At 36.8% G+C, this 144,179-nt stretch overlaps 3 protein-coding genes across 3 annotated transcripts; 2 read left to right on the forward strand and 1 right to left on the reverse strand.

The window, feature by feature from the left end:
* The first annotated feature begins 1,880 nt into the window (after positions 1 to 1,880).
* Positions 1,881 to 14,251, forward strand: LOC149949512 (nose resistant to fluoxetine protein 6-like). Its single transcript, XM_090169248.1, has 11 exons — positions 1,881 to 1,932; positions 6,901 to 7,133; positions 7,590 to 7,704; positions 8,243 to 8,333; positions 8,749 to 8,852; positions 9,379 to 9,543; positions 10,467 to 10,560; positions 10,624 to 10,719; positions 11,377 to 11,542; positions 12,221 to 12,237; positions 14,183 to 14,251. Coding segments are annotated over exons 1-11 (1,083 nt in total). The 5' UTR covers positions 1,881 to 1,931; the 3' UTR covers positions 14,184 to 14,251.
* A 3,537-nt stretch (positions 14,252 to 17,788) lies between these two features.
* On the forward strand, positions 17,789 to 19,280 carry LOC149949513 (sulfotransferase ssu-1-like). The gene is made up of 2 exons (XM_090167834.1): positions 17,789 to 18,058; positions 18,400 to 19,280. The coding sequence occupies exons 1-2, from the start codon at positions 17,916 to 17,918 to the stop codon at positions 19,232 to 19,234; spliced, it is 978 nt and encodes a 325-aa protein (XP_090023960.1). The 5' UTR covers positions 17,789 to 17,915; the 3' UTR covers positions 19,235 to 19,280.
* Positions 19,281 to 41,401: 22,121 nt separating this feature from the next.
* Positions 41,402 to 111,520, reverse strand: Naam (Nicotinamide amidase). The gene is made up of 4 exons (XM_090167835.1): positions 111,401 to 111,520; positions 72,641 to 73,131; positions 55,640 to 56,119; positions 41,402 to 43,330 (listed from the first exon to the last, which is right to left on the reverse strand). The coding sequence occupies exons 2-4, from the start codon at positions 73,019 to 73,021 to the stop codon at positions 42,812 to 42,814; spliced, it is 1,380 nt and encodes a 459-aa protein (XP_090023961.1). The 5' UTR covers positions 73,022 to 73,131; positions 111,401 to 111,520; the 3' UTR covers positions 41,402 to 42,811.
* Positions 111,521 to 144,179: the final 32,659 nt, after the last annotated feature.

Here is a 144,179-nt window from a genome sequence, read left to right on the forward strand (position 1 = left end):
AAAAACAATATAAGGACTTCACAATTATTAATTTTTACTCTTTTAAACATTATTTTATACAGTGAAAAGTAATTTTAACACAATAATTTGTTTTTCCTATTTTGAACATTATTTTATACAGTCAAAAGTCTTTTTAACACAATAATTAGTTTATCCTTGTTTGAACATTATTTTTTACAGTCAAAAGTCTTTTTAACACAATAAATAGTTTTTCCTTTTTTGAACATTATTTTATACAATAAAAAGTATTTTAACACAATAATTAGTTTTTACTATTTTAAACTTTAGTTTATAGAGTTAAAAGTATTTTTAAAATTTAATTAGTTTTTACTATTTTGAACTTTATTTTATAGAGTTAAAAGTATTTTTAACATTTTAATTAGTTTTTACTATTTTAAACTTTATTTTATAGAGTCAAAAGTATTTTTAACATTTTAATTAGTTTTTCCTATTTGGATCATAATTTTATACCGTCTAAAGGATTATTCTCACAATATTTAGTTTTTCCTTTTTTGAACATTATTTTATACAATCAAAAGTATTTTAACACTATAATTGGTTTTACTATTTTAAACATTATTTTATACAGTAAAATTTTTTTTAACACTATAATTAGTTTTTCCTATTTGGAAAATAATTTTATGCAGTCTAAAGTATTATTAACACTTCAATTAGTTCTTCCAATTTTGGACATTATTTTAGTGAAAAGTAATTTTAAGTTTTGTCCTGATTTCTCAAAGCAATCTAATTTTTAGTCATTAAAAAAACCTAATTTTAATAAACGGGAAATTTATAAAAAGTGTTTAAGAGGTAAATGGAAAAATCAATCAACACCTAAAAATAATTTTGGCTACAGAAGTGCGGAAATATGTTGCTTAAATAGTAATATATATTAAAACCATTATGACATCACGTTGGGAGAGTGAACATATCAATTACGCGATTCGCTTACAAATGTTCCAAGTTTGTGCGCTGTAAGGCAAGTGCAAAGAGTCAGGACGCCTATAGCGAGACAGACCGTCAGACACAACCTTTTGCAAATATGTATTAGATTTGTCAATATTATGGAACGCTTTACTTCAGATACGATTGTACGTGAAGGCTTATTTAAAAGACTCGTCGGAGATATAATCGCCATTCGCGGTGTACTTCCAATCTTTCCGCCTAAAGCTAGCTGCGATCTACGAGAGAAAGTTCAAAGTTGCAGAAACAGGTTTCTCAATAAATCTGCCTTATAGCTCGAAATTCTGGTAAGTCAAAAAAAAATTTATTTGAAAAATAAATTAAAATGTAGGTTAAAAGAGAATCACAGCTTACATTTTAAACTGAGCGTTACATGAATTTTAAATTTTATTGATAATATGTTGAACGTTTTTCTAATAAACGATGGTTGAAATGTTATTTTGTAAAAAGGCCAATGAAGCAAAAACCAATAAGTCGACTTACTGGGTTTTGGCCGTAACGTAGAGGCTCTTTCGTAATTTTTTTGGTAGTAAAAACCCGTTATTAAAATCTGTCCTAGACTTTCATTTTATGAAATACCTCGCAAAACATTAAAATGATAAGGAAAACATTTAGGAATAAGTATTGTACTACTACAAACCACGGCGAAAATGCGTCGCGCTGATTTACCGCGAATTAACTTTGTTTTGGTGATTTCGTGGTTAGTTCTGCTGCTTGGAAGTGATTTTTTTGTGAAGGCAGCGTACCAAGACAAAGAACATGTTGAAGTCGATACCGATTTGAAGGAATTATACTCGAAATGGAGCGGTATGGAAAACGGGATTTTGAATTTCACCGGTCAAGCCGTAAAAACGCTTTTACCGATGGCCGTTCGGTTTACGTCGCAACTGGACATAACCGACGAGTGCACTCGGGGATTGCTGCAGCTTCTGTATGGACTTCAACAAGGAAAACTGTGGGCTGTTAAGAGTTAAGAAGTTCGAAAGATTTGAGCAGTTTTAAAAGATGATGGTAAATCCCCAAGCTAATGAGAGGAAAGAGTTATGTGACCATTGCCTTATTTAATTCTAGTCCAAGCTAGTGTTTTCTACCGTTTTTCAGATACTAGTAGCGTTATACGAACCGAGGGAGTAATAACGATATTGACGATAAATTTTGTTAATATATTTTCCATGGTTTAATTTGGAAATTGTTATATTTAACGGGTTAACCCGCAGGGTTAATTTCTAAGAGTGTCGTTCGTACACAATGAAACTATATTTAGACTCAGCTACAAGTTTCTCCTGTATATCTATTAATTGGAAAAAAACCAAAACTATATTTTTCTATAAATATTACAATAACTACGAAAATGCAGATGCTAGATTATACGTATTTACGCTCAAGTGGATACAGTAAACCCGAATCTAATCCGCATTTATTTAAAACCGACAGACAAAAGGTGAGCAGATTTTAAATGCCTCAGAGTTATTTATTTAAATTCTTTTCCATCAAATAATTACCGGTAACTTTAATTTGCTTTCCGCGAGATTATATCTACCAAAACTATAAGCTCAGCTAACTGAATCTGGTGAGATGAAACATAACAAAACAGTTCAGATTGGTTAATTAGAAGATGTAGTTTGAAGTCAGGTAGAATGAAATGATCTGATTAACTGATTATCTGGCGGTATCTGAATATTACGAGCAGAATAACCTGATAAGTTAGCCGTTGGAAGCACCAGTTCAAGAGGAACTTTTTTAATCATCTTTTTACACTGGCAATACTAATTTCGTCGAACAGACTACACTAGTGCTTAAATTAGTTTTGACAATTTTAAAGACAATACTTAATGACTTATAACGTTTTAAGGGGAACCCTTCTTAATATCTCCTTAACTTCTCATTTAAAAACACATAATTTATTAGAAATTCACAAAACTCTTTATTACACTTCCTCATATCTATTTACAATTCACCAAACTGTTTTACACTTCCCCAAAATTATTCATACTTCTTCCATTAAAATTTCACAAACTTTCTTTGAAATTTCACAGCCTATTTTACATTTCCCCAAATTTATGTACAATGCACCCAATTTAATTACACTCCTCCAAACATATTTAAATTTCACAAAATGTATTTGTTTCAAATAAATTTCCACTATACATAACATATTCATCCTTCACCAATTTATTTTCACCAAATTTATTTATATATTTATTAATAACACTAGAGTTGTGAAAATATAGTTTTTGGGATAAATATTTAAGTGAAAGACACTTTATTTGAAGTAGAAAACCTTTTTTAAAAGTAGTCCAATCTTGAGTAAAACTATCGTAACAATATCCCGGTGCATGTAGCTAGTCGCGAAGTGCTGTCACCCGAGAAAAGAAATTAGCACCATATCATGGTAGGTCAAAATGTTTTAACGTGAGATGCGGAGGTTCTGGGCTGAGGTAGAGTGAATAAAATATTTACCACGATTATTCAAAATTGGAAACAAGAAGTTGAAGGGGTTTTTAGTAGAAACGGTGAATTTCGACTTTCCTATGATTTAAACCGATCCGATAGACTTTATTTCGCTCCAAATTGTTGCCATCGTCATTGGCACTCATTGTCGCCATTTCCCCATGTCCGAAATTCTGCATCACCTTGGACTGAAAGTTAGAAGAAATCCCGCCCGTGCTTTTACAGTAACCCTACAGGTTTCTACTAAACGGTTATAACCCTGTTTAGTATGAAAGGATGATGTTTTGACCAAATAGTCAGCTAGGCTTACACCAGGCACAACCTTAAACCCAAGTCATCAAGCGAATTCTAATGCCTTAAAACAGGTGGCTGGGTTACAATGCGTAGGAGGGTGGTGACAAGGCCTTCAAGCCACACGAGCCCACAGCAACCTATACGAGTGCCAAACCTCATCCAATTATCGTTTCAATTTTTCAACAAACCCTTGTATACAGGGAAACAAGTGTATCTCTTTGCTTGGGTTAATATACCATTTATATCATTATTATATTTTGATGAATTCTCTATAAACATAGGTCACCTTAGCCATGTGCACAATAACGACCTTATTTTTATCACATTGAAGAAGGAAATGCACTTTTTTGCTGTAATAACCAGGAAACAAAATCTATTGCAAACTACTAAAAATATCAAGGGTTTTGAAGGTCTAGTTTGATACAAAATAGGGAAGCTCACATTTAGGCTCGAAACACAGTACGTCATTAACAAGTCTTGGCATCGATGTTACCCGAACATTTTAAACAAACGGAAAAGCTAGTTTTAAGTGCTGTGGTACAAATAAATGTAAACTCTTTAATTACATCTCTACGCGGTTACAGGTTTTGAAAAATAGCGGTAATTTTCAATGCCCCAAGGGAAATATTTAATTTTGTATTAATTCACCATTTGAAACTTTTGGATTCTAAAGCTGGGTTAGGATGACATCTGAGCGTAAATTCCGTAATGTTATTGCGGTATTTTTTATTCATTAGCATTTAGAAAATTGGCTTGAATTCATTATTATGAACTATTTTGGTGGAATATTATGGTTTATTAATTATTGTAATCCATTTTAAGTGGAATTTTGAAAATTATTCACATTAGACTGCAAATTGTGAGTAATATCGTTGGTACACATCCATGATTTGGTGAAAAAATCCGAGCATTAATTTAAGAATTTGGAATCAGAGTACCATTTTCGTGACAATTTCTGCTTTGTTTTGGCTGATTTTGAGATTTGGCAAAAAAAAATATTTTCACCAAGATTTTCAAATTGATTTTAATATTTCTAAAATCGTTTTTCACTAGAGCGTACGGGAATCTTACGAATGTTGGACTCCAAAAAATTGCTCCCTTTGAAAAGTACCACATTTTTATTTTATGTATGAAAATGCGCTCTATGTATTATATTCTACTGAGTTAGAAGTGAAGAGAAGCTAAGTGGAACACACAGAAAAATATTATTGTAAATTTTACAATAAGCTGCGGTCAGCATATATGCCAGCAGATTGCTGTTAATTTCACAACCAACTCTGAATGTTTTTTATTATTGTCATGCTTCCTGTTAAATTTACTGGACACTGCTGTTTAAAAATACAGCAAGACGTAATTAATACGGTAAATGCATGTAGTTTTTACAGTAATATCCAATGTTTGTAAAATTCCAGTGTTTGCCGTAGTTTTAGTTACCAAACGAATTTAGTACAGAATTTATTCACAACCTTAAAATTTCATCAAACATTTTACGGAACAAACCATTATCACACTGGTTTAATTAAAAACTTTCAAATATTTTATTAATCAATTCATGATAGAAATATATAAATTTTTTTATCAATTATTAATTAAAATTATTATAACAAAAACTTTGACAAAATATTTTCATAACCAACAGAAAAATTTAATCGAAAATATCAAAAATGACTACAACATTAGATGTTCATGTTAAGCTCGAGCCTTTGTACTTTAGAGTTATAGCGAAAACCAAAGGAAAGTAAACTATTAACTTGGTTTCAAACTATTAAGCACACGATGAACAAGGGTTGTAATTAATATATCATTTTGCGTGGGATTCTACTTATACAAAAGAGTATATACAAATATTTTTATCGAATATTATTATATTTAAAACTAAAATTAAACTTGGGCGATTTAAAAAAATGTTTTGACAACTAAATAACAATTAGTTGTTTTATATACTAGCGCTTGCCGTTTATAACAGAAAAACAGCAACGTGTGGTAAATTTTACGCATTTTTGATGTAAAACGTCAACCACGGTTTCATATTGTTAATTTTAATATAACTGTCATTTTAAAAACAGTACGAATATGAATTTTTACAGTCGCTACTGTTTTCTTCAAAATACAGCAGAAAGCTGTAAATCTTACGACAAACTGCTGTTAACCCACTTCAACTGCACCTTGCTGTATATTATAAACCGTATTTGCTGTTTTTTCAACAGTAAGTTTTGAGTGTAAAAGAGACTTAAAACTGAGTTCATAACCCTAGAGCTATTGTTTCGAATTTGTTCGAATAATTTTTTGATTACGCCTCTAGTTATTGTTTTAGAAGATTCTAAACTTATTTTCTATGAGAATGTCGTAAAATAATTGAGTGGGGTTTGTTTGGTGTTATTAAATAATTATTAGTTCAGAGGGAATTTACAATTTTATCCCCTTTATTATTTAATTCAAATTATATAAGTCGCACTTTAGACAGCCTTCACGATACATTCAGTGCCCAATAGATTCTATTCAACATTATTAAACAGGTTAAACCAACCCCTGGAAACGTGTAGAAGAAACTCGTATGAGTGTAGACGTATAGCCTAATTCTGTACAATCTACAATCCTAAAAGTTACGCTGCAAGTTCCTCCTGCAAGTTCCTAATGCAACTTCCCCCTACAAGTTTCCCCGGCAAGCTTCCCCTGCATGTTCTTCCTGAAAGTTCCTCCTGCAATTTCTCCTGCAAGTTCCTCATTCAAGTTCCCCCTGCAAATTCCTTTTGCAAGTTCCCCCTGCAACTTCCCCCTGCAAGTTTCCCCTGCAAGTTCCTCCTGCAAGTTCCCATTGCAACTTCCCGCTGCAAGTTTTCCCTGCAACAGCCTTAACTTGTCTATTTATTACAGTTTATTCAATTCTAAACATGTAACAACTTTTATTTTAATTATTTTGCGACCGAGATACGAGGTAATTAAAAGACGTTGTCCGTACTCGCCTCTGGTTACTGACCAATAACTTAATTTTAGTCAATACGACGTTTAACTAAGAGAGTCCTTACTCCAACAGATGGCAGAAAAGCTTACTTTGCTTTCGTAAGGTGTCACTTTATTTAAAATTCGAATTAGCTCCTCGATATTTCCTTCATCTTTGAACCGCTCTCTTTATTAATTTCAAAATACGCATTCCATTGTTGTTTGTATAAGCTAAGCATTTTATTTGAGCAGTGTTCGACGCCACCGGGAAACCGATGGGAGGGCAAATGTCAGGGACCTATTCGTTCTACGGGTCTCACACCTCGTGCATCAACATGATCCGCTACGAAGCCAGTGACCCGGCTGATTCATTCGGAGGGAAGTATTGCCTGGTGCGCTTGAAGCCGCCCATGCCGCCCAAACCCAAGTTCGTCATCATAAACAGACCGTTAGACTCCATGAAAAACTTCACCATGAAATCAGAAGTAGGAAATTGAAATCCTTTAATTTCCATGATTTCGATAGCGATACCAATTTTAACTGATATAATAATTGGTAACGGTAGAAAATCCGATTTTACTGCTTAATAGAAACCAAATAATACCGATTTCTATCGATATGGCCAATCGATAACGATAACTATACCGATTTTGATGCTTCACGGATATACCAATACCGATCTCTATCGATATGGTCAATCGATATCAATACCTATTTTAAGGTTTAACGGATATAACAATACCTTTCTATCGATAACATAACCGATATTGAATATTTAGCCGAATACCACTTTCAAATAAAAATAATTAGTATAGATATATTTTTCCAATTATTCCAGTAAGAATCTCTAAATTTACGAACTAACCCAATTGAATCCCTGATGCGTTAGTGCACATCACTTGAATTCAATTAATTAATAAATTGGTTTCAATACCCTGTAGCTAGGACACGAACTGCTTCGGTTGGCTTCGAAGTTTTACGTCGGATCTGTCCAAATAGGGATCTGCCTTCCGTCGATCTGCCAAGACGACGACGTCCATCAAATGGTAGAAGCTCGTAAGTACTAGCAGTGAGAATTCATACCTACCAATAGGAATGGTTATAAAGGATCATTTCCCTGCCGATCTGGCGTGGGTGGAAAACTAGACCGGCGATAGATAAAAGGAGCTCGGCTTGTATTATTAACAACACCGACCTATAACGTTCCACCTGGTGTTATCACGGGATATAATAATTCCTAGTGGTATCAGAATTATATAATAATCTTCTTAAGGGATAAGTATCCATCTCCTTCAAATGCGTCCTTTCGCAGTCTGCCGCTTTTGTTTTAAAATTAATTTGGTTTGAAAATTCGTCATATAGTGACATGCCAAAAAAATAATATAACTAATCATCCCTACAGAACGACATGATGTGGTGTTAAAAGACCCTGAATCCTGCGAAAGGTACATGTTTCGTTTAATGCCCAAGATGGATACTTCTTTTGCGAAAATATATAAACTTCTGGTTGTATACATAATTTCACGCTAACAAGATAATCGTTGAAAAAGTCTTTAGCCGAACGTAGTATTAAAATAAAGGACTTACCTTTAAGTTAGTGACAAAGTGGGACTGAAAGGACGCGTTCATTATTGCGAATCATCAGAGGACTTAATTCAGCTTGACTGGACTCAGTTAATCGTCATGTAAGTGTTAAAAGCTGAAGGTATTGACTTCGTTTCACGCCAAAACGTCAGCGCCGCCTTCGCTGCCATTTTTAGAGTAATAACATAATCAAAAATATATTTCCACAATCCTACATATTATTTCTGTAATGCCGCATAATCCTTCCGCAATCCCACAAAATCTTTACGTAATCCCACAATCTTTCCGCAATGCCACATAATGTGCATAATTAAAAATTAATTATGATTACAGAGATAATGCGGTATCAACGAGGTGGTATTTTTTGCCTTAACCTAGTGTTAATTAAATGTATTAATAATAACCAGTTACCATGATACCGGGTTACCCGTCATGTTTGGTTTAAAATGGCGGCGTCCATGTTTTGTTCCATATTCAGTATTATCAATTAAAAATTGTTTAATTCCGTCTGCTCAGTTCCACGATTGGCGTATTTCTCTTACTGACCGTAAGCGCCACAGTAGCTGAATATTGGCTGAAACCTTCCAGCACAAAGATTGGGGAAGATGGTTCTTCTAATAGTGAGTACACTACCAGCAAGACCTATTTATGGAGAGGTCAACGCACTACCGGTTTATGGTGAGCAACTAGTTCGTCAGTTGCAAGTCGATAATTAAATCTCACGGGAAGAATTTCGGCCAATCAGACTGGTACCCGTAACCCAAACTACAAAACCAATCAATTTATGGTATTCATATAAATATTTTGTTTATCTTATTTTCATAATAAATTGTTATAAGGACCTAACAATTAGACAGAAGTTATAAATTTAAATGTAAATTTTTTATAGATGGTGCATAGTTATTTATAGCCTTTACATTTACGAAAAACTCAAATAAGTTCGATTAGCGATAGTTAGATGGCGCTTTAAGACACAGGGATATTTTTCTTTCTATACACTCCCTTCTCGCCTTCACCAAGAGCAGACTAGGCTCTTGGCGAAAGGGTTCCACTTCATTATATGAAAGAGATAGGACCGTGCACTGACCTCTCCATAATAACATGTTTACCAAATGAAGATAATCAAATTCAGAGTGGTTTCACAAGCTATAGCAAAGCTGATCCGTGCCTTTTCATTGAATGCCAACTCGAGGAAGATTTTCCAAATACCCGAGAAGCGGCAATTTTCCTGTCTTTACGGGATCAAGTTCTTCACGGTGGGATGGATCATCAGTGACCACACGATATCTCTCTCCAGTCCTTACACGTACCGTAAGTACTAGCAGAAGTACATAATATTTGTCTTAAGAAAAAATATACTCGATACTGCTAAAGTAATTAGCTAGAAATATGCACTTACACTTACATCCGCTGATTTTTCAAAACTATAGACCCGAAAGAAAATATTGTTCGAGGTGAAGTACATTACACGGTAAAGGAAAGGTTCTTCCGCTTTAGTGTTATGTTTTACATTTTTAATCATTTGGCGATTTGATTCACGTCGTAAATTTTGAATCGTTATATAGTGTACAGATCCCCCTAGAACCTACGAAGTTTTATGGTTCCCTAAAAACTCTTTTTAGAAACGTTTACTGGGCGCCGCCATTATCGTACAGACAACTAACGAGCAAGCGCTCTACCGCAGACATTTCATCCCCCCAAAACCGGTTTTTTCATCACCCTCCCCGTAGACTGTAATGTAATGGCGGTCGATTGGGGAGTCGCGTTTAAGAGTCTATATGAGGTGACAATAGTTCCTAGCAATATCCAAAGTGAATTTCGTCAGATTTCGCGATTTCGTCAAAGATTTCACGATTTCGTCAAAGATTTCGCGATTTCGTCGGAGATTTCGCAATTTCATCACAGATTTCGCAATTTCATCAGATTTCGCGGTTTCGTCGGAGATTTCGCGATTTTGTCGGAGATTCCGCGATTTCGTCAGAGATTTTGCGATTTCATCGGAGATTTCGCGATTTCGTCTGAGATTTCGCGATTTCAAAAGATTTTGCGATTTCGTCAGAGATTTTGAAATTTGGTCAGAGATTTTGCGATTTCGTCAGGGATTTCGCGATTTCGTCGGAGATTTCTTCTGAAGTGTACGGGATTTTGTACAAATGTCCGACCCCTCGCTTCAAACTCTCTGCCAGAAAAAAATCATTTTGCTGTCGTGTTCTCTTAATGAAAATATATTCCAGGGGACGGCATCAAAGCTGAAGAACTGGGCGACCGATTTTCCTATCAAACCATGTCTTCCGGTACAGTTGCAATCAACTCATTCCTCTTCATAAGGTAACTGATCAACATTTTAACTGGATAAATAATTGATAATAAGATTAATCTTACCTTCAACAGCGCTCTGCTTATGTCTTACGATCTCGTGAAGACCATCGATAAGAAAGGTCTAAAATCATTCAACGTGCCACTACAAATTGTCAGGAGACTTTGGAGGTAAAGCCTTTTCTGACTTTTAGAAATTTGCTTCTTTGGTTATAATAAAAAATCATCAAAACAGCGTTTCCAAGAAAAATTACTTGATATTTGGTAAAACATTTGATAAAATAGGTAGATTTTACTAGGTTTCAAATAGAAACATTCACCTTAATTTACGCGAAATACCAAAAATTTATTCTACTCTAGTGTGTGCTTCCACCGCGTCGGAAAACGTCAGATTTGGGAAACCAATGAGATACCAGGCTGATTTGATTTGATTTAGGGGAACGGCTTCACTCTTTGAGCTGAAAAGCGTCTCATTATAGTCATCCCCCCAAGGATAAATAAATACATTCTTGAAAATAATTCGCAATTTATTTATTTAGTAAGGAGACTTAGTAAACACCTTTGGGCTGAACATCGTGACGGTTTGAGCCACGTGATCACGTTATAAACACCAGCAAATAAAGCAATTATAAAAAATGTGAAGAGGTAGAACAGTCCATCATGTAAGAGGTCAAAAAATTTAAACCCCTAGAAAACTAGATTTTATCAAATAAAAACGGAAAAATCAGACCAAATAGGTCAAAAACGAATTAAGAAGTATAAAAAAAAACAATTTGGGGCTAATCAAAACTGAACAAATAAAGCAAGTGCAAATTTAATTTAAATTAGGCGTCTACCATCTGTCATGATGATTTTGGGATTCATCACGCTTCTGCCGTTGCTTGGTTCGGGTCCAAATTGGAAGGAAGAAACTTCAACCCCGCTCCAGATTACTCAAACGCAATGGTGGACCGTGCTTCTTTGTATCAGTAACTTTTTTCCGACAGAGCAAGAGGTATCTAGCTGATGTATGACCAAACGTAGCAACGGTTCCCTATTTTTATTGGTCCAGAATCATTTTAATATCTTAAGTGATATTTTTCAAGCAATCGCGAAGCCAATGATGCTATTAGCATCCAATTGGCAACCGTTACTACGTGTAGTCACTTACGCTATTTTAGCTTTGAGGCAGGGTTGTACCGAAGGGGATCGAATCTAGGGAGAAAGATTCCTTGGTCTTGTCAACTTTATCCAAATTTTTCCGACTCACTTGGCAAAATGTTTAGAGGAATTTTTCTTTTCAAACTGATTCCAAAAAAACAGACGTCAAAAACTATATTTTACCAACTAAATCTCATTTTGCTAGCTTACCCTCATTTTGACAAATATACCTCAATTTGCCGACCAAACCTCATTTTGTCGAAAATATCTTGTTTGCCGACTAAACTTCATTTTTCTGACCAAGCATCATTCTGCCAACTAAACCTCATTCTTCCAATTAAACCTCATTCTTCCAAATCAACCTCATTCTGTTCTGCCCAATAACCCTGATTTTGACCTCTACCTCATTTTGCCAAATGAACAAATTTATTTGGGAGAGGCAGCAGAGGCTACCATTTCACCCCCCTAAAGCGACATCCCTGCTTTGACGGTTTCATCTGGACACCATTAGTAACCCCATTTTTCATTTCAGCCATTAATGCATCTGTGGTACGTATCGGCGGATATTCAACTATTTATAATGGGGTTGCTTCTTCTGCAAGTGTTCTACAGATGGAAACGTGTGTCATACATCATTATGATATTATTAACATTACTGTCAATGTTTCTGTCCGGTTTTATGGTTTACTTGAAAGACACTCTTCCTGTGTACATAGTGACAGCTCCAGATAAACAGTAAATATTACTTCTCTATTCAGTGGCAATGGAACCACCCATTGCAAAATATTATCTATCAAGGATATTTGAGACACGCAGATCTTAAAATAGTGGGAAAAATATTAATATATTATTTTATAGTCTTATTTCAAACAGGCTAAAAAGGTATCATTTTAAAAGTATTAAAAAACTTAAACCTTTAACCTCTTAACAGTTTAAACAATTTGCTCTTAAGGCAAAAAAAGGGGCATGGGTAAAACTACTTGGCCGAACCTGCTCAAACTGCACCGTGACAAGGAATCTAGTACGGCAGCGCCAAAGTCGGACCTTCTTTGACCAAAGTCCTGCCACATTTTTCCCCTTTCGCCAGTGTTACGTTGTAATTTCGGAAGATTCTGCCACTTAGTTTTCAATAGGCCACTTTTGTTGCCCGTTAACTTGTAAAACCAAATTAACGAAGCTAATTCATATATATTCTGGAAATGCCTTGAAAATGATTAAATTGTAAAGTTCTAATATTTACTCTAAAACGATTTTTTGAGGTTAGAGGTTCAAGATCATGCAAAATGCTTTCAATGAGGTTCTTTAAATGTTTTAAGATAACAGGGAGCGTTGCACAACCTTGGGGGACAGAATATACGGAATTTGTATAAGCCGCACGAGAAATCGCTCTGATTTTTTATTTATTACACGCTCTGTCTTGCACGCGCGAGTGCCATATAAAACCAAAACCTGATTTAGTCCCCAAATGTTGCGCAGCGCCCCTTTTTATTTGAAAAAATTAAAGAACTAGATACTTGAGGTATATTTCATAAATATCTATCTTAAAAAATATATATTACCTTTAAAGGGAATCATTTAGTTTTCGACACTACTTCAAAATACAATACACCAAAAAAAATCCGGATAGTAAATAAAATTCGAAAATCGACTTGTCGACTTACAGGAGATGACCCGAAGTGTTACAAATCGATTTCGTTCAAACGCGAGCGATTGGTAGACCTTCATGTAACTTGAAAAATCTTAAAGGGATTTTATTCAATGGGCAACGGTTTTGCCATGGCAACGAAAAATGTTTTTGACAACAAATATTGGAAATTTTTCCTATTTAAGCCATATCGGTTCATTTTCACCCATTTGGTTCAAATTGATCAAAATGTGATAAATTTTGATTTTTTTCGTCAATGTTTAACATTTTTTTTTTACAATTTTGGTATTTTAAAATATTTTCAATCTTTTAAATTTTTTCACAGGGGGGACCCTTGGAATCGGTCCAAATCCCATATTATTTTCAATGGGAAAATTTCCATTTTATTTTGTCAAAAACATTTTTCGTTGCCATGGCAAAACCATTGCCCATTGAATAAATTCTCTTTAGGATTTTTCAAGTTACATGAAGGTCTACCAATCCCCCGAGTTTGAACAAAATCGGTGTGTAACACCTCGGGTCGTCTCCTTGTTAGTATAATAATATTTTTGTGTTACGCAGTAACAAAATGACCCCAATAGTCTCGCGAGAGTCGCGAATCAGATGAATATTTATAATTTAAATGGCGTCTGCTTGTAATCTCTCAATACGTGAGCAGAAGACAGTAGTAAACCAATAATCAATCCACACTTGAGAAAAGTGATCAATTATTAAAAAAAAACTACCTAATACTAAAACTGGATGTCATATATGAAATATATTTGAAATTTGGGTGTTTCTTTTGTAAATTAAAAAATGTATTCATCAATTTATATAATCTATTGATTTTAACTTGGAGCTTCATTACAGACAAGTTTTGGACTTTACATACTACGGACTCAAATTACCATATTGTCATATCAGTAGTTACATTCTCGGAATGGCTTTGGGCATTCATTTTGCACGGAATTATAAACGTAGTTTATCTCCAAAAGTAAGGGATACACTGTCAGAATTTTCCTAATTTCACATTGATTCACGCTTGTGCTAAAAGTAGCAGTGGTTTGTGATTTCTATTGACTAGAAATCATCGAACAACCCATGGTAATTTTTCCAGTAAAATATAAAATATAAGAATTTAGTGTTACCCAGAATTAAATTATTTCTCCTTCGGAATAATTATTATGTTGAGATGATTTTTAGCGTTGCTCACAGTCCCCTCCATGCTCGAAAAGTAAACTCTGATTTTACAACTGGTTTTTCAATAATCCTAGTGGCTGGTCAGAGTGGGTTGGATAGTGGCCTTAGCGCTTCTGTTCGCGCCACTATTCTACCCGTTCAAGTACGCCTTCGGAGATTTGCCAAGTGCCACTGAATCATTCGTGTACTCCACCTTCTGCAGGACGACCTGGGCTGTCGGTCTTTCCGTCATGGTGTATCTATGTGCCACGGATAACGGAGGTAAGCACTTCCACAAACAGTGACGGATTCATTTCTATCAGGGACCCTGGGTTTAAGGTTCATTAGGACCGTCCTGACCTCGTTCTAACTTAGTTTCGAGACCCCAGTTTAAAACATAAGTAGTGGTTAAACCGCCACTGCTTAGCAAAAAAATAACAAAAATTAGGTAAATAGTTCAGCTAGAAATAAAAAACATAATAGAAAATGGGTGGCATAATCTAATTGATATCATTTGATTTTTTTTTCATTTTGTGATTAGTATATTAGTATGTCTCCCAATACTGCTAATATTATTAGCATAAATGTGTACCTTCGGAGATTCTACTTGATTTTACATACATGTAGTGGTTTTCAGAAACACTAAAATCGATAAAATATGGTTTATAAATAATTGTAATTTTTATATTTAAAAATCGTTAGGCTAGGAATATGTGTAGCAAATATTTAGCCATGATGGAAGGGAAAATCGCGGTAAATTGGAATTCGCGTTGTTATTTTCTTCTAATGCATAGCTATTAGCTAATAAACCCTGATAGATAAATTTAGTTGTTATTACTACTAATTGGAGTTTATTGTACAGGAAATACTAAGTGTATACACTTATTGGACCATGTGGCATGTGCAATAGTAAAGTAAAAATAAATAATAAAGTTAAGAGAGCATTGCGTAGGAAGTTTTAAACGATTTCCACTTAATAATTAAGAGAAACAATCAAATTTGATAAATTTTAGATAGCTAATTTAAGGAATGAAAATTTAATTTCATAAAAAAAAACACTTGACAACGTGACAAACCTAGAGCAATATAATTTTATTTTAAAAATCCACTATGTTCATCAAGCCTTATATTTGTTCAGACTCGCTAATCGCGATCTAATAATTCCAATGATATAAAAATCAGATTCGCCAGATATAGACATTTTTTCCATCCAACATTAATGAAGGAAGTTAAGGGGGATATTGTCATGTAAACCAGGTTAATAGGGGTCTGGAAGTTGTTAGGGGGCCCCCGTCTTCGAAATAAATGTTTTTATGTTTATAACTACATTGGCGTTAAAAGAGTTATTACTTTTCACAAGGGCCCCCAACAGTGTTAATCTGGCCCTATGCTGTAAAGCATATGCCTATGATTTTTGTATTGTTCGAATTTAAATTGGTTTATAAGGTACACTTGATGGACTAAATTTAGATCTTTAGAATGTATTCAAACTAGGATTTAGTTGAATCTGCGATGCAACAGTAAAACTGCTGTTTTACATCCCTGTCGCATAAAATTCTTTCAAGTTTCAAAGCATGAGTACCAAATATATGAAAAATATCGCGTCACGCAGATTAAGTGTCCAAAGATACGTTAACCAACAAAATTGGCGTGTGTTAATCTGCGTGGCAGAACCTGCTCAAACTAAAACGTGCCGCTGAAGCTAGTATGTTTGGCGTTGCACTACCGCGCCACGGACAGACTTTCATTCAACTAGATCATGCCACATTTTCAAAAGTGCAGTTTGAGCAGATTCTGCCAATTAGTTTTTCCCTACCCAATTTTTAGGACCGTTAATGCTGTAGCAATATCGTATTGAAATCTCTCGAACGTTGGGCTTGATAAAGGTAACACACTCTCACTGTACTTTATTTGTTGGAGGTGTCATTAACGAATTCTTATCATGGAAACCTTTCATCGCACTGACTCGATTGACGTATTTGGTGTATTTGCTGCACGTACTAGTAATAATTTACTTCGCCGGATCTGTCCAAGGAGTCATCGACGCTTACGGCCACATGATAGTAAAATACCATTTCTTCCAAATTTCACATTGCCTTAACATTTTCACTTTATTTACTTCGCGAACAATTTGCAGGTGTGGCTCGAAGCAGGTTCGCTGTCTCTCTCGCACCTACTCGCCTACATCATGAAAATATTCTTCGAAGCGCCTTTAGCGGAAATTGAAAAAATAGTTGCTCAGAAAGTACTCCGAAATAAACAAGATAACAATGGGAAAATAGCTCCAAATCCAAATAATACCCAATTATAAGAAAACTATATCGTTCATGTGATGAAATTTGTATTTTTCTATTTATACTCAATTATATATATGCAACGAATTTTGTATATTTTGTATTAATTCTCAACTATAAAAATACTGTGACTTAATTTGTTTTTTTTTAATATTCCACTCTAAGAACTCTTTGATGAATTCTATTTGTAATAAAACAAATATTTTAAATAAAGTTCGCATAACACAGATATTAGACCAGGTCAGAGGCCAAGCCTTAGGAAGGAGCCATACTTACCACCTTTTTAAAATAAATAAAAAAAATATTACAGAAAAATCAATTACGAGTTGGTAAAAATGTTTGTTGGTAAAGGTTTTTAAGCGTTTTAAAAAAATATTTTTTAACTTGACATTTAACCATATAAATATATTTATAATAAATATTTGGGTAATGTTTTTCACCTATTATAAGGTTGGTTAAGAGATTTCGAATTCCATATAATGTCAGTATGAAATAGGGGGGTCCAGTCTTCCGAATCATTAAATCACCATTTTGAAGGCCGAGGGCACCATTTTCAAGGTCAAGATCACCATTTGTAAAGGCAAGATCGTCCTACTTATTGTTGTTTTACTTTATATTAAATTAAAAGATTTTGAAGGTCTAGACCCACCCTGGTATAAAATTATTAATTCTATCATTGACCATTTTGTTCATGGATATAAGTTATTCAATTAAAATTAATAACGTAAAATAAAAAAGGTTATTTATTTTAAATAAAATATTAATGGTTTCATAGACAAAGCTAGCAATATTTAAACGATGCATTTGTGGATAATGAATTGATCAATATAAAATGCTTTTCTCGAAATCTATGTAATTGTAGATAAATAAATTCCTTATCAGGCTAAGACAGACACTCCCTTTGACATTTGGCGATGGAAAGGACCTTGAGACGTCCAACTGCGCCTCTTCTAGATTAAATAATATAAATATTGTTACGCAATGTCGAATCTCTTTACTCGAATTGATAACACAGAGAACGACCGCCAAATGTTGTATTGTAACAGAGCCAAATAGAACGAGGAAAGATTCCGTGCAGATCAGCTTGGAAAAGAAACGGTGAAAGAATATTCTTTTGAAATACTAAAGAAATGACGGATACTTCTGAACAAACTCCGTATTTTAAGCGCATGAATGGCGTGATTGTACCTGGGTATTTCCTGCATGACATCTTCAAGCAATGTTACGAAATGGTTCCGGATGCCGGTGACGTAGTGCTGGTCACTTACCCCAAGTAATCGCAGTCTTACGTATCGGCTAAGCTTATGTCATGGACAAAAGGTAAGGAGTCGTGCTGCAAAATAATTTCACTACGTCACCGTAATGCCAGAGGGAAAATGGAGGCTGACAAGAAAGGGGGTTGACACAGATTCACTCCCTTTTTTTCGACGTTGCCACGTGGATTCAGTCGTGAATAGGACTCTATACCGCCCTTTTAACAGCCTTCCATTATCGCCCTGGCATCAAAGTAACTCTCCGAAATTACTTAAAAAACGACTTCTTACCTTTTCTTCAAGCTAAAACCCAAAGAATCATCATAGGACTAAGACAACGAACGACGTTTGTTTATTGCAGGTGTGGCTGTAACTGGGGCGGACAAATACTAACTCTGTTCAAAAGCAAAGGATCACCACCTCAAACCGGTGAGGATTTTCTGACGTGGTGTCCTTTTTTGGATTTCTCCGGCACCGACGTTCTGAAAAACATGAGCAGACCAAGAATCTACAAGCAGCACTTCGATTACGCCAATTCCCAGATTTCCAATGACGCCAAGTACGTCTACATCGCCCGCAACCCGAAGGACGCTTTGGTCTCATTGTACCATTACGTCAAAACCGACGCTTACCAATTCAAAAACGGAAAATTCGACGTGATATTCGATCTATTCGTCAAAGGAGAAGTGTTGTACAACGACTTCTTCGACCACGTCCTTTCCTGGTACGAACACAAGGACGACCCCAATGTCCTCTTTCTCTACTACGAAGAAATGAGGAAGGATTTGAAGAAAGCCGTCACCCAAATCGGGAATTTCGTCGGTGGAGAGTTCCGGGATTGCGTTAATGACCCCAAGATTATTCGGGACATTGTAGAATTCAGTAGTTTCGAATACATGAAGAACACCACCAACGAATTGTTTCGCTTGGCCCTCACCCAAGCGCACCAGGGAGAGAACCAGACTGAAGACAAGTCATCGAAGCAAAGCGACTACAATGAAGCCCTGAAGAGCTTCAACACAACCTTAGCCGCGGAACCCGATGACGAGTCGATGATTTTTGTCAGAAAAGGGGTAGTTGGAGATTGGAAGAACGTACTGACCGACGAACAAAACCAAATCCTAAATGAAATTATTGAACGTAAATTGAAAGGCACTGATATCTATAACTATTGGAAGTCTATCGATTGTCTGTAAATGTAGCTTTCAGTAATAAAGTTAAATGTTTCGAATCTGTATCAAATCTTTACGGTCACTTTATTTCGTCTAGGCAAGCGACAACAGGTTTTTGGTCGCTTAAAGGCCATTAGTGGCGTTGTACATATTTTCTTTGAGCCACGAAAAACTCGAGAATCCACTTCCGTAGATCAGTATTTCGAATTTCGATATGACGTTTTTGAGGGTCTTGATCACCTTAGTTATTGCAACTATTTATATTTATAAAATTTAACTACATTTTCGAGATTATCATTTTGAAAGTCAAGTTCTCTCTTTTTTTTAAGTCGGGATGCGAATTTGTGAAATGCATCTGACCAGTACTAACATGAATTTATTCCAATTCAACAACGAATATAGAACCAAAGGGTATACAGGGTGTTACGGAAGATTATGTTATAAATTATAGGGCGAATTCTTTGGGTCCTACTAATTTGAAAATGTATTTTGAAAATGGGTCGTAAAGCGTTTCGTTTCAAAGTTATGGGCGCTCGAAAATTGGCCGTCCAACCCAAAAACAACCATATAAGTGAAGTACGGTATTCTGCCTTGATCCCAATTGTTTTCAATTATTTCCCATTTGCTTTTAATGATATTAGATAAATTAGTATCAAAAGTGCATAATTCGATAAGAATTAGGCTACGTGTACTAGTTAATTTAATATTGATTAAAGTCTTGGAAAATGTCAACGCAAACTTAACAAATAAAAATGTTAATTGAAATTGGACCTTTTTAATAATTTGACATCCAAGCTACAATTACGAAAAGTAATGAAATAAAAGAAAATGTTCAAAATGACCGACTTGGGTTCTGATACAGGCATAAGCCCGTCTTAGAAAGATTTTTGAACCATTTCGAAGATTGCGGCCGTGTGACGAATAGAGTCACAAACGTAAATTATTCTTTAGCGTAGATCTTCAATGTCGCGGACTTCAATTTTGTACACGACGTCCTTGAGCTGTCCCCAAAGGAAAAACTCGGGGAGCGCGCCGGCCACGGAACTGGCCCCCTCGACCAATGCACCTCAAAGGAATTGTCCTATCAAGGTGGTCCCTTACTTGCTGGCGAAAATGAGGTGAAGCTCCATCGTGCATAAACCATACTTGCGCTCGCGTTGCTAATGGCACGTCATCCAATAACTCGGGTACAATGTCTTGCAAAAACGCAAGTACGCCTCACCAGTTAGCCGAGGTGGAAGAAAGTAAGGTCCAAATAAATGGTCGCCCACAATGCCACAACAGACATTTACCCTAAATTGGTCTTGGTGTGTTCTAACAGTAGTCGTGTGAGGGTTTATTTGACTACACCGGTGACTGTTATGCAGATTTATTATTCCGTCACGGGAGAAATTGACCTCGTCAGCTAATAAGACAAATTTCGGATACTCGGGATCTACAGCAATTGTATCCACAAGCCATTAACCAAATGCAGTTCGCCTTGGATAGTCCCCGTCGTTAAGTGATTGAACTTTTTGAAGTTGGTAAGGGTGATATTAATGGGCGTGAAGGATTCGTCACACCATAATGTGATGAACTTCCAATCTCCTCCCACCGTCCCGGGTTCTTATTCCGGGATCATCGTCGAAAATAATAAGTACCTCACGAATACACATTTGTTATGTATATCATGGCGTAAAATCAATCGGGAACTTAGGAAAAGTGGCAAAAAATATCATTTAAAAAACCAAGTTGAAAAAATTAGGTATAATTACGTTTTCTTCAACGTCGTCAGGAACGTCTTGAGCGCTTTCAAGATTATTAGAAGGTTGAACATGCCCTCGTTCTCTTAAACGGTGAACAACAGGCTCGATCGTGCGGCGATCTGGTACCCGTCGTCCAGGAAATTGTTGCTGATAAAATCTTCTCGCTTCGTTACCATAACCTTCAGCCCTTCCTTGCATATCCGTGTACTCAGAAATAGTAAAACGAGCCATAATTATCTAAATGGTTGATACTCACAAATCAGTAATACAATTTTCGAAGCACCACTTTATTTTATAGCTAAAGAATGAACCATTCGGTTGGGAAGTAGTACAAACTCCAAAGTAAATCATCACCGTCCACCAATTGTTAAAAATAATTATCTTGATGTATTCTATTTCAGTTAAAAAAACCTCAGATATCTGAAGAACAAGTAATTACACCTAACATTATCAACTAGGTTTTTTAAATGATATTTGTCGCCGCTTTTTTCAAAGATCCCGATTAATTTTACACCATGCAATAGATCACAAATGTGTATTATTTAGGTACTTACTATTTTCGATGATGATCCCGGAACAAGTACCCAGAAATCGATTGGGGGTTCATCATATTATGGCTTGTTAATAGAGTTGCGGTAGATCCCGAGTATCCGAAATTTGTGTTATCAGCTGGCAAGGCCAATTTCTCTTGTGATGGAATCATAAATCTGTTGAACAGTCACCAGTGGAGTCAAATAAACCCTCACGCGGCTACAAGTAGAACACACCAACAGCAATTTAGCGTAAATGTCTGGTGTGGCTTGGTGGGCGACCATTTAGTTGGAGCTTACTTTCTTCCACCTCGGTTAAATGGTAATTTAATTACTTTTTATACTTGTAGCTTGAATGTCAAATTATTAAAAAGTTCAATTGCAATTAACATCTTTATTTGTAACTGCGTTGACATTTTCAAAGACCTTAATCATTATTAAAATTAAATTCATATGTACACGTAACTACTTCGAATGATCTAATGCACTTTTGATACTAATTTATCTAATCTCATAAAAAAAACCAATGGGTAATAACCGAAAACAATTCGGATCAAAGCAGTATACAGGACTTCACTTTTAAGGTTGTTTTGACCGCCAATTTTCGAGGGCCCATAACTTGGAAACGAAACGCTTTTGGACCAATGTTCATTTGACATTTTCAATTCAGTAACACCCAAAGAATACGCCCTATAATTTATGACATGGTCTACCGTAACACCCTGCATATGTGGTAGTGGTACCATCATTTTTAAAATGAAGTTGGACTTTCTGCCGATTAACGCCACAACGATTATTTTATTTCTTCACCCGAAGATAAGTTCCGGTGATTTCCATTTAAACCGGCAACCAAATTTCATGTTATTCTTTAAAATCTACTTGGTCTGCTATTAACTCGGTTGTTAAACATAATGTAGGTACCTTTTTCTACTTTATTTTATTTTTGGTAATCTAAAAGACGTTTATTTTTATTTACGATTAAAAAAGACGATTAGCCTCGGTCTTAAATTTGAGAGCTTAGGACTTGAATAGCGAATCCTTAAGCCCCGTTGAGAAAACGCTAATACCTAACATTACCATACATTACCATACACAAGCATACATTTCCATTAGTTACTATACATAGATATACATTACCATATATTATCGTACATAACCATACATACCAATACATAACCATACATTACCATTCATTACCATACATTACCGTACATAACCATACATTACCATACACTGTCATACATTACCATACATTACATTACCCAACATTACATTACATTAACTAACATTACCCAACATTACATTACATTAACTAACATTACATTACATTACCTACATTACCATACATTATCATAAATTACCATACATAGCATAGCTATACATTACCATACATTACATTAAATAGCATAGCTTTACATTACCATACATTACATTAAATAGCATAGTTTTACATTACCATACATTATAACACATAAAATACATTATATTACATTACATTTCCATACAAAACATTACATTACCACACATTATCATGCATAACATGGCATTGCATTACCGTACATTACATTACATTACATTGCATTGCATTGCATTACCGTACATTACATTACATTACATTGCATTACCTTACATTACATTTGCTAAATTAGCTTACTAAGTTTATGTACAGGACGGTCCTTCGACAATTATACATTACATTATATTACACTACATTACATTACCATGCATTACCATACATTACCATATATTACACTACCATACATTGCATTACACTACCATACATTGCATTACACTACCATACATTGCATTACATTACATTACCATACATTACCGTACATTACATTATATTATATTACACTACATTATATAACATTACCATGCATTACCTTACCATACTACATTACATTACCATCTATTACCCTTTCCCTTTCCTTTTCCAGTTGTAGTTGCAGTTGCAGTTGCATTTGAATTTATATTTACATTTACATTTTTTGTTTTTATTTACATTTGTTTTTATGTATTATTTACATTTGTTTTTATATTATACTTAAATTTGTTTTTATATTATACTTACATTTGTTTTTCTATATTATTTACATTTGTTTTATATATTATTTCATTTGTTTTTATTTATTATTTACATTTGTTTTTATTTATTATTTACATTTGTTTTTATTTATTATTTACATTTCTTTTTATATGTTATTTACATTTATAATTCAATAAAGCGAAATAGTTTTAAAAATGGAGCAATCAAAGGAAAAAGACTGTGAAGAAGTGTTTTGGTTATTTTTATTTTTATCTTCCTGTAATTATTTACCCATAAAAGCTACAATAATAAAAAAATACTTCTAAATTAAGAATGGAAATAATTTTTACTATGGTTGAGCAAATGTAAAAAATCAAAGTGTAATACAAGGAATTACCAGATTTCACAATAAGAGAATATGTATCATGAGGAAATTACAATAATTTTTGGCATAAAAAGACAATTGGTTCAAAATGTTATTGGAACGTTCTTGCAAGTGTGAGTTGTGTTGCTTGGGGGAAACAATTGAATCGTATTGTCAACCTTCTACCATTGTATAAAATGGCGCAAGCTAGAACCAATTTCCAAACGCTTTGATTTGCATACAAGAAATTCCCTCCGTAGTCACTCAACGCATGCTATTGAGATATGAAGAGACCGTTGCATTTTTGATGCAAATTCTGGGTTCTTCTGCAACAACGGTTGAATCTCTCCGGCGGTTGAGTTCCCGGATGGAGAATGGAAATGAGGATCTTTATAATTTCATTATACAATTTCTCCAATACTGACTTTTCAAATACATCAAAATGAAAAGACTACGGTCAATCGTTTTTCTTTTCGTTTGATATCATATATTTAAATATAAAACGAAAAGATTGGTCTTTCTGTTCTCTTCGTTTTATTATTAAATAATAATGATACAGCAATTTTTACCTGCGTAGCAGAACCAAATTGGACCGCCTCTCTGTGTTTGGTGATCCAAATCAGGCTTTAGCTATTCCCAAAGCTTGAAAAAAACCGTTTTAGGTAAACGGTGATGTGCCAAAAATTCTGCATTATTCAACTCCATAGGATTGGCTCTCTCACGATACATTCTTTCTAGCAGTTGATCAGTCTCAACATTATTTACACCTTGTTCTATCGCAAAAGAGCCATGAACTCTGCCATATTTGTTTTGAAGATAATATTTCCGCCCTTTAATAATAATCAGCTAGGCTAATACCTAAGGCACCAACTTAGGCCTAAGCTTGGACGAATAATTAATGGACCCGAAACCAAATGGCGCGCTTGGTGCATTTACAGCAGCGCCGGTTGTAGCGCCGTAGTGTCAAGTATTGGAAAGATTTCTATCCAAATACTAAACACCTGCCCAATATTAGTGGGCGGCGTTAGGCCTAGCATTCTTAGCTCATCATTGTCGTCGAAGCTTACATCTTAATTTCCATTTTGACTAGGCATTAGGTAATAGGGAGTGTAGGGAGCTGTTGGCTCGCGTGGCATGAAGGGCATGTCACCACCCTCCTACGCATTGTAACCCGGCCACCTGTATTAATGGCTTTAAAAGTCGCTTGATGACTTAGGCCTAAGGTGGTGCCTTGGTATTAGCCTAGCTGATATATTAAACGTATAATCTATTTAAACCTTCACGCAAACTATATATGCAAAAACGTTACAGCGAACTTCCTATTTAAATAAAATAAATCATTACCCTTTCATTTTTATTCCAATACAATTATTACTGAATAATATAAAGCCTATTAAAGTTCCAAAAGCCTCACTTCTATTAAAACAGCAGAGCAGACGACGGAACGCGGGTTATCTGACATTTTTACGCATTTGTATTTGGATAGAAATATTTCGCGATACTCTCGGTAGGAGTGCTGACGGGTGATGTAAATTGTGGAACTGGGGATACCTTATTATAAGAACGGTCAAGAGATTTCGAATTCCATATTATGTCAGTATGAAAAAGGGGTGTCCAAGTTTCCAAAACTTAAAATCGCCATTTTGAAGGGCAAGGTCAGCATTTTCAAGGTCAAGATCACCATTTGTAAGGGAAAGATCTTCCTAGTTATTGTAGTGTTACTTTATTTTCAAGAAAAAGATTTGGAAAGTTTATATCTCCTCTAGTATTAAATTATTCATTGTATCATTGACCATTTTGTTCATGTATAAAAGTTATTAAATTTAAAATTAATAACGTAAAATAATATAGTTCATTTAATCCATGTTTTTCTAATAAAATATAAGTGGTTTCATAGACAAAGTAAAAAGATTTGAAGGCTGTATTTGGATAATGAATTGATCAATATATAATGCTCTTCTCGAAATCCATATAATTGTAGAGAAATAAATTTCTTATCAGGTTAAAACCGACACTCCCATTGACATTTGGCGATGGAAATGACCTTGAGACGTCCAACTGCGCCTCTTCTAGATTAAATAATATAAATCTTATTACGTAATGTCGTATCTCTGTAGTCGAATTGAGAAAGACCTCCAAATGTTTTATTGTAACAGAGCCAAATAGAATGAGATAAGATTCCGCGCAGATCAGATCGAGAAATAACTCACGCATAAAAGCGCCGTTCCCAAGAATAACGAGGCATACTTAACTTAAATTAATAACTTGTCAGAGTGATTTTAAATATAGAATACTACTTCTCCAAAAACATTTTTTGTTGTATCTTGAAGGTCATAAATATCTAATTGTTTATTTGCATAAAAAATTATTATTTGGTACACTGAATAGTGTTATGCTTATAAATTAATTCTGAAATAGCTACGCAAAAGCTATTCTAAGTAGTACCAGCTTGGTGTTGTTCCGGACGTGATATCTTAGTTAAAATTTACTAATTGGTAGGTTCGAGAGTACCGCTTTACAGCTTTCTCATTGAAATGGTTTGTCTGCCGCCTATCGGTAAAATTTGTTTTTAGAAAACTACGAAATCTTTCCGTTTTTTCTGAAATTTAAAAAAAAATTCATTTTCAATAAATATACCCTGAAAGTTTCTGAGCAAATCGTTATATAGAGTAAAATTTAAGAAATTAGAATATTAAAAAAATTGCATGGTTCCTCGGATTTGGTCTAGTGTGAAAAGCGGTTTCACCAGAAGAAATGTGATGAAAGCTGTTGGTCTAAAGTCTAAGCCATACTGTACAGCTATAAATCATGTTCTCCAAATTAATAACTTTCAGAACATGGTAAACGTCAATAATAGATTGCTGCTTAGTTTTATTTTCACTACTTTATTTTTCCTTAGACCCCCTCGTTTTTGGCAACATGATATATCACAAGGATTAATAATTTTTAATTAAAAGTGACAATTGCCAATATATCTTATATCCAAAAACATAGTGCAATCTCGATGCATCATAAAATGAATCTATTCGTATGTTGTATACAGATAATTCAGGTTTTCGAAATAGTCAGCAAAACCGAAATCGATGATTCATAATTATTTAGTGTTTTCCTCGTCCAAATTGTGTCAGAAGGAAACAAAGTAAACGTCCCCAAAATTAAATATCTCAGTAGATATTTGAAAAAGCTCATAAATTCAGGAGGGAAAATTCGTTTGGTGATTTACGACTTTGTGACCAGAGTTACCCGTTACCCAAGTGCGCCACAACTTTTAGTAGGGGTAGGACGGAGGCCGCGCCGTTTGGGCCAGTCCGGCCCTCTTTGTATATTTCCTTTTGAAGGTTATGTTTGTTTATGTCCAACAAAACCGTCAAAAATACATTCCTTCTTAGTGTTTATTTTCCCCAACCTTTTTCTTCTTGAAAATCTAGAGGGTTTTAAATTGAACCATGTGTTTCCATTTTCTGCGATTAAACCACGGGGTTAACTTTTAAACCCTGCTTCGACCCTTTGCTATCACAGTGTAGCAGTTAATGAATGGAATGAATGAATTGAATGAAATGAATCGAATGAATTGAATGAAATGAATCGAATGAATTGAATGAAATGAATCGAATGAATTGAATGAAATGAATCGAATGAATTGAATGAAATGAATCGAATGAATTGAATGAAATGGATCGAATGAATTGAATGAAATGAATCGAATGAATTGAATGAAATGAATCGAATGAATTGAATGAAATGAAATGAATCGAATGAATTGAATGAAATGAAATGAATCGAATGAATTGAATTAAATGAATCGAATGGATTGAATGAAATGAATCGAATGAATTAAAAAATGAATGGAATTAATGAAATGAAGGGAACAAATGAAATGGACGGAATGAATGAAATGAACGAAAACAATGAAATGAACGAAATGATGTTATTTAAAATGGTTCTAAACTTCTGGATTTTTCTTTTGAAAAGCTAGATAAATATAGACGGACGCATATTTGCCGAAAAATTTAACTAGTGAACCAAGGGTATTCACTCTTTCATCAAAATTTACCGGAGAGCTAATTTTGTCAATAATGAAAAACACTACTAGGTGGCGATAGTATCTGCTCTGCACTTAATGCAGATGTGTAAAACGTCTGAGAGAGTAAAGCTGGCGTCTCAAATGCCTACTCGCGGCTTTATTTCATTTATATCTGCTAAATACGTAAGCCACTAGGGTTAACAGGGGCGATGTTACTTTGAGGGGATCCATTTTGCCCAATTGAGGGTGGGGTCTAAAAAGTAACATTGCAACATTTACACAAAAGTACACTACGGGGTGCATCGAGTTCCAAAGCACTTGATATAAATTTTAGTGAACTTCACAAAAGATCGCCCACTATATTGTGCATTGCTTTTTTACTGTATTAAAAGCCTAATTACACTGTACATATGGAAATACAGAACCATTAGGCGTGTATTTCTGAAGCTCTTTCGATATAAACGTATTTGTATTTCGAACGGCGTCCAAAAATAGTGCCTTACTGTAATGAGAGGTTTCTTGATGGACTCACGGAACAAGACAAATTCGCCAGTAAAGTTTCTTTTCGCGTGTTTCGAACGTCACACCGCCAGAGCGCCCTTTTATCCAAATTAATATTCGCTTTTTACAGCTCCACCTGGTGACCGCTAAAACAGATTTAGTCCAAGGTCGTTACGACTTCATTAGGTGCAGCCTTCTATAGATCGAAAAAGCTGACCGAAGCCGCCGCCCCGGGATTTGGCGGCGCTGCGGTCGCCGGTAATGTACTCCTAATACCTTTCTTAATCTCTCTCTTCCCACCCAGCCACTCTGATTTTCCCCGGGAAGGAATTGTCTCATTCAAAGTATTCGATACCGATAGACGGCGCTACGAACGCTCCATTGAAAAACCTATATATAACTGCTTTTAATGGATGTCCACGTTAGGAACACCAGCTTTTCTTCATTGTCCCGGACAAATTTTTCTTGAAACACATTTTTCTCTTGGCTCAATTCGACTTAAGATCAATATTCCCTCACTTTTCTTCGTGGGGCCCCATAAATCTAAAGTTTTTGTTCGTGATTATGCTTTGATCTGGACCGCCTTGCCATGGTCTTGTCTTGATGGTCCGACACTGAAACCAACTAATATCAGTCGAGCATCATTTAAGGCCCTATAAACTTCGTTGACACCAAAATAAATTATGGACCTTATAGTTGTAGTCGATACTACGCCACAAAATATTAGTTTACCTCCTGCAAATTTGGTGCGATTACGAAAGTTGGCAATTTTTGATGAATTTCAATTTAAACCCCAGAAGACGGAAAAACGGAAAATTGGCGAAATCAGGTGATTAAGGCTATATCGTTCAATATTGAGAATGTATATGGCACTTTATTTGCCTACGATATTAATTAGCTAGAACACTCTAAATGACACTTTTCCCAGCGTAAATGCTGACGCAAAAACGGTCACCTGTATGGTTTTGTAAAAAATAACGGAAATTGTGGTTGGAAAGGGAAATTACAACCAATGAGGTAGAATAAATAGAGATCCAAACAAATATGGGATTCGCGGGACACGTTTTATTTCAGTAAGAGAATTAGCCTTTTCAGTTTACATAGAGCCACGTAATGGCAAATGCGAGAATCTCATGAACTGCTGGATTTTCATCTGCTAAGCAGACGATTTTTCAATAAAGTGTCTGCTGAGCAGACGAAAATCCAGCAGTTTATAAGCTTCTTGCATTTGCCACTACGTGGCTCTATGTAAACTGAAAAGGCTAATTAGGCTTAAGTTTCAACTTCCTCCAATCGTGCTGGTGCCATCTGTTTCTATTAGCAGACACTTTTACAAAATATATTAACGTTTAGTTTTATAATAACACGATAGATGGCACCAATACGATTTGATGCAGTTCGTTTACTAGGCCGAACTCTCCAACTCAACAAATACTGTCCCGTGAAACGATACGTCCTGGAAGGCGGTTTTGGATCTCTATTTATTCTACCTCATTGATTACAACGTATGGAAATGGAACTTTCGTTTCAATGTTACTAACAAAATAATTTGAATCCGACAAACTGCTATATTTTTTGCCGATTGAAAATCTTTTAACAACGAAAATGGTGGTCGTTCTTGCCAACGGAATATTTACCTGTCCTAAGCCTTTACGACAGTAATTTTAAAATATCGATTAAGACTCTTACGTAGTTCACAAATATGCCTCCATCAAAATTGGCGTTAGTGAAATTTCCAGCTAATGACGTTAAAAATCTCCATCATCAACTAATTTTAGCTTGAAGCCAAGGTCTATTGATAATTAAAAAGCATTAAAAGTAAAAATATGCTTTACTTTGGAGAAATTATGATAATTTATTGAATCGGAACAACAACACAAAATTGGCTATTAAAAACACTCGGTTCGTTTTCGAAGGTAGTTCTTTTCTAAATTTGAGACCAAAACAAGGGTTTGCTCCGGAATTTATTGCGATCAATGCCTTCTGGTATTCATTCTGACCACATAACTAGAAAAACTGCTAGTTTATAATGAGTAAATTAAAGCAACTGTCGGGTCTATCATTGCCAGCTGTATTATGAAAAGGCCCCTGTTATTAGAGATGGCCATGAATCTATTCGATTCTTGGAAAAAAAGCGACTTTAGTGGAGAGCGTGGTGCCTTCTATTAATGGCAAAGGAAGCTAAAATCCAAATTAGCGAAACCCTAACGTCGTCAGAGAATCATTGTAGATTATTATAATTATATACTCGTCTAAGAAGACTTTAACCATATTTATATATCCCATATAAAATTTATACTTAAAAATTACTATAATTTAAGTTACCGAACTAATTTACAGACGAGCTAATCAACTCGAAAGGTAAATACCCGCCTTTTGGGTCAAAATGTAGCTGAACTATCTGGTTTTGATTACGACGATAGCGACATCTGTTGAAAAAGAGCTACTTGACGTCTAGCCGACACTTGCTTAGTTTTCCGTCTTTGTAGACTTTAATTCCCCCATTAAGACGCGATAAATTTTTAAAAATAAGTGTAAAATTTTTATTAAATAAAAACGTTGAATTTTCGCCTCATGTATATAAATATAAAAAGCGCACTGATTGACTTATCTAATTTTTTCCATTAAACATCCATATTGTGAACTTCAACTTCGAATATCTCAGACCTTAGATGGTAATTTATCATTTGGCCTTCGATACGACATAGTTCTTCGGCAGATATATTTACATGTAAGCAGTGGCGGCGGAAACTAATTTTTAGGGGGGGGGGGGTACAAACCAGCAAACGCGTCCAACTTGGTAACGCGGGGGGGGGGGACAAAAGACAGTTATGTAGATGGGCCATTATATAACCTCTCTCCGGTCGGAGCGTTTTGGTGATTAGATGGAAAGTAATCAAATGATATTAATTGTCCGGTGTTATACGCTCCCACCGAAAATGATTATAAAAGGGGAAAGGGAAAGGGGAGGTTGTGGAATCTCAGACGGAAAAACAGTATGATCTCAATCAAAATTCTCTTTATTAACCCTTTTCAACAAAAATACACTTTATCAACAATGTAATGGGGACATAAACAAAAATAATGAAATAAAACGTGGGGACCTGGCAAAATCTTAAAGGGAACTTACTCTTTCTTTCGGTTCTCGGCCTTAGTGACTGATAGCTCGGGAACTCACGGGTAAAATGAAAATTTCCGTAGGGTTAGGGGACTTGACTGCTTTGTTTAGTTGGGTCTTAGAAGGGAAACTCTAGATTTGGGTTGATTTTGTCAGTTTGAGGGTGGGGGACTTTACTTGACTCGCTATTTGACCCAGTGAATTTTTAGAAGGAAACTTAGGAGAATCTACTACTTATCAATTGTCCTTTTGTTTGGTGACTTTGCTTCTTCTTGGAGAGGAGGGATTTCTTCTCTTCTTTCGCGCGGGGGGGTCTCGTTCTCACTGTCCGATGGGGGGGGGGACAAACAGTCACAACACTTCGTTCAAACGCACGCGGAAGGGTTGCACGTTCCCCGAACGGCAAGGGATGAATCATGCTTTTTCGGGTCTACGTGACTTGACGAATTTGAGATCGGTGGTGAGTTGGGGGTCCTTTCGTCTTATCGCGTCTTTGGTAACCTTGGCCTTGTTACTGGGGTCGCCCATATATGATTTATACTATGGCTATTTTTAGAATTTTATGATAGTTTCAAGGTTTTTTGCGTGGGCTCTCTCAAACTGACAATAAAAACTCTCCTCCCTGCCTCCTTCTATTGAATTCATTGGGGCCTAGGCTTAACACGGAAATCTACATTACTTTACATTTAACTTTCATATTTGACTAAAACTTAATGGGGATCACACTTAAATTACATTTCTAAGCTTGGGCCATCAGGTCATATAGTTCCTTAGGGAGTTTATACTTTAGAAATGACTAGGGGGCCAACCTTTATTATATACATGACTTAAACTTAAATTTGTACTTAGAATATTTAACATTTCTTAGATTTAGATATTTATATATTATAACAGGGGGGTACTTTACTTACGACGTTAGTTTATTTATAAAAATAGATTTATTGCGTAGGAAACTAATTTATTATATCGATATTACGTTAGTTACGTCAGCTTAACCTTAAACACATACTGACGAAAAGTTCGAGGGGACATTCATAAAGACTTACTTCGCTTACCTGATTTTAAAACAAGACGAGGAGTACGCAAAACCTAGAAACACTCGGGGACTTTACATAAAATATAAAATGGAATAGAAATGACAAATTATTGAAACAAAACAAGAGAATGCAACCAAGGCGGTTACAATCTGTAGTAATTGGTAGTATTACTGTACTGCAATTTGGGGGGGTACAAATACATACATTGTAGCCTCCTAGTGATATCTGAGGGGTACAATGTACCCCAGACCCCTGTACCCCCCTATTCCGCCGCCACTGCATGTAAGTGCCAAATTTCTTTAAAATCGGATTAACTGTTCCTACGCCTATTACGATGACAAACATTTGGTCATTTGAGTCGGTGATCAGGAAAGCTTTTCTTCATTAAAGGGAATATCACCCGCAAAGCGATCTTTATGGAAGACCCCTTCAATTTTTCAAATTACCCTGTACAGTAGCGCCAAACATTTCTAAAGCCAAAGGCAAGAGCGGCCAGAGCTGCAAACGTTTGTGTTCCACACCAAATACCTGAGGTTATATTCCTTTTAATTAAAAGTATAAAAATATCGCTTTCTAGATAAATATCTTTGTAGACAGTTTATCCAAAAGTTGTGTTTTAGAATCTAGATGCACAATTTTTCTGTGAACACCTTAGATCAAAGTGACCAATGTTCTAAAAGTAGCAGCACCTAGTGAAGACCCAAGGTTTCAAGCAATTAACATTACCAGTGTGGGGTAATTATCTCGTTACTGATATATTAAATACCCGTGTTAACCCTATTTAGATTAATCAGCATATTTTAATTAATTTTCAGTGGCGTTACCAATTAAGGTGGTATCAAGACTTTAAATTATTTTATCTTGTCTCTTAAAGGAAACATAACCTTAGTCTAGAAAGTTGAAGAAAATCCTGCTCAAGGTAAGGAATTTACACCTCACAGCAGAATGGAAAATTGGTATTTCCTACTACATCGAGTATTGGCTGAACCCTTAGGCGGGGGAGGTAGGGTTATACTTACTTTGAATATAATTTTAGTCGATATAACATAGAATTTGAATTCCTCTTTATCCAAATTAACTTTTGAAAATCAGTGAACATAACGCAACTAGCCGTTAACGCGAGAAGCTTACTTAGCTGTTAGTGCGTGGCGTTATGTTTCTCGTGTGCACGTAAATGAAAGAGTATGGTGGGTGGTACCCAAATTTTCAGAAAAATTAGGATAATCCGAAAATTGATGGTACAACTTTAGGCGGCGCGTCTGGGGGGCGGTAGCCCACCCGATAGCTTTTTAGGGATTAATAATTAGTAATTAATTAACTAATTAATTAATTATTATCGAAATGCTTTAGAACTTACATATATACACTAATTACCACCCTGGTTAAGGAAAACATAATATGTTAGGTATTTTAGATAGGGGGGGCTATATACTCCGCCCCCTTCGCACATTTGAAGTTAACTCAGTTTTTTAACTAAACCACGTGATGTAGGGTATCAAATTAAAGCGTATAACCTCAAGACTAATACTATGTAAACTATGATAACCCTGGGTGTATTTATGCAAAGTATTAAAGATATGGGGCGCGTTAAACCATAACTCCAGATACTTTGATGTCACCGTTTGGAATATAACCGCACGGTGTAGGGTATCGATTGAAAGCTTATTACGTCAAAAATTATAATATATAGAGAGCAGGCTAAGATCGCGTTAATTAAAGCAATTTTTCAGGTTATAAAAGGGTTTTCTATTACTGAAAGATAAATATTTATTACGCTATTTTAATACAACAATATTACATTTTTAAAGAAATGAAAATTTTTAAAGGGGAATACACCTTTTAAAAAGAAAGTTCCGTTTCACTGTCATCATCTTCACTATAATCTTCAAGGTCTTCGGCATTTTTATTTTCTATATACGAATTGTCACAGTTTTCTGGGTCGCCCCCACAAGCGCACATTTCAGTACATTTAATTCGAGGAGCGTGGAAAGCGCATTTACACAGGGGTTTACAGCCACGTCCACAATTGCACTTAATAAAATCCAAACCGTCCTCTGGAGCGCAAGGAAGGTGGCATAAAACTGGTTGATAGGTACCATCTTGAACGAACCACCCGTAATTATCTGGTGGGGGAAATCGGTATTATATCTGTTGCCCATTCCATGCTTTGATAATGTTCCCTACGTATTGCGGGTCTCAATGCTGCGGATGTAGGTGGTAGCATTTCTCCTTGCAACCTTTTTTTGAAAGAAGCCACCGACGAAGCTCGCCCAGTGTTGTTTTCGATACATTCTTCGTTGGTTTTAGATATATGAAGCAAACAAACTTCTCCAATAAACTGAATATTTCTTCTGTAATGTTTTCGCCTTCTCCAAGTGACGCTATCACGTACAGAATGTCCTCGTCCGCCTCTAAAAATGCTTTTCAAAATGACGTCTCAGCTTTTCCCGCGAACCAGCCATTCACATCAGAACCGGATACGGCGTGAAATCCTGGAAGAGCCGACGACCTCAGTGTCTTTCAAACTTATTACAATTTTTTTTACACCTGTTTGAACAAATGTGATTTGAGGACAAAATAGCTAAAATTATAACATCAGTATCCGGAGAGAATATGTACAATCTAGTAGCACCTTTCCTCGAAGAATATATAGCGTGGAGTATTAATATAGTGTCTGCCTCTTCGTGAGAGCTTTTTAAATCGGAGACAGATTTGTAGATTTGGCTACTTCTTTGTACGACACTATTACGTTTTTGTTTAAGATTTTACCTTCCTGTATTAAGGCATTTCCAATGAAAATTGTAAGTTCGTCTTTGGTTTTAACGCGAGACAAAAGTTTCTTTAAAGAAACATTTCGAATTTGGGTGTTGTTTACAATTTTATATTGCACAGGCGTTGTTCCTTTTTGTCTCCTCAAACGTGTAGCGTTTTTTAACGAGTTCTCTATAAATATGTGTCGAATACTACTTGAATCTCTGAGAATGTTCCATATGTAGTAAAGATACGATGGCAGAACTCTCTGGCTAGGTCAGCGCGAGTGTTCAGATTTTTGGAAGTTAATGATTGAACTTCGGCCATTCTATCTACTATTGCTACCTCAAATAGTTCCATAATATTTGTAGATATATTTAGCTCGACCTCAGGACCAGCACTGTGACTTTCCCTCGATTTGACTAGTGATTGGAGGAGGTTAACTACTTTGGGTTTATCACCATTGTGGTTTAAAGAACCATCCGCTCCAAACAATGCCCGTGAGACAACAGTCAATTCAAAAGTATTGACTATCTCTTCTAGTTTTAGATCTTGTCGAGATTGACACAACAGAATCAGCCACTGAAATAGATTTCGGTCTACTTTTAGTACTACCTCTTTAGCTTTTGTTTTAAACTTTACGCTCTTGGCCGTTGTTTTCCAGAGTTTGGGGTTGATGTTGCGTAACGGATCTCAAAGGTTTTTACTTCCATCTATAATGCGTTCCTTTACAAATTTCTGATATTCTATCGAACCAATATCTGACATATCGCAGACATCTTTGTATACGACTTCGTGTGCAAAAGATTTGGTGACAAGATTGATAGCTTTCACGTTTAGGCGCCCGTGACATCTTAAATATAAATTTCAATCCCCAGAAAACGAACGTTTCCTTAGCTGACTGAAACTCTTTGCTTAATAAATCGAGGTTCTCGAAGTCAACAAACGCTATCGATCTGCCCATCCACATGACCCTAAATAATAGCCCTGAAATTTGGTTTTTCATTCGTGCTACAGTTAGGTGTTTGCCTTATTCGCCCGCTTATCTTTATCCCGTTCCATGCGAGCCCGCTAATTACGCATGGTTTCATAATAGATTTCTAACTTTATGGCTCTGGAATTTTTTTTATTTTGTTTAAGTTTACCCCTTGAAACTATATTTTTTTTTAAATAATACTTTTTGACGTAATAAGCTTTCATTTGATACCCTACACCGTGTGGTTATATTCCAAACGGCGACATCAAAGTATCTGGGATTATGGTTTGACGCACCCCTATCTTTAATACTTGGCATAAATACACCCAGGGTTATTATAGTTTACATAGTTTTAGTCTTGAGGTTATACGCTTTAATTTGATAACCTACATCACGTGGTTTAGTTCAAAAACTGAGTTAATTTCAAATGTGCGAACTGGCCGGAGTATATAGCGCCACTTATCTAAAATACCTAACATATCTTAGGTTTTGCTTAACCAGGGTGGTAATTAGTGTATATATGTAAGTTCTAAAGCATTTCAATAATAATTAATTAGTTAATTGATTACTAATTATTAATCCCTAAAAAGCTATTGGGTGGGCTACCGCCCTCCAGACGCGCCCCCCCAAAGTTATACCATCGATATTCGGATACTCCTCATTTTTCTGAAAATTTGGGTACCACCCACCATACTCTTGCATTTACGTGCACACGAGAAGCGAGGTTTTTTTGTTACATAACGCCACGCACTATGTTGGATTTTCGATTTAGAAAAAAAATGAATTTTTATTCGCGAAATTAGCTGTATAGATGGCAGCAGCGAGTGAGTTATGTATGCGAAAATAATCGCACTGATCTCCATGTTTGAACTTGCCCAACTTGATTCTATCTCCATTTTTGGAAAGACAGTTTCGATACAATAGGAAATCATTACTTTTCCACAAATTCGCTGGACGCTATTCATACAAAGGTTGACGGGGGAGGGGGGAGGGTGCCACTTTCAAAATTGGTTGTTCACGTCTGGCGAATCCATAAAGGGCCGCCAGTGGCGGCGCTAGGGGGTAGGCCAGGTAGGCCACTGCCTACCTTAAAATTTTGAGGGGCCCCAAAATTATCCTATAAGGGACCCCAAATTGATCTAGAAAGGGTCTCAAAATTGTCATAAGAGATAAAATTATTTATAAATAACAATGAAACAATTGTCGATAATGTATTTAGAAATTTTTGAGGTATCTCCTAGTAAATAAAACCAGTTCTGTTATATTTGGACTCGTTTTACTGTTGTTAGAACTTTTTTGTTCGTCAGGTATATCACTACTTTATTTTATTGAAGCATTTCGTTGAGAAAAAAGGGGACCCGGGTCGGGGGCCCATTTATTTGGTTTGCCTACCCTCGCGAAAATTCCTGATGCCGCCACTGAGGGCCGCCTTTCTTTCGTGAGACGTAAGCAGTGAAGACAAGCAATATGAGGTCGTTCGACCTGAATATCAATTTTTCAATAAAAAGTCGGAGACATTGAGAATAAAGAGATGAGAAAGCTTCAGGATTTCACGAAATTTCCTGGTAGTCGTGTTCTATTTATTAGGCCTATTACACGTATCATAGGTAATATAACAACAAAGTGTATAACAATTAGCAATTTTATCCCTTAAGTAACGTATTTTCAGTGTTATTGCGCATTCAATGTTAAACCCAGCACAGAGCCCCCTGGTGTATGAATATGTCAAAGGCAAAATTTTATATTACCAAGGACGATAATATACCGTTGAAGTTCGGTTGTAGGTCCAGGTTGAGAGCTAGATGAGAGTGTCAGTGTCGAATAAAAGTTCGGCTTGAAAATTACGATGAAAACAATAACAAAGGTGTCATACACATTATTATTATCTTATTTTAAATTATTTCAAATGACCTATACTTACGTTTCAGGTGAGTATGTCACGCGGAAATCCCGTGGGCGCTTTGGGAATCTAACCCCACAAAAAAACATACGGGGGCAATGGGGGAAAAATTCTAATATCACTGCCTGAATTTTGTTATTTTCCTTTTCAAGATGCAGGTACATTAAGGCGGCATAAGCCTAAAATTGATTTCGATAAATTCATCCACACAGAAAGTCGTGTCGGTGACGGTCGTCGTGTACCCAGTTTTACCCAGTTCACTTAAGATATGCCGCTGTCACACGGTGTCATCTTTCGTCCCGTCTTCCATAAAGTTATAGGTCATTTCGGTTGGAAATAATATAAAATCAAAAGTTATTTTTTTTCCCATATGGTTTGTTAAAACGCTTTAGTTTTTGATAAAATTAACGTGAGGTTTTATCCTGGCTAGCTGGAGTTGGCAGTCCGTTAAATTGCGAGGTCTTACAATATTTACCAGGTTTTTAAATATTCTAGAAAGCCTAAAAATGGATATAAGTTGTTTTGGGTTTAAATATAAGATACGTGCTCCGCCTCATTCTATAGCGTGTTTTCGTTTCACGCTGTACATCGATCGTGACAATGCCTACAAGAAGCCGAGATGCCACTAGATACGATCGAAGCGTGGTCCGCGTGTTACAGTCAAAGAACTGTCGTCGAAACAACGCCTTACACCTGATAAACTCGCGAATCCTAATCATGAAAGTTTCTCCAGTGTGCACACATTGTTATCGCCTCACGAAAGACTGCCTCTTCTGTGGCCTTTCGAGAGACCAGTTTTTACATTCTGCCCTAAAACAAACACTGACTACAGCATGTTCTATTTCGTGTCGGGAAGTCTAGGAAATATAATTAAATTTTGTTCTAATTCAAGCTTAGCTTGTTTGCTTACGTTCGGTTTCCAAAGTGATATTGTTTCGGATAACTTCAATTTTACAAGTACGCTACTAGGTGGTTTTTTTACGCTCAGTCCTAAACATTTGCCGTATATTATAAGTCTCTTAAATTTTTTGCATACTATCTAGGGTATAAAGGACATTATTGGATGTAGAACCCTCCTCAATTCTGACAAAACAGGCTCGAATTTAATTTTTTTGATACACTGCTCAAAGTCCAGGGTATTACAAAAATTCGACTTTGAAAAGCTCTGTTTCGTAAACTTTTAGTGATAGAGATAAATTTCGGTTATACGTGTAGTAAAAAATGCCCTAAGCCAAACTAGATATGTAACTCACCCAGGTTCGATATCTAAAGAGTTTAATTAAATATTAATTAATTGGTTTCCGAAATATTAAAGAGCACCACATATTTGGTTAGGCGCGCGTGGAATTTGTGAGTGTGAAATGTGGAATTGGAATGAAGTCAGTGGTCTACAAATTTCTACCACGCTGTTGAAATATCACGCTGCAAAGAAAAGGAAATATTTATAATTATATATGTTAAATCTTCTAAACGTTCTAATCCCATCAAACCATCTTCCATGACTTGTATACACAAAATATGCATATAAGAGTTACGCACATAAAATATGTTATTGTCAGCTTTTATTCAATTATTTCCCACAAAACATAAAAATTAAAATTTCTTAATGAATATTTGTCATGTGAAAGCAAAATCTATGAAATCATGGCTGCTAGTAACAACCGTATTTAATTTTTTTAGTTCCAGTATTCCCTTTGAAAATTTTCTGGATACATCACAAAGTATATTTTTAATATTTATCAAAGATGTAGATGTTATCAAAATACTCTAAAGGTGATTAGTTAAATACTATTCCTGTTACCTAGGTCTCTTTCTATTCATTGTTAATAGGTGGCGCTTCAACGAGTAATTGTGACGCAAATATAAGACTTACGACTACTGTTTTGTTACGGTGCTCCGTTGAAAAGAGCAGGTTGTATCTTACCTGAAATTTTAATAGAGTTCGTGAGTAGAATTCCTCTTAAACCCATATTTACAAGACGACAAAATGCATTCATGGACAATGGTACAGTATTTCGTATGTGTTATAGTATTATCTTTGCAATTACAAAGACGAAATGAAAAGCCTAAAACCAATCTAGTTGTTATTTAGTCTAAACGCGTATTGTATCGTCGGGTACACAGATTCGCTGAAAACTGAAACAAGTTAATAACTGTGCTGTTGAGAGCTTTGTTAAAAAGAAAAGACGGAAAAGAGTATCCTTTAACCGAACAAAACAGGGGGGTGTCCTGATGTCATCGACACTCAAAACCAATCTTTCAAAAGCGGGGTCGAGATAATTTTCATTTGTAATTGAAAATATTTGTTGTTTCATGATTATATATAATATGAATAATATTGTTATAGATAATCGTGGTTCATAATCAAGTAAGTTTATTGAGGTAAGAAAAATCATTTAATAAATATGAAATAGCAAATTTTGATATTAATTTTTCGTTTAATTTTCATCCGCCATGACGTTGGCTTAGTGACTTTCAGAGGCCTTCATATCCCGAGATAACAAAAATTATTCCCGCATTATTTCCGAAGGGGTAGTCACTTAAGTAATCAGGTATATAAATCCTAGATAATCACGGGAATTCACTATAAAAAATCACTTGAAATCACCGGAAAATGTGAATTATCACTGCAAATCATCCAAAAAGTATAAGCAATCACCGATTATTTTACGAAAATCAGTAATCAGGTGATAAAATATTTACAAGTGACTACCACTTTGATTTTTCTGATGAATGCCGCTTGAAGAACCACATAATCATTTTAAAAAATCAAATCCAAATTTGAGGTAGCTCGTCCGCTTTTGAACCTCTTCATAGTAGATCTGGCCAATCAAATTTTGGTATTTTACTTACCCTATTTCTGCATACATTTAATTGAAAGGAACATTAAAAATTAGAAAAAACAACCAAATTATATGTACTAGAACACAATTTAACAGAACTTAAGCCCGCTGATGGCTTGGTTTCGTACTTATGGGATGATAATATAGATGTATGTTTTTGTATAAATTATCCATTACGAAAATGGTGGCTCAGATAAGATTTCTAAAATGGGCGCAGGGAATTCAACTGTGACCCAAATTATGTTTTTTCGATAAAATGGTTCGATGCAAACAGATTCAATTAAGATTTTATACAAATCTGGACATTGAATCAACTCATTTTCGTATGGGATGAAGTACTTAGAACTGTTTGTTTAAATAAAATAGCATCAGGAAGTTTTTCTGTTTCTTTATTTTGGAAGGTTAAGGACTAGATAACATACTAATTAAGTTCATAAGATAAATGCCACGGAAGTGTGAAATTTTGCAGCCGAGATGCGCCCACTGATAACGGACCTTTGCTGCTGCTTCATTTTTATTGGTTTCACTCGGTTAAAATTTTAAACATATAGCAATGGAAACGATGAAATAGTAAGGTAACAGGAATTCACATGGACACTAGGAATGCTTATCCAGTTCAATATCACTGCCGATTAGGCGTGGCTTCTCCCGTCCTCCTCATTATGATTGAGGGCCTGCAAACCAATGAGAAGGTTTCTCTTTTATCTATTTATCAGTTAAACAGTAAACATCTCGGCGGTCGAGGGGCCGTTACTAATGAATTAGTAAATGTTACAGGAGCTTTAATGTAACAACCGTAATTCTAAACCAGAACATAAATTATAATTTATTTAAAAGTATATACTAGTAATTTATTATTTCATTTTCTCTTTATGATTAGTTTTTAGATGTAAAACAATATAACAGACTTAGTATTGGTCACATAATTTAGCGGTGGGGCCTTGGAAATTTAATTGCGTTACGTAATTTGTGAACGCCCCCTGACGTGTTTTTAAGGCGGAGCGTAGGAGGACTACGCCGGTCCATAACGTTGCAACACTCCTTACCCCATTGATATACGCTCGGATAGTCATTCTAAGTTACGAATATGAATTCTTGATAATACCACCTTCCTGTTTTTCGTTAGAGCGGTATTTACTTCCAAGATGGCATATTCAGAAATAAATGCACGACATGCATTAGCTTATCAAAAACGTTAAAAGCATACATTTTGAAACTAAAAACAAATATAAAGTTTTCGGGTCTTCAATATTTTTAAAATGCTATAATTATACAAAATGAAAACAGTAAAATAAAAACGGGGACTGTAAGTCGCGAGTTACAATGTTATACGAACCATAGCAGTCCTAAGTCATTCAACCTTAGAGGTATCCATAGCTTCCGTTGTACCTTCACAAATATTACCATCACAGTTTGAACCAATTTCGTGTATCAAACAATACCGGGATTAGATTTTTGTGACATTCAAATAACAAAACTTGAGGTGTGAAGTGAATAAACCGAGTTGAGTTCAATTCGTTTTTAACAAAAGATTGCAAAAACCACTTCGTTGTATTAAATTCAAATTAGTCACTCATTACAAGTTCAGTTTTTCTAGTGCACCGTAACACGAATGCCATCTTGAAAGGAAATTCTGGAAAAAATCCAGGCGTCTAGATTGAACTATTGGAAGAATCTATATTCCAAACCACAAAGACATCTGATACACCTAGGAAATGAATATACGTTTTTTACAACCTTACGCTAAGATTAAATTATTTATAGTATAATTTCATTCGGGAAATTATTCAACGGCCTTTTTCTGCAGAGTGGAGGCAAGCACCATGGCCGACCGGTAGCCAATCTCTAGCTTCCTGTCCTTGCCCTCGACGATGTCCTTGACCTCGTCGGACTGGACCAAGATGGCGCCTTTCGCGAGCAGCTTCTTTATCATGTCCGAAATATCCTCGCTGCAGACGCCGCGACTCGCGTCATCGACCAAGTACGTGCGGTACCCATTCTCGAGCGCGTGACGGGCAGTGAAGGCGACGCAAATGTCGTAAGCCAGTCCGCAAATGAAGACGTCCGTGACGCCTCGACCCGCGAGTTCAGAGTTCAAGGAAGTCTCGGATCTTTTCTCGTTGTCCCAGAACGCCGAATAGCTGTCGATCTCGGAGTTGGTGCCTTTGTGGACGAAGACCCCGTTGTCCACTACCTTCAGTTCCGGGTGCAGCTCGGACCCCCACGACCCTTGAATGCAGTGCACCGGCCACATCTTCTGCTCGATTTTGTTGGGACCGTCGAAGACTACCGTGTCGTAAACCTGACAAATACACCGGGAAATAAAAATCAATTATTCGACCGTGATACGATAACGCGTTTACGCGTTTTTTCAGTGTTTGCCTATGGTATCGAAGACAATTCCCCTGCAAAATAGTGGCCAATAAGTGGAAACTTGCGCTGCTACTGGCGTGACTGAGATAGATGTCCTCTAAGCCAGCGGTTCCTAAAAGGTGTTCCGCGGAACCCTGGGTTTCCGCGGAAGGGTCACAGGTGTTCCGAGAATTCGCCGTGCGGCCATCTTTGTTTGTGTCAAGAGTCTTTTAAGATAATTAAAAAAATGAGTTGGGTTCCGCCAGAATTAGGTGGATAATTTAGGGTTCCTTGGCCAAAAAAAAATGGGAACCGCTGCTCTAAGCAGATGGTGCGTAATTTTCTTAAAACTACTATTGTAATAAATACACGTTATCAAAGAGTAAGGGACTAGACTAAGCAACGGTTCCCAATTTTCAAAAGATGCGGATTACGTCATGTTGTTTCTTTTTCTGGGTCAATCGTAGGCTAGGCCTAGATTTTAGCAGTATTTTCATTAGTTTAGATTAAGTGTACGATTAAGTTAGGTTAGGATAACGTTGGGTTAAACTGGGCCACAAAGCTAGATATCGTCCACCATTATGAGTTTATATTAAGACATCAGAAATTATGTATGGTTTGCGACGAATTTTTGAAACAAAATGCGTAAAAATCTTCTAAATAAAAACCAAAAAAAATTCTATATATAAGAACATAATTCCGCATCATTCTCATATTATGAGCGAGCTCCGTTCTTCAAAAAGCTCTTTTAGTATTGGCTAGCATTGAAAATGAGGGGAGCACGAGCTCCTAATTTGCCCATCTCTGCATACTATAAATCCTCAAAATCATGTACATAAATGTCGGCGAATCAGTTTGAAGCATATTTAGTTCCAACGAAATGAACAATTTTAGCAAGAATCCACTAACTAGCGGCAAAAAAATCTAAAGTCATAGGAAGCAGCGGTTTATAGTGTTGGTGTTCCACACAAAGATATTGAGGTTCTAGTCCCTTTAAGTACAATTTAACATAAATCGTCGAGTCAAGATGCTAGCGCCGCCAGTAGCATAAATATTTCCACTCATTTCTCAAAATTCTGTGGGCATTTCCAGTGATTTTATTAAAAAAATTCCCAGGTGGTTTCGGACTAACAGTGTGCTCTTTTTGACCTAAAACGTTTTATTCGCCTGTTCCGGGGATAAGAATTATTCCGCGCCATAAACTATTCGCTTGTTCCGGAGTATAAGGGCTACTCTTTTTACTCCTTCTGAAAATGAGATAAAAAAGGGTAAATCGGATTTTGTCATCTGCTAGCCAGAATTTATCTGTTAAAAAGGCCACAGGCAGCCACTTTGGAAAAACGTGTTAACTCCTTCTCGAACTATTCGCCAGCACAGAATCGGAGTAAAATGACGTCATATCGTTACTCTTCTTCCCCTACTCTGAAATCCCGGAACAAGCGACAGAAATATCAGAGGTTATATTCCCTACCGGCGCGTGCTACAATCGCGTTGGAGGACGTTAGTTTTAGGGACTACGCTTGAGTTAGACCTGATGATGTTCCCGAAGGGGTAACGAAACTAGTTGTCGTTTTAAAAATAAAAACTTTTACTGTACAAGAAGTTGATGTTGTTGGTTTTAAGTTATTTTATGTGCAAGTGCCTTTATTAATTTTAATTTTTAATAATTAACCTAATCAGATACCAAGCTAAATTCTTGATGGTATCTTTGTGAGAAAACTACCTACCAAAATAATAAAGATAGTTAACAAAATTAAAACAGATTTGGCGGTGTTTATAGGTACGTATACGTACACTTGAACAACCGATTGCCAAATTAACCAATTCCAGCGATACAATACATGAATTCCACTACGCAAATGTTACTTCTCAATAACAAACAAGATACTTAAGCCTCAGAAATGTCGATACCAACCAAAATTATCGTTATTTAAAATACATTCTGATCACTTTCCATAATAATAATAATAATAATCAGCTAGGCTAATACCCAGCCCGCAGCTTTGACTACACTAAAGTGACGCCGTAACTTAATATAGAATTTAGTCTCTCGGTTAAATAGAAAAAATTAAATATTTATTTGACATGTGACGGTCCCTTTAAAAATGCATTTTGCGTGTCAAAATAGCTTTATATGTCATGCTCCAACAAGCAGGTAAATACGGGTGTTTATTCAAGACGTGTAGTGTCGTCGCGCGCAAAAAATCAATAGTGTTACATTGTTAATCAGTTTAAACTAGTCTAGAGGTTTAGTTTTACTTTTAGATTCGAAAAAATGAGGCGCAAATTCCGCTTTGCAAACAATAGGCGAAAACTATTCGCTAGTTTTGGAGTAATTTTTTAGGAAATAGCGAGCAACTTCAAAATACAAATTGGCTGTTATGTATGGAATAAGTTGGTAGTTTGGGGTAAAAGGTGTACTCTTTTCGTCCCAAAACGAGCGAATAGTTTTGGCCTATTATTATATTAGACTAATCATGGAATGATTTTTTTGGAAACATACGGAAAAATTTACGGAATAAAGGCCTCAGTCATTTTCCGACTTACAACACTATTTTGGAAACAGTAGTCCTCGAGGGGGTGGAGACGGGGAAGTTAAGTTGGGGGAACCCACTCCAAAGGGCGAAATACTAGGAAATAAGACAAACACTACGTGTTCATGGAGGTAGGAAACACGGAATTCGGTAAATCCCGATTTCGCTCTCCACGGGGAGCCTTTGCGGGACCCTACCAAAAAAACCACTGTTTAGAATTTTGATACTAGCTTCGATCTCTGCAAAATCTATTGGGCTCTGACGTCCGGTTCTGCTTGTGCAGAAAAGCCTAGAACACACATACGGAAAAATTGAACGTTTCTGTTTACGTTTCCAGTTTTGACACACACTTGAAAACGTATTTTGTTTTTTTCAACCACCATGGCGCCATCACAAATGCTAAATTTCAAACCAGAATAAGTTATGATAGATAATGGCGTCCAAAAAACATTTAGCAGGCTTTAAGCCAAGAATTAAATTCTACGTGTAGAAAGGTGCTTACCTCCTATGATAAAAGTGAAACCAATGGCTTGCCAAATGTTTTTTTTTTTAATATTGTATCCTTATAATTAGGATTTTTTTGTCAAAGAGGCAAGGGTAGTTCCTTACTTTTTCTATAAAGTGTTCCAATTCTTTTCTATTCAGAGCTTTCTTTGATTCAGCCATATTTTATCACGGAGAGCGACGGTGTATAAGACCGACTGCCTATTGGGTGGCTGATAACGTAAAATATTTTGCGGCGCAAAAAGTTGAACATTGTTCAACTCTCTATTCCGTCGCGATTCCGTCCCAATTTGGCGTATTTTTTTGCATTTACGTTGCGGTTTGGTTTTCCGTTTGATTTTTACGTATGTGTGTTCTAGGCTAAAGACCGAAAACTAATACGGCTCTAGCTCTATTCCTATCGCAATTTAGTCGAAAGGTCGAAATAAATTATGTGACTGAAACACAGTGTAATTGTTTGGGAAATTCCGTGAAGGAATGAATCAAAACGAGACGTTTTCGTTTCGTCCCGTTCAATAAACAATCCCACATTTCCACCTAAAAAACCCCCAGCATATCAAAGCCGTGTTCGTGCGTTTTCATTCTTAGAAAAAAATCGAATTTTCTGAAAAAATACGTGTCCATTACCCGTGTTAGCGAAAACACGTACTCTAACACACGCGTTTTCACGCAATGTAGCATGGATTTCGAAATTCGGTATTTCGGTTTACACCGAGCACGAATTTACAATTTACTACCTCCATGAAAACGTAGTCAAAGTGAAATGAAACGTAGAAGACAAGCAAAACGAACTTATGATTCCCGCAGCGAAAAAGATGAAATTTCGCGTTCTCCTCCTAACGCAGTAAGTTACTGAAGACAGACGTAGAACACATTCTTGATCAAACAATTTCCGCAATTACGAAACGCACTGTGATGTCCCCGTTTCATACATAAATTATCACATATTATTAACAATAAAGAGACGTTATGAAAAATTTTATTACTCCGACTTTAGAGAACAGCTTACGTCTCATAAGCCACCTAGCGTATTATGAAATTCTGTTTGGACGCTATAGCCCGGAGACATTACATGTCCGGGCGAATGAGACAAAGATGAGCTTAGTTGGCCGAAATTCCCTTCGGATGAACTTAATTATTCACTTCGGCGTCGCTAAACTTTCGCTGACTAATGGAATTTGAAATTGAACGACTCGCAACCCCGCGGGGAAAAGGACTTTGCGCAGGTCGGCATTTCACTGGCTCGCGGAGATTTCCAAGTTATAATTTAATTTCGAAGATACCGTCAGTCGGATAAGAAGTCGCGCTGATCTGAAATTCTCGTGGATCCGCGAAAGTTATTAAGAAGTCCATTATTTAAGCATCTCCTTCAGAAGCCCTTTTACAATTTCCTGCGGGCCATACCACATACTCAGATTGGACCAACGTTAAGAAGGGTTCCAAATTCACCGCTCCCACCTTTGGCTTTTGACATATTCGGCGCTGCCTAGTGGTTTTGTTGCCAAAGTAATTAAACCCAAATACAGGTGCTAAAATAAAGATTTTTTAGAACAGCCCAAAAAAATAATGGCGAGCGAGCCGCTAAATACAATCTAAACCCCTAAACCATAATTACAATGAGTTATAAAAGCAGTTGGAACATCGAAATTGTTTTATTATCTAACAACTTGTAGACGAATATTTTAACAAAAATGGCTGTAAAGAAGTCACTTTGTAGTTCAGAAAAAATGGATGCGTTTGTCGATATGTACCGGAAAGACCCTTAAGGTTAACAGCTATTTTAAATTGTTCATACTTTTTTGCGATACATTCATGATAAATAGCACAGCTCAAAACGATTTTCGAACTGCCCACTATTTTAGGCCATATCAGAACATCATGATTAAGCTTAACTATTTCTTTATCAACATTTATTCTCCTGGAAATCTCAATAATTACACCAGAAGTGAATCCATTTAAACAGATCACCGGGAACATGTCCCTTTGCAAGCTCTGCGCAGATTCTTTTGGGCGCTAATTTCCCACCAAAACCGTGGATTTTCATATAGCTAAACTTATTGCGTGTATAGATGGATTGGAAAACTGCTTAAAGGGAAACAAACATTTACGGCGAAGCCCTTAGACGTTCGATATAAATATTTCGATGGAAAGTCAATAAGAAAATAAAATATTTATTAATTAATAAAACAAATTATATCACTATTTTATGCACCATTTTATTTTAAAAAAACTATAAACAAAAGCTAAACTGAGTGAACTCAGTAAAAATAGAACGTTTCAGGCTGCTAACGCCATATTCGGGCATTAAAAAGTTGATAACCTCAATGAAAAATGTTAAAATTACACAGCGTAGTACTGATTTTCAAATATGATTACCTCAAATTAAATAAAATTTTGAAATATAGTACTTATTATAATACGCCCCGAACTAATATTTCTTCTAAGAGGTATTTTTAATGATCAGCGAGTAATTTTAAAAATATAGGAATACTTATCTCCTAAGAGTCATATTATATACTTCTGTTTATAGAAATTTACCAAAGAATTAAATTTTATTTGATATCTCAAGAGATCAAATGTTTAAATTGTAGCAATTGATCTGTTCGTAAGTCGATGTTATTTTTACTTTTTAAATATATTACTTTAAGAACAAATAAAAACTTATCTTAATTATGGACGTTGTGTGAGAACTGTGGCTTGCTAATTAGTGATTAAGCATCAAATCCAGAGATGGCTATAGTGTAATTACATAAAGTTACAGTTGGTGGAATTTCTTGTCTATTTTTTACCAATCCAGGACTCTGTACTGACTTATCTGGAATCGGTTTGACTTAAAAATAAGATAATTCTAAGTGTTACAATAGTTCTTTTTATAAAATAACCTTGGCCATCTTGTTGAAATGTTGCCTCCCCGCTTCAGCTGTGGATCCGTTTTCTCTCCCACTAAAGAGTTTATGAACTCATTCTTAGGCATTGGCTGAACTATTTCAGAGCAACATTTCAACAAGCTGGACAAGCGTAAAGACATTTTATAAAATCAACTATTTGCCTTTCGAATTTACATAGATCCACTCAGCGGCCAACGCGGGAAACTCATAGGGAGAGTCGGAATTCGATGTGTTTTGGGTAAAACTGAGGGGTAAGACAGTCTCAGATAATCTGTACACCGAGTTCATGCATTTAGCACTGTTAAAGGTACATATTTTCAAGAGTTCGCGAGTTCCATTTAGCACTGTCAAAGGCACGGCAGTGTACACCGAGTTCACAGAGTGTCTTACCCCTCGGCTAAAACATGGCTCAACAGGAAGTGGCTAAATTCTAGATAACGTCTGAAATATTTTTTCGGCTTCCAAGCCAGCAAAGATAATATAAATTAGGGCCGTCTACTAGTTTACAAAACTACAATATTTTTTTCCGAGTGATCATAGGATGATGTCGTTCCAAATAAGCCAACCTAACTGTACGAATATCTAAACAGCCTGTAAAAATATCCGTTTTCCAAGTCGAAATCGGACGCACCCGTAAACTGCTGGATTTTCGACGGTCATTAAGCAGATGATTTGCTATCATAAAACACAAAGTGTTTGCTAAGCAGACGGAAATCCCACGTTGCCCGTTACGTAGTTTGTCAAATACCTTCTCAATACGGTGAGTTTTGACCTTTAAAATATCAATGAGAAACATTTATGTACGTACGTTTCAGTGGCGTATGGTCGTACATACAAATCTTTTTATTTTTTTCCATAGTGTGCCACCCCCCCCCTCCAGAACAAAATCCTAGTTACGCCACTGGTACGTTTTATAGTTTCAAGCATTAACCCTTAAAAACTGTTAAGAGCAAATTTAGTCAGTTCAAAATCACCAAAAAAATTTCGTAATAACATGCCTGAAGCCATTCGATTTGCAAAAGCGAACTCCGCGAGAAAATATGTCCTCCAGCTAACTTGGCAATGCAGTCCAAGTAAAACTTTTAAAGGTCTTGGATTGAGTTCTTCAAGAACACGGTAGTAAACATATAAATACTTAATAATCGGGATTTACGTCATTACACGAACGACTGCAACCTTGCGCAGCAATCACACTTTTATGAAGATCAACATTTGAGACAGGGTCGATCGATGCCTTAATGTTCTTTTCGCTTTCTTCAATTACCTTGGCCACAAAAAAATCTTATTTATAGCTCCCAAAATACACTTCACTATTTGTATTTAAAAAGCCTCATTTCTTGCTTATGAAGTTTCATTAGAAAGATGTTAATCGACATTTATCAATTGGCATTAGAGGTTTCTTTAAGAAATACAAATTTTATAGTTGAATTTTGCTAAAATATTTAAACGGTTCTAATGATTTTCCATAATTGTGCCTGTGATTGTAGCCCATTCGATCAAAAGTCGCATATTTTATCGGAAATTTAATTAAGATAATGGTACAATATGATACTGATTGTTCAGTACCTTTGGGTTTTTATTTTCGTAATAAATATATTATCAGTTCGGTATGTAAAGAAAATTAACATCCGAATTATTTTTATTGTAACCTAGATGAAATGATATCTAGAATAATAATATCTATACAGGGTGGAAGCCTCAGCCGTGGTCCAGCCTCAGTACTTTTCCTAGTACACCAGAGTGCTTCCGGTAGAACACTTCTACAGGCGCTTCTTTGGCCATTTTATCCATTATTTAATTTCAGTTAATTAATTTTATTAAGAACAAAGTTACGCACTTGGTTTCCGCGATAGCAGATGACGATTTAAAATCGAAAATGAAAATAAAGACCGAGAAACATCCAGCTAGAATTTGTTCACACTTGGCACACACCTTAATACGGCACTGCGCGGATCATCTAAACATAGTCATTTTCGCTAAATGATAATGACGGAGAACATTCGTAAGAAAATACCTGTAAATCCCCACAACATTGTGGAAACGAACCCAAATTATGGCGATGGGGCAGTGAGTCTTCAAAGAAACAGGAAAAACAAATTTTATTCACCGAGGTTCAAAATTATTTCTCATGAAGGTTTGTAGTTTGTTGCATCGAGAAACATGAATCATTACCTAACTGAAGACTGAGAACTCTAAGCTAAAATTGAAAGGTATATAATAGTTATTTTTATAAAGTAACGTGGCCTTCTTGTTTTAACGTGGCTCTTACGTCACAGTCTCTTACTTTCACAAGCCTACTAGCGCGCGCTACAGTTCGTCAAAGGGATATAGCTTTTTCTAGGGCACGTGCGAAGATATATTTTATTAATTTTCTTTTATAGAAACAACTATCCTTAAAATTGCTAATAAAAAAGTGAAAGGTCTCACTTGTTTTTAAAACGGGCGCACGACGCACGCTTGGTGCTAAGGGTTCATTGGAACGTGCACCGTTATTAAATAGAAGTGGGGAAAAATTGATGAAAACATATAATCGGCTGCGCTTACCCAGCTAGTTAAATGGGGTGACGAAATAGTTGAGTTGGATTCATAGGCTCTTTGGTGGGAGGGCTAATGGACGCGCGTTTGAAAGTAGCTAATAACCAATTTAATAAAAATGTAATTTAATCGCTTTTAATCTTTGATTTGAATTTAATTGGATTTAATCATGATTTAATCATACTAGGATACGAGAGTGTCCTAATTATCAAGATAATGTAAATTAAAATTATTTTCCATTATTATTATCCTAGAATAATATCCACTTTATAACAAATCATAATGTTACCACCTTTATCAGACGTGCTACAAATTTTAAGATACTGTGTACGTTATATTCAAAATTAAAAATAATTATACATTCAAATTTTTACGCAAATTCGATAACAATTGGTTAGAGTTGAATTTATAGAACTGTGTATCAAATTATTTAATTCAATTGAACATTTACTTTTATTCTTAATTTCAATTTCATATTAGTTTAATTTTTCATTTTCATTTAGCATAAATTTAATTCATAATTTTTATTTAATTTAACTTTAATTATCAATCTTATTTGAAAATTTATTTAATTCTCAATTTTATTTGAAAATTTATTTCCATTTTTACTGCCGTTTCAGTTTTTTCTACTGCCTTATTAATTCATAGCCTTAATTTAACATGGATTTAATTCTTAATTAATTTAACATGGATTTAATTCTTAATTAATTTAATATTGATTTAATTCTTAATTAATTTAATATTTATTTAACGCTTAATTAATTTAATTCTTAATTAATTTAATATTGATTTAATATTGATTTAATTTTTAATTAATTTAATAATGATTTAATTCTTAATTAATTTAATATTGATTTAATTCTTATTTAATTTAATATTGATTTAATTCTTAATTAATTTAATATTGATTTAATTCTTATTTAATTTAATATTTATTTAATTCCAAATTTTATTTCAACATTAATTCAAATCTTAATTGTAATTGATTTTAATTCGAAAATAACGATTTTAAGTTGTACATCTAGCTGATTATTATTATTATTATATTCCTTGAACAGACAGCGGCGAAGCCCTCTATTATATCCTGGGACTCTATTTGCAGATATTCAAGGGTCACTCCACATTTGGCAATGATGTGAACCAAATCGAAATTTATTTTATACTTCCCTTTATCAAATAATAATTATATCGCCATCTATGGAGCGCCACATAAAGTTTTCAAAATGGAAGCGCTACTAGCATGTTTCCACAAAGGAATCTTTATTGTCTGCAGCGAAGCGAGTCGATCCCGCGGAGCAGCAAAATTATTAATTTTTGTAATTTCGGGATTTGGTCAGCAGGTGGGCAGCGAGCGGCTTCATTCCTGACGCCAACTGAGAAATTGTTTCTGACCATTTAGAGAATACGCATGCACCAAAGCTTTGGGCAAAAGGAGAAGAGGTGTCTCGTGAGAACGCCCTGCCAGCTAGGAGCAACAAACACAACACCCCACACAAGGAGAACGCAACCCTTCAAAACTCGTCAATGTTCTTGTGTACCAATCTTCATTGGTTAAACGCTTTAGCGCCTGCTGCCGTCAGAAGGGGAAACTTCGGAAATTGTCTTCCCCCGCCCGTAAAACGTGCTCGTCCAATGAAATTTGTACACATCACTGCGTTAGCGTGTTTAAAGGCTAGCTGCGTTCTCCTTGTGTTTGTTGCTCGTAGCTGCCACTTTAACTTCTCTTCGACGGTGTATTACGCTTCATCCGAATCGCCGCATCGACAGAAAACACAAAATCTTGGGGTGTTCCAAAATATTTGGTGAGACCAAATAATTCGATCGAATACCGAATCGAATATTTGATTCGTCGTATCGAATAGCGCTTAGAAAAGTTCTCGAATATTCGATTTTCCTGATCAAATATTCGAATATTCGAAAAGGGAGAGGAAAAGTATTTGGTATTTTCAAATAGTTGCAAACTTGTTGAATAACCGCGGGTCTTTTTCTAAATCTTTTGTTTCAAGGCCATCAATGATAATTCCGTAGTAGTCCTTATTTCTGACACCTCTTTAGGCCACAGCGCAAATTACTTTGCACGTCCATACTTTGTGTATCAAAGCTTTTTATCGAAAGGCAGAAGCCGTTTAATTGTTTATTCAAGCGCCTATTGGCTAGTCAGCTGTTCCTAAAAGGTGTTCCGCGGAACCCTGGGTTTCCGTGGAAGGGTCATAAGGTTATGTATTTGTACCCCGCCGTTCCGCTGGGCACTACGGCGGCACACAAGACAAAGAGTCATGCCGGACAAAAATGCACTTTGCGAAACAAACGTTCGGCCAGTGAGACAGCCATAAAGACAGGCTCACATATGGCAAACAAACGCCCTCATCATGGCCCAACAAAAGGCGACACCATGGGCTGCCCTAATTCCCACCCTCGCACAGCTGAGGACTAGAGTGACTTCCTCTTCCACCACAACTATCCTCCCCAGTAGGATATTGAATGCCGAGTATGGACCGTGGAAGGGTCACAGGGGTTCCGAGAATTCGCAGCGCGGCCATCTTTGTTTGTGTCAAGAGTCTTTTAAGATAAGTAAAAAAATGAGTTGGGGTTCCGCCAGAATTAGGTGGATAATTTATGGTTCCATAGCAAAATAATAATTGGGAACCACTGGGCTAGATTACTAGTGTGCACGGTTTTCTCTTTTGGAATTTTTTAGAATAAAAAAGTAAAACTAAAACCAAGTCTAAAACGAAACAGGTGAAAGGTTTAAGAAATTTTGCGGTTAAAAAAGTGAATTTGGTGCAATATTTTGAACCTAAAAATGTATTTGATATTCGATTCGATCCTCAGAAAATGGTATTTGCACACCTCTACATATTCTACTTATTTCATCGGTTCTATATCTTGATATTGTCCAGTCCCTACTACCAAGTTTGTCTCTTCCAATAACGGCTATCTTGGGGTACCCTGAATGTTGTTCAAATTATTTTAATCTTTTCAAAATTGCCCTGAATATCCGGGTTAAAAACATTTACTCGCCAGGGCAGTATTTCAAATGGATCCAGCCAGCAGGAATAAATAAAATAAAAAGAATGGGAATAAAATATGAAAATAATATATATAAATAGTTGCATAGGTTTATTCTCGCCTTGAGGTTTGTAGGCATAATTTAAAAGAAATTATAAACCTAGGCAAGAAGATAAGGGTGCTGCTCTCGCATGAGGTGTCCGACTTTAGCTTTGGGGCACTGAGAGAATACTCAGAACAACTACTTCTCACCCCACTGGTCGAAAGCTTTTTACACCAAATTCTTGGGTTCCCCTTTTTCATAAAAACGTATTGAAGTTAGCTGTAATAGTTACTAGTTAGTGTAGGGAGCTGTTGACTCACGTGACATGAAGGGCTTTCCACCTAGGAGCAACAAACACGGCACACCTCATAAAGATAACGCAACCGGTCAAAAGTCGTCTATTTTTTTGTGTACACTTTTCATTGGTTAGACGCTTTAGTGCCTGCTGCCGTCGGTAGGGGAAAATTCGGAAATTGTCTTCCCCCTTTCCGTAAAACGTTCAGCGTAAAGGTTCGTTTAATGATATTTGTACACAACACTGCGTTAGCGTGTTTAAAGGCTAGCTGCGTTCTCCTTGTGTTTGTTGCTCCTAGTTGCCAACATGTTCATACCTATGGTTCCTCGGCCACCTAATTAAGGGCATTAATAGTAGCTAGGTTATTTGGCCGAGGGTGGTGCCTATATTATTAGGAAATAAAAACATCATATTCAACCGGAATCCATTCTTGGTAAGTGATATAATGTACCTGAACTTCTTCTGGAACCATATTGAAAGTAGGATGGAAGGATCTTTGGTGGACGTTGGATATGAACGAGATGTGGTCCTCGGGATGCCAGTCGAGGGTGTAGATGACTTCGTTGAATGGAACGGCGTCCAGCATTTTATTGATGACCGGGATGACCTCCTCGCCCATGTGACCCGCCGGACAGCGGTGAATGGCCAGCGATCCGCTGATGAAGTCGTTCTGGACGTCGACGATCAGGAGGGCCGTGGTCGGGTAGAGGATGGACTTGATCCAGTGGTTCCACATGACGCCGAACTCGGTCTCGTCCACCTTGCCGTCCTTGTTCTGGTCGAAAACGTAGAACATGTCCGCTTGCATCCGGATCTGCAGCGTGTACGGCTTTCCTGTCGCATCAGAGAGAAGGTCCCGGCACAGGGAGCCGAATTCCTTCAAGTTCAAACCTCCGTCCTCATCCCTGTCGTAATATTGGAAGCACGTGTCCTGTGACACACAAAAAAAAAACACTAATTATAGACTTTCAAGTACAAGGCGCTACCCGTGAGAAAAAGTGATGCAAATCTAGATCCGTGACTTTTTGAATATGAAATAAGAATCGCTAAGTGTTTCTACATTAAAGCCGACTCAATACTTAATTACAATTCAAACCATTTCTTTGAGTTTTTTCGTTAATACATTATCGTTGTTGTTATTTCAGATTTAAACGAATACTCGTTTTTATATTTAATTACCTTGATTTTTGCCTTCGGGTTTTGAAAATTTATAATGTCAGAAACTATTATACTTATCTTTGCACAACATAACATAATCCCGGCTAAGTCTAGTTTTAGCTTAGGCGGGAGAATGTACCACTGAAACCCTTCACAAACATTATACAGTAGGACTTGCAGCTCCGACTATTCTTTAGTTAAATACATTTTTCTTATGGTCACTCTTTATTGGTTAGTATTTTTTTTAATTGCCAGCCAAAAGGTCGTTTTTTTGTTAATAGATAAGATAACCAACTTCAAGAGAACATACTTCAAAATAAAGCAATATTATAAATGCAATATTAACACAATTAATTTTGCATCGTTATTTCACTGTATCTAATGGTATGCTTAAAAATTGTATTCATAAATATCTACGATTTGCCCTTTTTTCTGAATATCAAAGCCAAGCAAACAAAGTTTGCAGGTTTGCCAGATAAGTGAGACAGGGTTAGCACTTTCATGATTTTTTCAATCGATCTTTTTTAATTACATTGGATTTTTTTATTTTATTTATTTTTTTATACAATTTATGGCTCTTTCATTGTAAAATTTACGGATTTTTTTCTGTTAGCTTATCTTCAATATAATGAAATCTTAATTAAATTTAGTTAATATTAAATATTTTAGTTTACTCAGATTTTCTATGAATTTTATTTCTATTCGTCCATTCGTACATTGTGTGATTTTAATCAACGTTTTATTTTAAATCACTTGATTTTAATCACTATTTAAAATAATTTGATTTAAATCAGGCAACCCAGAAGTGGGATAAATATCGGCTTTCTCAAAGAAAAACAACAAACTCAAAATGATTTTGACAACTTTAAATGAAAGTGTAATCCCAAAAGATTGTGACAAATCATTGAACATCCTCACGAGATTATGATAGATCACTAAAAATCTCGAAAAGATTGTGATAAATCATTGGAAATCCCCACAAGATTGTGCTAAATCATTGGAAATCCCCACAAGATTGTGAGAAATCACTTAAAATCCCCAAAAGGTGATGATAAATCATTGTAAATTTCTACAAGATTGGATAAATCACTGAAAATCCCCACAAGATTGTGAAAAATCAATGGAAATCCCCACAAGATGGTGAAAAATCTGAAAATACCTACAAGATTGTGAGAAAACATTGGGACTCCCCACAAGATTGTGATAAATCATTGGAAATCCCCAAAATATTGTGGGAAATCATTGGTTATCCCCACAAGATTGTGATAAATCATTGGAAATAATGACAAGATTGTGACAAATCATTGGAAATCCCCACAAGATTGTAACAAATCATTGGAAATCTCACAAGATTGTAACAGATCATTGGAAATCTCACAAGATTGTGAGAAGTCATTGGAAATCCCCAAAAGATTGTGACAAATCATTAGAAATCGCTACAAAATTGTGAGAAATCATTGTAAATCTTCACAAGATGGTGATAGCTCAATGGAAATCACAGAATATTTCGAAACTTCTTGACGAGTGACTAAACCTTCGTTTTGGTTCGCGCTTTCGAATGAAAAATTAACGTACAGTAAAATAAAAATGTGCCAACTTATATAATGAAGTGGTGGAATTGGTCATTCAAAGAGACGCGCCTTTTACTTCATAGTTGTATGAAGCAATTAATGAAAAAAAAACCCAAATAAATCACGCGAAAATGTCTTTAAGGCAGGCGCTACGATGTTGCTGTGGTTGTTGCACCCGGAGCCCGCGACGGAACTAATTAAAACCTGTCACTACTGCTAAAGGCTAAACAGACCGTCGTATTTGTCGCCCTTATTTTCAGGAAACACTATTATCTAGCGTTAAACTGAACAAGAGTGCGACAATCAGCTTAGCTCCTGAAATAGAACAGTATCGGAAAAAAGAGTAAATTATGGCGAAAGGCAAAATATTTCTTAGGCGTTTTCATGACTGCTACTAGATAAGTATGTGGAGGTCCAAATTGACACCATAACAAGCCCCGGTCACACTTGATGGTCGAATAGGTTATTATCTCAGTTGGAAGCGACACGTGCAAAATAACTTCATCTAGAGCCTAGCGCCGCCGATCCAACGCCGCCGTCATTTTCTCTGGCGCCGAGTCATTTACTTTTCGGCGCACCGCCGATAAATTTTGATCCGGTTGCCGAAATTGTTTAAGTTTTCCAATGTAACTTTTTTTTTTCAAAAACATTCTGGAATTTCTTTTTTAAATTTTCAAAAGGGGGGAAACATTTTTCCCCTTCACCCCGCCGCCGCCGTAAAAAAATCAACGCCGCCAAGTATTTTTGAAAAATCGGCGGCCCGGCACCGTCGGGTGCTTTTCTCAGAACGCCGCCGCCAACCGAAATGAAATCGGCGCTATACTCTAACTTCATCCGGTTCGGTTATAGCCTAAGCCCTACGTCATTTCAAAATATAACACCAATTTTGAAATTACGAAAATTTCTCCCTAAACAATTAGATAATCATGTTAACTATGCCTACAATAATTTTATATGGCGTAATTTCGATTTCTAGTCGCATTATTTTGGACAATACATGATATTTGAGTTCCCCACCTTGTCGTTTTGAAAGCGATTCTAAGCGAACTGACTTGGCCAAGCTGCTTCGCGAACCACCAATCTCATTGAGCAAGAATGTATAACTTATTTCAAGGTTCGAATTAAAAAAAACCCAGCCCAAAAAACCCATGAGTTTTTTTGGGTATTACCCACTTAAAAAAACCCTCTTAAAAAACCCCATTCAAAGTTTTGAATTTTAAAAAAACACGAGTGGAAAATTTTTAGATATTTATTATTTTAGAAATTTAAAAATATTCTTACAACTTGTAAAGAGCTTAAAAAGACTAACTTACTAAGAGTAAGATTTTTATTACTTTTATTATCTAAACAACCTTATATCTAAATCTTTATAGAGTAATGGCACTGTGACGTCCTAGTAAGTGATAAAAAATTTGCGACCAAAATGGCGGCCATGGCCAAAGCTACAGAGTGCTACTACTCTATTAGACTATTAGCCTATTACCAGTGTTTTGGTTCAGCGCGGAAATTTCACAATTTTCATTGCCTTTTCACATGAAAAATTGTAAAATTATATTGTTATTATATTTAATAAACATAACATATTTCATAAACATAATATATTTAATAAACATAAACAAGAATGTACATTCTTGACATAATATATTTAATAAACATAAACAAGAATGTACATTCTTGACATAATATATTTAATAAACATAAACAAGAATGTACATTCTTGACATAATATATTTAATAAACATAAACAAGAATGTACATTCTTGACATAATATATTTAATAAACATAAACAAGAATGTACATTCTTGACATAATATATTTAATAAACATAAACAAGAATGTACATTCTTGACATAATATATTTAATAAACATAATATATTTAATAAACATAATATATTTAATAAACATAATACATTTAATAAACCATAATAATTTAATAAACATAATATATTTAATAAACCATAATAATTTAATAAACATAATATATTTAATAAACAATAATAATTTAATAAACATAATATATTTAATAAACATAATATATTTAATAAACAATAATAATTTAATAAACATAATAAATTTAATAAACATAATAAATTTAATAAACATAATATATTTAATAAACAATTATAATTTAATAAACAATTATAATTTAATAAACATAATATATGTAATAAACATAATATATGTAATAAACATAATATATGTAATAAACATAATATATGTAATAAACATAATATATGTAATAAACATAATATATGTAATAAACATAATATATGTAATAAACATAATATATGTAATAAACATAATATATGTAATAAACATAATATATGTAATAAACATAATATATGTAATAAACATAATATATGTAATATTTTTAAAATAAAAAACCCATAAATACCCAATAAAACCCGAACAAACCCTAAAAACCCACTGGGCTGGGTATTTAAAAAAACGGGTTTTTTTAAACCCTGACTTATTTCCAGCCCACATCACGGTATGCTCCGTCCCTTAGAAGGCAATCTAAATAGGCAGTTCTTGAAGTTTTATAAAATTCAAATTTGATTTTATTTTCGTTCTAATTTTTTAATAAGAAATAGACAGAAGGCTTTTTGAATCTTTTAACATCCAATGACGGAGTTTTAGAGCAGGCCCGACAAGAGAGAAAGGGACCCCGGTTTGATCGGATGAAGTTCATTTATCAATAAAACGTTTTCATGGCGCTTATGGGACCGAAATTACTATTTTCTCTTAAATTTCAATTAATCATTATATTTTTTTCTAAAATATAAATTAATCATCATAATATTTTCTAAAATTTAATTTAATCATCTTAATTTTTTCTTAAATATAAATTTATTGTCTTAATTTATTTTACCTGCGATTAAGTTGGCTCTGATTTGTCATTACTACAGAAACTATTTTGTATATTTTTATAAATACTTTTAAATATAAAAGGCGATATAAATCAATAGTACAATTATTTATTATTTGATTTTATTCACTGACTTAAAACAAATTGATTTGCAATCAGACAACCCTGAAAATTACACTTCTTTTAATAATATTTCTAATGAAAAATCGAATAATATAGTCCAAAGAGGTTTCAGGTAAAGGGAGTATAATGATTATAATATTCAGGGTTGTGCAAAATTCATTTTGAAAATGCAAAATGCCAAATGCCAAATACCATTTTGTTAATAACCTATATTGCTTAAATTCGTAGCATGTAAAACGTATGTTGTTTATTTAGGTTTTAATTTATTGCTATTTATTTGTTGTAGTTAGACGGCCAGCACATACTATTTTATTATCTTATCTAAATTATTTTTCGTTTTCGTGGTAGCTTATGCATATTTAGTTCAGTCTCAAAATGTATTCTATTTTTCGCGAGTCCTGCTGCATAATATTTATACTATATACGTGGAAAGACGCCATTGCCCTTTTACCGAGCCATTTATTCTCCCATTTATTGGTCGAAACTTTAAAGATGCCTTAAAAATTAGTTATTCCTAATAATTAATTTAATATATTTCAATTACATTAATAATAAATTATAACTAAATACTAAATTGAGCTTTTATTTGTAAAACATTTAAACTAAATACTAATTTACGATGCACCTTCAAAGCCTCTAGACAGTCTGGCAACCGATATCGCATCAATCGACTTTAAAAAAAACCATTCGCGTTTCTACGAGAATTTCTCTAGGGCAGCATATTATAACATTAAGTAACACTACTTTTGATTGCGATGTAAATGGTCTGATAGTTTTTCCTTCTTGCTCAACTTCTTGGAAATGGAACCATCCGTTTTATCAATTTGAATGTCTAACAATTGGCTAGAAAAGTACTCCGATGAACCGGTTGAATGAGTCTTACACAACACCCGCAGATAAAAATTTCCATCCAAATGATCCAATACATCCTGCTCTCAGTACTGGTACTTGAAGGACGCAATCGCGCTATTTGTTTTTTAATATACTAAGGGTCTTATTTTGTAATTGAAAATAGGAGTTGAACCTTGGAGGAATAAAACAAGTATACAGGAGTTGCGGAGAGCTGCGAAATCGGTTTCGTCAGTGACCGTGAACTCGCGCGAGACGGAGGGGTTCAAGCGCGACTAGCGCCAGCTGCATACGGAATTTTGAAACTATTCTCATTTTATAGCATTGTTTTCGCGTCGTCTGGTATGTTTTATTCCTCCAAACAAATACGAGTCATTTTGGAAAAAGGCGCAAGGAATTTAGAAATGTTTCAAATCAAACCAGATGACGCGAAAACAATGATATAAAATGAGAATAGTTGCAAAATTCCGTATGCAGTTGGCGCTAGTCGCGTTTGAACCCCTCCGTCTCGCGCGAGTTCACGGTCACTGACGAAACCGATTTCGCAGCTCTCCGCAACTCCTGTATACTTGTTTTATTCCTCCAAGGTTGAACAAGCTGAGGATGAATTTTCGATCAGCGGACTTTGGTGCGTAGAAACATCGCTGCCAGGCAAGTTTCACAGACGGGGAAAAAAGCAAATAGCAGGGTTGCCAGAATTAGATTATTTTGATGAAATTACACCGAAAATGGCAAACTTTTGTTTCGTGTGGAGGTAGAACGAAGTTTGGAGGCGTAGTATTGACCAATGACTATTTCAGGGAGCAGAGCCAAAAATTTCAATTCTTTTTAGGAAAAATAGGAAAATATTTGCCAATTCATAGGATAATAGAGGACACAAGATAAGACTTTAAACTATAATATAGGGTTTTAAGGTCAGCGTATAATAATATGCTTTGTTAATTTCCCAATTCTCACTAAAGGCGCCAACAATCAAATGTTGACGATAGTAGCTACCGAAACTCCGAAAGGGGTGTGGCGATAGCTTTTGGTTGCGAATTCTACCGTTGAATGACTATATTATAGTACTTTGTAGGACATTTCAAGAAATTACAGGATAATATAGGATGGTTCTTAAAATTAAGGATTTAATTGGAATTATAGGATCCCTGGTCTTCCGGCCATCTAGGAGCAACAAACGCAAACGCAAGGAGAACGCAGCCAGCCTTTAAACAGGCTAACGCAGTGCTGTGTACAAATTTCATTGGACGAACCTTTACGCTCAACGTTTTACGGAAAGGGGGAAGACAATTTCCAAATTTTCCCATTCCGACAGCAGGAGCTAAAGCATCTAACCAATGAAAAATGTAGGCAAGTAAATGCACGAGTTTTGACGGGTTGCGTTCTCCTTGTGTGGGGTGCTGTGTTTCTTGTTAATAGCTGCCATTTAGATGATTTTACCTTACTTGACAACCTACACGTTGATCTTTCATAGTGTAACATTTTTTGTATTAGCTCATTACCTAAATTAACTTTTTGATCATTTTACCTTACTTGTCTACCTACACGTTGATCTTTCAAAGACTTTCATGATAGTGTAGCAGCTTTTTGTATTAGCTCATTGCCCAAATTAACCCTTTACTTATTGGGTTCTGAGTTAAATTATGAGGCATTAGAATTGTTTTTCAGGGCAGGCACCAGAATTCGCCGATCCCCAATTTTGTCATAGGTGACAGCCTCAAATGTTGAGCCATCACTAGATTCATAACTGTTAGTGAAAATTTTATATTATTAGGCAAATCTATTGAGATTCTAAAAACTGTCGTCTGTTAAATGATGGTTCACAATTCAGTACTGAACTTAGGTTTCTTGGGTATTAGCTAAGCATATTATTATTAATTTATGGTGGTTGAGCAACGAATCCATAGATGGCAGGAAGCGTATTTAGATAATTTCGTTTATCATCAACTTATTAAGCAGAAAAAAAGGTTTTTTTATGATAAAATCAGGAGCTAGACAGTGGCGAGTAAAATTAAGCTCTTGAATGTCCCAAGGCGTAATTTGGTTAGAAGGCCCCTAGAGACCCAGGCTACTGGAGATTTCATTAATAAGCCTAAAGACGACGATCGGGCTCTAGGGGCGCGCCTAGTGCGCCTATTGGGTAATCCGCCACTGGAGCTAAAGAATAAATATTGTCTAGACGCTCTCAAGAAAAATATTCGAATACTTCTACAATTGATTAAATTTTGTAATGTCAAGGCAAATGAAATCGCAAAGATAACCACCAAACCGAAAATCATTTTCAAGGTCCGGAGCTTTAAAGAAATTCCAAGTCAATAAAAAATATTAATTTTTAATTTTAATTTTGATTAGCACAAATGATTCGTACGTCACATAGTTTCATTAATATAAAAATAAAATTAATTAAATTTAATTAGTACTTTGCTTTCATTTGGCATTGTGTATATTTCTAAGCTATGTAATTATATTTATTTCACACTATACCACAAGTAACATAATATAATAAGTATTTAAAAAAATACTAAATACTTTTTTCAAAAATTATTTAAAATACAAAAAGAAATACTGAAAATGTATTTAAAATACGATTATTTAAATACTACCCAACACTGACACTAGGGGACTATGTTCCTAGAACTAAAGCTCTAAAAATCAGTTCGGTGAAATGTATTTATTATTGTCATATTTATTTATATAACATTACTTCTGATGATACATTAAATATTAAATGGTATATGTTATAGGTAATACATAATATATTATGCATAATAAATTTGATTTGAGTCACGATTGGATTGGTTTCCGTTGACAAATTTCTATATAAAATATTTTCATAAAATCAATGACGTACATATATCTATTTTAAATAAGTGACTTTTTTAAAATATTTTAGTTGAAATTGATTTTATTTAATCTTAGACAACTTTGAGTCAATATTCGGTGTTGGTCCATTTGATTGAAAAATATGTGATCGACAGTCGATCATTATACGTTGCAATTGATCGAAATTCCATTTGATCGAATCCCATTTGTTTCATAAGATCGAACCTTCAAATGATCGAATACTATTTGATCGAATTCAAAAGTATTTATAGTTCTAGTTGGTATGTTTTTATTTAACCGAATGTCAATATGAAGTGCAGAAGGAATAATGATGGAATAATTCATTGCTTTAACTGTATTAAGCCAAAAAGATGAAGATATTTTTACTTTATACACTATATGATGGAATTTTTTATGACATCGACGATAACGGCCCGTTGTTTTTGATATACAGGGTGTTAACGAAAAAACGATACAGAGCCAATTACTCAAAATGTGTTTTATGTAAGAATTTGAAATTTGCAGGATACATAGAGGGTGCAGGGGGACCAATGTCAATGAAAATTTCAATGACCTTGAACCAGGTCTTCAAGGTCATTCAAAATTTGTCTCGAGAACCATTAGGATTAGGAGAATGGTTCCAATTAGAAAAATGCCCGCCAAGGTTTTTTAAGTCAACTTCAGCGGCGGCGATCGGAAAATATTTCTGTGGGGCCCATGCCATTATTTTTTCATACAAAAATGCATATACTTAAAACTGAAGCATGAAAATGTACAGCTCTAATTTTCTATATATTTTTATAAGTGTTCTTTATAATATCTCATCCGCCATGGATTACATTGATAATAAAAGTTAAGTCGATATCTTTAGAAAAATATCCGTGTACATGGCTAGATAATTAAGCCCTTCTTGGCCACATACTTAACGAAGGTATTTTAGGTAATTTTCTGTTTGGACGAATCTATCGAAATCAATTTTACGGTTATATCATCTTAATGCTACTCGCATCTGCAATCTCAAAATAACTTCCGTCAAAAGACTGAATTCGGACCCAAATAAAGGCAGTGATATTATAAATTTTAACCTGGTTGCTATTTTTCCTCAATTCAATTTCTGTGGGGGCTCTGCCCTCGTTTGGATTTCCCTGTGGGGGTTCGAGCCCCAGAGCCCCCACGTGATCGCCGTCACTGGTCAGCTTACCTTTCACCTAAGGTAAATAAACTGGCATTTTTTATTCCTTCATTAAAAACTAAAATTAATGGGAAATTAAAACGCTTTCCAAACTTAAATTAATGTGAAATTAAAACGCTTTCAAATTAAAATTAACGTAATTGAAATAATGAAGAATAGCTTTTTCTATAAAATAAACTACGCTTGCTGAACTTGTTCTTATGTAGCTTATTCGTCACGAAATACGTACAAGTTCAGTTCAGTTTATGCTTAGAAACAGGGTACCTCATCGAATTTAATCTTATGTGACGAGTTTTAGCGTTGCTCTTCTTCCAAAATAAATAAAATTTCAGAAACGAGGTCATTTCAGGCGTCACATAAATGAAAACATTCGAAAATAATGGGGTTGCATTTTATCACCAGACGGCGTTTCCTACAGCCTCATTAAACATATCTCCGAGCCTGTAATGATCGCCATAGAGCCTACTTCCTCGCCATAAAAAAGTTTTCGGAATGGGTACTTTCGTGTTGAAATTTCCTTAAAACATTTCCTGTTAATAAATTTTGCGAAAATGATGACGTTTCTCAGAATAACAAAACGAAAACTATAACTATTTTAAAACGTGTTTTTTAATCGAAAGCAAGGTCGTCTGCGAACACGTGGTAGAACTTTCTTTAACGTAACTAGCGCCATTTACACTAACTTCTGATGAAATATGAAATTTGAAGCAGACGAAAAACGATCCGATTGTGGTGGGTAATTTAAAAAAGTTTTAAGCTAAAGTAGGACTCGCGACTAATGAATTTCAATTTCAGAGTTTACTAATCCAACTAATAATAAAATAAAAATAACTACTGTACTACATTTTGTTCACCAAATATTACATTTACTATGAATACATGTTACGATTCTGGTGGGTAATTTAAAAAAGTATTAAGCTAAAGTAGAACTCGTGACTAATTAATTTTAATTTTAGACTATATTAAGCCAACTAATAATAAAATTAAAATAAGTACATTTTGTTCACCAAATGATACCTCGACTATGAATAAATGTTACAAACGTAGAATTACGTCACTTGGGGTACAGCTTACGTCACAGACATTTAGAGCGACGAATACCCAATTCCGGTTCACCCCTTCGGGCCACCATCAAGTCGAGAATTATGGTCTGTCTAGTACAGCGAAAGGTACTGGAGAATCGTTAACTTGTCAATGGCTTCGCCAACTAGTATTCAAACAAGCCGCAAAAACTAGTGTTAATTGTAATTTGTAAATAATAGGTTTCGGACAATGGCGGTTATTGAATAATATAGCATTAGTGAAGTTCAAGGTATAAACTAGTGGTTTTCATAGTACTTGTAGTGACATACATTGCCGTATTAACCCATGGCAGGGTCCCTAGGCTTCAGCTTTGCCAGCCCATAAGTGTATAATATTGTTACATAACAGTGACGCTTCCTATTCCGCACATGCGAAACTTTTATTCACAAGACGGGCTTCGTCCAGTGGCGTAGCTGATGGTCCGCAGGGCCCGCGGTGCGGGGGGGCCTCGAGCTTCAGGGGGGCGGGTGGCAGCGCTAACCATAAAAAAATTAAAAATGGTCCTCATAGAATTTTTTTGCGGGGGGGTGGGGGCCCTGAGTTTTTTTTATTTTTTTTTATTTATGGTCAGCCTTATGGCTAATGCGGCAATGGTGACACCTAGAAGCAACAAACACTAGGAGAACGCAGCTAGCCTTAAAACACGCTAACGCAGTTTTGTGTACCAATTTCATTGGACGAACCTTTACGCTCAACGTTTTACGGAAAGGGGGAAGACAATTTCCGAATTTTCCCCTTCCGACGCCAGCAGGCGCTAAAGCGTCTAACCAATAAAAACTGTACACCGAAAAATGCACGACTTTTGACGGGTTGCGTTATCTTTATGTGGTGTGCTGTGTTTGTTGCTCTTAGGTGACAATCAACTTGTGTTAGCTCAAAATGAAATAAAACAAAAAAATTGGGCCTATGTACAAAATTTATACAAAACCGAATAGGAATAGCGATAAAGAAATGTATTACGAGTATCACCCGTTGGTGGGCACCCGTAGAGCTGCACCATTTGAGAGTTTTTCCTTGAGGTGTATCGGGGAAGCGGGTCAGTGTGCAGTTTCGCTTTAAGCTGGTTTTCTAAGGCGGATGCATCGTTATCGGTAAAACAATCAACAGATGGGAATTAGGACAGGCTTCGTTGCTATTCGCACATATGGCCGCTATTAAGCTACATGTAGTCACCTTTTTTCGCCGAGTTTACACATCCACTGAAACCTTATTCACGACCGATCCTTTTTTACACTTCACAGGACCAGAAGTTTATAATTACGTTTCGTATAAGTGTGGCAGTTCTCCATCTGATAAAGTTTTACTGAGAATAATTTCTATATAATTTCTTTAAACAAAAATATATATATTCGTGATCTTAAAGGCAATATAACCTCAGGTATTTGGTGTGGAACACCAACGTTTGCAGCTCTGGCCGCTCTTGCCTTTGCCTTTAAAAATGTTTGGCGCCACTATATAGGGAAATTTGAAAAATTTAAGAGGTCTTCCATAAAGATTGCTTTGCAGGTTATATTCCCTTTAACATCAGTTCATAATAAAAAGCTTTACATAAGGGCTGCACATTTTTGATGTTCTTTGCGAGTTTGCCTGGTACACCGATTACAGGATTGCCAATAAATTTTCAGATTCAAATTCCCTGACTATTCCCTGACCATTTTAAGAGATTTTCCCTGACTTTTTAAGGTGAAAATTTTTATTTTATATTTTACTTTTATCAGAAATTAGTAAATTTATATGGATTTATATTTCAGTAAAAAGGCTATTGCAATGTTGAAAAAATTAGCCAAACTTTCAAGGAAATAAATAATAATCATAGAAATTGTCATAGTTCTAGAGTAAAATTCAAAAGTGTCATGAGAAAATCGAATTGAATGAATTTTCCCTGACCTTTTATATTTTATTTAAATTCCCTGACTTTTCCCTGACTTTGAAGGCCTATTTTCAAATTCCTTGCATTTCCCTGACTTTTTAGGCCTATTTTTAAATTCCCTGACCTTTCGCTGACTTTTAAGGCCTATTTTGAAATTCCTGGCCTTTCCCTGACTTTTTAGGCCTATTTTTAAATTCCCTGACCTTTCCCTGACTTTTTAGGCCCTTTTTAAACTCCCTGACTTTTCCCTGACTTTTTAGGCCCTTTTTAAATTTCCTGACTTTTAAGGCCTATTTTGAAATTACAGGCCTTTCCCTGACTTTTTAGGCATATTTTTAAATTCCCTGGCCTTTCCCTGACTTTTTAGGCCCTTTTTAAATTCCCTGGCCTTTCCCTGACTTTTTAGGCCCTTTTTAAATTCCCTGACTTTTAAGGCCTATTTTGAAATTCCTGGCCTTTCCCTGACTATTTAGGCTAATTTTAAATTCCCCGACTTTTAAGGCCTATTTTGAAATTCCTGGCCTTTCCTTGACTTTTAAGGCCTATTTTGAAATTCCTGGCCTTTCCCTGACTATTTAGGCTAATTTTAAATTCCCTGACGTGTGGCAACCCTGGATTACGCGAAGTACGTCAAGTTTACGAGGAGTAAGCAGATTACTCCGATATTACATACTCTTTAAGGGAAGCGTGTAAGCTGATTACGCAAAGAGTGGTCGGCTTCGTCGTCATATTGAATGCGCGCTAAACGTAATAATTTGTTTTTGAGCTTATATTTATGTTTATGACGTCAATAATACGTCACTCCAAACAAAGCTCTCAGTATTTAATTCAATTTGCGGAAAATAATTATAGATTAATTGTTATATAATTATAGATCTGGTTTGAGAAAACCCCAGTTTGAATGTTATACCCGAGGCCCGAGGAGGTAGTCACTCGTAAATATTTTGTACACCGGGTTACTGAATTTCGTAAAATAATCGGTTATTGCTCACAATTTTTGGGTGATTTTCAGTGATTATTCAAAGGTTTTTTTGTGAACAAATGAGGTACGCGGTTTTAGATTTACGCAGTGGCGGCCTAAGGGGGGGGGGCGGTCCGCCTCGGGTACCAGGGCAGCAGGGGGTGCCATCGGAGAAGCTCGAGGGGGGGGGGGTGCAAATCAGAACGATTAAACTTGAAGAAGACCGACCCGTGAAAACTTCTGCACGGTCCTGGGGGGTGTCATAAACACTGCCGCCGCCCCGGGGACCCAGCCTTCTTAAGCCGCCACTGGATTTACGAAAGGCGTTCGTTCTAGAAAATGTGAGAAATTTATGAACTACCAAAGCGGGGATACTTTTAGTAGGATAATTCCTCAAAAACCACTATAATTCACACTGCGTATAACATGTAATTAGAAAAATGAGGGGAGGGAATTATACATTGCTCCAGATTCCTGAAAAGGTTATGTGTACTCCCATTAAGGTGCAACATTCAAACTAAGATTTGGCAAACATGAGTATCCTCGTCCGATCATGTTTGCATGGAAACTTTTTGAAGATTATTGTTTAACCTTTAATTAGCGCCATTAATGGGTAAAATCGAAAGAGGGAGACTTTTGAGTCATAACGATTTAAGGCGAAATAGAAATGCGTGATAATTCTTCGAAATTTGGGTAAATATTTGACAAAAGTTATCGGGCTTCATTCAGATTTGATGCGCGTTTCTAAATCTATTACGGAGGGAAAATAATTTATTTATTAGTACATATTCCTATACAATATAATTTTAACATTTAACAAGGTTCGAAAAAAGTTAATATTGAGCCATTTGGCGGGAAATTTGCGCCCATTGGAATCCGCGTTTCATTTTAAGGGTCTAGTTGCATACTTTTTTCATACGAAACATTTTATAAACTTATGTTATCAGGAATTATTTCGACCAAGTTGAGTAACTGACACACTTACGGAAAATAGATTTAAACGTATGAGGGCCTAATGACTCTAAGCATACTCTCCGAACTGTTAGAGTTCAAAGAAATTTAAATATTTTGTTTTTGTCGATAAGTCGCCTGATTGCTTTCATAAGTAAAATAGTAATTATAAGTATAACACTTCCTATTATCGTACCACTATTTAATTAATGATGACCATGTAAATCATTACATGTAGTCAGCCTTTATGAACGTGCGTTTGCATAGTTTGTCCCAACGAGGCGTTACTTAGACGGTGGGGTTAACTGAAAATTTAAACTCTTCCACAATTAAATCTAACTCTTACTTAATTGAAATAAACAATCATGAAAGAAACTTGGCTATTAAAAATATCCCCTTCGTTTCTGAAAGTTGATATTTTCGAATTTGAGAAACAAATTTGCCAACTACGAGTTGGTGGTTGACATATGGGTATTATGTTGCTTAGTATTTTAATTAACTGCCTATTCAGCCACTAAAGTTCGCCAATTGTTACAAATGTATTCATTTCATATCAAAAATTATTAAAAACAAACACTTAACCGAAAAAGCATAATATATTAATTTTTCTTAGCAGGCTTGAGTGACAGATCCATAAATTTGATTAGGGCCTGTGTCATCTTCTGCTACCCGAGTAAGTCAACAGTTTCATCACAGCCGAAACTCTAATGGTTAGCATTTCCAGGGCCGGCGCTGGGAATTTCGGGCCCCAGGTAAGCGTTCTCAGCCCCCCCCCCCCCCCCTATTTTGGAAATAGTCAGAAAATTTTAGTTAGGTACCCAGGCCGGCGGGCCCCTTTTTGGAGGCCCGCGCCCGGGGTACTTTTGCCACGCTTACCCTCCCCCTAACGCCGGCGCTAAGCATTTCAAACTATTAAGGAATATTTCGGTTTGATATAAACAAGCTTCATGTAACTGTTAACTTCAGATGATTTAAAAAATCAGGTAATCTGAGTTAAATACAGTTGAAAAACACTTGGTGGTATCAGAAAAAGTAACAGTGAACCTTTCGAAGTTGGCAGCACAATCAAGTTTACTCGTAACACTGACAATTTAATTGTTAATTTGCTTGACGATGTTCAAAAAATTGAGAATTTTAAGAATAATTCCAAATATTAATTTAAAACAAGGTCGCGAGCCAAAATATACCTCTCCTTGGAAGAGTTTTTAATTTTCAGTGAAGCGTAACTGTATCCGTGGTTCTGCGGTAGAACGCTCACCTGTCGTGCTAGAGAGCTCGGGTTCGAATCCCGGCCGATTAAAAAATTATACTACACCCAATGACAAAAAGAGGGCGCTTTTGGAAAAAAACCTTTTCCCTGATTCTAAGAAACTCGGTACGCAGTGATTACCCTTTGCCCCGAAAATGCGAACGCGTTCGCAGGCCTGACAGACAGACCCACCCACAGACAGACAGACACGGTGGTTGTATAACCCCTCCTAGGGTACAAAGTCCCCTCGGAGAGGTAATTATAGTTTTTTATTTTCAAAGGTATCACTTTAGCGGCCCATCGTTAGCGTATTGGGCTCTTCAAAATTTAACGGGCGAAACATTGTAAATTTTAAGTAGGTCCCAAAAAAAAATTGAAAACATTTAAGTTCAAATTTTAAATACTTAAAATTCTACATAAATTTAGGGCAATAATCTATCCTTGATACATATACCCCTACTTAATTGAAAGGATATAGGGTGGATATGGCATCAAGTCTTTAAATTTCTTATTGGCTATGACATTAATGACGTTATTCCACTGAGTACAAATAAATAAGTTTTGGCATTCGTAATCATTTAGATTTATGGTGATTATTTCCACTATCTACAAGCAGCCATTTAAAAATAATTTTCAATTAAGTCTACACTTTTTTAACTTTCGTCACGAGCGAAATTAAACTTAAAATGACGTCGGTTTTAAATTTCAAAGAAAATGTCGAAACGTAACGTCGACAATATGTAATACACACCTGAAGATCCTGTTCCGTAACTGCGAGTCCATTTTGCTTAGCCACGTGAAAAAAGTTGCTCATTTTGGGTGCAGCCGGACCGGCGATGGAAGAAAAATGAGAACGGTGCGTGTAACTTGCCAGTCCCGACGAGGAGTTACGCAGTCGGTGGTGTTTGTTAGCGGCGGCGGCGGCGGCTGACCAACTAACCGCGTCTGAGCCGAGGAGAAAAGGAAACGACGTGCGGAGAGGCCGACAACTTTTCGCGCCTCTAGTAACCGAGATTTGAAGTTCAAAGAGTGTCGAGGCACGGCTGGCTCCCCTCCATTGCGTTCCAAAACACAATTTAACTCCTCCCACGGCCAGACTCCGACGCATTCGAAGCGCGATCTTGAAGGGCATTCGAAGTTGCCTTGGTTACAGTCAGGAAGTTGAAGCTAAACGTGCGTTTTCCGCCGCTAAGCACGAAGCCCAAAACGTCTTGAAAGCAGCAACAGCGGCACCAACGAAAACTATCAAGTAAAAAAGAAAAAAAAAAGAACAGTTGAAACTAAAGGTGGTGTAGTGGAGAGCGGGGAAAAAATCATAAAGTGAAAATCTTCGGGAGGCAGGGCCGGACGAACTATAAAATTCTCGACACGAAATGCCTAAAACGGAAATTCCTCTAAGTTGGAACCAAAGTGGGATTTTCGGGTCGCACGCGCTCGCGTTCTTCGCGTCCCTCCGAGCTAAGCCTATTTTATCGATTTTTCCAGCGCGCGCTCCTATCACGGTTTTCTACAAGGCCGTATCGTTTTAACTGGACGTTCTATGATCGTTATTTCATACGATTGGGGAGAATGGGAGTGCGGACGAAAGCCATTCCGACGCTGTAATGTTTTTGGACGAAATTTACGTCATTTTAAACCAATTTTTATTTCCCCATTTCAAACGACATCTCGAGGAAGATTCGGACTTTCGGAGATACCGAGTCTTTTTATCTATCGTTTTCGGCCGAAAGCCGGAAAGTGTCTTGCCGTCTGTCGAGGCAGTTTTTCCATTTGTAAAAAAACTCGTTTATAACGAATGGAAAATGAAGTTTCCAGATAAAATTCAACGAGCCAACCATTTTCGATATTTCGAAGTTCCAAAACTATCCCATTTTAAAAATAAACTTTTTCGGATTGTAATAAAAAATTAGAGAATGTGCCAGTTCTAGTTTATATAATGACATTAATATTAGTTTGGAAATCATTTTAATTTCCCATTAATTTTAGTTTTGGAAAGCATTTTAATTTCCCATTAATTTAGTTTGGAAAGAATTTTAATTTCCCATTCATTTTAGTTTGGAAAGCGTTTTCATTTCCCATTCATTTTAGTTTGGAAAGCGTTTTCATTTCTCATTCATTTTAGTTTGGAAAGCGTTTTAATTTCCCATTGAGTTTAGTTTGGAAAGCGTTTTAATTTCTCATTGAGTTTAGTTTGGAAAGCGTTTTAATTTCCCATTCATTTTAGTTTAGAAAGCGTTTTCATTTCCCATTCATTTTAGTTTGGAAAGCGTTTTAATTTCTCATTGAGTTTAGTTTGGAAAGCATTTTAATTTCCCATTAATTTTAGTTTGTAAAGCATTTTAATTTCCCATTAATTTTAGTTTGGAAAGCATTTTAATTTCCCATTAATTTTAGTTTGGAAAGCATTTTAATTTCCCATTAATTTTAGTTTGGAAAGCATTTTAATTTCCCATTAATTTCAGTTTGGAAAGCATTTTAATTTCCCATTAATTTTTGTTTGGAAAGCATTTTAATTTCCCATTAATTTTAGTTTGGAAAGCATTTTAATTTACCATTAATTTTAGTTTGGAAAGCATTTTAATTTCCCATTAATTTCAGTTTGGAAAGCATTTTAATTTCCCATTAATTTTAGTTTGGAAAGCATTTTAATTTCCCATTAACACTTTTTATGAAATTGAAAATAAGCTTTGGCATTGATGGCACTCAAATGATACAGTAATCGAAAGGTGATATCGAACCCTCGCCTTAACAGTATAAATTTTGGGCCCCCACAAAATGGGCATTGGCTGTCCATGGATTCGTTATGAAAACGATGCATTAATCAAACCCTCGGTTTCACTCTATATATTTGGTCATTTGTAATGGGTACCCAAAATCGATATTCTTAACTTTTTGAGACGTTTGTTCTCATTCCTAAAAATTTATTTTATTTTAATAATAATAACAATGTTTGCATTTATAAAAGCTAAATCTGCACATAGTACGTTTTGGGTTTAAATCACCAAAGGGAGGGGGGTGACAAGGGGGAGCGGGGCTTGGGAAAACGTAAGCAAGGTAAAACGTCGCGCGTGTCTGCATAATGTCATCCGTGGACAACTGAAGGGGACTAGAGCGTGAATTACAAGTTACAGGGTCCAAAATAATACGCACAAAACCAAAAACAGGGAAAGAAAGTTTCCAAAACTCAAACGCACGCATCTCCGCGTAATCGACCCAGAACGAAATTAAGGTTTGTTTAATTGCCTTGTGAATAATTTAACAGAAATACGGCAAATTAGACTCGCAGTTTGGAGCGGAGCCACGAATTTATTCATGTGTATGGTGTAATGGTAATTAGAGATTCTGTCTGCCAAGCGTTTTAATCCAAATTGGATCTTTATTTTCGTCTTTCAGATATTGCATGTATATGATTCTAGTTGACATGAAATATCTCGAAAGAAAATTTAAAAAACTATTTGGATTATAATAATAATAATAATAATAATAATAATAATTATAATAATAATAATAATAATAATAATAATAATAATAATAATAATAATAATGAATATACAGGGTTTTTCAAATAATTTAAAAGGAGTTGTAGGGGTGAGTTGAGAAGTATACCTGTTTTTTCTCATTTTCCTACGACGAGTTAAAAGAGCACCAGAGAGCTTCAAATGTGGCCTACTAGCCCATGGAACTAGGCTGGAACAAGCGCAAAACCAAGCAGCAGGGAAATGCGAAAATTAAGGTTTGGGTTCGTGTGATAAAAAATGACTCTGTAAACAAATCTAGGTAACCAGCGTAAAAAGGTAACTTAAACAGTATTTAAATTCCCTTCTGCTTGGTTTTGCGCTGGTTGCAGCCTACTTCAAAAGTCGCTTGATGACTTAGGACAACAGATAAGATAAAGTATTTTGAAGAAGTTGAACAAAGCTCATTTGAAAGCCATTTTCACTTCATTATCGGTAATTTGTTTCTTAACTCTCTACGTGAAATTAAAACCTTTGACATTAATCTATTTTAATGTTATTTTCGAATTCCCTAGGTGATATAAGAATTTGTGGATAACTGGATTTTGCTACAGGAAAATTTGTAGATTATTCAATTTTTCTAAAAGCAAGCGCTATCTCAATTATTGAATTTTGATAAAATAATATCCTGTGTTAACTTGTGCGATTGTTACCTTCAAGAACAGCTCAGGGTTCTAACTCTAATTAGTAAATACTAGTGTAATTATGAAATAACTATTTATTAATAATAAACACATAATTATGGCACGCCAAACCGGACAAAATTCGTTCACCATTCGCTATATTCATACTTTACCTCTTGTTATATTCATACTTGGTCTTACTATATTCATACTTGGTCTTGTTATATTCATACTTGGTCTTGCTATACTCATACTTGGTCTTGTTATATTCATACTTGGTCTTGTTATATTCATACTTGGTCTTGCTATACTCATACTTGGTCTTGCTATATTCATACTTGGTCTTGCTATATTCATACTTGGTCTTACTATATCTATACTTGGTTTCGTTATATTTATACTTTTTCTCTCTCTTATACATCGAGGTGTCTCACACTTCGACTCTCTCTCTCTACTCTAACTTGGTCGTTCACTATTCATACATCGCACCTCTCTCTCATACTTCGACTCTCTCTCTCTACTCTAACTTGGTCGTTCGCTATTCATACATCGCACCTCTCTCTCATACTTCGACTCTCTCTCTCTCTACTCTAACTTGGTCGTTCGCTATTCATACATCGTACCTCTCTCTCATACTTCATCTCTCTCTCTCTACTCTAACTTGGTCGTTCACTATTCATACATCGCACCTCTCTCTCATACTTCGACTCTCTCTCTCTCTACTCTAACTTGGTCGTTCGCTATTCATACATCGTACCTCTCTCTCATACTTCATCTCTCTCTCTCTACTCTAACTTGGTCGTTCACTATTCATACATCGCACCTCTCTCTCATACTTCGACTCTCTCTCTCTCTACTCTAACTTGGTCGTTCGCTATTCATACATCGTACCTCTCTCTCATACTTCATCTCTCTCTCTCTACTCTAACTTGGTCGTTCGCTATTCATACATCGTACCTCTCTCTCATACTTCATCTCTCTCTCTCTACTCTAACTTGGTCGTTCACTATTCATACATCGCACCTCTCTCTCATACTTCGACTCTCTCTCTCTCTACTCTAACTTGGTCGTTCGCTATTCATACATCGTACCTCTCTCTCATACTTCATCTCTCTCTCTCTACTCTAACTTGGTCGTTCACTATTCATACATCGCACCTCTCTCTCATACTTCGACTCTCTCTATCTCTACTCTAACTTGGTCGTTCGCTATTCATACATCGTACCTCTCTCTCATACTTCATCTCTCTCTCTCTACTCTAACTTGGTCGTTCACTATTCATACATCGCACCTCTCTCTCATACTTCGACTCTCTCTCTCTCTACTCTAACTTGGTCGTTCGCTATTCATACATCGTACCTCTCTCTCATACTTCATCTCTCTCTCTCTACTCTAACTTGGTCGTTCACTATTCATACATCGCACCTCTCTCTCATACTTCGACTCTCTCTCTCTCTACTCTAACTTGGTCGTTCGCTATTCATACATCGTACCTCTCTCTCATACTTCATCTCTCTCTCTCTACTCTAACTTGGTCGTTCACTATTCATACATCGCACCTCTCTCTCATACTTCGACTCTCTCTCTCTCTACTCTAACTTGGTCGTTCGCTATTCATACATCGTACCTCTCTCTCATACTTCATCTCTCTCTCTCTACTCTAACTTGGTCGTTCACTATTCATACATCGCACCTCTCTCTCATACTTCGACTCTCTCTCTCTCTACTCTAACTTGGTCGTTCGCTATTCATACATCGTACCTCTCTCTCATACTTCATCTCTCTCTCTCTACTCTAACTTGGTCGTTCACTATTCATACATCGCACCTCTCTCTCATACTTCGACTCTCTCTCTCTCTACTCTAACTTGGTCGTTCGCTATTCATACATCGTACCTCTCTCTCATACTTCATCTCTCTCTCTCTACTCTAACTTGGTCGTTCACTATTCATACATCGCACCTCTCTCTCATACTTCGACTCTCTCTCTCTCTACTCTAACTTGGTCGTTCGCTATTCATACATCGTACCTCTCTCTCATACTTCATCTCTCTCTCTCTACTCTAACTTGGTCGTTCACTATTCATACATCGCACCTCTCTCTCATACTTCGACTCTCTCTCTCTCTACTCTAACTTGGTCGTTCGCTATTCATACATCGTACCTCTCTCTCATACTTCATCTCTCTCTCTCTACTCTAACTTGGTCGTTCACTATTCATACATCGCACCTCTCTCTCATACTTCGACTCTCTCTCTCTCTACTCTAACTTGGTCGTTCGCTATTCATACATCGTACCTCTCTCTCATACTTCATCTCTCTCTCTCTACTCTAACTTGGTCGTTCACTATTCATACATCGCACCTCTCTCTCATACTTCGAATCTCTCTCTCTCTACTCTAACTTGGTCGTTCGCTATTCATACATCGTACCTCTCTCTCATACTTCATCTCTCTCTCTCTACTCTAACTTGGTCGTTCACTATTCATACATCGCACCTCTCTCTCATACTTCGACTCTCTCTCTCTACTCTAACTTGGTCGTTCGCTATTCATACATCGTACCTCTCTCTCATACTTCATCTCTCTCTCTCTACTCTAACTTGGTCGTTCACTATTCATACATCGCACCTCTCTCTCATACTTCGACTCTCTCTCTCTCTACTCTAACTTGGTCGTTCGCTATTCATACATCGTACCTCTCTCTCATACTTCATCTCTCTCTCTCTACTCTAACTTGGTCGTTCACTATTCATACATCGCACCTCTCTCTCATACTTCGACTCTCTCTCTCTCTACTCTAACTTGGTCGTTCGCTATTCATACATCGTACCTCTCTCTCATACTTCATCTCTCTCTCTCTACTCTAACTTGGTCGTTCACTATTCATACATCGCACCTCTCTCTCATACTTCGACTCTCTCTCTCTCTACTCTAACTTGGTCGTTCGCTATTCATACATCGTACCTCTCTCTCATACTTCATCTCTCTCTCTCTCTCTCTACCCATAGTTTCCTTAGCTTTCTCTCTAGCTACATACCGTCGAGCTATCAAATTCGAAGGTCGTCTGTCTCGAACTTTGTACCGCGCTTTTGACGCCGACTATATTTGGCCAAGTTAAGTGAGAACTTGACCAACAGCAAAACTATTCTGTCTCAGCCGTATTTTATTGTACAGGGTGTTTGGAAATAAAATTTCAAGAATGAGAATCTACGTGAGATCAGAACATTAGCAATTCGAGTGGCGTGACTTTTCCCCACTTTTGAAAGATATTCTGCGATTTGCAATAATTTTGCAAGTATTGAAGTATTAAACAATAATACTATGTTGTTGACAACATCTAGAGGATGTTCTTGGTTTCTGTTTAACTCTTTCATAATTTATAAACACCGTTAAAAAATTAGAATCATTAAAAAAATATACTATTAGTTAAATATTAACCTACATTCGGTTTAATTCAATGTTTTTTTAAATTTATTTAAAAATAATTGTTTTTTGTGGAATTTTCCTATCTGACTAACGTTAAATTTTTGTCGTAGCGAAAGCCTGGTGGTAAAATATATACACGGTAACAGGCGATTGACGGGGCCGCTAAAGCGCGGTACGCGCGATCGAAGTTGGCCGTGCCTCGATACGCTGTGGTTGCTAAGGGCTAAGTTTGGTAACTTCGTTGCGAACGAACATCGTGGCCTCACTGAGATGAGATCCTGCAATGGGATCGCATCTGGGTGACATCACGATTTTAAAACGTTTTTCGACCGAAAACCCCATTCCCCGCCCCCATTTTCTATCGCTGTTTTGTTATACTATTCCCCTTACCAAATATTCAGTGGCGTAGCCAGGGGGGACAGGGGCACGTGCCCCCCCTCCGAAACGTATAGTTGTATGCACAATTTTTTAATTTTTTGTTTTACTTTTTTTCATTGTGTGCCCTCCCCGAAACCAAATCCTGGCTACGCTACAGCAAATATTATCCAAGTAACACTTTGAATCTTTGACCTTTGTATTACAAGGTGAATTCATATTCTATATTTTAGTGATTTATAATCTTTATATTAGCAGAAGAAAACCGGTGGAAGCAGGCCCGTAGCCAGGATTTTTCAGTTGACGGTTAATCATTATCCATGTTTAAATTGATATTTTCGTTAAAAAAATTTAAACAAAGAAATTTACCGGTTAATACTTCGGAAAATTATTAAAAAACATGTATTATTCGTAAAATTTGAGCTTTTATCGAAAACTACGTCGTTTTTCCGATTAATTTTACAAATTTATCAAAAAATTAATCGGATAATACAGAAATATAAATTACTCGATCAAAACGTTTTACGAATAATTTTGAGAGCTTTATCTATTGAATAAAAGTTAACCATCCCCGACCTCTAGTTGAAGGGGGCACGCTCAGTGGCGTTCTGAGGGTTTGTGGCGCTAGGTTCAAAATTTTTATAAGGCGCCAACCAACGTATGTCATACATAAAGTAAATTACGAACAAATAATCACTATCACACTACTACTTCTCTCAAACACTGCAAAAGTTGCAACGCTCACGGGCGAAAATTTGATGGGAATGCCAAATAATTTAAAACAAAATCAAATAGTAAAAATTTATGTTTTTGAGCGCTGCGCCCATGTTTGAAATTAATTTATTCAAAGACATTAAATATTTCCAAAAAGAAGACTTTAGAAGCCATAGAGCTATTCCCTAAAGGAGGTGCCGGGCGGAAAAGTGTTCAGCACCGACGCGGAATAGTATACACTCTTTTTCGCGGTATTTTCTAGGCGCGTCCATGTTTCGTTTTCCCCCTTTCATACTCATCCTCTATTACGGATACCTAAAGACTGGATGCTTGACTCCCCGCCGAGGGCAGAGGCAATGGCCGACGAGCGGGATGCAAGTAAGAGGGGTCAAATAAAGGCGCGAAAAAGAGTGTATTGCCCCGTTGAATCGCGAGTCAAAATATCCCGATGAACTTGCGCCCCCCCCCCCCGATACGACGACCAATGGAGTGGTCCAAGGCCAAACTATCGCGGATGAAAGAGCCGAGACATTTCACAACCACCGCTTTAAACAGAGGCCTTTATTACAAGGTGGGTAAAAATGGCGACCCTCCCAGCAAACTTTGAATTTATGTGAAATACCAATAAGAAACTGCTATTTCGTTACACGACGTCTGAAACGCAGACGATTTTAAACCGAAAACACGAAACTAAGCGAGACAGGAAATTCGTTTTCATATAATTTCAAATATTGCTGCGAGGGTCGACATTTTTACACCCCTTTTAATAAAGGCCTTTTCATTATTTGGTATTTAAGAATATTAATAAAAAACTTTGATCGATTCGTCGGTGCGAAAGGTAAACCCGAAAATTAACGTCATAATTTAGTCGAATCAAATAGTGGAAAATATCTTGCAAGGTCGTTTGACGTCGACTTCGCACTTTAAATTAAACATAGTCAGCCTAAAAAATTGCCTCTATCCGGAAAACTGTAGGTGTTTGAGAACAAATAATCGAAGGTAGATATCAGCTCAGACTAAATATGTGACGCCCGCCGGTCGCGATAAAATGTCTGAGTCATTATTGCAAAAATACATTTTTAATGTTGAATGGGTTTTTTTAGCCTGAGGGGCTCCTCTCGAACTCTTGGCACTGGCCCCTGGCCCAACGGGTTCAATGGGAAAGACAGCACTGCATTAGCAGTTCCCAGGAAGAAAATTTTCGTTGAAAAACCGTTAAAAAACAGTTGATGAGTAGCTGATAATTAAAGTAAACGTTATTGACTCGTTGATCATGTCCGGCTAAGGAACGCGTTAAAAAACGGTTGATAAAACGTTTCTAAAAACTAAATTCTAACCAATTTTGAACGTTTATTAGAGCAACGTAAAAAAACGTTATTTTCGGAACGTTTTTTAAGCTATTTTAAAACCATTATATTAACGTTTAAATTGATTTAATATCGGGTACATTATACAAATAAGCTCTAAATTCAGGTACTCTAGAGGTCGGCAGTCAATTAATTTTTATCCATGAATAAAATAAGCTCGGCTATATTTAAATAATATTTATTTAAATAACCAATATATTGGTTATAGTTGAATAAAACTTGTAAAATGTTTAAATAATCGAAAGTGAATAAGCCTATTTTTTAAATAAAACAAACAATTATTTAAATAAATACCACTTTTATTCCAATAAATGCTTGGTTGCGTAAAAAACATAATTAAATAAGTTAAAATGATATTCTTTTTACCAACGTTTTTTAAATAAATCGGAAAATTTGTGGATAATGAATAAACAATTCCGAACACTAATTATTTTAAGACCAGGGGTTAAACAAATGTAATTAATTAATCTAAGCCTTGCAAAAAAAGTTGAGAACTTGTATTTGGTTTTAAATTTTTAATAGCTCAGTCTATTTCGTATATAGCCAAATCCAATGACCCAATAATAAGCGATGTCTCATAGTGTTTATGTTTAATCAGTTAGTTTCTAAAAACGTTTTTGTCTTTTTCTAGTATTAAAACCATATTATAGAACTTTTAGTTTTATAAACAGTTAAAAAACGTTTTTCTCGAAAACATGCTTATATTAAAACGTAAGGAAAACAATATTTAATCGTTTATTTGTTAATATAAGGTGAATTATCGTGACGTCATCATTACTGTTGTGGAAGGCTAGTGTCATCCCCCTTTCCCCATTACTATCTACCTTAGAGCAATAGCCGCCATCTTCTCGTGAATACCACCTATTATTTATATCATTATTAGATGTTATATGTATTATCTTCATAATACTAACGGATAGAAGATATTAACTATAGAAATAAACAAATTGTTTATGAAGCTTAATATTTTATTTTGAATCAATCACTGTAAGTTTAATTTCACATTAGTGTTTGCCTTAACGTATATAGAAAAGTACTTGAAATTGAAATACTTGAGCCTAGGTGGCGCTGCAGCATTAATGAAAACGTTGATGCCAAGAAAAACGGAGTTATCATTTACAAGTATCTGTTTTAATTTAAGAATAAGGATGTTTAATAGTTTTCAGTTGTAAATTCGAAAACTATAAAAGAAAATTAAAGAAAATAAAGATAACTTCCGAAAATATGATAAATGTTTTGAAAAATAATCGTTTTTTTTTCTATATATAAATAATATAATATTTATAAATTGAAACGGTATTACAACGTATATAACTCTCATTAAATATATCGTTGAATAGAGTTGAAAGTATGCACCTAATATCAACGTTGATATTAAGTTAAGAAATAACTTGTCATTGCTACCAGGGTCAGACTACAGCGCTACGGTTTAATTGACTTTTGAACGACGCAGAATACCCTTCAAAAGTGAGGAATTTTAATTTCAATTTCTTTCAAAAGTAATTATTTACTTATGGAAATTTAATTCCCAAACACCCTGTACAATAAAATACGGCTGAGACAGAATAGTTTTGCTGTTGGTCAAGTTCTCACTTAAATTGGCCAAATATAGTCGGCGTCAAAAGCGCGGTACAAAGTTCGAGACAGACGACCTTCGAATTTGATAGCTCGACGGTATGTAGCTAGAGAGAAAGCTAAGGAAACTAGGGTAGAGAGAGAGAGTCGAAGTATGAGAGAGAGGTGCGATGTATGAATAGTGAATGACCAAGTTAGAGTAGAGAGAGAGACGAAGTATGAGAGAGAGGTGCGATGTATGAATAGCGAACGACCAAGTTAGAGTAGAGAGAGAGAGTCGAAGTATGAGAGAGAGGTGCGATGTATGAATAGTGAACGACCAAGTTAGAGTAGAGAGAGAGAGACGAAGTATGAGAGAGAGGTGCGATGTATGAATAGCGAACGACCAAGTTAGAGTAGAGAGAGAGAGTCGAAGTATGAGAGAGAGGTGCGATGTATGAATAGTGAACGACCAAGTTAGAGTAGAGAGAGAGAGATGAAGTATGAGAGAGAGGTACGATGTATGAATAGCGAACGACCAAGTTAGAGTAGAGAGAGAGAGATGAAGTATGAGAGAGAGGTGCGATGTATGAATACTGAACGACCAAGTTAGAGTAGAGAGAGAGAGATGAAGTATGAGAGAGAGGTGCGATGTATGAATAGTGAACGACCAAGTTAGAGTAGAGAGAGAGAGATGAAGTATGAGAGAGAGGTGCGATGTATGAATAGCGAACGACCAAGTTAGAGTAGAGAGAGAGAGATGAAGTATGAGAGAGAGGTGCGATGTATGAATAGTGAACGACCAAGTTAGAGTAGAGAGAGAGAGATGAAGTATGAGAGAGAGGTGCGATGTATGAATAGCGAACGACCAAGTTAGAGTAGAGAGAGAGATGAAGTATGAGAGAGAGGTGCGATGTATGAATAGTGAACGACCAAGTTAGAGTAGAGAGAGAGAGATGAAGTATGAGAGAGAGGTGCGATGTATGAATAGCGAACGACCAAGTTAGAGTAGAGAGAGAGAGATGAAGTATGAGAGAGAGGTACGATGTATGAATAGCGAACGACCAAGTTAGAGTAGAGAGAGAGAGTCGAAGTATGAGAGAGAGGTGCGATGTATGAATAGTGAACGACCAAGTTAGAGTAGAGAGAGAGAGTCGAAGTGTGAGAGACCTCGATGTATACGAGAGAGAAAAAGTATAAATATAACGAAACCAAGTTATAGTAAGACCAAGTATGAATACAACACGACCAAGTATGAATATAGCAAGACCAAGTATGAATATAGCAAGACCAAGTATGAATGTAACAAGACCAAGTATGAATATAGCAAGACCAAGTATGAATATAACAAGACCAAGTATGAGTATAGCAAGACCAAGTATGAATATAACAAGACCAAGTATGAGTATAGCAAGACCAAGTATGAATATAACAAGACCAAGTATGAATATAACAAGACCAAGTATGAGTATAGCAAGACCAGTATGAATATAGCAAGACCAAGTATGAGTATAGCAAGACCAAGTATGAATATAACAAGACCAAGTATGAGTATAGCAAGACCAAGTATGAATATAACAAGACCAAGTATGAGTATATTAAGAGGTAAAGTATGAATATAACAAGACCAAGTATGAGTATAGCAAGACCAAGTATGAATATAACAAGACCAAGTATGAGTATATTAAGAGGTAAAGTATGAATATAACAAGACCAAGTATGAGTATAGCAAGAGGTAAAGTATGAATATAGCGAGTGGTAGACGAATTTTGTCCGGTTTGGCGTGCCATACATAATTTCAGATTGTCTATAAAGTGATGACTGCTGCCTAGTTCTGTCTTGTCAAGATACGATCACCTGGATTATTGGATTTCACTACTGGGATTTTGAATATAATTAGATTTTATTACTGGGATTTTGAATATAATTAGATTTTACTACTGGGATTTTGAATATAATTAGATTTTACTACTGGGATTTTGGATATAATTAAATTTTACTACTGTTATTTTGAATATAATTAGATTTTACTACTGGGATTTTGGATATAATTAGATTTTACTACTGGGATTTTGAATATAATTAGATTTTACTACTGGGATTTTGAATATAATTAGATTTTACTACTGGAATTTGTAATATAATTAGATTTTACTACTGGGATTTTGAATATAATTAGATTTTACTACTGAGATTTTGGATATAAATTGATTTTACTACTGTTATTTTTAATTAGATTTTACTAAAATAAATTTTTGACTTTTGGTGGTTCGACACAGTTTAATTTTTTTCCCAGATTTGTAAATTTTTTTTGGATTAACAAAGTCAATTATGTATGTTTCAAATTTTATTTAATTTGTGAATTATATTAGCATATAAGAATTCTTCAAATATAGAGAGCGTCATGTAAACCTTTAATAATAAAATTGCAAAGGTATTTTTATCTATAAAATTGTTGAGAAATACCGAAAACTGATTTACATAAAGGAGAACTTGGAACCAGTTCAGTTTATTATTTACATGTAATTCTACCAATTTCATATGAAATTTAGGTAAAACTCAGATACTTCCATTTATTGAAATCGAAAGTATCATTTGTCTTTTACTATTTCTAAATATATTTTTACAAAGTTATTTAACGATTATGTGAAATCTAAATTGAGCACCTTTTAATTTTATCAATTTTAGATGATTAAAACTACTTTATGTATAAAATAAAAATAATAAAATAATACGAATAATATTAATAAGCTATATATTAATATTATAAAATATAAACTTAATTATAAAATAATACATTTATAATAATTAATATTATAATACTTATGAATATTGTTTCGTTCTTCGTAATCGGTTAGGTTCAGTGTCGTTCCTTTAGCGGATATTTAAATCTTAACTAAAAGTTACAAGTTATACAAAAGCGGTATAGTTATGAATAAAAATGTTGAGCCGGATAATAATTGAGCCCTGATCTCTCCGAAATCTCCGATGCGCCAAGACTAGCTCCAGTTGGCTTTGGAAAACAGTTTTTATTTTATTATTCGTGATATCGGAAAACTTTGTTCGCAAAATTCGGAAAATTTAAAATTTGCCAGTGATGAGTGTTCGACATATCAGTTTAATAATGTAAAATCAATACGATAATGAGGATAACTTAGGTCCACACTACAGCTGGCCCAAATTATAAATATAAGCAGAAAAACAAAAATGTGTACGGGAAATTCTCTAATCTGAAATCATTTACCGCCATGGAGCCTGGAGGCATATTTGGCCAAAATTATCAACGGTATACAGGGTGTTTCAAAAGGTTATGCAAATATTTTAAGGAGTTGTAGGGGGCGAGTTGAGAAGTATACCTGTTTTTCCCCATTTTCCTACCATGAGTTAAAAGAGTGCCAGAGAGCTTCAAAGTGTGGCCTACTAGCCTCTGGAAGTAGGCTGCAACAAGCGAAAAACCAAGCAGCATTGAAATGCGAACGTTAAAGTTTGGGTTCGTGTGATAGATAAAAAAGGACTTTGTAACCAAATCGAGATAACCAGCGTAAAAAAGTAAACCTTAACAGTATTCAGAGTCTCTGCTGCTTGGTTTTGCGCTTGCTGCAGCCTACTTCTAGGGGCTAGTAGGCCACACTATGAAGCTCTCTGTAGCTCTTTTAACTCATCGTAGGAAAATCTGATAAAAACAGGCATACTTCGCAACTCGCCACCTACAACTCCTTCAAATTTGTGCATAGCCTTTTGAAGCACCCGGAATACTATATCCCTTCCACGAGTAATATTCATCTACTTTGCTAATGTTATTCGCTTGAAAAGTGTACAGGCTCCCATTGATTTTTCAAAAAAAAACTTTTGGGAAGAAAAAGTAGTGCGCGATATTTGTAAATACTGTTTAATCTGTTAAATGTGGTTTATCAATAGGTAAATAACGTTTTCAAATTTAATTAATTTTTTATTTACGAGATGATAGATCAATACCTTAATATTTCTAAAATTTTCCTCGATTCTACATGTACATTCTTAATGAGAAACGGATAACTATTCTATAAAATACTACTTAAGTGGTTATTTTCTTTTGTGTATAGAGTGGCTGAAGGTTTGGCCCGATTTATCATGAACCAGGGCGGCTCATTTTTATCTTTTATCTGGCAAACATGCAACACTGGTAGGCTGGTCGATATAAAATATAACTAAATAACTGTAATATGTCTAGCCCGAATAAGGATGGAACATAAGCCAAATACTTAAAACCGAAGAATAATGAACGTTGCCAGTCCTACAGCAGTAGCTTTAAAGTCTATGTTAAGGCTTTGGAAGCTTAGCTCGGATTTTATAGAATGGTCTATTCAGGGTTGTCCAAATTTACAACATAAAAGATCGCCGTTTTGAAGGTCAAATTACCATTTACTTAAGATCGAACATTCGGTCACTTCTTCTTTAATGGAAGACTTAGTATTTGCTAAGCCACGGCCCACTGCGCATGCGCTCGCGTTCTCTCGCCCCATAGCGGCCCGCTCAATCAGCCCAAAATAGAGAATGCCATTTGTGGCCGCTACGTAGACTGGAGCGCTATAATCTGACCCCTCTTTAACATTGAATCCTACGGAGATATGTTGTTTTTTGATTTATTATGAAAAATATTAAGAATTAATAGGCATTTTCAAGGAAATGAAAGGTAAATCAACTCTTTTTATACGTTTTAATCACTTTTTCAAAATTTTTACGTTTGTTTTTCCCGCCGAAAATAATATTTTAAAATCACCAGATGTCAGATGCTCTCGCTACTGAGTCAGCTGTTACAGTTGACAACACGTCGATGAAAAAGACTGCTTGGATAATCACAATTAACGCTTGTAGCTAAGCCAATAGAAAATATTTTAATAACTGGGAAATGGAAAGTAAGTTATTATTTAAATATTTACAATCCATAATATGGAGAAGTTTAAACAAAGTTATTATTTATCTGTTTCCAGGAATGACTGCCGTAAATGTTGTATTGAACGTTTCACATTTGGAGAAACTTTATCGTTTGAGGGTTAAAACTAAGTTCTTTAAGTTTCTCGTAACAAGCTGAAATTTAACCGTGTTATATTATCAACTAAAGGTGGAATTATTTTGTCACAGATAAATTTTGTAGAAGTTGAAGCATGAGTGTCATTGCAATCACACTGTAAAAGAGGACATTTTGAAAGCTTCGGCAAATTGTTACAAATTCCAGGAGTTTCTCGTAAATATGGAATCGCTCCCTCTATGAAGGTCAAAACAATTGAGATAATCAAACAAACTTCTGCTTTGGATATTTTAAACCACCTCTGTCTGATAGTTAAATTAAATCAAGGAGCGGAGAGTAGTAAATCCCAATTCGAAATTTGATTCGTTTAGTCAATAAATCTAATATTTGTTTGAATTTGGTTACTTGATTTTAAGAGGCAAGAAAATGATTAAACATTATTTACATTTTTGAGGGACTACTAATTTTTAATTTCAGGTCAGTATATCCCACCCACAAGGTCTAGAGACCCCAGTGCATTTATAACCAAATTGTTTACAGGTTCTTTGAAAATGTCAAGCCCCACAATTGTCTGTTAGAGATGAATTCTGTACCTTTATCTGTGTCACTAAAGTGTAAACTGCATACTACACTTGATGCTGATGTGTCATTTATTTTGTAATTATCACGTGATGTGATATGATTTTCAGCCATCTTTCTCACAGAATTTCATCACTTTTTTAGATTTGCAATAAGGAACGCAAAAGCATTTTAATCTAGTTAAGTAAGGGTAACTAAATTGTTGAATAAAAATTATTTAATTTCTAATTACCTGTAAACTGTATTATTACGTTTCAATAGTTTGTATAATCTAGTGAATCCATTGACTTATTGATAAATGAAATTCGAAACCATATAAATATATGTTGGAACTTATTCTTAAAAGGGTTTCAAACAATGTAAATCTTAGAACATGTTTATAATAAAAATGAACAAATTCCACCTAAATAAACATTTTATTTTCTTTAGAAGATAATGAAAATTATATAGTTATATCAGAAATTCATGTATTTCTGGTTATATGTATGGAAAAATGGCTACAAGACAAGGTAAAAGTTGTAAATAAAACTAACTAGGGTTAACTTTCTTGCTAAACAATATGAAAAAAAACTGAATTATAACCTAATTTTTTAAGTTATAAATGGAAATATAACTTTCAATTACAAAATAAAAATGAAAAAAATTAGCTTTAAGAATATTAAGGTACTTTTTAGCAGCACGTATTCATCAGTTGTTGAGTTTCCCACCATAGAGTATGATGTTAAATCGGTTGTAAAAAGACGCGTTTTTAGGGTTGGGACGAAGCGCTCCCGGCGGACGACGATGACACTAATCGCTAAACTTTTGATTCGCGCCAATACATGGATTTGAAATTCTTTGAGCGGGCCGCTATGGGGCGAGAGAACGCGAGCGCATGCGCAGTGGGCCGTGGCTAAGCAGAGAAGTGGATTGGGCATGGAACAATAATCTAAGGGGACTCACTGTTTCCGATATTTTGACTCGGTAGGCGTGGCCTAAATCGGAAGGCTTACTAAAGTACACAAGCCTTTTTGAAACACCTCAAGAATTCTGCTGAACTATCACTACTAGAGGCTTAGTCGTGGCGTATGCGACAGTACGTGCGAGATAGTAAGGTTAGGCTTAGTTCATTAAATTTTTAAGTTTAGATATGAAATGAATTTCAGTTAATTTGATAAAAAAATTTCAGTCATACGCGGCTAACTAGTTATTTTTACTTAACACAATGGTTAATTACCAATACTTAAACTTTTAAAGAACCAATTTAAAAAATAAAAGGTCTAAAACTTACTACGCCTAATCATTTAACCGACAACAACGGTGCTAATATTACCCGTGATTATCTTATTCCCAGTATTTTCGCGTGCTTTTTCAAGCCTGAACAGTGAGTCCCCTTCGATTTTTGATCCATAGACTGGGTCTACCGAGAGGATTAAAGCGAGTGGTGGCTAGAGCGTAGTACCTTGATGGTACGATAGATGTCGTTCTCGGCAGCGGGTACAACCTACAGTTTAAGTCAGGAATTCATACCTCTACTTGGAATGCTTGTCGTGGCAGATATTCGATGTGGCTGACGGTTTTTTTGACGTCCCTATGTTAACTTAACAATCAACTGCGTGAGAGGAGAGCGCGCGCAAAGGTTATCTTACCATACGTGATAAATTTAATCAATTTACTCTCGATTTAATCTTTTCAATCTCGATTTCATATTTTAATTAAATATTAGTCTAATTAATAAAATACCTCATAATAATAAGTAGGGTTTTTCTAATGATTTAAAAATAATTTTTCAGGTAAATATAGAGTAAATATCAGAGGGGACGGTAGTCCCCACAGCAAGGTCCGGGAAAGTGACTAGCTTTTCGAGACCGAGTTAGTATTATCCCGAAGCAACTAAGAGCCGATTTCAGCCCCTTGTATCTCCACAACCATTCAGAGTAGCGAGACATGCAATATACCATAAAAAAGACCAGGCGCATACGACAAACATACAATAAAACTATAAATCTAGGGCTGTTATGCTAATAATGCGATCTATCATTAAAATAGATCTTGGAAATCATGAAAAAAAAGGCCGCGCAAGGCTTAGTGTATTTGATGTCAAGTAGCGGGATATGCGGGCTTTTCTTTACCAAGAGTTATGAAGAGGCCCATATAGAAATAGTCCATATTTATAATTTAAGACCTTGCCCGTATTTTGATTTCACCAAGGATCCTATAGGATCCTTGATTTCACAACGTTCATGGGCTGAGACATTAGGACGTCGTGTTGGGCAGAGGACCTTGCGAATTTTGACCTTCAGGTTTTTGGCCAGATACAATTTTGATCACAGCAAGACCCTAAATACATGTTTTATTGCATATACAGGGTGTCTCAATTTGCTCGATCAGGCCATTTTTCTCAAAATGTATTTATGCTAGGGTTCTGAAATTTTCAGGGTTTATTTGTTAGGTATGGAAGGCTTTGGTTACTGAATTTCAGAAAAATCGAAGGATTTTGACCCGTTTTGGAAAATTTATTTTTTCACCGGTAGGTGTCACGCAAAATGTTTCAATAGAAAAGTTGTAGGGCATAGTCGAAAGTGTAAAAATAATTTTGGTTCGGTTGAAAAAGACCTATTTTTCACTGAGTTTGGAGGTCGGGGGAAAACAAGTCGTACTAGCAGGCAATAGCCTTTAACGTAAACAATCGTACATAATCACAACACACATGTACTGTACATTTATCTTAGGGAACTTATGCTTTCAGCTATGTAGTTAATAATCAGATCTGCAAAAAGTTATTGTTAAAGAAAATTATTACGTTCAACACCTAATTAGACAAAGTAGACAAAGACCGCGTCTTCCATTTCGACGTGGTTACGAGTAAGATCATCAAACAAAGATTTGTAGACCAAAAATTACTTTTATTTTTCTTTTGTTGTTTTTTAACGTGAAATATCAATTGTCCAAGTAGTATTTAAAGCGTTTACATTTCAAAGTTAAAACATTATCTCAGCTTGGCCGATTGTTGTCCAGTATACCTCTTTACACTCGAGATCAGCGCGCTCATATGCTAGAATTATTTTACGGAGAAGGTCGTCGTAATGCTAATCTAGTAAGTCAGTTATTTAGACGAAGATTTCCCAATTGCAGACCAAGTCATACGACGGTTCTTAGAGTGGTCCGCGACTTCGACAACTGGGGTAATATCAATCCGAGGTTTCGTGGTCGTGGTCTCCAGGACATCGACATGGAAAACACCATACTTGCCTACTTCGTCACCTATCCTCGAGCGAGCGTCAGGACTGCCAGCTTCGACTTAGGGTTGGATCGAAACTACGTTTGGAGAACACTCAAAAGACACCATTTTCATCCTTATCGAGCGACACTTCACCAAGGACTGCATGACGGTGATAGACAGCGCCAACTCGACTTCTGAAATTGGTTTTGCCTCATGGCTGACGCACACCAGGATTTTCACGATCAACTATACTGATGTCCGTCGAATGTTCATTCGGAAGAGATGGGCCTTTCAACCGTCAAAACCAACATATGTGGGACTACGATAATCCACACTGGGGATTTCCTCACCGCCACCAAGTGCAGTTTCGCTTAAATGTGTGGGCTGGTCTGTTAGGTGACAGAACTATTGGCCTGTTCTTCCTGCCCAATCGTCTGAACGGTCAAAACTACTTGGAGTTCCTTCAAAATGAAATATCCAACGTGTTGGACGACATTCCTCTGGCCGAGTACAGACGCATCTGGTTCCAGAAAGATGGAGCGCCACCTCACCAATATCGTGACGTGGTTGCATATCTAAACGACGAGTTTCCTGGAAGATGGATCGGAAGAACTGGTCCTGTTCGTTGGCCTGCAAGATCCCCTGATCTAACACCACTCCACTTTTTAGTTCCACATCGAGATATATATATCGAAGTGGGACTATTGCTATGGACGGATTGTCGTTAAGTGTTGTTGTTTGTGTGTTTGTTGTGGAAAAGCGACGACACGGTAGATGGAGCTGCGAAAAATAATTTATATTGCTGGCCTGGCCGGGGCTCGAACACAGATAGCCACGTAATCTCCTACACCCGACGCCTCTAACAACTGCGCCACACCACTCTGTACAAAATTTATTCGGAAAATCTAGTCTTTCCTTGCAACGCTGGGGGGATTTGTCAAGTTAAGTTGTCGCAATTCTCGTTCCTTTTTCCGGGTTTTTTTACGTATATTTACGGCGTTTTAGGGTCAAGCTAACCTCAAACTTCGCCTCCCCCCGCCCTAATTTCGACCCCCTGCGGGTCGGACTGGGGATTTGCGGACAACCATATTCCGTTCTCTTTTCGTATCACATAGGCTTTTTCGCCCGACTATTTTCTCCCTCGCCCCTGAATCGCGAGCCCCCGCTGACGGTGCAGTCTGCGGGTCGGACTGGGGATTTGCGGACAACCATATTCCGTTCTCTTTTCGTATCACATAGGCTTTTTCGCCCGTCAATTTTCTCCCTCACCCCTGAATCGCGAGCCCCCGCTGACGGTGCGGTCTGCGGGTCGGACTGGGGATAATAAGTGTGGCACTTTCTTATCGAAACCGTGTTTGGTCAAAAGTAAGAAGTGTGGCACTTTCTTATCGAAACCGTGTATGGTCAGAAGTAATAAATAAGTGTGGCACTTTCTATAGCGGTACAAGTAGATTGTTAACTAGTAGTGCCCGTAAAGGCAGGAGAGATAGATCCGTTAGACATTGCAGCAGATAGCATATAATATTATATAATAATAATAAGTGTGGCACTTTCTTATCGAAACCGTGTTTGGTCAGAACTAATAAGTGTGGCACTTTCTTATCGAAACCGTGTTTGGTCAGAAGTAATAAATGTGGCACTTTCTTATCGAAACCGTGTATGGTCAGAAGAAATAAATAAGAGTGGCACTTTCTTAGCGAAACCGTGTATGGTCAGAAGTAATAAATAAGTGTGGCACTTTCTTATGGAAACCGTGTATGGTCAGAAGTAATAAATAAGTGTGGCACTTTCTTATCGAAACCGTGTATGGTCAGAAGTAATAAATAAGTGTGGCACTTTCTTATCGAAACCGTGTATGGTCAGAAGAAATAAATAAGAGTGGCACTTTCTTAGCGCCCTCCGACCAACCCCCTTAAAGGGAGAGTTACCGGAAAAAAAGTTGATTTCATGAGGGTGGGCGGTGGCCACTCTTTAACATAGGATGGTGAATTTTATTTCAAACAATAGGAAATCACATGGGCCCAACAGATTTTTTATTAGTTTGCCCACCCGGGTCAGCTGATGGGGGGCGGCATCCACTCTTTAACTTAGGGTGGCAATTTATTTATAAAAAGATAATAAATCACGTAGCCTCATTAGCTTTTGTATTAGTTTCCCTACCTGTGTCTACTAAGGGTGTATATATTTGTCCACTCTAATACACTGATGTGGAACTAATATTACGGCCTGGGCCAACTTGTTTCTTTGTGGATTCGTAAAGGACTACGTATACCAAACACCTGTGACGAGCGTTGAAGATTTACGACAAAGAATCATCGAAGCATGTCGCCGGGTGACTCCAGAAATGGTTCGGGGAGCATTTCGCAATATGAAACATCGTGCATATTTGTGCATTGCATCAGAAGGTGGCATTTTTGAAAACATTTTGTAGAAGTCATTAAAAAACATTTGTCACTTGGGCTAATTATTATTTGTTTATTTTTCGAAATCTTATAACTGAAATGCATGTTACCTACAATTCGTTAAAGGCTATTGCCTGCTATTACAACTTGTTTTTTCCCCCGATCTTTTTCAACCGAACCAAAATTATTTTTACACTTTCGACTATGCCCTACAACTTTTCTATTGAAACATTTTGCGTGACACCTACCGGTGAAAAAATAAATTTTCCAAAACGGCACAAAATCGTTGGATTTTTCTGAAATTTAGTAACCAAAGCCTTCCATACCAAACAAATAAACCCTGAATCGCCATCGTCGAAACATGTTACGCACCTCTTTAAGGGAAATTAAAAGAGTTTTATAGTGTACGAAAAATCGTTGTTATTTCTAAATAATTACTACCATACTTAACCTTAATATTTACTGATATAACCGAAAGGATAGGTCCGCTGAATCCTACCCTATCCAATAATATTATTTTAAGATTACCGGATTTAATTTTTAACAAAATATCAACCACACAAAGTCAAACTACCGAAAACGGTAAATTGGGCAAATGCCCAACTTCTTGGGCTTCAATTTCAAAAAATTATGAAAGGCTATCAATGGCGAGATATGTACACTCGAACGAGATGTCATTGACTCTTCTTGCCCTAATCGTTGAAGAGATATGCGCGACACGGCGGCATCGGCATCGGCTACACTGTACGTGAGAAACTGTGAGACTAATGCACACAAATCCTTAGGATTGTGTGTAAAAACGGCAAATTTTGTCCGTGTGTCAGACTAACGGGTAAAGGCGGTAAAACTAGAAAATAGAGAACACCAGTAAAACACTGCCCGTGTGAACCAGCCTTTCGCTACAAATTTTAATCGTAAATTATAATAAACATCTTTTCCATTGACGTAAAACTACTATAAATGCTACGCCATTTTAAAAAACACCGATGACTGAATAAAAGCGTTCAGCAACTTACGACGTCATTATGACGAAAAAGCTTATCGGTGGAATTATAAATCCATCGAGTTTTCTTCCGTTGACAGTTACTGAACGTACCCCAGTAAAAAAAATAAACATACAGAGTGCCCTATATGTGAGCAGTCCATTGCAACGTATAGTGAAATTCTTCACCGATTATTGCATGGTGGTCGCTATTCAGCAGACATCTTTTGACTTTTGATATAAATATCTTAACGTTGGAATTCAACGGAAGCCCGAGCGTAGAAGATGTCTGCTGAATAGCGACCGCCATGCAATAATCGGTGAAGAATTTCACTATAAGTTGCTCACATTTAGGGCAGACTGAATGTTTATTGATATTGTACTACATTATATTGAGTATTTTTCAAGAGTTTCAAATAATTTTCTTCGCCGGTTAAAATGAGAAATACTTTGTAGTAATACCGAAACGCCAGTTACGCCACTGGCTTTAAATTATATTGATATTAATTTTTATAACTAATTTTGAGATAAGCGGAAGCACTGATAATAATTAAAAGTTACACTTTCAGGTTCAGATTTTTGATTAAAAGTTACAGAAATTTAAAAACTTTAAACAAATTGATATTTATTAATTTATTAGCTTAAATGCAATTTGAAGAGCATAGCTTCGAGTCATAGATGGTATAAAGGCACCGCTCTTAATTTGTACTTATTATTTATATTTCATAGTTTTTTAGGCCAAGAATGTATTTATCCATACATCAGCTAAGCTAATACCCATAGGAAGAACGACTATTTTGATACGATTTTTAGTGATGGGCACCGCTCCTATCATGGTGAGCGCTTTTGTTATTATGAGTAAAATTGAGTGGCAAAATGTTTTTTTTTAAGAGAAAGCGAAATGAAAATGAGAGGAGCCCCAATTTCAGCGCTCAAAAAAGGGCAAAAAGACGAGCACTTATTTTGCCGCACTAAAACGAGCGAAAAGAGAGGAGCGTTTATTTTACCGCTACAAAAAAGAGCGAAAAGAGAGGTGCGCTCATTTAACCACTCAAAAAAGAGCGAAAAGAGAGGATCGACGATTTTACCGCCCAAAAAAGAGCGAAAAGAGAGGTGCGCTCATTTAACCACTCAAAAAAGAGCGAAAAGAGAGGATCGACGATTTTACCGCCCAAAAAAGAGCGAAAAGAGAGGTGCGCTCATTTAACCACTCAAAAAAGAGCGAAAAGAGAGGATCGACGATTTTACCGCCCACAAAAGAGCGAAAAGAGAGCAGCGCTCATTTTACCACTCAAAAAAGAGCGAAAAGAGAGGATCGACGATTTTACCGCCAAAAAAAGAGCGGAAAGAGGGGAGCGCTTATTTTACCGCTCAAAAAGAGAAAAAGAGAGAAAGAGAGGAGCGATTATTTTACCGCTCAAAAAGAGCGGAAAGAGGGGAGCACCGATTTAACCGTTCAAAAATGCGTGAGCGTGAGCGCATATTTGGTTAGCGAGTGCGAGCGATAAGTGAGCTGAGCGGCTCTTTGAAGAAAATGCCCATCACTGCTCGCCATACCCCTCACGCTCGAAGGGTAAGCTCCACGTTTTCCATCCCCTTTTCTGCCTGTAAACAATTCGACCACGATGCCCGTGGCTCGTCTCAACATGGAAAATTTCCCAAAGTATAAATAAATACCATCTTGATTAGATAAACTGAGCTAGCACACCACAGTCTTTATATCTGAAAAAATTCTTTATTTTTTCGACGCTTTCTGTAACAGGCCGCAGGTGGCGCTGTGTCGTTTACATATTCCAGAACATTAAAATACATAAAATGCTTCATATCACGCAACAAAGAAATTGCCTTATATGTGGCCATCGCTTCGCTGCCTTATTTACAAAACCCGGTATCTCAAAAATGTCGAGCAACTGAAAAAATTAAATTAAAATTTTGAAAAATAATATAACAAAATATTTTTTTTAAATAGTTGTTTCTATAAAATACGTTAGGTCACGTGTAAATGTTTTTTCTACGTCACTAGCTAAAGTTATCGAAGATTGAGAGCGCGCGCTCGAGTCGATAAAGATATTGGTATTTGAAGTCGACGTGCGAAACGCGCGTGCCTATAAAGCACTAAAAAGCTTAAGCTCGTGACGCGGGAAAAAACATTTTATACATTTAAATTTTTTATTGATTTATTTTATAGAAACATCTATTGATTTTTAACAAAAAATTATACTTTTTGAAATTATATTTGCCAATACTTTTAACATTTTTGTTATTGTGTTCTTTCTGGAAAAAACTCGAAGAACAGCAAATAGTCGTTAGTGGATTTACTTTGTTATGGAACTAAGGAAGCGTGTTGCTACAACAGAAAGAAGGGAACTAAATTTCGGTGTGAACAGAAAATGTAACTGGAAAGCAAACAAACAAGCAAAAACAGCTGGATCTTCGATATTTTCCGGCGTAAATTACGTCAGTTAAAAAACCTTTTAACCTGCATTTGCGCTATCTCTCCAGGCTCTGTCGCTTAACGTATAAATAAAATATGTTTTTATTTTACGATCTTACACGTACTAAAAACCGAGGGGCTAACCACTCTTAGAAAGTCTGTACACCGGATTACGCTTAGATTAGCACTGCCAAAGGCAGGGACTTCAAAGATTACGCGTATTCCCATTAGTACAGTCAAAGGTACGGCTCTGTACACCGATTACGCGGAGTGATCAGCCCCTCGACTAAAAACGTATTTATAGATATTTAAAGATAATTACTATGTTGAGGCGAATTGTAACGGTGCTACCAGACCAAACCCCTACACGTATTCTTATTTCTAGTAGTAAGTTAGGCACGTTGGAGGAAAAACAGGAGGTAGACTCTCATAGGAGGTTCGATAGTTGGAAGCAAAAATTCAATAGGAGGTCGCAAAATTTTAACTTCGAAGACTCTTTGACCACCGTACAAAACCTGTTTTATAATGCAAAAATGGGGTACATGTGTCATTCTGTCATTCATTGATATATGGCCACCATTCCGAAGAGAGAAGACGCTCTTTCGCTCCTCAAATTAGGCAAAAATCTGTCTCTGCGCATGCTCAAATAATAACCGAGAGTTTTTCTATCAGTTTAGGAGGAAATCGGAAAATTTGTCTATCAGTTTAGGAGGAAATCGGATAATTGTTCTCTCAAGTATGGAGATTTTTTATTTTATAATTGGCCACACTGCTGCACGTCAGATCCTTTCCCCTAAAATCAACTTAGCCTGGTATCTAATTGGTTCCCTAAATCTAGGGGATAACTTTCAGACTCAACGTAGAAGGTAGAGCTCCAAGTTTTCCTAAATATATAAATTTTTGCATCCGCTGCTCACCAATTACTTCCAATGTCCATCATCCCCAGTGTCTTAGCGTCAAATTTTGAGCCCCTCCGCAAAATATTACAAAGGGCCCTTCATTAAAAAACTAAACTGTCTTTTTTTGTTAAGAAATGGTTTAATTGTCATATTGAACCAAAATAACAAGAATAATAGAATTTATAGAAGCAGGAATTCATATCTCTACTTGGACTGCTTATCGCGGGAGATTTTTGTCTCCATGTGGCGGAAGGTTTTTTTTTGACGTCACTATGTTAACTTAACAAACAACAACGTAAGAGGGGAGCGCGCAGAGGGGATTTTTTCTTTCGTAGGCGGGGCCAAAGCCGTCAGAGTGATCTTACCATACGCGATACGCCAGGATAAGCATTCCAAGTAGAGGTTTGGATTCCTGGGCAATAGCATTAGCTTCTGTTACTAACTTCGCATGCATCATAGGAAAAGTTCGTCTGCTTTTTCATTACAAAACATACACATAGATGGCGATCGTATTTTTGAAAGACAGACAAGAATATCGTATGCTGACGAACTTTTGTTTAATTACGCGAGGGTGGAGCTTAGGCCACTGTAGTCCTATATTCTTCCGGATCATCAGTGGCGTAACTAAGCACCCGGGGGTCTTCATTATTCGACATACTGGGGGCCTTAAAGCATGCGGCGACTCTAGTATAGTACCTTGATGGCTCAATACTCGACAATTTAAAATTTTGGGCATTTTGGCCATTTCAGTGCTTAAAAATAATTTAATATAACTTCTATCAGGATTTCATACCTCAACTTGGAATGCTTATACTGCTATAAGATCACTCTGACGGCGCTCCCCTCTCACGTTGTTGTTTGTTAAGTTAACATAGTGACGTCAAAAAAACCGTCAGCCACATCGATACAAAAATTTGCCGCGATAAGCATTCCAAGTGGTTTGAGTCTATTTGATCGATTCCCAAATGATCGAACGGGTCCCATTTGATCGAATTTCCATTTGATCGAATGAAATTTGATCGAAAGCTACTGTAGGGTAAAACTACTAGTTTTTGGGAGTAAATCGAAAAGGCAACGGTGCATACGCGCCTACGGCGCGCGTACATCAACCTAATCTAACCTGACCCTATTTATATATATCAAAAACAACGGGCCGTTATCGTCGATGTCATAAAAAATTCCATCATATAGTGTATAAAGTAAAAATCTCTTCATCTTTGTGGCTTAATACAGTTAAAGCAATGAATTATTCCATCATTATTCCGTCTGCACTTAAGCAATGAATTATTCCATCATTATTCCTTCTGCACTTCATATTGACATTTGTAAAATAAAAACATACCAACTGGTACTATAAATACTTTTGAATTCGATCATTTGAAGGTTCGATCTTATGAAACAAATGACAAATGGGATTCGATCAAATGGAATTTCGATCAATTGCAACGTATAATGCTCGACGGTCGATCACATATTTGTCGATCAAATGGACCAACACCATCCAAGTAGAGGTATGGATTCCTGTATTGTCCCATATTCTTAAGTACCTTAATGTACTCTTGACGGTGTAGACATAGCTGTCATGCTAAATACTATAGAAAGACAATTATCCGCTCAGTCATTTGCAACATAATAGAGTAGTAACGTGATGATAATTAAGAATTTATATCGTACATGTTAGAGAATCACGTGGTCATTAAGATAAATGTAACTACATTCTGCAACGAGGAATAGAATTCCAAATTAGTTGGCGTTGTACTTCCTAAGGCTGTACTTGTAAAACCGTGTTCCAGAAAAAAACGTGCCGACCAGGGGACTGTAATTAGCTGTCAAGGTTTCTGGTCAGGCAACCTTAAATCGTGACGACATTTAATGAGCTGCAACTAGAAAAGGCCTGTCGAGGCTCAAGTATAGGCTCCATTTCCGGTTAAAGGCAGAATAAAGTAGGACGTTCCATGGTGTATCAACGTTTTCGCCGGTAGGTGCTCTGTTAATAGGCCATTGAAGAAGTCTTTAGGAGCCACTATTCCTAGCGCCTTATGCAAAGTTCGAACTGCTTTTTCCTCGAAAGTTTGCGAAAGTGGAGGAGTAAAGTCGTAAGAGTAGAGAACGAGCGGGGAGTTCGGTTTCGGCTGAAGCGTTATTCTCTTCTCGCGCCATCTCTAGGCGATAGAGACAACTAAGGTAAAATAAAAATTCGCGACCGAAACGAATCTAGGTGGCACTGCGGCGCCACAGTCTTCAGAGGTAGATCACATAATCTAGCTTCTGCAATTGTAAAATTAGATAAATATGTATAAATCTGGGTGTAGTAATTGCTGTCTTGTAACCGATAAGGGCGGTGGTGCACTTTGAGATGCCTCGGAGGATTGGGTAGCCTGTTGTGGGGCGGCGGGTCTCCGTATGAGGACACGGTGGTCCTGTTTTCCGGCCTTTTGGAGCACACAGGGATCTCCGGTGCAGGTGTGCCGGGTTATGTGGACCGCTGTGTGCCCGTCGTTTCCCTTAAGAGCTCTTTCTGAAGGGTGTGTCTCTCTACCTACGTAGGTAGGGTGTCGGCTGGAGTTGCTACAGCATCCACTCTTAATCCCACTGCTGTGTGCGAAGTGGGTATTGGTCGTCCCATTGCTGCACCTTCTGCTGGGTTGAGTGGCTTGCGTCAAAGGTGCGACCATCAGTAGTAGGGCACTACTACCCATGCTGTATTTGTCACCTGTCCGTGCTTGTGGACGCTGGTGTAGGACACTATGGTATGGTCTCTGTTACTAGGTACACCGGGCTATAAATTCTGACACACGGTAGTAATTGCTGTTACCATGGAGAAACACAAAACTATGCACAATTAAAATAAAGAGCAAATATTAACCTTTTTCTAGCTTCTATTTCATCCATCATTACCCTCTAATACCGTCCTTACGCTATTAATTGCCAAACTCTAATAGCGAATGCTAATATGCTTCCTATAGCAGAAGTGGACCAAAAATGTAAGCGCTCTTTTATGAAAATTATCTCGAAACGAGCGAACACTTCAAATACGACGGTCAGTTGATCTTTTTTTTTTTTGAGATACACAAACATCGGTGTCGACCCGAGGCCTTAGACACCAGCACACACACAATAACTGATTAATCAGGGTGAGATATGGGTAACGGCCACGCCAACGGGGGGATACGTGGGGACAGGGGTGGGGACACCCGTGGCGGAAGTAACCCGACCACCCGTTGGGGGATTGGTAGTCGTCCTCACACGGCCTTCCACAAACTCTGCCTCCCGGACGCCTGGGATTACAGGAGAGAGACACTACTCCCGGCGGGTCAGTTGATCTTGTTCAGCGAGAAAGAGAAATTGAGCCAGCTCAGGGTGAGCGCCGAATAGTTCGCTCAGTCGGTGATTGTTCACGGTGCGGTAAGCGCGATCGGCCTCTAGCGGCGGGATAGAAAGCGCTGACGGCGCGTAGAGTGAGATCGAGCTGAGAGAGGCAGTAGTTTGTTCATATTGGAATAGAGTTGTTAGTTTTCCGGAAAATTTTCCGCAAATCGGAAAATAAAAAATTTAAACATAAATTACTTTTTAAAGGTTTTTAATGTTTTAACTTTTAATCGATATAGAATGTCTAATAACATACAACAAAACATTAATAGTGTTACATTGTTAATCATTTTAAACTAGTCTAGAGGTTTAGTTTTACTTTTAGATTCGAAAAAATGATGCGGAAATGGCACTTTATTTAAATTTGCAAACAATATATAAGACTTATCATGGAATTAAAACTTAATTTTTTTTCGGAAAAATACTGAACATTTTCTGACCTACAACTCTATATGATTGGAAATACTCATCCCGATGCACAGTGCAGGGTTACCACTAAAAACCCCAAAATATTTATAGGAATGTAGGAAATTCAACAGTCAATATAGGAGTATTACATTTGATAATATAGGAACATATAGGAAAATTTTAATAATTTTTTTGTTTTAATATAGTGAAGTCAGATCAATAAGCAGATAACGATATTCTTAATTCAGTTCAGTGCAGTTCTTTGGAGAAGCTGTTTACATTTTATCAAAGGGATTTAGTACATTGAGCGCCATCTGTATTACGAAAAGCGAACTAGGCACGCGGGAAATTCTAAAAACCGCGCGAAATTCCAAATAATTTTTAAATACAGGAAAATGTAGGAAAAATGGTTAAAATTTAAGAAAATTTCAAAAAAAGGTTAAATTATAGGAAAATAAAAGGAAAGCATTGAAATATAGGTAAAATTATAAAATATAGGAAAAATGGTCACCCTGACAGTGTTTCAAAGAGCCCAAATTTTGGACAAAATTAAAAAATAGTCGGTTACAAATAATATTTTCATTTTTGTAATAAGGAAATAATGGAGAATGAAGCAGCACGAAAGGTTTTTAGCTGCGACCCCTAGCGGCGAAGTTACTTTCCCTGAAGGAGCACAGGGTTTTCGTGTCACTAGATAGATCTTAACGAATTTAGAACGTGGATAAAAATTCACAGTCATTAGTTATTTCAAGCAATAGTTACAACTAGTTTCAGAGTTGGAAAAAGCCATTTTGGAGCACGTTAACACGCGAATTATTCCGAGAGACGCGTGTAGTTAACTACATTTTTTTCTACGTTTATTAGTAAACGTTACAATAAGTCCATTTAAGAAGTTGTTTAAGTATCCCTTCTCAACCTTTGGAGAAAATTGGGTTTTAAAATTTAGAAATTAATTATTAAATTCCTAGCGAAAATTTGGCTAGAAATAATTGTAGCAGAATAGTCCTACCGTTGCGTAAATTGGTGTTACCACATGATAAAAATAATTATATAATAATAATAATATAATAATTATACTAGAAACAATATTAACTTAATCTAATTGTACCAGTAATCGCTAGAGTACATAATAAATATTTATTTCTCAGATAAATACTCTATAAATACTGATATTTATAACCGTGAATAATAGCAACTGTCGGCTCTATCATTGCCACCTGTATTATGAAAAGACCCCAATTATTAGAGAAGGCCATGATTTTAAAAGGCGTTTTTAGTGATGAACGTGGTGCCATCTATTTATGTCGAAAGGACCTACATTTTAAAATAGCCAAATGATAACGTCGTCAGAGAGTCATTGTAGAATATTATAATTAGACAACGTATACTTTATTTAATAGACTTTAACAAATGTTTAAAATTACTGTTATTCATGTTATTGATCAATTTAAAAACGATCCAATGAGGGGTACCTTTTGATTTTGACACTAGCGTCATCCATTGAAAAAAGACTAACTTCATGTCGAATCGAGACTTGCTTTAAAATCTAACGAACAAAAACCAATATTTATCGATAAAAATAAATTTATTTTATTTATGACTATAAAATAAAATAAAATAATTTTATCTTCGCTTTCTTTTTAGGAAGTCTTTTATTAAAAAGATAAAATACGTTAAAAAATATTGAAACCGAAAGTTACTTAATTTTTTCTTTCATTTAAATTTATTTACATCTGTAAATTAGTCTTACCTTATTTATTAAACATTCCTTTCATTTCTGCTAAATTCAATTTATAGCCAAATCTGGCGTTTTTAGCCTAGCTTTTCGATCATATTCTCTAAATTTGAAAAACCAACTTTCTCAAAAGGTTGCGAAGGGAAACTAAAAAATAATATTAAATGGACTAATTGTAACGTTTACTAATAAACTTTAATAAAATTTAGTTATCCACATGCGTCTCTCGGAATAAATCGCGTGTTTACATTTCCAAAATGTCTTTTTTCTAACTATTGTTTGAAACAACGTATGACTGTGAATTTTTTTCCGTGTTCTTATTTCGCTAAGATCTATTGAATCAAACTAACGAAAACCCTGTGCTCCTTCAGGGAAAGTAACTTCGCCGCTAGGGGTCACAGCTAAAAACGTTTCGGGTTGCTTCCTTCACCATTATTTCCTTATTACAAAAATGTAAACATTATTTGTAACGGACCATTTTTTAATTTTGGTAAAAATTTGGGCTCTTTGAAACTATGTGCGATGATCGACGGGATAGTCTGTTTCGCGGAATTCGCTCACAGCGTTCTGAACAAAATTCAAAAATATAGTTTTTTAGTCGATTTGTTTGATTAAAAAACGCATAGAATAAACAAATCGCCTTAAAAATTTCATTAAAAAAATTCTAACCGCGCTGGGAGCGAATTCCCGGGGAACAGACTCTCCCGTCGCTCAGCGGGATGAAAAATTCCAATGTGAACGATGTGTGCGATTTTGCTCAGCACGCCATCAGAGCTTTTTAGTGATCGAACTATCCCGCCGCTAGAGAACGCAGCGCTGAAAATTGAGCAGGTTAGCGCGTCGATCAGCCGATCTGCATCACCACGCAGTGAACAATCACTGACTAAGTGAGGTTGAACTAATACACGGTCACCCTGAGATTGCGCAGTTGAAGAGAAGGAAAATAAAATCAACTGGAGTTGGCGCTCGCTCAATTGATCAACCAAGTGAAAAAATTCTGAACATTCATTTTTTGAAATTGCTCACAATATTTGCCCACCTCTGTCCTATATATCGGGTCCGTAATGGGTCAGATTGTGCAATAACTGGTGGCTTTACCGGGGAGTCGGGGTCCGGCTTTGGTAATCATTAAGGGCGGTGGCGCACTGGGAGATGTTAGCTGTGACAAATGGTCCTATCTACACCTACGACACGAGCGGCTAATTCTCCGACCGGTTCGAAGAGTTTATTGGTTGCAGAGGCGAGCATGCGCGGCATTTATTTTCGATTTTTACTTGCGCCTAGCACTTTATTTTACGAACGTACTATTAACCCAACGTGTGTGTTTGTGTGATTTGAGATGTTTCTCTTTTTCTCACGCCTAATTATGCTTTCGAGCGCCCCGGCCCTTTGATATCATGACCGTCAATAAGCGATTCCCAGAGGCGTACCGGGGGGCGGGGTATATGGAATTTTACCGTTATTAAATTTAAAAATTTACTCCCAACGTTTTTACGTTTGTTCTTATGCCCGTAAGTAAGCGATTCGCGCTATTTAATCAGTGGCGCACCTGAAGAGGAAGGGGGCTTTAAAATAATTTCTTATTGATCCCATTTATAATTTAGAATAGCTAATGTGTTCGGACAAAAATATGAAATTTACAAAAATTTTTAAGGTCGAAATTTGGTAGTCTTTGCGACCCCGAAGTAGTTAATTGTTTTATTTTGATTTTTTGCTAGCACAATGTGGCCGTTATGTTCGTACTCATCACAAATTGTATACATTAAATGTAAATTTTCATTGTCATAATTTTATTAGACACCTTAATAATCGGCAGAAAAGAATTTTAAAAGTTTAAAATCGAAAATAACCTAAAATTGAAAAAATATATTAAAATAATTTAATTACAGGTCTAAAACTTTGCTAAACTTATTTGCTTAAGGAAATAAATCCGTAGAAAATATAATTAAAGGAAAAATTAGCCAAACCACTAAACAAACAAAAGGTAATTAGGTAAAGGAAGACCGCTTTTAATCAGAAATAGCGCGGTACTTCGGCACGTATGCCTTCTAGGCGAAGAAAAATCGAATAATGAAATACAAATTTTCCACTTTATAGTCAAGTTGACATGGAAAAACCTCATTTGGTATTTTCTATTCATTAGGACCCATAGGATACGCCCTTAATTTTTGACACTCTTACCTAGAACACCCTGTATGTAAATCTGACATTACTAGCTAGGTGGAGAAATTAATCTTATGACTATGGTCCATAAAGCTAAAAGTCTGGACGCGTTTTTCTCTTAATAGGAAACCAGCTCCGAAAACGGTTTATTTTGTTAATTTATAATACATTTTGTAGGCGTTTGAATTAGGGATGAGAAGTTTTGTTTTCTGAAGCACGAACTAAAATATGGGCCTTAGGTTTCAGATAAACTGATTTTTGATTAACCCTATAGTAATTTAAAAACCAACTCAAACATGGACGCAGCGTCCAAAAACGATATTTTTGCCAATTTTACGCTCAACTTTTGGAAAAACCGGAATAAGATAGAAGGCTGCGGTGTGTGTTTTATTGATAAATAGGTATGAGACCAAGTTTCAAAGTAAATAATTTTTTAATTTATTCCTTTAATATTTTTAAGTTAATGATAATCATAATTGGGGAATTTGGTTACCGTTTCGCATACTAGAATCGCTTAAAAATTCCCTTTCGTATTGCGTGTTAGGCTTTCAGCTCTTCTAAGGCAACCATTTACTTAATTTATGTTTGGAGTGAAAAATAATATTTCACTTAAGCTTACAAAACATTTCGTCAGTGCAGTATCAGTCAATACAACGTGAAGCTAAGGGAATTAATTTCAAAATTGAAACGCTGTTGCCATCTAGTGCTTTTATTCGGTACTAAACATTCAAAGGGTTCCCCCCAAAAAGGGAGTATAACCTTTTTTATAATTTATGGGGGAAAGCCTTTCATTACCCCAGGCGCGAAAAAGAAAAAATATAATTAATTTAAAACGTACAACCCGATTCCTTACGTACATAATTTCCCGCTTCAACTACATTATTATTTTCTGCTGAATCACATTTATTTCTATGATAAAGATAACCACATTTCGACTTAAATGCTTTATTACACTTGCAAATTTTGTAAAACATATCTTTTTTGTGATAATCCAGCGCTCTCAATACATAGTCTTAGTAATGTGATAAAAATCAATAAAATAATGTTACCACCTACCCCACAGTGTTACAGAGACCCCCAAATTTTTGGAAGAAACTCCACTAAAGATAATATGGAAATATTTTTACATAGTATGCTTTACTACACTACACGAATTATTATAATGTAAGACGGAAGCGCTGTAACCCCTGGTGGTGGAAGTGGCTTCCGTGAATGAATATCAAAAAGCCACCGACGGAAATGGATGTAAAAATGTTTTCATATTATCTTTCGTGGAATTTATTCCAAAATTTGGGGTCACTAGCAATGGCGTAGCTGAGAACTCAGAGCCCCCCCCCCCCCCCGAAAAAATCTCTATGAGGCCCCCCTTTTTAATTTTTTTTTATGGTTAGCGGGGCCTCCCCGAAGCTCGAGGCCCCCCTTGAAGCTTGAGGCCCCCCCCCCCGCACCGCGGGCCCTGCGGACCAGCAGCTACGCCACTGGTCTCTAGAATACTGTGCACCCCCCTCCCAGGTGCGCCATTGATGAAATAACCTGAGTCGCTTTCGTACGGACATGAGAACAAATGTGGAAAATTTGGGCGTTCAAACTTGAAAGGTGCGTGCTAAAAACAATATATATCCTCCCCCCCCCCCCTCTCCCGGGTACGCCACAGATAGATGATGAGTTGGCGCTCGAAAGAATAATTAGGACGAGAATAAGAGAAACAATTCTACACACACATACATACGTTGGGTTAATAGTATGTTCGTAAAAAAGGTGCTAGAAAAATCGAAAATGAACGCTGCGCATGCTCGTCTCTGCAACCAATAAACTCTTCGAACCGGTCGGAGAATTAGCCGATCGTCCTACGACTCCAGTCAGGTTTGGCCTGGAAACTGAGCTTCGGCGGACTAGGTAGCTTGCTGTGGGGCGGCGGGTCTCCGTATGAGGCACTGTGGCCCTGTTTCCTGGCCTTTTGGAGCTGATCTGTATCTCCGTTGCCCACTGTGCCCGTCATTCCCTTTTAGGAGCCTTTTCTTTAGGGCTCGGCACTCTACCTATATAGGTAGTGTGTCGGTTGGAGTTGCTACAGCCAGTGGCGGATTAACTACCACTCGGGCCCCTAGGCTTAGCTTTGTTTAGGGGCCCCTTTGACCTTGGGAAACTTGCCGCGGCGGTTTTGATATTATTCGTTTAAGCATTTAAGGTTGTACAATTACAATTTTCGACACCTATTTTCTACTTTCATTGCTTCCATTATCGTCTCTTTTCTTATACAATATTAATTGTTGTTGAAATGCTCTACATTATCGGGGTAATGCCACAAATGATATTTGACGTCTTTTAGTATTTCCCAAATGGAATCGGAAATTGCCACCGGTAGAGCAATGGCAGTGCCACTTTCTTAATATGAATCAACCACCCTGAATCCGAAAATGCCGGTTTCAGGGGCGTAACTCCATTATTTGAAAGGTTGTCAAAAACGACATCTGGCGTTTCCGCCGTAACTATTATCGCTTTGCAAAATACTACAACTCCACGTGAAAGGAAATAAAAAAGTATTAAAAATTGCTTATGGTTTCATTTTTCTATCGTTTAAAGAGAAAATTTAAGATAAATGCTAAAACTCCCTTTGTCGAAGACTTTTGTAACAGACTGTACTTTGTACGATACTAAACTTTCTTATGAAATATATTTAACTAAAAAAATCTGATGATACAAGATGAATAACTGACCATTGACAAAGCACACCTTAACTGAATTCGTCTCAGAAGCAGCGAAATTATTTTTCTTGCTATTTGGGGCGCACAGATAACTCGAGTCAGAAATTAGAATTTCTAATCCAGCCTTGATTGGCACTTGCCTTAAGTTTTATGAACAACGCACAGTTTATCACAGTCAATCAGTCATTCAATTAATCAAATATTATAATATATCAAAATTGGTCAAGAAAATAACCGCCTCATTGGTGATGGACTCGGACTCGGACTCCGATCCGTACTGTCCAGGTACGTTACTATTTCGTGGCTACTCGCAAAGTATTATTTTATTTAATTTTACTCAATTTTGAGGACAACAGGATACACGCATAAAATAAATGCTTGGATTATACTATATATATAAAATCAATAAGCAGAGTAGTATTATCAAAAAAATAACGTTTTCATGTATTTGGCTTAACTACAAAACGAAGATAATACAGACGATCTTAGCGGCGGTTGTTGAAATGAAATCCGACAATCAGTAGGAAACGCGATTACAAAAATTTGTGTTTGGACAATTTTTCAACAGATTTTTTTCAACTAAAAGCTTAAATATTTTTATATTTTGTGTTAACTGTGGATTATTTATTCTCGAGGGCCCTTCTAGAAAAATCCTACCGGGCCCATTTATCCTCCGGGCCCGTATTCTTAAGCCTACTCAGCCTATTGGATAATCCGCCACTGGCTACAGCATCCGCTCTATTGCTGGGTTGAGCAGCTTGCGTTGAAGGTGAGACCGTCAATAGAAGTGTTATCTTGCTAACATGGCTGTTTTGCCACCTGTCCGGGCTGTGCAAAATGATGAAGACCTCCGGTGATAAGGATCTAATTCCAAGTGCAACGGGCTATAAATCTGATACCATGTCCTACAACAGTCCTATAGATCTGGTTTTCGACGATAACCAAAAGAGGGTGTAGCTTTAGGTCGCAAGTAAAGTTGTTATAACTGTTATTTACTGTAGTTTAATCCTACAAGGTGGAAGATGGTTTCTTTTAACTCGGCATCGAGGGGTAAGACGCTCTGCGAACTCGGTACCTTTGACAGTGCTAAATGGAACTCGCGAACTCTTGAAAATATGTACCTTTAACAGTGCTAAATGTACGAACTCGGTGTACAGATTATCTGAGACTGTCTTACCTCTCATTGAGAATTTATTTTTTATAATTACGGAGGAGGTGATATGATTTTTCTCAATCACTCTGGTATGGAACAATACGCAGAGGTATTCCTTGATTTAAATGAAACTTCTAATGTTTTACCTCTCGCTCGGCATGTACTCCAGCAGGGCCTATTTTAGTGGGCATTTCTGCCGTGTTAGGGGAGTTCTAAAATTCAGTAAGAAAATTTAATTCGGTGGCACATACAACTTGGAACGCGCCACTGAGCCCGCGTTGCGTGCCGATATTAATAAAAGCGGGAACGTCCCCTAGTGTTGTGCAGCGTCATCTTCAGCAAAGTCGGTGGAAAAATCTTCCTCTTTACCAATATTTAACTAATTTTGGTTAATTTTTGGTGCTTCTAAAACATCTTTTAAATAGGCCCTGTACTTCTATCACAATGGGAACTATATCTGGCATAAGGTATAGAGGTTACGCATTTTCCATTTTGCATTAGGGCCTTATTCCTTTAGCTACGCCACTGATGCAAGCTTTCAGCAGCTGTTGTCAATGATCATTGTTTTATTCAGTTTGGAACATGTAACTTACATATCAACTTACAAATTTTAACATATAGCCAATTAGTGGAGAATTTGGAAACACATTCTACCGAAATTATGTATGAATGTAAGTTCTTTTTCTAATATTTAGATTTCATTTGTTGCCTTTTCATTTTGACACTTCAAGGGTAATTATTTTGATATTGGTTGGCAGCAATGTTTCATTCCTTTATCGATTTACCCGACAGGCTGCTTTATTTTTACGTTGAAAAACGTCACCGATACCGCAGGTTATCTTATATTACAATATTTACTGCTATACGTATAATTATATCGTTATTGATAAAACTTACAAAAAGATATTGAAATCCGTGTTGAGAACTTCAACTTGAGATAAGCTGTTCACGCCCTTCGGCAAAGGCCTCCGACATTCCAATCACGGTACATGTACATATATTTAACTACACGCGTTGCGACGCGTAAGCTAGGAAACCTTACAAAAATCGTTGTTCTCTCTCTCTCACTCTTTCTCTCGTAGCCCGAAAATACTGTAAAGTGCTGGTACCTAGCGACCGGAAAAGACAACATATATAGATTTTTATGAAGTAAAATTAAACCATACGCAATTATGTATTCGAAAATTGTAATTGATGTTAAAGTTTGAGAAAATATTTTGGATTATATAATAATTTTCCTTTATGTTGTCTAAATAAATAACGTTATTCTGAACTATGCCGTGAGATGTCGCTAAGATCTCGTAAAGAGACTAGTACGTTGGCGAGGTCGAATTTCGAAACTAAAATCTTCTCACGAGCCGTTGCGTTTTCTCATCATAGAAAGTATAAAGTTGAGTAGCAACTCTACTGATTCATCTCCTCGGGTAATTAACTTTCGGTAATGTTACGACCTAAGCCTTAATTATTGAAATATATACCAACCTGAAATAGTCCTAGTCGATACTACGCCGCCAAGTCAGTGGCGCGCCCTGGTTTTTTTTCTGGAGGGTCCCCCGAAGAAAAGTTTCAAATATTTTAACTATGTTTTGAAAAAATCTTAACTTAAAATTCATAAATATTTTGGTAAATTTGGATAAATTTAAGTAAAATTGGGTAAATTGAGCAATGTAAAGAAAAACTCGGGAATTTCTGATAGTTAAATACATAGTATAAAATTAGGTAAAACAGATAAAATTGTGTGAATTTAATGAAATTCAAAAAGTTAACAATTTCAGGGTTTTACAGGTTAAGTTAGTTAGAATAAGATATATTTGGAAAATCGAAATTTCAAGCATATTGGGTGAATTAGATATATTTGGGTGAAATCCAATAAAATTGAGACCAGTGGCGGCCTAAGGGGGGGGAGCGGTCCGCCCCGGGTACCAGGGCAGCAGGGGGTGCCATCGGAGAAGCTCGAGGGGGGGGTGCAAATCAGAACGATTAAACTTGAAGAAGACGGACTCGTGAAAACTTTTGCACGGTCCTGGGGGGTGTCACAAAACACTGCTCCGCCCCGGGGACCCAGCCTTCTTAAGCCGCCACTGATTGAGACAATGGACGAATTGGATAAACTTTTGAAATTTGGGTGAAATCCAAAAGAATTGAGACAAAGGACAAAATGAATAAACTTTTGAAATTTGGGTGAAATCGTATAAAATTGAGACAATGGACGAATTGGATAAAATTTTGAAAATTGGCCGAGAATTTTGGTTAAATCGAGGAAAATGAAACAAATTCAAATAAATTTCAAATGTTTAAAGCATTTTGGATAAAAATTAGGAATTTTGACCCTCCACCTACTTTTTTCCAGAGTTGGCAAACAAGGCATTTCAATCTTAAAGTTGGCAAACTTATAATTTCTATATTTCGAACTGTTATGATGTTTGCTTTGTTATTTAAAGAAACTTTATTCGTTAAAGTATATTTATATATAATAATTATATTTTACTAAATCTTGGTAATATAAATGACAAAAAATTATAGCTGGCGATTATAATATTAATCTTCTCGATCCTAACCCAAATACTTATATTTTACTAGACTTACATATAAGCCTAGGTTTAAATCAACTAATATGTGACCCCACTCGTGTAACTGCTGAATCTCAAACTCTTATAGATCACTGTTACTTTAACTTAAATATTGATATTAAAATTAAGAAAGACTGGTCGATTACCGACCATACAGCTATAACAATTAAATATGATGAAGCTAAAATCTCCAAAATAAAAAAATCATAGAAATGCTTAAACCGACGCTTAGCAGTTCAACGAAACGAAACGCAAGCTTTAAAAGCCGAGTAACAACGCTAGATGACCAAAGCCAACTCTATTCGAGTTATTTCTTCTTGACCATGTCTTTGGCCACATAAGAAACCCACATGCATGATTACCTAACTAACGCCTTGACCATGTCTTTGGCCACATAAGAAACCCACTTGCATGATTACCTAACTAACGCCTTTTTGTACCCCATCTCCAGATTTCAAAACCCAGCAGAGTAGAAAACAAGATGTCACAGACATTTAAGTACACACAATCCCCCGATGTTATACTTTATTTTAATTGAAATATTTTAATTTGAACAAATTTTCGATCATTTGGTAGCGGAATTTTTACAATTTTTTTTGAGCTACCTAGTTTTGGAAATAAATAGCGAAACGTGAACACGTGAATTTAAGTTAATTTTTTAACAAACTGAATTTTTCGAGTTACCTGGGTTTTGGAAATAAGGCAGTGAAACGCGCACGAGTTAGAGTGCGCCTCTGTCTATGATACGGCACGAAATTCAAATATGACAGTAGAGCGTACGCAGGCTGCTGTGGAAAACGCAATGGAAAACGCAGTTCATAAATAGTATTAGTTAGAGATATTATGTTCAACTAAGTCGGTCTCCATTAAAAAAATAATGTACGTTGCCCCAACTCTCTAAGAGGAACAAATACCCGACTTCCGGGTCCCCGATAACACCAACGTTACCAATGCTGGCGAGGGCATAATATTTCCAACCGATGGACGTTAGGAGTTTTGGCGGTGGTGGACACAGTACGTGAAACTGATACATACAAATTTCTTAAGATTTGGTATAAAACACAGTTGATACACCATCTAAATTTAAAATTTAATTTCGACCATTCCTTTAGGTTTCATTGTTTCTGAATCACAGCCCGACTGAATTCAACTACTTCAATTTAAAAATTCTAAATTTTATTTCGTAGAGGTAGGTCTATTTACAAAGAAAGTAAATATTTACAGTAATAAATACAAGGTTAATAAAAATCAAATGACACGTTAAAGGATCAGTTACTAAACCACCCCGTGTAAAGTCTTCGAGACGCGGGAGACCTTATTGAGGAATGTCTTCTCGAGCATGTGTTTGGCCCCTTGGAAGGAACCCGCCTTGGATGCTTCCATGTCAGCGACTAATTTACCGAAGCCTTGAATAGCTTGGATCTTGGAATCCACCTTCGTGAAGACTGGACCAGAAGTCTTGAATTTGGGCGTTTCAGGGATGGGTTGAGTGTAGGCGGATTTGGATCCCTTGACGACCTTCATCTGGGGAATGGCCACATGGTACTGCAGCAGGTTAACTTCTGGTCGGTGAACAATGAGAGTGTGGGGCACCTTGTAGACCATGGGCTTGTGCTGGACCACGGGACTGGGGATGACGAAGATGGCCTGAGGCACTCTGAAGAGGGCGGGTTTGGTCTGGACGATGGGTTTTGGCGCTTCGATGACCGGCGACGGGATATTAAGAATCACTTTCTTCTCCTTCAAGATATTCCCTGAGAAGCCGATGTTGGCGTGAGGAACATCATGAACTTCGGGAGCCTCCTTTGGCATCTCTATTGTCGGTTGGACCAGAGACAAAGATGGTTGAGGGATGTCAAAGATGGCAGCTGGCAACTCCATTGCATGTTCTTGTACAGTTTTCAAAGGCGGGGCAATGTCCATGGGCATCGGGGCTGCGATTTCAACGTCATGCGGAGTTTCCACGTCGATCGACTTTTGACACAGGGCCTGACAAATTCAAATAAGACCAATTAAAACATATCTATTAATGAGTAGACAACTGTTCCATACTTACCACCGATGAAAATGCCACGATTAGAACTAAACCAAACATATTGCACAAATATGTATTGACTTGAGATTAAAACTGACAAGAAGTCGCGTTAGTAATAACTGATGTTGAAATCTTCGCTTTCGGAGATATTTATACTATTTCTGCATCATTTTTTAAATTCCATTAATTCAAACGAATGTTTTTTAGTAAATTAATGAAAGTCATTTCAAAACTAAAATCAAGTCGCAGAAATCTTACTCTTAATTATTACTTTATGTTATTTTTCCTTCTAATAAACGAAAAAGAAAGTACATTTTGCAGTGTTTTATAAGACCCAGGTTTGTTGGCAAAAAACCTGAAATGGTATAAAATAAGTTTATTGTATAAAAACTTTTTATAAGTAAGATGTTTTCAAGATGTTTCATGACCACGTTTGACTCTTATTTGGTTAAAAAATAACATAACCTCTCGCTATTTTTCAACTTCTTATAGACTGAAGGCCGCCATTGCCCCTCTATATCCGTTAATCTCGCTCACCCGGCGGTGATTGAAAGCTGCTTCTGTTAGAGTTATTTTTTTCTTTTGAGACCAAGGGGCAAATGTTTCAAGGTTACTGGGGATTTTCACTAACATTGGAATGTTTCCGCTTAAGTCTAACAATGTGCGAAACCCAACACATTAATATCTTCACGTTTCGAAAACAATCCATTATAAATATAGCAATAATAAATAGCAATATCTTAATGTTGCCTTATTATTGCATATATGCTCCTTTGAAAAACGGTCATCAAAAGGTTATCTTGCATAAAAATATATAACCCGACCTGTAAGGCCTTGTCATTTTTACATTGTGAAATCATGGATTTATTAACTACAGGATGTTCCCATGAAGAATTTAGAGATGAAAAATTAAGAGAAAAGCTTGTGTTAGTAACGGAGATTGGATAAATGTAAGAAAATGGATAGAGTGGTTAGGAAGAGTTGATTACCCTATTAGACCAAGAGCCCATGACAAAATAAGCATGTGATAAGGTACACGATGGGTCAAGGTATTTTTTAATTAGGTAAGTGATTTGTAACAAAGAACTGTTTATCTAACGGGTCAAAGTGGGGGCTTTCCGGAAATACGAACCACGTGACGTCACTTCCGGTGACCTTTAAAATTGATATGACCTGATATTGGTATCATTCGATTGGTCTCAACGTGCTCTTACCAAATATCGCTAAATTAACCTTCAAATCTGAACGAAACGGCGTATAAGACTAAAAAAGTAATTTTGTCTTATACATGTAAATTTGGGAGGGGCTTGAAATTGGTTTTTTATCTTATACGCCTCTTGGTTTTGACTTGATCATTAAATAAGCGATATTTGGTAAGAGCACGTACGTTATAAATTATATAATGACGTATGTAATGATTTTATATATAACTCTAATAAATTATCACCTTAATTTTTATTGTTCCTAGATAATTAGTTTAAATGCTTTATACCCCCTTCAAAAAGCCGGAACTCCACAGCCACCGGCTTTCCTGCAGTGTTTATCCATACAAGTTTAAACAACAAAGTCAATAATTACGTGTTCAATGTGAATGGTTTTATTTTAGCGTTTATACGTCACCATGCAAGGAGCGGGTGGTGGGAACCTACGGGCTGGGCTCAAAAATGGAACATATAATACCAAAAACCTCCTAAGAACTCGAATTAAATTAAGTAAGGGCCCACTTGCAAAAGCCTCAGAAGGGGCCGTAGCTATATTAAACAAAACAGTTTATAGCTGTAGATTATCGCAACAAGAAATTAATTAAATAATATTAATATATTTTAAATGTTGGATGAGTAAGGTAAGTAGTATCCAAATTGGTTTTGAATTCTTATTAAAATGTATTTACACTACACCAAATTACGAAATTTAATAAACTGACAATAGGAATTGTGTATGTAAATTCTTAATTAGGAACTTTTTATTTTTGTTCAAACAGTAATCTACCAAAAGGTAAAGTGACTACTTAAACTTATCAGGTTTCTTAAGAGTTTGCTAGAGGATCATTGTCACCTTGTCAAAACCATATACTTCCGCTACATTCTTTGGATCAGGTTTACAGTGGTTTGACACTGCATTGCCAAATTCAATTGAATTAGGGCTAGAGTTGTTTAGTACAAACATAAGTCTATAATAGTAATTTTAATTCAGCGATGACGTCACTCCGTTCATGACTCTCACAAGGAGACTACCCGAGGTTTTTATCAACGATTTTCTTGTAACTCGGGGGTTAGGTAGACCTTATGGTAGTAAGAAAATTTCCAAGGGGAAAAGTTGCAATGGGCTTTAGTTTTCCTATGGCAACCAAAAATGTTTTTGAGCTCTCAAAACCAAAAATCTCCATTTAAAAAAACATGGGATTTTCTCGGTTTCACCTGTGAAAATTCTGAAAAAATTAAAAAAATTAAAATTTTCAAAACTTACGCAGAATGGTAAATTTGACCTATTTCGGTGAAAATTTATCAATTTTTGGTAAATTTTCAATAAATTACATTAATAAAGTAAAATTGGGTAAAGTCAAATAAAATTGTTTGAAATCGACTAAATTTGGGTAAAAATATCAAAATTGAGTAAAAAGACCAAAATTGGGTATGTAATTAAATCCCATGCACGTCGTCCGCATCGTTTACAATTTCGCTATATCAGCACGGCCGAATTCAATTTGTACTACGTATTTTAGACAAAGCACCACATTAATTGGATTATCATCCATGATAAATTGAATTGCGGTTCAATGGAACAGAGGGAGGCAAAAAGCAAGCTGAAGTTCTTGGGCCGTTAAAGTTTATGCCAGAAGATCGAATCGCAAAAAGAATGATAGAATTTATCAGGTCCAACGGTTATACAACTGCATGGACGTTGAGAGTGGCACAACTCGACCACAGCTACGGCATTGGGACCCGTCGGGGTACTGCTACCACGTATGACGAGTGGGTTACGACAGTTGTGAGGGAATTCACTGCTGCGGGGCAACTAAATTGGCGTGCTCTTGTTAAAGGAAAGAAAAGTCCTGTCCCGTTGGAGGTCACAGACGTTAAAAGTTAGGAAGGAAGGAAGTTATCGATTCTACCAGTGCTTTCTCTTACTTAAGTTTGGTCCGATGATGACCTTGAACTTTGGCTTACTTCTCGCTCGTATATACGTTCCTTATATATATATATATATATATATATATATATATATATATATATATATATATATATATATATATATATATATATATATATATATCTTTTAAGTGACACAGAACTCCCTAAAATATAAATTAATTTTTGAACAATATCACATTAAACCATATAATGATATAAAACCACACATAAAGAAAAACAAAAGTTTATGTCTTTGATCTAACGATAAATAGCAGGTAAATTAAGTTAGGGATGACCAATATGGCAATTTTAACCGATTCCGACACCGATTATAGCGAATAAACCAATATCAATATAGATATTTTAACCGATATGGCGAATTTAAACCTAATGAAATTTTAACAAAACTTACCCTTAATTGATAAATTTTGCCCAAAATAGGTCAAATGTATCATTTTGGGTAAGTTTCGAAAATTTAATTTTTTTAAATTTTTGAAATGTGAAGCCGAGAAAATCCCATGTTGTTTTAAATGGAGATTTCTGGATTTGAGAGGTCAAAAACATTTTTGTTTGCCATGGGAAAACTAAAGCCCATTGCAACTTTTCCCTTTGGGAATTTTCATACTACTATATGGTCTACCTAACCACCGAGCTTCATCAAAATCGTTGATAATCACCTCGGGTAGTCTCCTTGTCAGTTAAATATTTGACAAAAAGGCAGACTTATGAAAAATTATTAAAAACTTATGGTACACGCAAGAATGTATTTATTTATACTCAGGGAGAATGAATATGTCGAGACTATCGACGGACTCGTTGAGGCCCTAACCCCGTCACGCTAATGGGGGGGGGGGGGGGAAAGGAGCCGGTCTTATTTGTTGCGTCCACGCAGCAGCGCTAATCGCGTCGAAAAACGTAATTTTTAAGAACCAATGAGATTGCAGTATTATTTGATTTTATTAAAGCGGAGGAGCATACCGGGGGCCCCAACGGGTGGAATTGGAGAAACGCTAAAAATAATCTCGACACATTCATTATCCCTGAGTATAAATAAATACATTCTGGGTACAGGCTATTATTGTAAATAAAGTAATGACCGTTGCAAGGTGAACATGAAGCTTATGATTTTGCTTAATGATTTACTAATTTAGTTAACACAGGTTTCATAGAATTCTTAACTAGACGTCTGTTATCATCTACCTTGTCAAAATCATCCTTTTCCCTTGGTAAACAGGGAGCTTGTAAATCCACCTCTTGATTCGCTTCTTTCGTTGGGTCACATTTTTCAAAGTTTGATAACCGCAAATATTCAGCTCGGCGTTTTGCCTTCCGAACTTCAATTTTTGTCGGCATTACAACTTTCAAAGTCTTATAATTCTAACCATAGATATAATAATAAAATAAAAATATAATAAAGACCCTAACTAATCCCAAACAATACGTTTTCTGTCGAATGCCAGAGACAAAGAGAAAAGAGACAATAGTAGTTTGCCCATGGTTAACGGTGTTAACTAATTAAATAATAAACTCAAATACAAAAGTGTATGCTCCAGAATGCAAGGAATCCAAATCTGTTTTCAGAATTAAAATCCGTTAAGCGGTTGCCGTTAAACTCCTTCCCAAATAATTTGTAGTGCGTTTAACTTTCAATCCGAGAATCCGTTACAATCTTGCCACACGTTAAGTTGACGTGTCGCGAAATCCCCCGTTCAGTGCAGCATTAAAATTCATTCTATACAATAGTTCTTTTTATAAAATAACCTTGGCCATCTTGTTGAAATGTTGCCTCCCCTCTTCAGCTGTGGATCCGTTTTCTCTCCCACTAAAGAGCTTATGAACTCATTCTTGGGCGTTGGTTGAACTATTCCAGAGCAACATTTCAACAAGTTGGGCAAGCGTAAAGACATTTTATGAAATCAACTATTCAGCAGATTTTTACGGCGAGTGAAAAGTGAGCTATAAATATACTGCGCGGCCGCGGAGTATAATAATTTGCCCCAGGCCTCAGAATGTCTCTGCAGGGTCCTGGGCCTCCTGGCACAATATTTTTGTAGAGATTAGTAAAACAGTAAATTTATTTTTAGACAATTCGAACAACATTACAAAGGATCGTTTTAGTACTGTTGTGTACTCTGGCATAGCAAAATACTTTTAAAACTGGTAAGCTATGGGCGCTAGCAAATTTTAAATCCGTTATCGCTTCTATGTAAAGACTATATAATAAATAGTACTTACTAGTTATCACAGTTCTATATAATCTTTGTTCTGATATTATTTATTTGGGGCCACTTGAGTTTAGCATCACCACCCTAATGAAGTAAATTAGAACACATGGTGAAGCTACGCTGTTGTTGGGACTGAGATAAATATCAGTAATTTCCTAAGATTACCCTAACTTAAAAACTTATACCTTTATTTAAGCAATTTTCTTCACAAATTTGATGCATTTCTTCGTTTTTATAAAATTAATTATTTTAAAGTAATTGAACGATTTGGATTTCTAAAGAGCGTGCTAAAAATATACTTACAACGTTCAGTTTTGTGATCTAAAGCTTGTTTTCCACAGGCGCGCGCAACGACGCGTGTCTCAGCTTTGAAACGTTCAAACGTTTTTACGCGCGTAAAGAAAATAACATTATGACGCGCGCTAGTGGAAAACAAGCTTAAGAGTAACATTTTACAATATGTTCATAAATTTTTAAAGAAATATCAATTATATTTTAATAATTAAATGTTTATCGCTAAATTTATTATTTTAGGGAGGCTGACCATTGCAACAGGATGTCGCGAACACTGCTCAGGAGTTGATATTACTTAGTTTTTATATTTTGGGAGAGCTAAATGGTTCATTGGAGTTTCCCGACTGAAAAAGCTATCGTACGTTAACTTGATTTTTTATTTATTAATCGGTTTAAAATAACTTCAACGGTTTTTCAACTAAATAAAAAAGGTTAAGTTTTATTTCCAAAGTAGGAGAAAAGAAACGCATTTTGGTTGGGGTCTGAGTTGGAACTGTTGTATGCATACAACATGTTTACAAGATCGTTTATATTATTAATCCAAGCTGGCAGCAGCTCTCCTACTAACAATACACATTTCCCTTTCGGAAAATTCTAAGAATTCGGTTTTTCAAGCGCGTTTACAAGCCCTTTTATATTTTACGGGTTTTACAAATTTATGTTTTAAGTTATACAGAAATATAGAAAATGGATGAATTTTTATACAAATAACATTTGCGCGAATTATAGACATTTAAACGATCTTTTAATTCTAGACTTTTAGTTCATTATTTCACAAAGGAGACTTCGGAATTTTCATTTGATTTGAAAATTCTTTTTTTTTCAAAGCATTATTTGGCTTGCCCAACTTGTTTATCTCAGGTGACCTACGTTAATAGAATATTTTCAAAAAATGTCAATTTTTTAAATGCAATAACAAGGACCGTTAAATAAGATATGGTTATTTATTGTTGTTATATTATTTTTAATGGTTTGTTTAACAAACGTTCAGCGATAACTGTGGGTTTCGCACATTATTAAACTGTAGTGGAAACATTCGGCCCATTGTTCTCAAAAGAGAAAAATCACTCTCCATCACCGCCGGGTGAGCGAGATTAACGGATATAGAGGAACAATGGCGACCATCAGTCTATAAGAAGTTGAACAAGTTGGCAAGCCAAAATATACCTCTCCTCGGAAGAATTGTCCCTAGTGGTATTAATTTCTCGAGATAACCCTTAAAGATATATCTCCGCAATTTAGAGTTATTTGTTAAAAATATTAACCCATTTCTATCCCGCCCGGTATAAAATTTTTATTATAATTAAAATAATTGAGACGAAACGACCAATTTTAATTTATTCAGAATATCATAAGTTAAGTAGTTACAACAGTAAGTTAGACGTACTATAACAATGCACAATTGAATTAAACCCTTTTACAGAACAAGTTTATCAGTTAAATATAATACGAAGCAAATTTTAATGAAATATCTACAGAGGCTTTTTGGAATTACTCGCTTACGAAATACTTGCCGCATCTTTAACGCTCATTTTATTTCAACACTCGCCCTTGATGAAGATACCGTAGATATCTGGTAGTGGACGACTCGTTCACTTCCTGTTGACGTTGTGACGCATACCACATGAAAAAGACCAATGCCGTCCAATTTCCAATATCATATAATGACTCGCACACCCAAGAAATCATTGACTGCGTTAGAAATCGTAGATATCCAAATATCCACACCAAATGTATTTACAAGAAGCAAAAACCTTACCATCAACAAAGCACAGAGAGCCACTTGACTAACCGCCAGCTTTTAAAGCAATTAACGTTAAATTATCTCCTTTGAATTAACAGAACTATATATAGGTCGTTAAGAAACCCTGCCATTGGACGTTGAGAGGTAGCATTACACTCAGCACTCGGTCCGTCCCAAAGTCATTAAGAAGAAGTTGGAGAGAAAACGCCCATATAAACACAACAGACTCAACATGCACATCCATCAGAACACAAACACAACAAATTCAACACTCACAACTTACGCATAAACATTACAAAAACCGTAATACACCAAACCGTCACGACGGTGAGCGAAAAAACACCATCCAAACCAAACCGCAAATGCATCCGTTAACGCTCACCGTCACACGGTGGTTTTGCCAACCCTTTGAGAAACTGCGTACGCAGTGATTACACTTTGCACCGAAAATGCGAACGCGTTCGCAGTCCTGACAGACAGACACACCCACAGACCCACCCACAGACAGACACGGTCGTTGTATAACCCCTCCTAGGGGACTTTGTCCCCTCGGAGAGGTAAAAATAGCGTGAGTTTAATTAGTTATCTTTTATCTATAAGAGGCAAGCGTTGTCATTAATCATCTTCCAAACATCTTGCTTTTAAATAAAGCTTTCTACAATAAATTTATTAACTACAAATTAATGTTTTTTGCCAAAAAACATTGGTCTTACGGAACACTGATAATTTTTTATGTAATTTCTTATTCGTTTATTATAAGGGAAAAAATAATAATTAAGTTTAAGATTTCTGCGGCTTGATTTTAGTTTTGAAACTACTTTCATTTATATATTAAAAAACATTCATTTCAATTATTGTAATTAAAAAAATGACGCAGAAATAGTATACATATCTTCAAAAGCCAAAGTTTCAGCATCAGATGTTATTAGCGCATCTTCTTGTCATTTATAACCTCAAAATCAAAACATATATGTGCAAAATGTTCGGTTTAGTTCTAATCGTTGCATTTTCATCGGTGGTAAGTATGGAACTGTTATCCACTCATAATTAGATTTGTTTTAATCGCTCTATTTGAATTGGTCAGGGTTTGGGCCAAAAGACGATCGACGTGGAAAGTCCCCATGCCGTTGAAATCGCAGCACCGATGCCCTTGGACATGGCCCCGCCTTTGAACACTGTGCAAGAACATGCAATGGAGTTGCCAGCTGCCATCTTTGACATTCCTCAACCGTCTTTGTCTCTGGCCCAACCGACAATAGAGATGCCAAAGGAGGCTCCCGAAGTTCATGATGTTCCTCACGCCAACATCGGCTTCTCAGGGAACGTCTTGAAGGAGAAGAAAGTGATTCTAAATATCCCGTCGCCGGTCATCGAAGCGCCAAAACCCATCGTCCAGACCAAACCCGCCCTTTTCAGGTGCCTCAGGTCATCTTCGTTATCCCCAGTCCCGTGGTCCAGCACAAGCCCATGGTCTACAAGGTGCCCCACACTCTCATCGTGCACCGACCAGAAGTGAACCTGCTGCAGTACCATGTGGCCATTCTCCAGATGAAGGTCGTCAAGGGATCCAAGTCCGCCTACACTCAACCAGCCTTGGAAATAACGGTGGTCAGGTGGTCAAAGACCAGTTAATTAATTGCTCAGACCAGTTTATTTATTCAAAATTTGGGGGTCACTGGTCGCCGTGTCCAGTTTATTAATTCGAAATAATAACAAAAAATCAGAAGGTGACCAGTTTAATAATTCCAAATAATAGGAGATCACCTATTAATTTAAGATTCATATCAATTTTGATTTCCCTATTCACTGGATTTCTATGTACAGCGACTCCGCTTACTACCGCCGCGGCCGCACGTCGAGGTTTTATGTAGAGTCCCTTCGCTCGAATCCCTCAAATGAGTGGGACTGTCTAACCCCCCTCCGGCCTCAAACCCTCAATCCTCTAGTCTCGCTTTCCCCCAAGTACGGTAGGCTACCCTGGCTACGCGGTAACGGACCGGGGACTCTGGAGTTACGGGGCCTAGAGAAAGAGAGATAATACGGTAAATTACGAAGGTCTTCTAGGCTATGGTAGTAGTCTTAGGTGAGATAGTACTAGGTACTCATAAAATGAAGTTAACTATATTGAATACGTGTAAAGTTAATGTTACCAACCTAATCTAACTTCTAAACATGTAGTATAGGTTTTTTAGGCTTATAAATGACATTAGAACATTTTATATAAGGACCAGTTTAATAATTCATATACTAGGGGGTCACTGGTCATAAGGACCAGTTTAAAATAAAACCTTATTTCCAAGGCTGCACTCAACCCATCCCTGAAACGCACAAATTCAAGACGTCTGGTCCAGTCTTCACGAAGGTGGATTCCAAGATCCAAGCTGTTCAAGGCTTCGGTAAATTGGTCGCTGACATGGAGGCATCCAAGGCGGGTTCCTTCCAAGGGGCCAAACACATGCTCGAGAAGACATTCCTCAATAAGGTCTCCCGCGATCGAAGACTTTACACGGGGTGGTTTAGTAACTGATCCTTTAACGTGTCATTTGATTTTTAAACCTTGTATTTATTATTGTAAATATTTACTTCCTTTGTAAATAGACCTACCTTTACGAAATAAAATTTAAAATTTTTAAATTGAGAAGGTAGTTGAATTCAGTTGGGCTGTGATTCAGAAATAATGTAACCAAAATCCTGATACTTATATCAATTGGAAATGCCCTCGCCAGTATTAATAACATATGATCCATTTTAGTGATTTTGGGCAATGAACATAATTTGTAAATTAAGACGGACTTGGCTGAAAATTATATCTTTAGTTAGTACTGATTTTTTTGCAACTACGTTTTCCGTTGCGTACAAAAATTCGTTTTTAAAAAAAAAGTAAATTAAGAAAATCTACACCACCCTTAAGATTCCGGATCTTGCTAGAAATAAGGGTTTAAAAGTTTCAATGAAAAGTGCACATAAAGTACGTTTAAACCACACATGACACGTATACGTTACATAGAGCTGCGAAACCGAACTATAGTTTACGTAATTGATGAACAATCGCAAATATTTATAGCTGATTTACAATAGTTACCTCGATATAACTCAGGATCTCGTTACGAATGGTGGTGACGGTTAAAGATAAAAAGGGACCTACAATTTTAGAAGCGTTACGTAACGTTCTCAAAATTATTTAAAATATTGGAGAGGTAGGCACGTGATCCACTCGTATATAAACTGTTGGATTTAAATTCCTCACTCATTTTCGGCGTTTTCTACCGCGATGAGGCTCAGATTGTAGGTAAAGACTTGACAGATTGCTACTTCAAAATCAAGAAAGTGTTGAAGAAGAGAAATAAGTTGATTTAAAATGAGTTTCTGCGTCCCACTACCTTCCGATTATGTATTATGATGATAATACAGTTAGTAAATTTCGAACCGTTAAAATTCGGGGAGCCGAACGAAGTCGGTTTAGTCTAAATTAGTTACCCTCGAACATGGTATAACATAGGAAAACCGAATAAAATGGTTCTTAATGATCCTCTCGATTTGTTAGAACGGTTGAAGCTCCTGCGGGTTTTTATAAAATTCTGGAAGTGTTACTTCCAATTATGGCTGCTTTCGAACATCTTTATAAAGTAACATTTAATAATCAATAATAATCAGCTAGGATAATACCCAAGGCACCAACGCCTAAGTCATCAAGCGACTTTTGAAGCCATTAATTCGGGTGGCCAGGTTACAATGCGTAGGAGGGTGGTGGCAAGCCCATAATGTATATTTAAAATATCCTGGTCTTGGCGAGGTTAAAACAAAAACTGAAATAAGTGTAGATTTAGATCCGGAACTTGCGATTATGCTAGGATTTAGTGATAAGAATGATAACGAATTTTTCATGGAAAAAACTTCATGTTTGCTCCTTTCCATGTCGACATGGATGCCGGATTACATTCATTGTTTGTTTATTCGGATCTAGTGGAGAGAAGCGTTGTCGGATGTCGTTTAGTACCTTTACTGAGAATGATAAGTGTAGACGGGAAACACGCATTGAGTGGGAAAACAATTCCGAAAATATTTTCTCAACCACATTATCTTCTAGTCGCATCTAATAATATTAAGACTATAGAAATTAATATTATGGAAGATACGGGGAAACCGATACAGTTTCAACATTTTTGACCTCGAAAAAATTATAACTTACTATAAACACAACAACTATCGTTCACATCATCCGGTCATTCTAGCTATGGAGAGCAAAGAGATAACTAGTTAAACCAACATGGTTATGGAGGAATACCTGTAAATAAAGGTATTACGATTCCGGGAGGACTTGGGTTATGAAATATATTATCATCAGCTTTTAGATTCACAGTACCTTTACTAAAGAAAGGTGCTTCGTACTTGGGGAAGAATGAACGCGTCCAAGTTAAAATGTATGGATCCTCTCCCATGAAGAATTAATAATGAAGGATTTGATTAATCCTACAGAAGTGTATTAAAAACAGCATTTACATAATTTGAGCTAATGTACCTCTTAAATAACGAGCATCATTTAAACAATGATCCATTAAACATGATACATCAAATGGACAAAACCACCTTGACGTCATTGTTTCATAAGCGAGTCTTTACACGCCCCTAACACAAGCACCTGGTCCTTGTTAAGTTCTCAACTACCTGTCATACTCATTTCACATTCCGAATATTTCAGCGAGAAAGGTAACGGACTCCATTCAAATACACCACCAGATGATGCCACATTGAGATGTGATTGAAAGTACAAGCAGATACGGTTCAATATCAGGTACAGGTAATTGAATCCGCTTCCCTTCAACTATACCTATAAGAAGAAAAACAGGTATTTTAAAATCAAACAAAAAATAAATTTTTTAATCGAAGCTACGAAAGGGTAGCGAAATTACAGGTATAATTCGATAATTCCTCCGTCTACCGCGATACATGTTTTTGAGGGATGAAGCATACTTTGGAATGCTCGCTGGATCATGTAGGGAGTGACCAATTTAAAAGCATCGATGATACGATGACGTAATTCTTCCCGGTTCATAACGGGCGTCACATAGACATGATCATTGATGAGACCCCATATGAAGAAGTCCTACTATTTAAGGTCTTGCGACCTTAGAGGCCATTGGACTGATCCGTTTCGTCCTATCCATCGTTGTTGGAATTTAGCGTAAATGTGGTTTACTACAGCTCGAGCTTAATGTTAAAGTGCACCTTCATGTTGGTACCAGAGTCGTCCGTAGTTGACCGAAGGAATGTCTTCGAATGCGCCCGCGACGTCATTCTGCAACAAAACTAAGCAACTCTGGCAGACAAAATGGGCCGATGACTCGATCTCCGACCAGACCCGCCCACACGTTTAACCAAATTGTTGTTGGTAGTGGTGAGGTGCCCTAAATGGGTTAGAGTGTGCAATAACTGGTGGCTTTACCGGGGAGTCGGGGTCCGGCTCTTGTAACCAATAAGGGGGGTGGCACATTGGGAGATGTTAGGTCTGATCAAATGGTCCTATCTCCACCTCCGACTTCGGTCAGATTTTAGCTGGATACTGAGCTTCGGCTCAGGCTATCGGAGAGGGTCCGTGCAAACTGGCCGCCTCGGCGATTTGGGTAGCCTGCTGTGAGGCGGCGGGCCTCCGTATGAGGGCTCGGCGGTCCTGTTTCCCGGCCTTCTGGAGCCACACCGGGATCTCCGGTGCCAGCTGTGCCGGGTTACTTGGGCTGCTGTGTGCTCGTCGTTTCCCTTTAGGAGCTCTCTCCAAAGGGTTTGACTCTTTACCTCCGTAGGTAGGGTGTTGGCTGGAGTTGCTACAGCATCCACTCTTAATCCCACTGCTGTGTGCGAAGTGGGAATTGGTCCACCCATTGCTGCACCTTATGCTGGGTTGAGTGGCTTGCATCAAAGGTGCGACCATCAGTAGCATAGGGTACTACTACCCATGATGGATTTGTCACCTGTCCGGGCTAGGTGGACGCTGGCGTATAACACTATGATGATAGGCCTCCGGTGGTATGGTCTCTGTTACTAGGTACACCTGGCTATAAATTCTGACCGACTGGAAGTGGTGGGGAAATCCCCATCGTGGATTTATATCACTCCACATGTGATTGTTTTGGTGGATATATAGTCTCTCTCCCAAACGAACACTCATCGTTCACCAAGAGCAGATTTAAAAAATCCGAAGTTTCGTTCACCATCTTGCTTTACCAGTTAAAAAAGTCAAACCAACGAACCATATCTCCGTCATGAAGGGCTTGGTGAACTGTGCCCGTGAAGGATGCTCCAAAAGCGGATTCTGGGCAAACCTAACTACATTTCCACTTCGAATGCTTGTTTGAGGATATGCCCCGAAGTACGCTAAAACTAGCTCTGCTTCTTCGATGTTTTGACGACCAGGGAAGCTATTCTTTAAACAATCCAAATACGTTTAGACAAATCCAAATCTAAAAGATTTGGTTTTGGATCGCTCGAATTCCCTTTCCAAATCTAAGTTAACGTCATTTCCTCTCACAACTACGTCATGTTTTTTTGAAACGTTCTTTTTATTGGTTATTTCTTTTGGCGGGTTTTCAAATGTTTTTTTCCACACTGTCAAAGAATTTCTTTCCAAGAATTTCGTATTATTTCTCAACAATACCTCATCATATAAGAAAATTATATTTTTAGGCTTTTGCTCTTCGAGGCTAGTATTTTTTAGAGGTCTTGAGAACATTTTGGTTTTAGAATTTTTTATTTTACTTATTTGACGGAATAGTGCAATGGGTGTTAAAGTAAATTCAAAGCAAGAACTTATTTACATTGAGTTTTAAGAAGCAATTACTAATTTTGTGCACATGGAATTCAACAGGAATTTCACGAAGGCAAAATATGATGCAATGTGGATTCAATTGAATGGTCAGCTCAATAGTTGCGGATTGGAACAAGCCATGGTTGTTGAAGAGCCGATGGGGACCAGCGAAAATGAAGGTTTGTTTGGAAAATTTCGGAGACAGTTGTTGAAACTGCAAAATGTAATTTTTAAAAAATCATTTGTAGCTTCGATTTATTCTCATAAATAGACAAATATCATTGAACAAGTTGCCTTCTCATGGCAGGTGTTGAAAACTTCCTTTTGCAAGGCCTAAACATGCACGCTTTCCTACAATACATAAATTATTACTCATATAATTAATAGCAAAATTAATTATGTGAATCTTTTTATTTAATGGATATAAACTGCTAAATTCTTGAATTCTTTGTTTTCCGTTTTCCAAGATTGGCACGAAGGGCTTTCCACCACCCTCCTACACATCGTAACCCGGCCACCTACGATAAAGGCACTAACAGTCGCCAAATTACTTAGGCCTAAGATTGTTCCTTGGGTATTAGCCTGGCTGATTATTATTATATAAACGAACATGTTTTTATTGAAACTCTTGTACAAAATTATTCATTTTAAACTCTTGGATGTGTTGAATCTAAAAATAAGAAAGAAATTAAATATTATATGTGCTATATTTAAAAAATGAAAATTTCAAAATTTTAAATTTTATCTCGGAGGAGTTAAAAAAAAGTACAAATGAAAATCCACTAAAAAAAAGGTACAAAATAAGGTTTATCGTTGAGAGTTAAAAAAGCGTGCATGTTTTGGCCTTTCACAAACAAGTTTTCAACACTTGCCACGAGAAGGCAACATACTCCGCACATGTGCAACGATAGTAGTCTATATAAGAGAATTAATCGCAACTTCAAGTGTCATTAGACAGTAAATACCTCCAAAATAGAGAGTTTCCAATTTTTAAATAAGTTCTTAGTCACAGGGTATCCGACTATGAAATCTTCATACGTGACGATACTTCGGAAAGTCTGGGTCAATGTTTGCAATGTGTGTAATCTATCGCTCCAATTGTTGCGGGAACGTTGCACTCTTCTTAACAGCAGCTTTGTGCTCTTCGGTCACAGGAAACTTAATATATAATGGTACTAGATGCCGGTTTATAGCCTTTGAAACGTCACTAAAACAACGGCTTACACTAGGTTGGCTGACTCCAAGAAAAGATTTTGGCCTACATCACGTTGGTATGACAATCTCAAAGCAATTAGCACCTTGAAAAAGAACGTCCAATTTTATTAGTATTCTTAATTAAAAATTGTTAGATTTGTGAGATTTCTTATGTTCAAATCTACTGGCCAAGTGCTGGTTCTAATTCGTTGTAGAGCCTCCGTCAAGGTTTGACAAAGGCCTAAGAGCATAGCACGCGTTAAGTGAAAATTTCTTCGGAAACGAAGGTCATCTAACTCCCGCACTTGATTCATATCTCTATAAATTCTTTGAATTCGTAGACCGCGACGTTCAACGGGATTACGATATTCTTACAACAAACGAAAAAGCTCAAGTCGGAACTTAAATTAATAATAGTCCTATTATTAATCCGAGGTCGGAAAAACAAAGCTGTCATCTTAAACGAAAAAGCAAAGGCTTAGGATATTACACCAACAATAAATAAATGCCAAGTTTAGAAGAAGTTTAAGGTTTATAAAATATTAATTAGCCTCGCAATTAAGCTTTAAACTTACTTGAAGTAATATCAAAAATTCAGAGTTGAAAAATACCTCGAAAAGTATCAAAATGGCCAATAAAAAGATCCCACTCTATAGGGTTTATATAGAGAACCAATGGCAACCTAAAAGGAAGAATCGGGAGTGAATATCAGGCGGGTAAACTACCTAAATGAGAAATCACCCCCATTTGGACGGCTACTTGTAGGGCCAAATAATTTGGCTTGCTTCGAACCAAAGATTTGGGATTTAGACTTACAAAAAAAAAAACATTTTTGTCATTTGAGGTGCCAACTGTCCAAATTCCAAACTCAATCCAAATGTCAATTACAGAATAGCCTCCCTGCTCCTCAGTATCTTGGATTGACATCTCCATGGTTCTGAAAATTTCGAACAGCTCCGAGAACGGTGTTGTGACTGAGAAATCTGTCAGTATAGCTTGATGGGCTCAAAGAAAAAATAATTCTGTTAAAGCGCGCTGTTCAACGGAAAACACGGGCATTGTTGAACTTTGCAAGACTCAGACTGCATTTTTTTTTGGGTTAATTTGGTTTAAATACTAACAGTTAATTAAATCTTTGTACAAATCAACTAGAAAAACATGTTTTGTAAAATAAGTAGGTCTAATAGACCAGCTTATCTTTCACTGACTTATTTGTTGACATGTTATTATCAAAAACAATAAATTAAACTAAGCCTTTGTATGTTCTTTTGACCACCACGGGATCTCTTGAAAGACCAAAATTTCTTCGTCTCCGAAAAAATTAATATTAATTCGCCCCGAATGAGCAAAGGTATAGGGAAATTGAATTGTAAATACATGTTTTTATTAAGTTTCCAACTGCAGAGTTTTATTCCCTAAAATTAGGTTCAGTTCAGTTTGTTCGCGGAAATACTTAGTCGGTCCGTAGAACGTCAACTTTAGAAATCTAACGCTTTTTCAGTCGGGTGTTAGGGTAAGTGTCAGCCGAAATTAGCACTCCCAATTAAAGTTTATGTTTAAGTTAATGTTAACCCGAGCTACATCCCGCAACATGGTGCCGTGAACAAAAGGACGCAAGTTCAAATTTAGTGGTGAACAGACAATCTACGGGAATGTGTGCTGCAACGCGATTGAACATTTAAACGGAAAAAGTCCAAAACTGCCTATATCAAACGGGATCGGATGATGGTAATATTCAAGAAACGGACCCTCCCACGAAATCATCTACAACATGACGGTGATAGAACTCAACGAGCTCAACAGGGCTGGGTGCTGCGAGACGCGCTCCTAACCGGCGTCGATCCCATCATCGCGGGGCTGAAGGTCTTACCGAAAATAACAAAATTTTACGAAAACCAAGAAATGGATTTACAACTGGCAGTTCAATCACCCAAGGGAACGGTTCTTTAACCTCGTCGCACCCACAAGATCCCACTTCAATCTACTCTTTCTAAGCATCCGAGTTGAGCGGAAACTACTCCGAGTTGAGCGGAAACTACTCCGAGTTGAGCGGAAACTACTCCGAGTTGAGCGGAAACTACTCCGAGTTGAGCGGAAACTACTCCGAGTTGAGCGGAAACTACTCCGAGTTGAGCGGAAACTACTCCGAGTTGAGCGGAAACTACTCCGAGTTGAGCGGAAACTACTCCGAGTTGAGCGGAAACTACTCCGAGTTGAGCGGAAACTACTCCGAGTTGAGCGGAAACTACTCCGAGTTGAGCGGAAACTACTCCGAGTTGAGCGGAAACTACTCCGAGTTGAGCGGAAACTACTCCGAGTTGAGCGGAAACTACTCCGAGTTGAGCGGAAACTACTCCGAGTTGAGCGGAAACTACTCCGAGTTGAGCGGAAACTACTCCGAGTTGAGCGGAAACTACTTCGATTTGAGCGGATTCTGGAGCATATTCGAAGCAGCGGTGGACAGAGACACAGAACTATAAGACGTCGAGAAGTTCTACTACCTGGAATCGTACCTGGAAGGTGAGGCGAAAATTGTTTTGAAGGGCATGAGAGCTTCAGACGCGAATCCTAAAAAGTCGTTTCGATAAAAAACGTTTGGTAATGCACGACCATATGAATCAGCTTAACTGTTTAAAACCCGTCGAAGACGCTATGAACGTTAAAGCACTGCGTAGGCTATTTGTTGAAGATAAGAAACGTTATTGGCTTCTTTACGTTTCGTTTTTTTACAGGTTAAAATGTTAAATGTAAATAAGATATTCTTTTTAATTATTGCTAATCTTTGTTTACTATTTTTTAACCTAGTATATATATATATATATATAAATTTTCAAAAAACGTGAAAATATTTTTAGATTTAGATGCAATTTTGGTAGAAAGAGTCCCCCGTCACGTATAATGTACAGTACAAATTTCAACTTTCTAGAAAACATAGTTTTTGAAAAAAAAAAACCCTGTATACCGGACCTATTTGTTTTTTTAAGACGAAAACCACACCAAGGGGTTCGTGAGGTAAAATGCGAAGAAATAATAAAAATAGTGTCGCACAAGCTATTTGAAACGCGCGCCATAAAACCTGAATTGGTAAAGCTGGTTTCACACCCGACGGAAAATATGCCGGAAAGACGATAATAAACGGCAAGCTGAAAATTGATTCCCATTCGATATACCGCTAACGTTCAACTTTACGCTGCTAATTTTCCGTCGAGTGTGAAACCAGCTTAAAGCGCACGCGCCTCATAGCGTCATCAGGCGGGAAACTCCAGAGCAGCCCCAACAATAGAACAAAGGTGGGGCTCTGGTATAAAATGGGGCGACCCAAAGGACTTGACACAGTTCCCTCTCCGGAGGCAGCCTTAGTAGGATCTTAAGACTGAAAAGTCCCGCCTTCTGAGGTTCACGGTTCTCGTGAGGATCATAAAACTGAAAAGTCCCGCCTTCTGAGGTTCACGGTTCTCGTGAGGATCTTAAGACTGAAAAGTCCCGCCTGCTGAGTTTCACGGTTCTCGTGAGAATCATAAGACTGAAAAGTCCCACCTGATGAGGTTCAAGGTTCTCGTGAGGATCTTAAGACTGAAAAGTCCCGCTCGAAGACCTATCGGTATGAGTTATTAGTAAGTTTTTTAATTTCTTCAAATTTGTTTAGGATTTAGATATATTATCCCTTTTAATTATGGACTAATCTACTTTTTCGCGTATTTTATCATCCTTCTCACAGTCCATAGGTGGTCTCTTCTAACTTAACTTATCGTATATACTATTCTCCACCACACTCCCCCCTTTTTTGGCTTTCCGTTGCTATGCAACGCTGTTTTGAAATTCTTAATGTTTAGGCTTAGTTTCTCTTTTCGCTATAACAGTCGCCAGCCAGATTTCCCGCACGGTACTAATGAGTTCCAAATAGAACGAAACCGGTCTACCGTTGGAATTTCTAGCTATTTTATTTAGCTTTTATGTAGTTTATTACTCGAAGATCTATTTGATCCGAGATTCGCTCGAAGACCTATCGGTACGAGTTATTAGTAAGTTTTTTAATTTCTTCAAATTTGTTTAGGATTTAGATATATTATCCCTTTTAATTATGGACTAATCTACTTTTTCGCGTATTTTATCGTCCTTCTCACAGTCCATAGGTGGTCTCTTCTAACTTAACTTAATAATTTTAATATTATTACAGATATAAGTTTTCAAAAGTTTGCACACCTATTTTAGCCAAAGTACATTGTCCATTTGACATAAAATAAAGCATAGTTTAAAACCATTTTGTTGGCCGTTCTTTCCTGCCTTTTGAGTTAATTACTGAAATAAACATGTCTATATCAGCAGGGACGTCATTTCAGCTTCCGTTTTAAACACTTTCCGCCGGGTTCTTCGTTAGAGCACGTTTTATATCGTCTACCTTAATTTGTTGTCCAGTTTTGTATCTTATGAATAAAATTTATTTTATTTTATTTTTTTTTACGAAAAAGCATCCATAGCAATATACCTTTAAGCAATATTTCTTTTCACTTAAAAGAAAACACTAGATCCCCAATACTACTCTAATAAGGAAACCGTCTGCACTCTCCATTTATGAAATTTGTTTAAAAATTAATTATCGGCCATTTATCTCAATGGTTTTAAAAATTTCCTTGACCTCTCCTCTTAACTGTGTTTTCGCTTATTCTTCAATGAAATGTCTAAGGCCCAAACGTATCTTCAACACTAACCTCCGGTATGTAATTTAGTTGCCGTAGAAGGTTAAAAAATAATATATTGCATGTTGCTGCTTACTAAAGTATCGCTCTAATTGGTCCTGGTTGAAATGAGTAGTCAGATGGATTAAGATTCCGACTGTCTGCCTAAATAATCTTCCTACTCATCTAAATAACCAACAAATTCATTTTACAAACACTTAAAATTATTAAAATTGGTTAGACTGTAAACCACAAAAGCGTGTTAACACAAGCGAATTATTTGTGTTTCAAGCTTTATTATTATTATTATTATTATTGAGTGGGGTGGCAAGCCAAACACTTCGACCTAAGGTCCATTGTGCATCCCCAAACTGGTTGACTTAAATAAGTCCTATTGCCGACATAAAGCTTAAAATCTGCCCGGCCGTGATATTAGAGACGTCATACGTCTCCAACCGATGCATACCCAAATGCTCAAACCTCTGGGCTGCATAGTAATCGCAGCTACAGAGTACATGTGAGGCAGTTTCCTCCTCAGCTAGACAAGATCTGCAAATCGGGTCATCACTGACCCCAATAAGCGTTAAATGTCTGTTAAGATGGCAGTGACCTGTTAGTAGGCCAGTAACAATCCTAATACTGGACCTAGAGAGCGAGTGTAATTCTCTAGCTCTCTCCCTAGAAGGGCCAAGAGTGAACTCTTTGGCCTGCCTTTGACCCTCAATTTCAGACCATTGTCTGAGTTGACGATCCGGCATAAACTTGGAGATTAAGCCGCGTACAAGTCCTCGGGAGATGGGGAGAGCAGGTTCTGGACCAATGAACCCAGCCCTCGCACCTTCCTTGGCCAAGGCGTCGGCCCTTTCGTTCCCAAGATGCCCCTTATGCCCAGGTATCCAACAAAGTTGAACTTTATTGTGCAACCCAAGAGAGCAGAGGAGATCTAAGCAGCTAAAAACCAGTTTAGAAAGAATACTATACTGGCTGAGAGCTCTAAGAGCAGCCTGGCTATCTGAATAAATCTGGATAACCTTCCCATGATACCCCTGATGTAAACAGTGAGCAACACAGGAGCAAATGGCAAAAATTTCAGCCTGGAATACACTAGTGTGTATCCCTAGACTTTCATAAAAGCCAAAATTATTAGTAAGGCAATACATCCCCGCACCAGTGCCATAGTGTGTCTTAGACCCATCAGTGAACCAGACGATCTCTCCTCTGGTACCGAGGGTCAAGTGACTCCACTCCGCACGGCTAGGGAAGTTGACCTCAAAAGGTTTACTAAAGTGGAGTTTAGTAACCATCAGATCAGAGCCCATTGTTAAAATTGGCATCTGATTGGACATATCTCGGAAGAGCTTGGTGTGGCTATGCTCCCAATTATTAGCCTTCCACCAGCCATTTTGGTTAAGCCTATAGGCACCTAAAAGGGCAGCTTCCTCAATAAAAAGGTGGAGAGGAAGCATATTCAGGAGTATTTCCAGAGAAGCGCTTGGGGCTGTTCTCATGGCTCCTGTAATGCCGACACAAGCCAGCCTTTGCAGAGTGCGCAGATCAAACTGCACAGTCCTTAAAGTAACCCTTGGCCACCAGACCACAGCTGCATAAGACAGGATAGGTCTGATGATCATGGTGTACAGCCAGTACACAGTCCTGGGGCTTAAGCCCCAGGTCTTGCTAACTGCACTTCTAGTTCTCCAAAATAACATTTTGCCCCTCTTGACTATGTAGTCAAGGTGTGGTTTCCATGTTAGTTTGCTATCCAGGATGACCCCGAGGTACTTCACCTCGGTGCTCTCCACTAGGTCCTTTCCAAATAAGGAAATACCCTCAAACATACCTTTTATCCTTCTACGAGTAAAAGGAACCAAGACAGTTTTATTAGGATTAACCATGAGGTTGACCTCCCTGCACCAGCTCTCAACTGATGCTAGGGCCCTCCTCATTACGTCCTTCACTGTTGCCGGGAATTTCCCAGTAATGATGATAGCAATATCATCGGCGTAACCGAAACAGCGGCATCCTCCCCTGTTCAACCTCCGAACGAGTTCATCCACCACCAGGCACCACAGAAGGGGAGAAAGAACGCCCCCCTGTGGGCAACCACGACTGGTGGAGACCATAAGGGAGTCACCCAGCAAGGAGGATACCACTTTTCGGTCAGTTAACATAGATTTGATCCAAAGGCACAATGTGTCATTGATACCAAACCTTTTCGCAGCCTTAAGTATAACTGCGCTGGAGACCTTATCAAAGGCTCCCTCAATATCAAGAAAAACTGCTAACGCAATTTCCTTGTGCTCAATTGCTTTTTCCAGGCAGCTGCTGATACCATGCAGGGCGGTCTCAGTAGACCTGCCCTTCTGGTAAGCATGCTGCGCAGTCGACAGAGGAGAGTTGCAAAGAACCTCCTCCCTAATGTAGTTGTCCACCATTTTCTCCAGAATTTTTAGGAGAAAAGAGGTAAGACTAATTGGCCTAAATGCCTTAGCTTCCAGGTAATCAGATTTACCAGGCTTAGGTATGAAGATCGCTTGAGAAAGCTTCCAGGTGCTAGGTAAATGCCCTAGAGCAATACAAGCCCTGTAGATTCTCAGCAGCATAGGGCATAGAATATCAATGCCATCCTGTAAGAGGATAGGAAAAATCCCATCCGGTCCCGGGGACTTATAGGGTTTAAATGACTTTACAGCCCATATAAGTCTGGAATGCGTGGCGACCTTATTCGCCACTGCCCAATCTTCCCTTTTGGTTCGATTGATCCTCAAAGGGCGATTGTCAGTGTTACCATTGCTAGTGAGCTTAGAGTCCGGAAAGTGTACATCTAACATATGTGTCAGAGTGTCCTTACCTGGACGTGGAAAAACTACCATCTTTCAACTTAATGGTGTCAAGATGCTTAGTATTATCGTGTGCCAAAATTTTCATTAATTTGGCCGTACTGGGAACATCCGCTATGTTCTCACAGAAGTCTCTCCATGAAGCCTTCTTGGCATCGCGGATAGACTTGTGGTAGGTGGTGAGGGTGCGTTTATAGGCATCCCAATCACCCCCCTTCTTTGCCCTATTAAAGAGCCTACGAGTTTCCTTGCGCAGCCTGCCAATCTCGTTGTTCCACCAAGGCACTAGCCTTGGCCGGTTGGCAGGCTTTGCCGGACAGTTGCGGTGATAGGAGTCGATAATGGACTGTTGAACGCGTTCAACAGCCAAATCAAAATCCAACACCGATGACAGCCGTGGCTTATCACCCTTTAGGAAGAAATTTAAGTCTTCCCTGTAACCGGACCAATCTGTGCCCCTAGGGTTACGAATAGTGGTACAAGCCCATACAGGTTTGACCAGAATATTGAAGCAAATGTGTCTGTGATCCGACAAAGACGGTTCGTTAGACACATGCCAGTTCTTGATTTTATCTGCGACATTTACTGTACACAGTGTGAGATCAATGACCTCACTTCTGTTAGAAGTAACAAAAGTTGGTACATTGTTCTTATTCAAAATGTGAAGTCTGGTACTAACCAGATATTCCATTAAGTCGTTACCGCGCTGGTTGCAGTCTGAGCTGCCCCAGATTTCGTGGTGCGCATTAGCATCGCAACCGATGACTAGCCTCCTCCCCGAACCCTCACAGTAGCTGACCAATCTGGTCACCCCCTGCGAGGGAGGGGGGAGAGCATCGTCGTATGGTAGGTATGCCGATGCCATAGTAACCTCCCCACCTTCCGTGATGAGCTTTACCGTGGCAATATCCCTGGAGGTGTGCACTGAGAGCGGAAGGGCATGAATGCCCTTACGTGTCAGTGCACAAGCTCTCGGTGTAGCAGAGTTATAATCATAGAATATATTACCTGCATTTTGGAGACCAAGTATCTTTCCATCGGCAGTCCATGGCTCCTGTATGAGAGCGACGTCGAAGCTCTCCTTTGCGAACCTCCTGCAGAGAACTGCAGTGGCTGCCTTGCAGTGGTGCAAATTAATTTGCAGCACCTTTACACTCATCTTGGTTTAAGTTGAGCTCGGTTGCAGGCCTTAGATGTCTATTCAGACACAGTGGTGGTTGTGTTTGTGGAAACCCCAACACACCCACCGGTCTGACTTACATCCCTAGCCTGCCCCCCTGTTGCACCCTCCAGTGGTACAACCTCTTTGATCTCGTCGGTGTCCGACAAAGCAAAGGCCTTTAGCTCCTCCACGAGATTATCTTCCATTGGAATGTCCTCTCCGGAGTCCCCGCCAGCCAGAGCCTCATCTTCCATCCTTGAGATCTCCAAGGCAGAGGGTTCGACTGAACCACCCTCCTTTACAGGATCCACCGGAGCTGTCAGGTCAGGTTCATGAAGTATCTTAAAGATACCATTGTCCAGACCCGTTAAGGCTCGGTGTCCTGCCTCCTTGATAGCCTTAACCGACTCTCCATCCACCTGGAAGATCCAGCGGATGGCAGTCGGCTCATCGGCTTTATTTACGACCTTCCAACATTGCGTATTTAGCGCGTTGTTGTAGGTCCTGAGTCTACGAAGGAGGACATTGCCATCCTTGGTGTAGACGTCCTTGGTGCGGAAGGCTACCTTGAAAGGTTTCGGTAGGTCGACGGCCTTCATTACTGAAAGCCGTGACCCCCGGAGACCAATTCCTTCTGGTTAAATCATCCCACCAACCAATCCGCTGTAAACGCATCCTTACAGAGGTAGTGAATGGCGCCCCCAACCAGCTGAAAGTTCCCAAAACGAGGTAGAGGGTCTCCCGAAGGTGACCCATCTATCCGCTTCAGGACCTCACGCTGGATGGTGCCCATTTCCTCTGCGGAGATGGTTTTCACAGGATAGCCTTCTTTAACGATGGCCATCTTTGTGGAGCTTAAGGTTTCGCTATAGGTTTGGTCGTGAGACTTCACCTTTTTGGAAACCTGAGACTGGGAATCGGGGGAGTCATTTTCCCTGGAACGTTTTGAAAGTGATGGCGGGGGGTCGTCCTTACCAGAGACCTCCTCCTGCATCAATCTTTCCCTGCGGCGTCGATTCCGCTTTTGAGTTTTACTGAGGGGTTTCTCCCCCTTGAACCCTTGCTTCACCGACTGGGTCTTGCCAGAGGCAGACCCTTGAAGGCTAGGCCGGGTTCTTGTAGGGGAGAGTCCCCCCACCAGGTTAGAAACAGGGGAGGGAAACATCCGAAGATGAACCCGCCCCTTGCTTTGGGTCGGGTTCTTTCGAACCCTCCCCTTGCTTTGGGTTGGGTCCTTTCGAACCCTCCCCTTGCTTTGGGTTGGGTCCTTTCGAACCCTCCCCTTGCTTAAGGCCGGGTTCTTTCGAACCCTTGCCCGGTTTTTGGTTTTTTTGTTTGTTTTTTTTTGTGTTTCCATTTTGGTCCCACGAGAAAAGAGGAAAGTAAAAAGTCACCGCCCTGAATCCTCTGTCCGGGCGGAAGGCTAAAATACAACGGGTTTCGCCTGGTGCCCCGAGGAGATCGTTCACGATACCGTATTTATGCTTCCCCGGTACCACCCAGCCCTCAGCACGATACCTCACACCTTAGCTTAAGGAAGAAGCAGAGCCTTAGTTGGCCAGCATGAAGGGTTTCCCCTCCTCCTGTTACTCCCTTCCACCACGAAGAGGTACAAGGTTGCAGTTTATGGAAGGGGTTTCAAGCTTTACTTTCATCCTGTTGTCCACACTTATGTGGTCAACTAAGAAATTTTTTTAAAGCACCTCTTTTTCCATATCTTTATTGTACACTCTGAACGGTAAGTGACTCAGATCATGGTGATTAGAGAAAGGCTTTTCAAATCTTTAGGAAAAATGGGAATTTTAGAAGCGCATTACATTTTTTTTAAAAACGTGAATTATAGGATAAGATAAGACACTAAATAAAAAAAATTTGGTTTATTTGGACCTGAATATCTAGAATATTGGTAATATTTGTACACCGCCTTCTTGCATTATTGGATCACTTAGCGGATTCACAATAAACCACATTTCAAAATTCTGCCCAAAATGCCAGTTTTAGAACTAAATATTCTTTGAAACTTACAAAAAGGTTCTTGCATTTTTTTAAAAAAACCGTGAAATTAAAGGAAAACAGTTGAAAATAAAGGAATTTTTAGGAAGGCATTTGAAATATATGAAAATATAGGAAATATAGGGAGCCTGTCAACCTGGCCAGTTTGATAATTGTTTTTCTGAAATGAAAATTCATGGCGTTATTGTTTTCTTAAAATTGGGTTATTTTGTCATGTTTTCGACGAAAAGATTACTTTGCTCACGAGGCGCACTTTTTGCTTCATTATTATCATAATCCTTGTCATATTTTTATTGTCCTTTCTTGTTGCTGTAGTTGGTTTTCAACTTCTTGTTCTGCATGTACTTACATGTAAGCCAATTGCAACGCTTGACGTAATATCTTAAGGTCTATACGTATTGACACACATCCTTATTCTTGATTTTATTAATTAAATAAGTTTTATTTCAAGTTTTTTTGAGAGCAATCAGTTAAATTTAATTAAATTAAAGAAATTTGACAGCTGCAGGATGTACATGTATTCGGAATGGTTTCCAGAAAGCAGGTCGCACTTTATACACTAGCTCTAGAGGGGACTTTTAAGGCTGGCGAACGCAATAGGCCGTTGAAAATATTTTCTCTGACATGTTATCTTTTCCAAAGTATTTGTGTATTACAGGATGGGGGTAGGAAGAGGAAAATTTATAGTGACGTAGATTGACCGGAGGAGCCATATTTCCGAAAAAATAAAACATGTGATCTTCTTTTTTTAGTCTGCTACAACGATACTGTTAGAAGTGGTAGAAATGTCTTATGCGGAACTAACATTAGAAAGCTGTCTGGTAAATTTACTGGAGCCGGGAGACTGATATGGCTGACCGTGAAATTTTAATCACAGATGCATTAGCTGTAAAAGGAGTTGTATTTAATATACCACCCTTTATTGAAGAAAAACCTCAGCTGTCTGTAAGTGATAAATAAATAACTCGAGAGATAAAGTTGGGACGAATTCATGTTGAAAGGATTAATAAGGAGCTAAATTACCTTAGAATTCGTAAATTTGTATTTCCTAATTCTATTTATGATAATATTGAAACAAAGGACATCACACTTCTTCTAGGGGATTTGGCTTTCAACAGATTTGTTTCAAATTGAAACATGTTGTTAAGCTTGATTGATGGAGCAAAATTGTCCATTGCAATTTTTCCCTAGCTCCTATAGTTTGTCCAATATCAGCGATCGAAACTTAGTTTAGTGTATTTGTTAAAAGAAGTCACGGCCCATCGGTTAGCGCTCTACGCTCGCGCGTTGCTAGTCCGGGCTCACTATCAATAGAGCTTTCTTGCCAAGATGTTTACAACTCTACTTCATTATTTCTTTTCTCGCAACTTATTATTCGATGAATTTTCATACGTGGAATTCTTAATTAATCAATATTTTATCAGCAATATTAAAATAAAACATAACATAACATAAAAGAAATACTTAAGAAATCTGAATATATATGATTAACCGTTTCGTTGAATCCCACATTCAACACTCGCTGATGGGGAAGAAATGTCACACCACAACAGATCAAACACTTATTTATCAATTTCAATCACACAGTCGGTTAAAGCACGGCCAACTTTGATCACGCGCTGTTCGCGCTACAGCGGCCAACACATTCGTCGAAATTCCGCGAGCAAGGATTTTCCCCCTATAAACTGTACTATAACGTGTAGGAGTTCAGCGCCACGCTTGGTTTTTCTTTTAGCTAAAAACTACTCTAAAAATAATAATCCGCTAGGGGCACTCATGTCATACACATCTTTTGCTCATAGGTTAACATACAGATACGTCAACGAATGAGATGGCCGCTGTAGCGCGAGAGATAAAAGTTGGCCGTGGTGTAAGTCACGAGTGTCTCAATCCCGATCCTGTACGCATCTCTGATTCGCTGGTTTTCTCGTCTGCTTTCGTGGCGTCGTCTCTCATCTGTTTAACGAATATGCATTTTAGTCTCCGTCGCGTTTATCGAAGAATTTAATTCAATTTATCGACGATGGATAGAAATTATTGTTGCGGGTTTTGTTCTAAAGAAATTTAATACAAGATCGTCTTCAATAATTTCTAACAGTTTAGGAAGGACTAATAAAAAATATATGTACAGAATCATGTCTTAAAATATTGGATTTTCTGCTATTAGCGGACTTCTTCAATTTCAAATTTATATTGTAGCTAATTTTCTATTTCAGGGGTGAAAATTTCTAGAAAATAAAGTCAGTAAACTGTGACAGTGTAGGGAAGACTAAATTCCTCTAATATTTAGAGATATTATGAAAATATAATATATTTTTAATATATTGAATTTTCCACTATAAGCGACTTCGTCAATTTGAAATAGAGATCGGCGGAGCAGATAAATTAACTGGCAAAATTTCAATTAATCATAAAAATTGCGGTTAACCGTTTATCTATGGATATTATCCATGGACAAAAACGATTTAATATGGGAAAAGCTAAATATAACTGATTATTTTTTGGATAATTTTTGTTGATGGATATTATCCAAACAAACGGTTAATTGTTATCCAAACGCCGACCTCTAATTTCAAACATATTAAGGAAAGGTAAAAATTCAGGGTTGTACATTTTGTAAAATAGATTAGTAAACTGTGACAGTTAAAGACTAAAAAATGAAAATTTACAGATATTTGAACATCATTATCATAGTTTTAAATATTACATCTAGACTAGCCTATTAGTGTCTTCATCAATTTCAAACATAAATTTAGCAAATATGTTTTAGAGTTGTAAATTTTATTGACATGAACTAAGTAAAGTCAAAAATTGTCACATTTGGTAAAGTTAGTAAACATCAGATTTGGTTGAGCCTTTGATACTAATAAGAAAATCGGCTATGATACTATAATAAACAGAAAAATAAAGTTGAATATTCCTGAGAAAATTTTAATGGTGTTTAAGATATTAACACGTCAAGTTCTTATACATTCAAGAAAAAAACGTGTTTT

The sequence above is a fragment of the Leiobunum rupestre genome, chromosome 3 (assembly GCF_980474605.1).
Source record: "Leiobunum rupestre chromosome 3, qqLeiRupe1.1.hap1, whole genome shotgun sequence".
In the NCBI taxonomy this organism is placed as follows: Eukaryota; Metazoa; Arthropoda; class Arachnida; order Opiliones; family Sclerosomatidae; genus Leiobunum; species Leiobunum rupestre.

What these genes read in the sequence shown, in the direction of transcription:
- LOC149949512 (XM_090169248.1), top strand. An exon ending in CTCCAGTCCTTACACGTACC is followed by an intron (nt 9,544 to 10,466) that starts GTAAGTACTAGC and finishes AATATATTCCAG; the next exon opens with GGGACGGCATCAAAGCTGAA. An exon ending in ATTGTCAGGAGACTTTGGAG is followed by an intron (nt 10,720 to 11,376) that starts GTAAAGCCTTTT and finishes AATTTAAATTAG; the next exon opens with GCGTCTACCATCTGTCATGA.
- LOC149949513 (XM_090167834.1), top strand. Translation starts at nt 17,916, where the DNA reads ATGACGGATACTTCTGAACAAACTCCGTATTTTAAGCGCATGAATGGC. An exon ending in GTGCTGGTCACTTACCCCAA is followed by an intron (nt 18,059 to 18,399) that starts GTAATCGCAGTC and finishes TGTTTATTGCAG; the next exon opens with GTGTGGCTGTAACTGGGGCG.
- Naam (XM_090167835.1), bottom strand. Translation starts at nt 73,021, where the DNA reads ATGCCCTTCAAGATCGCGCTTCGAATGCGTCGGAGTCTGGCCGTGGGA. An exon ending in TTACGGAACAGGATCTTCAG is followed by an intron (nt 56,120 to 72,640) that starts GTGTGTATTACA and finishes TGTGTGTCACAG; the next exon opens with GACACGTGCTTCCAATATTA. An exon ending in TGGTTCCAGAAGAAGTTCAG is followed by an intron (nt 43,331 to 55,639) that starts GTACATTATATC and finishes TGTATTTGTCAG; the next exon opens with GTTTACGACACGGTAGTCTT.